The sequence below is a fragment of the Misgurnus anguillicaudatus genome, chromosome 6, assembly GCF_027580225.2.
Source record: "Misgurnus anguillicaudatus chromosome 6, ASM2758022v2, whole genome shotgun sequence".
NCBI lineage: Eukaryota > Metazoa > Chordata > Actinopteri > Cypriniformes > Cobitidae > Misgurnus > Misgurnus anguillicaudatus.
Genome location: NC_073342.2, coordinates 11,897,656 through 12,041,834, shown reverse-complemented (window position 1 = coordinate 12,041,834; position 144,179 = coordinate 11,897,656). Strand labels below are relative to the sequence as shown.

The 144,179-nt window shown below is 37.5% G+C and overlaps 7 protein-coding genes across 19 annotated transcripts in view; 5 read left to right on the top strand and 2 right to left on the bottom strand.

Moving 5' to 3' along the window:
- Window positions 1-3,634: 3,634 nt before the first annotated feature.
- muc2.1 (mucin 2.1) lies at window positions 3,635-29,258 on the bottom strand. 2 transcript variants are annotated; one of them, XM_073868521.1, is made up of 46 exons: window positions 29,117-29,258; window positions 25,764-26,025; window positions 25,564-25,678; window positions 24,905-24,995; window positions 24,685-24,806; window positions 24,261-24,480; window positions 22,774-22,899; window positions 22,545-22,659; window positions 22,213-22,351; window positions 21,504-21,617; window positions 21,296-21,362; window positions 21,036-21,173; window positions 20,742-20,906; window positions 20,520-20,614; window positions 20,114-20,240; window positions 19,499-19,754; window positions 19,215-19,267; window positions 18,902-19,000; window positions 18,650-18,803; window positions 18,035-18,173; window positions 17,818-17,922; window positions 17,536-17,715; window positions 17,087-17,326; window positions 16,230-16,386; window positions 15,916-16,044; window positions 15,575-15,722; window positions 15,421-15,464; window positions 11,065-15,330; window positions 10,816-10,973; window positions 10,466-10,640; window positions 10,057-10,304; window positions 9,772-9,955; window positions 9,080-9,290; window positions 8,810-8,985; window positions 8,600-8,669; window positions 7,430-7,530; window positions 7,258-7,289; window positions 6,359-6,536; window positions 6,157-6,261; window positions 5,981-6,021; window positions 5,678-5,800; window positions 5,464-5,565; window positions 5,085-5,213; window positions 4,952-4,991; window positions 4,676-4,799; window positions 3,635-4,061 (listed from the first exon to the last, which is right to left on the bottom strand). In XM_073868521.1, the coding sequence occupies exons 1-46, from the start codon at window positions 29,190-29,192 to the stop codon at window positions 3,845-3,847; spliced, it is 10,356 nt and encodes a 3,451-aa protein (XP_073724622.1). In that variant the 5' UTR covers window positions 29,193-29,258; the 3' UTR covers window positions 3,635-3,844. The 2 variants fall into 2 exon arrangements, with proteins under 2 accessions (XP_073724622.1, XP_073724623.1); XM_073868522.1 differs by having other exon boundaries at window positions 24,261-24,477.
- Window positions 29,259-42,249: 12,991 nt separating this feature from the next.
- On the top strand, window positions 42,250-51,131 carry saal1 (serum amyloid A-like 1). Its single transcript, XM_055192936.2, has 13 exons — window positions 42,250-42,410; window positions 42,935-43,131; window positions 43,221-43,322; window positions 43,448-43,531; window positions 43,639-43,718; window positions 46,729-46,788; window positions 46,875-46,990; window positions 47,099-47,258; window positions 47,384-47,466; window positions 47,949-48,113; window positions 48,200-48,384; window positions 50,714-50,806; window positions 50,887-51,131. The coding sequence occupies exons 1-13, from the start codon at window positions 42,407-42,409 to the stop codon at window positions 50,980-50,982; spliced, it is 1,425 nt and encodes a 474-aa protein (XP_055048911.2). The 5' UTR covers window positions 42,250-42,406; the 3' UTR covers window positions 50,983-51,131.
- A 10,135-nt stretch (window positions 51,132-61,266) lies between these two features.
- tph1a (tryptophan hydroxylase 1 (tryptophan 5-monooxygenase) a) lies at window positions 61,267-69,174 on the top strand. 2 transcript variants are annotated; one of them, XM_055192935.2, is made up of 11 exons: window positions 61,267-62,747; window positions 64,554-64,691; window positions 64,779-64,962; window positions 65,038-65,138; window positions 65,232-65,299; window positions 66,743-66,939; window positions 67,040-67,175; window positions 67,748-67,874; window positions 67,993-68,088; window positions 68,199-68,332; window positions 68,506-69,174. In XM_055192935.2, the coding sequence occupies exons 1-11, from the start codon at window positions 62,652-62,654 to the stop codon at window positions 68,678-68,680; spliced, it is 1,452 nt and encodes a 483-aa protein (XP_055048910.1). In that variant the 5' UTR covers window positions 61,267-62,651; the 3' UTR covers window positions 68,681-69,174. The 2 variants fall into 2 exon arrangements, with proteins under 2 accessions (XP_055048910.1, XP_055048909.2); XM_055192934.2 differs by lacking the exon at window positions 61,267-62,747 and adding an exon at window positions 62,813-63,408.
- A 975-nt stretch (window positions 69,175-70,149) lies between these two features.
- On the top strand, window positions 70,150-100,248 carry sergef (secretion regulating guanine nucleotide exchange factor). Of its 9 annotated transcripts, none has more exons than XM_073868516.1 (12): window positions 70,230-70,388; window positions 70,583-70,718; window positions 70,935-71,095; window positions 71,336-71,425; window positions 71,506-71,566; window positions 71,723-71,836; window positions 71,984-72,046; window positions 72,225-72,296; window positions 72,398-72,549; window positions 86,187-86,223; window positions 91,175-91,363; window positions 100,053-100,248. In XM_073868516.1, exons 1-11 carry the CDS (start codon window positions 70,347-70,349, stop codon window positions 91,357-91,359), a joined length of 1,113 nt encoding a protein of 370 aa, XP_073724617.1. In that variant the 5' UTR covers window positions 70,230-70,346; the 3' UTR covers window positions 91,360-91,363; window positions 100,053-100,248. The 9 variants fall into 9 exon arrangements, 7 of the variants coding, with proteins under 7 accessions (XP_073724619.1, XP_073724618.1, XP_073724621.1 ...); XM_073868514.1 differs by having other exon boundaries at window positions 72,138-72,296; XM_073868515.1 differs by having other exon boundaries at window positions 72,138-72,296; window positions 91,175-91,380.
- kcnc1b (potassium voltage-gated channel, Shaw-related subfamily, member 1b) lies at window positions 94,774-119,102 on the bottom strand. Of its 2 annotated transcripts, none has more exons than XM_055192932.2 (4): window positions 117,542-119,102; window positions 104,417-105,350; window positions 100,490-100,672; window positions 94,774-96,267 (listed from the first exon to the last, which is right to left on the bottom strand). In XM_055192932.2, the coding sequence occupies exons 1-4, from the start codon at window positions 118,106-118,108 to the stop codon at window positions 96,158-96,160; spliced, it is 1,794 nt and encodes a 597-aa protein (XP_055048907.2). In that variant the 5' UTR covers window positions 118,109-119,102; the 3' UTR covers window positions 94,774-96,157. The 2 variants fall into 2 exon arrangements, with proteins under 2 accessions (XP_055048907.2, XP_055048906.2); XM_055192931.2 differs by having other exon boundaries at window positions 94,774-97,902; window positions 117,542-119,096.
- Window positions 119,103-120,131: 1,029 nt separating this feature from the next.
- On the top strand, window positions 120,132-136,254 carry dhtkd1 (dehydrogenase E1 and transketolase domain containing 1). The gene is made up of 17 exons (XM_073868512.1): window positions 120,132-120,621; window positions 120,837-120,989; window positions 125,577-125,793; window positions 125,943-126,132; window positions 127,887-128,156; window positions 128,397-128,568; window positions 131,294-131,492; window positions 131,638-131,950; window positions 132,239-132,323; window positions 132,518-132,657; window positions 132,851-133,001; window positions 134,257-134,363; window positions 134,446-134,610; window positions 134,697-134,779; window positions 134,964-135,133; window positions 135,261-135,346; window positions 135,439-136,254. Exons 1-17 carry the CDS (start codon window positions 120,447-120,449, stop codon window positions 135,538-135,540), a joined length of 2,778 nt encoding a protein of 925 aa, XP_073724613.1. The 5' UTR covers window positions 120,132-120,446; the 3' UTR covers window positions 135,541-136,254.
- A 1,412-nt stretch (window positions 136,255-137,666) lies between these two features.
- The window catches only part of camk1db (calcium/calmodulin-dependent protein kinase 1Db), a 20,943-nt gene continuing 14,430 nt past the window's right edge, over window positions 137,667-144,179 (top strand). Inside the window, exon 1 of one of the 2 annotated variants that reach the window (XM_055192945.2) lies at window positions 137,667-137,926. In XM_055192945.2, the coding sequence (XP_055048920.1) occupies window positions 137,832-137,926 (95 nt within the window). In that variant the 5' untranslated portion in view covers window positions 137,667-137,831. The remainder of the gene's footprint in view (window positions 137,927-144,179) is intronic. The other variant, XM_055192946.2, reaches the window with a different exon arrangement.

Genomic DNA, 144,179 nt, shown 5'->3' with positions numbered 1-144,179 from the left:
GACTGGGTAGAGATGGAAGTAATGACAAACGGACTGCTTGTACCAATTCCGTGATGGGATCGTAGACCGGGTTCCCTTCGTTTTTCGTGGTGCTTTGCATCTTCGGTCTGGTCTTCTGTCATGAAGGGAACCAGGAAGGAGACTGAAGGTAAGTATAAATGTTATTTTATTGAAATACACACACAAATATAGAGACTAGACAGGGGAGTATTGATATTAGGCAGTTTGTATGAGAACTTAGTTGAGTGAATAAACAAGTCTCTATAGCAGAAGAGGATGATGATCTGAGCAGACAGAGCTGGGATGAAAAGTACAGGGAAATCCAGGTAAGTGAAGCGAGTGAGTCTAGCGTTCTTTTGATGAGACCAGACGGGGACTGAGAGTGAGGGTGAGTTATTTAAAGGGATATGGTGATTGGACACAGGTGGCGGTGATTAGTATTCGGGGGAATGTGAACGAGTGGGAGGAGTGAATAATGAAGTGGATGGTTCTGGTGATGGGATCCTGACAGTTTCACTGACAGGGCTTAAATGTATCTCAGATAAACAATATTGGTGTGCATCTTGAGACAAAACAGTGGCACTGGTATATTGTTATATTTTACAGTGGCACTGGTATAAAGTTATATTTTTTTGGCCATTTTGCCTTTATTAACAGTAAATGAGGAGAGGACAGGAAAGTACAGGGAGGAGAGAGGGGTATGGGATCGGCAAATGACCACTAGCCAGGAATCGAAGTTGTGGTGCTGAAAGTGCGAAAGCATCACATGTCGGAGCACTACCCACTACCCCATCAGCTCAGCCGAAAAACTACACTCTTAAAGCTTTCAAATGATATATGCTTTGTCAAGATTAGGTAAGAATTTACATGCAAAACACTGAAGTAAACGTAGGCGGTCCGTTGGTGGGACAGTGACATTTAGCAGGATCTAAGTGTTTTGAGGCATACTCTCTTCATAAATGAATCAATTACTCTCCCTACATAATTTATTTTATAAAACAATTTTGAAATGACATTTGTATTCTAGTCCTTTCCAACAATATATAGTTTGTCATGAAGTAAACATAGGTTTGCCGTATACTGGACGGGCAACAGTTAAAGATTAAAGATCATCCATAATAATTTTACAGATATAAACAGTAAAATAAAGGATATATGTACACAAAAGTAAAATATTTTATTATGAAAATGGCTTCCTCAGGCTGCATGGCACTAAACATATCTTAAACTCTTTTTGAGAAGTCCTGAAGTAATTAGATTCAATTAGATTTCATAGGTTAAAGAGTCTGCAGCTTCCTGCTATTGCTCAAGCGGAAGAGCAGCTTAGACCAAATACTTGACACTTTAGTTTACTATTTTCTTCCTTTTTTAATACTGCGTACACATTTCCTGTATTTTCTATTTATGTTCTAATAAAGAGACTGAGAACTAATTATATATGGTTTCAGTTTCAAGTTTATTGTCATTGCATGAATACAGTGTATTTAAACAACGGAATTCAAAGTGCCACTCTAGATCAATGCTTAAAAAAAGTAAAAATAAGGATAAATAGTTCATAGATATAAATAAATTATGTAACAAACAACAATCACCCCTCATTACTCCTAGACAATACATACTCATACCCACACACATGTATAAAATAGCAACAGATTTCAGCTTACAGAGGGAGGCAGGCCTTGATGTGCTGGGCAACCAGCCTTTCCAAGTATTTCATTACAAGTGATGTGAGTGCAATGGGCCTAAAGTCATTCTGGCTTTTGCAGGCTGATGTTTTTGGGACTGGAATAATAATGGCAGATTTCCAGCATGATGGTACAATGGCTTGGGTCAGGGAGATGTTAAAGATCTCAGTGAGAATCCCCATTAGTTGGTCTGCACAGGCCCTAAGTACTTTCCCTGGTAGTCCATCGGGTCCAGCCGCCGTTCTCTGGTTCACTTCCCTCAGTACTCTCCTCACCTGATGTTTCTGAAGGGATAATGAAGTGTTGATGAAGTCTGGTGGAAGGCGCTGATTGTCCATTTACCTTAAACCGGGCAAAGAAACCGTTTAATTCCTCTGCCATTGTAGCATCAGGGGATTAAATGTGATATTGTGGCCCTTATAGTTGGAAATATGTTGTAATCCCTGCCACACTTGACGTGGGTTGTTGTCCATGATGTATCCCTATATTTTCCTTTAATACGCTACCTTAGCAGCCCTAATACCCTTCTTTAGGTTAGCTCTAGCTGAGCTATACTGTGCCCTGTCTCCTGACCTGAATGCCGTGTTGCCGGCTCTAATAAGGAGGGTCATCCAGGGTTCCTGGTTTGGGAAAACCCTGATTCGTTTAGTGATGGAAACATTCCCTGCCTAGAAGGTGATGTAAGACAGGACCGTCTCTGTGTACTCCACTACATCTAGGCTCTCAAATAGACTCCACTCTGTGGTTGAGAAGCAGTCTTGGAGCTGGGAGAGGGCATCCTCTGACCAGGTGTTGATCTTCCTAATAGTGGGCTTATTTTTCCTGATGTAAGGGGTGTAGGCTGGTTTATGAAGCAGTGAGATTTGGTCTGACAGGCCGATATGTGGTTGGGGCACCGCTCTGTATGCATACTCAATATTGCAACAGACATGGTCAAGTTTACTGCTCTCTCTGGTGGCACACTTAACATATTGAGTGAATTTAGGAAGGACAGCTTTTAAGCATGCATCAAAATATTTATACATTACATTTAGAGGGAAACTTTACCCGTTGGAACATTCATCTTTATTGAAAGTGGGTCATATTTAGTCGAAATGTAACATAAATGAAGAATTTGGTGCCTATTTTGACCGAGAAAAACTGACTTTATGGCATATTTATTTTATTTTTGAGAGTGCTTGGCCAAACTTGTAAGTAATCCCAAAGAAGAAAATGCCGCACCCTGCACACAAACGCATCCACTGCACAATATGTTTACTCCACAGACGTGCCTTGACTCAGCGCCTGTGCTCGTGAGCTGAAACACGCCACGCCATGCAACAAACACGCCTGTACACAAAGTACCTCTCTTCCCTGGGACAATTCATCACACAATCTTCTATATACTGATCTGATGCAAATATGTTGTACATAAGACGAACAGCAAGAGTATAGTCACTACTAGTACATCCAAGCTCGAGGCAGTCCGGGCTACTCTACGCAGCAGAGGCCGAGGTTGCAGCCTCCTCCCCGGCCTTCTCGTCGCAGCTCTTTGCTGTATTGTTGCTCATAAAGGTAGCCACAAACAGCGGATTAGAGCACACGCTTGCGAAATCACCCTCTTCCATATCTTTTACATCATTGAAAGAAGGAAGTGCAACACTGAAATCTGTATTTCTCCTGTCTCAGGGGAAACTGAGGGAATAATGCACGACCATTCAAAATCATGACTGGGTTTCTAACGATAGAAAGCTTAATACAAATGGGTGAAGTGTTTGTGTAAATTAACATAAATGCAGTTTCAAATGTAGCTTTTGCCAATATGTCCATATTTTAACTTTTTTATTTGTCTGTCAAGCCATCCTCACATGATTATGTTTTTTTCAGACCAACACAATATAAGTTATTTTTTTTAAAAGTCCTTCGCTGGAGTATCCCTAAATAATGATTAACAAGAATAAATGACAAACTTTTATTGCTTTAATTGCGTTTAATTTCATATACAAGCAGAAAATACACATTTATCCAAAGATCAATTGAGAAAAACATTTAAAGCTTTTTTTAACTTTAAAATTAAGCTTCTGAAATAGTTAAACATAGCAATGCAATTAAATTAAATTCAGATTACAAGCTTCACACAGTTATTTGACGGCTCATTAACATCTGGAGTCATTAGACGCTCATGTTAGTTGAAAGTCGCGTTTCTTACGGGAGTTTTCAAGCTTGTGCTGGTTAAATCCAGTTTCATGACAGGCTGTTTTGCTACAGGTGCACTCATTGACTTGAATGTACGTGTGATGTATTTTGGCTCCACTTGGACAACCGAGAGACACTGTTCTATTACTTATGTTGGTTGCCTGGCAACAGCTACAGGCGGATAACTTGGGTTCAGTGTACCTGTGTATGTGAAAGAGAGAGAAAAAGAAAGGCAGAAATTAAGGTAATGAAAAATGTGTCAATGCATTACAGCCTTTAGTCTCATCAGTATCAGATTAGTGGTTATAAGTTTGATTTCAATCTTTGATATGACCTTACTCAGTCAAGTAAGAAATAATTGATGACAGGCCGTTGAATTATAAGAAAATAATGCATACCCAAGGTGCTTCGCGCCGTGCCGTTACACCTTGGGTGTGCATAATTTTCGAATAATTTGAGTCAATTCTTCCGCTTATACTACTATGGTTACCAGAAACATTGCTCTGGTGCAAATTTTTAAGACATTTGACAAGTTAGGTGTGCGGTTTACAAAAAAATAATCAACACCCATGGAACATTTTTATCCAATCAGAATAAAGCCTTTGATTTAAGGCTTCATAAGTAAAAATAATCTGCCAGCAGAATAAGAAAAAATTTCTTGAATTAAGTGTTTATGAAAAAAGTTCATTGGCAGATTTCTTTTACTTGTTTTAAGCACTAATTCACTTAAATTTATTTTATTTTAAGTTCAATGCAAATACATTAAAGAACCATATATGTGTACTGTACAAGCATGTGTACAAGCATTAACTCACCTGCTATAACTGCCACAATCTCCCTCACAGAATGTCAGATCAATTTTATTTTCTGATTGGCAACCGTCGTGAACTATATAATCCTGAACAACCTGCACTTGACAGCCCTTAATCTTGTCCACACCTACAAACATGAAATGAAAAAATACAGACACATTAAACAGGTCTTGAGCTAAAATCAACAGAAAGGACATTAGAAGGATTGAAATCTATATAAAAAGTTATAAACTGAGCACAATAGCAGCATTGTTTAATACGTTTTTTCGAAATACTCACAGAAGTAGCAGCAGCCATCAGCCATGAGCTGGACTGTACCCTATAAATCGAATCACATAAACAAAATGTCATATCATATACATTAATTATTCACCATGAGCACATTTAACATTTATGATCATTTAAGACATACATGCTGGCAGTTGGAGATGTTGAAAGCAGGGCACTGGACTCTGTAGTTATCAGTGATGAACTGTCCATTAACTTTAGTACATGTGATTCTGTCACAATCCCGGTCAGTAGTGGGCAAAACTTCTCCCTCCTATAAGGAGAATAAGAACAAAGTACAATTCATTTTTCATATTAAACATTATTGTTGTATTATCGGTGCAGATTTCCTATATGGATACTTTTATCCTATATGGATACTCTTGGCATTTGGAGCAATTGTCCATTTTCCAGGTGCAAAATAATAGAATTTCTATTTTCTTATTGCGGTAACTGTGCATACTGTGCTTTTTAGCCAATGTCATCTTGATTAGAGAAAAAGTGATCTTTGGCTTTGACCTCACCTTCAGTATATGTTGTGTGCCATTGACATTGATGATACAGTGAGTTTGCACGCACTTCCCACAGCAGTCCTTATAGCTTACAGGCTCTTGATATTCATAACCCTAAACAAGACGAGTAAAAAATAAAGTAAATATAAATTTGATCCATAGACAAGCTAATCAGAAACACTACTGAATAAGAACGGCCAATGAGAAGCTGCGACACATGACTCACAAGGTTACAGACTTTGTTGCATGTCACCATTTTGCAGCTGATCTTGAATAATTGTGTTTTAGGATCCACTTCCCGCGTACATGTACATTCTTGACAGTTAACAACGGGGATGGGGCTACCAGGCTGGGATTGTAAGAGGAGAGATATGGGTAGCATTACATTAACGCATTTATACAAAACGACATAAAGTGCATTTACAAGATATACATTTTATCATTATGTATATTTATTTTATGAGACCAGACATTATTATTACAAAGCAAATTATTTCTTTAGTTTAAATGTAACAGTTGGTTTAGTTACCTCATATTCTTTATTGTCAAAGACACAGACTTTTTTGGGTACTGTGGATGCAACAGAACATTAAAGAAAAAACAAAAAGTATAAAATGTTATTCTGGGGAACACATACATCAACAGTTATGAAATACAATACAATGTTTATGAATAAATGCAAGTGTTTAGGACAAACAGCAATACCGCATATTATTTCTGGACAGCATTTTCCCTCAGGCACCTCCAGTTCTGAAGAATATCCAATCTCACACACATTTTTCAAAGATGGGCATGTACTTGTATCACAATCTATGTTATGAAACAGAGAGGAAAGAGACGATGTTAGAACGATGCTACAAAATGTAAAATGCTATCCCTTTTTAAAACGTAAACAAAATTATCGTACTGCAAACTTGTTTGGTGCAGCATGGGTCCGAGGGATCGGTGACATTGACCAACACTAAGCCAGGTAGTGTGCAGCTCTCAGGAACAGAATCAAGACACTGTTTGGGCTTACAGTTGATAGATTTGGTGGCCCTTTCACAGACACAAACCTCGCAGTTGTACTCGAAGACCTCCCCAAACTGCCATAAAAAACCAAGAGGGCATAGCTGAAAGTCTTGTCTGGTCATTTTCACTTAATTATTCTTTACATTTACTATTGGCAGTATAGATGGGCTATATCCCAAAATCTAGTGAGCTTGCAGGGGCAGGAATTTGTCTTCTAAGACAACAACTTTGTTACTCTGTGATCTAAATTCATTAAAGCTGCAGTCTGTAACTTTTGCCACTATGTCGCCATCTCTGTTTGTAACATACACTTGCAGGTTACTTTATGTACTCACACTGTAAAAAGTGAACGTTGGATCAACGTAAAAAAAAGTACTTTGATTGGTAACACCTAAAATGATTTATTTTTCATTAACTTAAATTCTCCATTTTAATTTAATTTTTTAGGTTTTACCAACTGAAGCAATTTTTTTAAGTAGATCCATCTTTTTACAGTAAACATTTACGTTTGTTGACAGACAACTGACATTTTCTGTGAATTTGGGTAAGGAGAGAGTTTTGAACACTGATTCTACATGTACTCACACAGTTACTGATTTTTGTTTATTTATAACCAATGTAGAGTTACAGATTGAAGCTTTAATGATTTGAAATGATTTACCAGCATGTTAATGCTCCTTGTATGATTTACAAAGGTACCTAAAGTAATAGTTTGGCAAAAAAAATGAGTTGTGGACTTTGTTTTCTACTGTTATAAATATTAACATCAATTGAATGGCAGAAAAACGAACGCACCTCACGTGGGGTCTCTGATGCATCCAGGCATCCTATAACAAAAAAGCAACATGAGACAAAACATCATCCAGAAACATTTAAGATGAGCATGTTGCTCTGTCTGATTCAAACAGATTCAGGTTATTTAAGCTCACACACTAATACAAACACATTTGATTCATTGACTTCTCACCGCATTTTTCCACACAGACGTCTGACACTTTGTTGAAGAGCATCATCCCATCTGGGCAAAAGCATCCCTCAGTGGGGATTTCAAGACTCCTCTCTTCAGGTCTGCAATTTTTTAAGTTTGTTACAAACAATACATGAACACCACAGTGAGGTTAACATCATCCTATATACAGTATTTTTCGGAACTGAGCTGCTTTACAAGCTGTTCAATAAAGCTGCCCCCATATGCAGGTTCATAGGAAGAGCTTAATGCAAAAGCCGCTAAACGCCACTTTCGTTAGAAATGACATAATGACCGAATGCTCTCAGCAGGTGTACGTTCATTAAAAACGTTCACTTTAAATTCACTTAATCCCAGCCTCAGGCCATTCAAAAAATTGGTTTCTTGGCAAAATCCTTTAAACTTTTCAAAAAATGTTCAAGTCCTCTAACTGCACAGAAGATAAATTGGATGAACAGCGGCACACGTATGTCAAGGTGCAAGAGATTGCAAAGTGCAGCCAACCTCAATTTCGAAACGCAAAGAGAAGCTACGGTAGCTGCCACAGGAAAAACATGTTGTCATCTGAGGCAACCTAGCGACGAAACGTGTTCTGCAGAGCAGTTTGTCCATTTAGGAATACTGTAGAAATATGAAGGCAACTTGTTGCAATTGAACTGTGGCGCAATTCGGACTTGGGTGCGCACTCATCCGGGATGCAAAGTAACCTGCGCATGCATTTTAGCCTATGAAGTCAATCATTTTTTTCCACAATGCACCATGACAACTGATGAGTTCTGCATTTCAAAACACATATGCACAGCTATCGCGCTCTCTGCTGTGCATGATAACACCAACATATTAAAAAACAAAAAAATATGCTCAGTCGCGTTGTGATTTACATCCTCTTGTACGTACACGTCGGTGATTACGTGAGATTACACAAGTAAACCAAGGTTCGCTAGAATCAAATGAGTGTGAAACCAGACCAACACTGCGGGGGCACCAGTAACATTAGCACTCAGGCAGCAACTGAACCAAGTGTAAAAACGACCTTAGAGGGTTTTGCATCTGAGCTCTTCATATATTGCCATATTACCAAGCATAGCATAACATACTGTACAATGCAATGCATCTTTTTCACTATTGTTTAAATGACTTGAAAATAACATTGCAGATTAAAGGTCATACTGGTCTTCACAGGTTTGGGGTTCAGCTGGGCCACATGGCTTGAAGATTTTATTTGTTGGGCATTCAATGTCTATAGAAGAAAAGATAAATACAACACTTGATGTATAGCGAACACATACAGTAGAGCTGCTTGAAAATCTCAGACCAGATCTCGGATTCTTGTAATTTAAAACCTAAAAATAGAGTACAGTCATTGTGTTTATTACTCACTGCAGAGGCTTGTGTAGTTTCTCCAGTTGATGCAGAGGCCAAATTGAGAACAAGTCCTTGCATAGGTCTGCAGACTCGTACACACCACGGCAGGGTTGCTCATATGACAGCTGTCATAATGACAGCCTAAAAAGAAGTTATCTGGAGACACATAGTGATGGCACTGTTCGAACAACCTGGTAAAAATAAAGAACAGATTATAGAAGCAGCACAAAAAATATTTATTACATAAAGTTTGTTGAACTTCACTGTAAAAACACATCAGCTCACTTGCTGTGAAGGAGGTTACATTCCGGAAGAGCCTGGCAATTGCTGGGTGTGGGTTTGGGGCTCGTTCCCACTGTAGGTAACACAGTCGGTTTAGTGCATATTTCTCCATTTTTGAGGTTAGCTGGCCAGTAATCTGCCATCACTGCGCAGTCAGACACCAAGATCCCTCCAGGAAGCATACAGTCATCGGCCCTGTTATTGTTGCATGTTCCTTAAGAGGATTATGGGCAAAAAACATGATGTCACTATCCATATTCCATGGTTTTACATAATCAAAACTTTAAACATTTTAACAAGATATGCATGCATATCTCCCTGAAGTCAAGAATTTTATAATTTAAAATGCATCTTTGAGCATCATAATAAATGTACTCAATGGCACAGCTTGGACCATAGATATATTATCTAAATAGATGCTTCATTCTGCAGACTGCTATTTCAGACAAATATCTTCTTTGTATTACTACGTAATTTAGTATTGCTGTAATTTAAGCCTTGATAAAGTCCTCCAGGTTCCAGCCAATTCAATCCTGCCTAATCCTCTGCAGTGACAATGCAATTCCATGTTCATTTCCAATGTGAGGAGTTTACAGCGACATGAGCAATAGATAGCATTGCTGTTGTAACATGAGCATGTTCAATGACTTGACCATGTTAAATCTCAAGAACGTTTATTTTGCTTGCTAACTCACCACAGTGCCCTTGTGTGTTGTTTCCAAAATGCTGGAACGGCAGATTGATGCTAAAGCCGGTGGCTCCGAATGTTACAATGACACCCAGCTGTGGAATCTCCAGGAATAAATCCAAGCTTGAGCTCACCACCCTCACTGCATTACGACTAAAAGGCAGTCTTAGCTTTTCATTGTTGATTGAAGCCTTATTGGTGAAGAGTCAATCAGAAGATTTATATTTACACCCCTCACATAGACAAAAAGCATATCAATACTATTTAGAATCAAAAACCTAAAAAGCCTCACCTCTAGTTCTGCACCTCCAAATAAATTGTGATTCGTAAGTGTAATGATTAGGTTGTTATACGATACAATAATTGATCTTGGACAGGAAACATGCTCAATGGGATCACAATAGACATTATCAATGTAGATCTTCAAATGATAGTGAGGCCGAATTTCTTCCATTAATGTGTAAGTGCAATTTCCTTGATAACTGTAAAACGTTCCATCAAATGTGATGTAATGAGGATCACCCCAGCCTTCACAAAAGCCTTAAATGAGAAGAGCAATGCGAATGAATGTTATTAAATGTAAATTTTCTATTGGAAAAACGAATTTTCTTTCTCTGTTCATGAAATTAAATATGAACATTCCTAAATTGCATTACATATAGAAGTCTTAGACAGAGATTAAAAAAGAACAGGTTACTCACAGTCACAGGCGTAATGTTGGCAGCAGTAGTGCTCATCATATACCAGCACCGGGTTCTTTCCATTAGCACATGTGATGTTTTGTAGTGGGGGACATTCGTATGGGATAATCTCAATGATGTTGTCCTCTATGCACCTTGCCATGGTGCAGTTACATAGGATGAAGGTCTCATTGGTCTGGTTATAATGCAGAAAGTTCTAGTATTAGGTAAGTTACAAAATTGCATAAAAAACTGCTTTCGGTTTTATGTTGTCTCCATGGATTATTAAAAAAAGCACTGAGATTTATCAATAAAATAAAATTTTAAGCTAATTATTTAGTCATGAAATGAAAAATTATGTTTAATTGTACATTTTTGTCCCATTCAGGGCAGTCATAGTATGGAGTGGGAGTTGGTGTTGGTGAAGTTGGACATGGGTTTGTTGTATTCTGAATCACACAGATGTCAGAGCAGACCATGGTCAGACATATCCCAGAGCCAAGGTGCACATTGTCAAGGATTGTCTCTCCTACAACATTAGGAATGGTGTGAAAAATAGTAAAAGAAATACAACTTTTGCTTATTGCAGATATATTTATACATTTTAAAAATTTACTAACCCGGCTCATACTGCGTTCCATTAAATTCACAAAAACAGAGTGTAGTGCTAGGACGGGTAGTTGTAGATAGGGTTGTCTTTATAGTTGTTGTTAATGGCTTTGTAGATGCAGTCGGTGTAGTGCTTCCAGGACGTGTAGATGAAACAGTAGGTGTCCCTGTTGTTGTTGTTGTTGTAGTAATTATTGTTGGTGTAGGTGAAGTTGTAGAAACAGTGGGAGGTTTGGGTGTTTGTGGGGAAGTTGTAGATACTGTTGTTGATTGTGTTACTTCAGTTGTTGGAGTACTTCCAGGAGGTGTTTGTGTTGTTGTAGTTCTTTCTGTTGGTGTAGGTGACGTAGAAACAGTGGGTGGTTTTGGTGTTTGTGAGGATGTGGTAGATCCAACCCCTGTTGTTGATTGTGTTAGTTTAGTTGTTGTAGTACTTCCAGTAGGTATTCCTGTTGTCGTTTTTGTTGGTGTAGGTGAAGTTGTAGAAACAGTGGGAGGTCTGGGTGTTTGTGGGGAAGTTGTAGATACTGTTGTTGATTGTGTTACTTCAGTTGTTGGAGTACTTCCAGGAGGTGTTTGTGTTGTTGTAGTTCTTTCTGTTGGTGTAGGTGACGTAGAAACAGTGGGTGGTTTTGGTGTTTGTGAGGATGTGGTAGATTCAAACCCTGTTGTTGATTGTGTTAGTTTAGTTGTTGTAGTACTTCCAGTAGGTATTCCTGTTGTAGTTTTTGTTGGTGTAGGTGGAGTTGTAGAAACAGTGGGAGGTTTGGGTGTTTGTGGGGAAGTTGTAGATACTGTTGTTGATTGTGTTACTTCAGTTGTTGGAGTACTTCCAGGAGGTGTTTGTGTTGTTGTAGTCCTTTCTGTTGGTGTAGGTGACGTAGAAACAGTGGGTGGTTTTGGTGTTTGTGAGGATGTGGTAGATTCAAACCCTGTTGTTGATTGTGTTAGTTTAGTTGTTGTAGTACTTCCAGTAGGTATTCCTGTTGTAGTTTTTGTTGGTGTAGGTGGAGTTGTAGAAACAGTGAGAGGTCTGGGTGTTTGTGGGGAAGTTGTAGATAGTGTTGTTGATTCTGTTACTTCAGCTGTTGGAGTACTTCCAGGAGGTGTTTGTGTTGTTGTAGTCCTTTCTGTTGGTGTAGGTGATGTAGAAACAGTGGGTGGTTTTGGTGTTTGTGAGGATGTGGTAGATTCAAACCCTGTTGTTGATTGTGTTAGTTTAGTTGTTGTAGTACTTCCAGTAGGTATTCCTGTTGTAGTTTTTGTTGGTGTAGGTGGAGTTGTAGAAACAGTGGGAGGTTTGGGTGTTTGTGGGGAAGTTGTAGATACTGTTGTTGATTGTGTTACTTCAGTTGTTGGAGTACTTCCAGGAGGTGTTTGTGTTGTTGTAGTCCTTTCTGTTGGTGTAGGTGACGTAGAAACAGTGGGTGGTTTTGGTGTTTGTGAGGATGTGGTAGATTCAAACCCTGTTGTTGATTGTGTTAGTTTAGTTGTTGTAGTACTTCCAGTAGGTATTCCTGTTGTAGTTTTTGTTGGTGTAGGTGGAGTTGTAGAAACAGTGGGAGGTTTGGGTGTTTGTGGGGAAGTTGTAGATAGTGTTGTTGATTCTGTTACTTCAGCTGTTGGAGTACTTCCAGGAGGTGTTTGTGTTGTTGTAGTCCTTTCTGTTGGTGTAGGTGATGTAGAAACAGTGGGTGGTTTTGGTGTTTGTGAGGATGTGGTAGATCCAACCCCTGTTGTTGATTGTGTTAGTTTAGTTGTTGTAGTACTTCCAGTAGGTATTCCTGTTGTAGTTTTTGTTGGTGTAGGTGAAGTTGTAAAAACAGTAGGAGGTTTGGGTGTTTGTGGGGAAGTTGTAGATACTGTTGTTGATTGTGTTACTTCAGTTGTTGGAGTACTTCCAGGAGGTGTTTGTGTTGTTGTAGTCCTTTCTGTTGGTGTAGGTGACGTAGAAACAGTGGGTGGTTTTGGTGTTTGTGAGGATGTGGTAGATTCAAACCCTGTTGTTGATTGTGTTAGTTTAGTTGTTGTAGTACTTCCAGTAGGTATTCCTGTTGTAGTTTTCGTTGGTGTAGGTGAAGTTGTAGAAACAGTGGGAGGTTTGGGTGTTTGTGGGGAAGTTGTAGATACTACCACTGTTGTTGATTGTGTTACTTCAGTTGTTGGAGTACTTCCAGGAGGTGTTTGTGTTGTTGTAGTCCTTTCTGTTGGCGTAGGTTTTGTGGTAGTTGATCCTGTGATTTGTCCTCCGGTTGAGGGGGGCAGTGTTGTTTTAATAGGACCAGTAGTTATTGGTAGCCCAGAAGTTGAGCTGCTCTTAGTAGATACTGATAATGTAATTACTTTTTCAGTTGTTGGAGTACTTCCAGGAGGTGTTCCTGTTGTTGTTGTAATTTTTGTTGGTGTAGGTGAAGATGTGGAAACAGTGGGAGGTGTGGGCGTTTGTGAGAAAGTTGTAGATCCTACCATGGTTGTTGATTGTGTCATTTTTGTTGTTGGAGTACTGCTAGGAGGTGTTTTTGTTGTTGTTGTTGGAATTTCTGTTGGTGTAGGTGAAGATGTGGAAACAGTGGGAGGTTTGGGCGGTTGTGAGGATGTGGTGGATGGTATGGATGTTGAGCTCAAGGGTGTTTGTGTTGTGCTAAATGTAGAGGTTGGTGTTGTTGCGGGTGATGGTGTGGAACAAGGAAAACAGCAGAGAACCCGTATTTCATAGTCAAAACATTTATAGGGACGGGCGTTCTGGTTTTTTTTCTCACACTGCAGACCATATGAAACATTGCACTGGACTACTTGTTTTGATGAATTAACATATTCTTCAAAGCTCATGTCAGGTTTATTCACAGCTCTACATTCAATATCTTCTGGATGTTCACAGATCTTTTTTCCACTTTCTTTAATATTTTTATATGTCTCTAAGTCATTATCTCCTCCTGTTGCAGGATTATATACATTAAACCACTCAGACCACTCACATATATCCACACATGGTGACATTGTTTCTGGAGTTCCCGATGAGGTTGTTGTAATTTTTGTTGGTGTAGGGGAAGATGTGGAAACAGTGGGTGGTTTGGGCGTTTGTGATGAAGTTGTAGATCCTTCCATGGTTGTTGATTGTGTCATTTTTGTTGTTGGAGTACTGCTAGGCGGTGTTGTTGTTGTTGTTGTTGTTGTAATTTCTGTTGGTGTAGGTGAAGATGTGGAAACAGTGGGAGGTTTGGGCGTTTGTGAGGAAGTTGTAGATCCTTCCATGGTTGTTGATTGTGTCATTTTTGTTGTTGGAGTACTGCTAGGAGGTGTTGTTGTTGTTGTTGTTGTTGTAATTTCTGTTGGTGTAGGTGAAGATGTGGAAACAGTGGGAGGTTTGGGCGTTTGTGAGGAAGTTGTAGATCCTTCCATGGTTGTTGATTGTGTCATTTTTGTTGTTGGAGTACTGCTAGGCGGTGTTGTTGTTGTTGTTGTTGTAATTTCTGTTGGTGTAGGTGAAGATGTGGAAACAGTGGGAGGTTTGGGCGTTTGTGAGGAAGTTGTAGATCCTTCCATGGTTGTTGATTGTGTCATTTTTGTTGTTGGAGTACTGCTAGGCGGTGTTGTTGTTGTTGTTGTAATTTCTGTTGGTGTAGGTGAAGATGTAGAAACAGTTGGAGGTGTGGGAGTTTGTGAGGAAGTTGTAGATCCTTCCATGGTTGTTGATTGTGTCATTTTTGTTGTTGGAGTACTGCTAGGCGGTGTTGTTGTTGTTGTAATTTCTGTTGGTGTAGGTGAAGATGTGGAAACAGTGGGAGGTGTGGGAGTTTGTGAGGAAGTTGTAGATCCTTCCATGGTTGTTGATTGTGTCATTTTTGTTGTTGGAGTACTGCTAGGAGGTGTTGTTGTTGTTGTTGTTGTAATTTCTGTTGGTGTAGGTGAAGATGTGGAAACAGTGGGAGGTTTGGGCGTTTGTGAGGAAGTTGTAGATCCTTCCATGGTTGTTGATTGTGTCATTTTTGTTGTTGGAGTACTGCTAGGAGGTGTTGTTGTTGTTGTAATTTCTGTTGGTGTAGGTGAAGATGTGGAAACAGTGGGTGGTTGTGAGGGAGTGGTTGATTCTGTTGTTGAAACTGTAATTGTAGTGGTTGGAGTACTTTCGGGGGGTGGTGGTGAAGGTTTACAGGGTTCCTGTGTTTCAATCACAGTAGTATTTATACAAATGGCATAGTAGCACATTCCCATGCCATCTGTTACATTGTAAATTATTTCATTGTCACCATATTCTGTTCCATTGTAGTAACAGCATCCTGTTTGACACAGACACAACTATATTTAGCTAATTATGAACATTAAATGCTTAGTGGAAAGATAATTCTAACCAATGCGTTTTTGCTTACCAGGTTTTTGAAAACATTGTATTTTTCCATTTTCATCACATATGCTGTAAAAAGAATGTTTTTGAAATATATAAATATAAGTTTTTGAATGTTTTGATTTGTAACATCAGTGACTTTAAAGGGGTGGGTGAACCACTCATAGGTTTTTTATTACCATATCTGACATGGCTCTTCTGTTGGGATCTCCTCTCCGGGATTAAACTCAGTACCATTAATATAGCAAGTACCATTACATGCCTCAACACAAATTTGATTTTTCTCATCAAAAATAGGCTTGTCCTCTGGACATTTTGGATAACATCCTGCACAATGGATATACAGTATATATTATTATAAAAGGTTGCATACAGTATATGTGAGATATTTAAAGCTTCCTGAAACCTAACGGTCATGAAAATTCTGACCACTAAACATACAGCGTAGTACACATCCTGTTTTTACCGTACACAAAATGAAAAAATGCTAGCTAGTCTACTACATGATTCAGTAACTCACCCTCCAGGTTGGGTAAAGTGTTATTGCAGATACCCTCAGGATTGAGACAGGTTTTGTAGCATGGCGTATGACACGGACTGTAATGCCATGTGCAGTCACCTGGATTATTGTAGTAGTCACAGTACACAGCTGACAAAAGAAAATGACAAAAATGTGAGCATGTGCCCTCATAAAAACTAAATTAAATGCAATTAAAAGAGCAAAATGTTGAAAGTGCCACATGGATGACTAGAAACATAATGACAACACCACAGATTTGGAATTCAGGTTTACATTCAGAGTGAATCTGAGTTTTGTGCTTGACAGATGCTTACGGCAGATCTCAGGTGTTCTCCAGACCACACAAACATCTGCTTCATTGCAGGCTTGAGCGTAAGCGGCTACGGCTGTGCAGAAGCACTCACAGTCTCCACCCGTGTCACACGCACATGAGTCCTTCACACAGTTTTCATAATATGGGTTTGGATCCACCTGTGTCAACAGACATTTACACTAGCTTTTACAATGTTACAGATTTTTGTATGCCATATATAAGAATAGTCACCCTAATAGTCTTTATTTACTTACCCTGTAGTATGACACAGATATTTTATACAGTCAATCGGAACTAAAGCCCATAAGATTAAAAATCTGCAACTGACGCTTTATTTTGTAGAAAATGAAATATTTAGAATTTTGTGTTGTCTGTACTGCCAAAAGAAAGTTACGGTGCTTTTCCATTGGATAGTATGGGCTGGTACAGCTCACTTTTGGTGGGGGGTTTCCACTCTGTTCATATTACCAGATACCACCTTGGCTAAAATGTGATGTGTAACACTGCCGATCACTGATTGGTCAGAGAGAATTGTTGTACAAGCTCCTAAACTGCCTTTTAGCAGTGAAAAACATCTGCCTGGCGTCAATCAAGAACACCATTCTGTCACGGCGTTAGAGGCGGCGCAATGGTAACGATAATCCTATAATCACACCAACCTTGAAGCGGGACTAAACTTCGATGGGAAACCAAACCGAGTCAAAGAAAAGTGAGCAGAGCCGTGTTTTACCAAGCCACATCAAACTATACAATTGAAAAGCCCCATTAGTCATACTAGCTTGGTGAGATGTCAAATTCTTTTAAATTTACTTTATTTTGTGTCTTCATTTACATTTTAAAGTCTTTTTAGAACAGTACCTTACTATGGCAGTCCTTGAAAGTATCTTCCTTTATAATGCTACATTGTATTTTGGCCCAGGTGTGTCGATTGGGAGTCGCCATGCACGGGTCAATGTCCATTTCTGAATCAGGGCAGTTGCTTGCTGCTTTCCAGCTGTCCACAAACTCTAATACATTTGTAGTTTGCAGGTTTCCTTGAGTGGTGAAGTCATCTTTTCCATCTCCATTGAAATTTCCACAGAGGCCACAAACTTGTCCCTGTGAAAGCGCATATTAAAGTACCAAAATGTTCAGAATTTTAATCACACCATTACTGTAACTGTAAATGAAACATATAAATTAGACTAAAGTTGTTTTGTTAAGTTTTTAGGACATTGGTACTGCCGTAAAGGTATGTGTGTCAGAGTACGTTTACAATCAGAAGGCTAATAAAGATTATTTGTCTAATTAAGTAATTTAAAACTTACTGAATGCTGGGGTTGCAGAATGATGCGGACGGTGGTTATCCGGTCCCACAAAACTGTCAGACCGTTCTCAGCATCAATGACGATATACATGCCAACCTTCCTTTCATTGTACTTGATCAGTGGACCAACTCCAGTGTCAGTGGCTGTTACTTTGTCGTCAGAAAGATCCAGTCTAGTCCTCTGTGTGTGAGAAAGTTAGAAAGAGCAGAACGTTTTTGATTAAATAATATGAATGCACATTATTTTTTGTTAAATCTAATGTTTGAATATTTCGAGACTTACCCCCAAAAAGATATCAACAGCTTTTGAACACGTGGTTCCTGTTGTTCCACACGGTATATTCTCAGTCACCACGCTAAATTGACCGGTCTTATTGCCGCACTTGTCCTTTTAGACAAAAGACAAACCAAAACACACAGGCACTATGTGACTTACTTTCTTCTTAATGAAATGATTCATTTTTATTTATTTAAAGATATCATGCTAGGTTGGTTCATACCTGCACAGCTATATAACTGCAGTCTCCTCTAAAGCCGAATCTTTGTTCATCAAAAGTTTGATAATGTCCACTTCCATAAATAGTGCAGATGCCCGGACAGCTATGTTCTGTACATTTCCATGTTCCATGTTGACAAGTGCTGTAAAATTGTATATATACAATTATATATACAGACTTTGTACAATACCTCAGGAATAATTGATGACGGGATTATTGAAGTATTCGAAAATAATGCACAAGGTGGTAATGCCGCAAGTGTGCATTATTTTCATCTAATTTAAAGAACGGGAGTCAATTATTCGGCTTATACCACTGTTACCACAAACATTGCTCTGGTGGTTATTTTAAGACATTTGACAGGTTAGGTGTGTGTTTTACAGAAAAATAATCAACACTCGTGGGACATTTTTCAAACAATCAGAATCAAGTTTTCAACAGCCCCATGGTATAATCTAAAGTAGCGTGTAATGTAATAGCATTGAAACGGGTGTATTTCCTTTGTTTATGTGTTACATAGTAATGTACAGTATATATAATATATAATTTACAAATTACATGTAGATCAATCTAGGTATGCAGTAATGTACAAGATGTTATTAGTCATTGATTGCATACCACTTATTGCAGTCCATTGTTATCTGAGCCCCTGGTGCATAAAACTGTCCATTGTGTGAACACGGGCAGTTATGTGGTGTAACGCAGTTTCCTCTTCCATCATCCAGGAGACCTGTAGGACACTGGCATCCAGATTCACACTCCAGCGAGAAACTATACAGAGGAAAAACATTGATAATATATGCAAACAAATGTTGTAACTCCACAAGGACCATCGACAGACTAGGAGAGAAATGAAGAAGAGACTCACACAATCCACATTCTGTTGCAAACAAGTCTGTGCACACTCCAATCCATTTTCATTCTGGCCTGCTGTACTGCAGTTGAAGTAAACCTTTGGAGATGAGCAATCTGCAAGATATTAAGATTTATTTTTTAACATATAACTCACTGGAAAACCTGGTTTATCTTTAACTGTATTTGAAAACATTTGAGCAATTTTGCATCTATGGTTGATTCCTGTTGGCATCATAATCTTAGATGTTCTTCGAATCTTTGGTTGTTAATGCCAACATTGTTTATGGTAGACCATATTTAATTATATAGCAAAATAAATGTGTCTTACCCAGAAAACGAGGTTTCCAAGAGCGACAGTGCAATTTTCCATTCATGCAAACACTGATAAGAAAAACAACATCAGATTTAGGTTTTGTAGAGTGAGTACATTAGCTAAGCCTGCTGAAGTAACTTTTTTATGTTATTTACATAAAATGTTCCTACATTAATGTAAAGAGCATTCTGTGAAAAGATATCCTTTATATATTTAATATGACCGAGTAAGGACATTTGATGCTCTTAATCACATATTTAGATAATGAAACTTTATTTCACATATTATTTTCCACATACCAGTGTTCATCCTTGATGCTGACAGACCTGCCAGGTTGGACTTTTAAGCCATTGTTGTAACATGGACATTTTTCCATAGGTACACAGACTCCCTTCTCATCTTGGTAGAGTCCTTTCGGACAGGCACATCCGTCTACAGGCACAAAGTCATCGCTGCAGTCCTGGCGCTCTGAGCTGAGAGATTGACAGGTGCTCTGACAGCTCTGCAGCTGATAGGAGTAGTTTTGCGATGCAGGGCAATTCTCTGTGTATTTCTCTGTGGAGTTTGACAGGGATGTGTTAGCAGATAATATTTAGGACTTGCTATAAAGTGCCTACACTGTCAGAAAAAATAGCCAATTAGCCATTAGCCAATTAGCTTTTACCATTAAAAACACTACACTGTAGTGTGTTTTGGCCATATTCCATTAGAACCAATCAAATTCCAAATAAAACCATTAGAATTTTCTGTATATGGTTTTATAGTTTTTTTCAGCAGGGATATTTGTACCCCAGCTATCACAGGGGATGTACCTTTTCAAAAAGTACAACTTCGCACCTAAAGAGCAGAGGTACATAATGCTATCTCAAAGTTATGCTACCTTATAGTACAAAGGGTACTATTTGGCATCTTACCGCACACTAAGTGTCTCCAGCCTTGGAGAAATATCCCTTTAGCTGCACAGGCCCGGGCGTACGAGGAGAACACGGCACACAAACACTCTTCACTCTTCTCACAACTACAGCTGGAGTATTTGCACCTCTAGATGTTCAGGATTAGAACAAAATTGCATTCAATAAAAGTTGTTTTTTATCGAAATTGTTGGAATGAACAAAAAAGATACAACCTAAACCTCAATGTTGCTTACAGTCGCTTATACCATGGGGCTGTTGAATGCTTTATTCTAATTGGTTGAGAAATATTACACAGGTATGCATTATTTTTCAATAACCGCACACCTGACCTGTCCAATGGCAATGTTTTAGCAATGTCTGTTAAAGGTTAATCCTATGCTACGTGTAATTTTGTTTTAGTTCATACTTTGTAGTAGCTGTCTGGATTGACGGAGGCGTGACATTTGGCAAACAGGCTCTCTTTGTCCTTCATCTTAGAACACCAGTGCTCAGCAAAGTGCTCTGAAGATAAAAACAATTATGGTGGAAACAAAAGCCTTAGATAACAACTAAACAAACACGGACTGATAAAATATTCAAATGTTGACCTGTTTTTGTGCAAAGTCACACTGTCTTTACTAGTTCTCACCGCTATTGGTGCTATAGGAACAGGGGTCGTCCATTCTCTCTTTACGGTCAGGGCAGTTGGATTGGACCTTCCAGGCGTTTGCGAACGAAGTGGCTGTACCCTCCACCATGCCCTGAGGAGTCTTCAGGTCGTCAGAAAGCACTTTGTTAAAATTTCCACAAAGCCCTTCATAAACACAGATAAAGCAAAGTTACGAAAGAAAAAGAGGTTGCACTCTTTGACCAATTCTTGACTTATGTACTAAATTTTGTTATATATTTGTATTTATCTTGTTTTTAAGGGAAGATTTCTCACCACAAGTCTTCCCCTGAAAGCTTTGATCAACAGTGATGTACACCTGCATGAGGGGAACCAGCTGAACCTGCACCTGCAGACCAAACGCGGTCTGAAACATGATGTGAAAAGACGACGGCCTGAACACGGTAAAGTCAGCTGTGAGGAAAAAAATGAAAAAATGCTACATGTTCTCTCTCAAGACTTTAAATCAACACTTTGTTGCATTGAACAATCATGCAGTTGTTTATTGATTTGATCTGTGAGGTTCTCTCTCTCACCTGTGGTGTATGGAAGTAAAACTTCAGCATTGTGTTGTACTGTCCCATCAGCTTTAATAATCAGAGGCTGTGTACAAAAGATACAGAATTACTGTGTCAAGGTTTTATATTGTGTTGTGTATTTTATACAAACGTATGTACTCATTTTTCTAAAGCTGAATATATATAATATTTGCTAAATATCATTGTTTTTGGGAGGTGTACACACGTTTTTCTTGTCATTGTCAATCAGCACCACTATAGATTTCAAGCAGGTGTCAGTTTCAAGATTTATACAAGGAACAATCTTCCCCAATATGATGAACTTTGACCCCTCACAGTCCTACAGAAAAACAGATGGAGGCAGAAAGTGTCTGTTACTAGTAAGAACATCACTTATTTATTTAAAACTGAAAATTTTGGCCCACAATATGTAATAAATACAAACCAAACAATATTCATATCTAGTGCTGGGCAAAAATTAATCGCGATTAACCGCATACAAAATAAAAGTGATTTTTTTTGCATAATATATGTAATTATTTATGTATGTATTTAAGAAACATTTACATGTGTATATATTTATTTATATTATTATTAAATATTCTATATGATATAATAATTAATATATATATATATATATATATATATATATATATATATATATATATATATATATATATATGTATATATATATATATATATATATATATAAATATATATATATATATATATATATATATATATATATATATATATATATATATATATATGTAAAAATTCTGAAATTAATATATGTTTGTGTATGTGGTTAATTATACATAATAATTATACATAGTACACACATATATTATGCAAAAAATCACTTTTATTTTGTATGCGATTATTCACGATTAATCTTGATAAAATCAAATACATTAGTAATAAAATAAGCTTACTTTAGAAAGCAAATAGTTGCAGTCTCCATGAAAAGTGAATTCTTTTCCGTCATAGGTGGTGAAGTGAGATCCTTCCTCTACTGCGCACAGGCCAGGACTGGGCAGACTCTTACAAATCCAGTTTCCTCCATCACACACACTGATTTACACAATGCATTACAAGCAGACACATTAATAAAATAAGGTGTACACTTACAAAACGAAAAGTAGAAAATTAGACAATTTGGGGACACAAATACAAAAATTCTGATTCCGATTTAATTTGGCCTGTGGTATGAATAATCATTAATGAATGCGTTGGCATCTGTTGCAAAATCCATTAAAAGTATTACCATTCTTCCCCCTCTTGTTGAAGGACCTCTCCTGCATTGTAGACGTGATCATGTTTACACTGGCATTGTTTCAGTGGGATACAGCCCGTGTTTGAGATATCATCAAATACAGTGCCTATGACAGACAATATTCATTAGACTGCATTACTTTTTATTGCTTTTTATTTCAAAGATCAACCACCTACATTAAAAACTAGATGTGACATTAGGATTAAAAAGTGTTATGAACCTGGAGGGCAGAAGCAGCCGTCGACTTTGTGTTCCTCACACAGTGTGTTTGTGTCTCGGTGTGAACATGTGTCCATGCAGGGAGAGCCACTTTCAGAATAAACCATATTGTAGGGACATTTCACAGCTACAGAGAAATAAAGAAATTAAAGTCTTTAGACTGGGAATAGAATTGAGTTTTAGTGGAATAAACAAGAATATTTGGTTTGGTAAAATGTAAAACTTGCTCTTTGTATCCTGTATCTTACCTCTCTTTTGCGTTATTATCACATTAGTGCCCCATTTTTAATGCTCCAAAAAGCACATCCATCCATAAAAAACAAATTCTTGCAGTTTTTAAATGTCTTCCAAAGTGAAGCAATGGGTTTTGAAACATTGGATCAAGGCTCACATGAACACACGTATGGCCATAGTTTCTAAAGTTTTTAAATATAAATGTTTCATTACAAAAACCCGTTGCTTTAATGGATTATTTTTTGATGGATAGATGGATGCATTTTCTGGTGCTTAATAAAGGGTCACTATCCAATGCCATTACATTGCATTTATGCAGCAATGAAATAAAAAATCTAACACATTTATTTAATTATTTTTCAAATTTTAAAATCTTTCGCCTCATTAAAGGAACATGCCGACTTTTTGGGACTTTAGCTTATTCACTGTATCCCCCAGAGTTAGGTAAATCCATACGTAACTTTTTCATCTCCGTGCATTCCGTAACTCTGCCTGACACGCCCACCGCTAGCCTAGCTAAGCACAAAGACTGGAAGTAAATGGCTCCAGCTAGCATACTGCTCCCAATAAGTGACAAAATAACACCAAGATTTTCCTATTTATATGTTGTGATTTGTAAAGTCAACGGTGGGTGCGTCAGGCAGAGTTACGGGATGCACGGAGATGAAAAGGGTATGTGTGGACTTATCTAACTCTGGGGGATACGGTGAATAAGCTAATGTCTTAAAAAGTTGGCGTGTTCCTTTAACACACTACAGTAATCTCATAAGCATCTCATGTAGTTGTATTGCTGTCTACAAATATTCATTGTCAGAAAAAAAGTATAAAACTGTATCTTGTCTGTCACTGGGGTGGTACCCTCAAAGGTTAATTTTTATACATTAATGGGTATATAACACTATTATATCTACACCTAGGACCTATTGTGTACCCTAAGAAACAATTTTGTACCAGTTAATTTTAGTGGTACAAAAAAGTTAAACGTTTTAAAGGTACACAGTAGATCCTTGAGGTACAGTAATGTACCCAAAACATTGTATTATGTTTACTATACCTATAGATGTACAAAATAGAACCTTAGGGTACAACCCCAGCGACAAAAAAGGTACAGTTTTTAACTTTTTTTTTGACATTGTACAGTTGAAATATTAAATTGAAGTATAATATAGAAAATAATATTTAAGATATTTTTTTCATTCTTATAGGAAGAGACAAAATATGATTTCAACCAGAGCTGTAAATGTGATTTCTTACAGCAGAAGTTGGATTTTCTCCAGTTGGGTGGGGTTCCTCCGGCGTGCGAGCACTGACGTGAGTATTCAGATAGTGTTGAGCAAAGTGAGGTGGTGTTTGTTTCACCAGGCTGACGGTTACACACGTCATTCGCACAAGCCTTGATGTATGGCAAAGGGCTCAGAACCCAGCTACAAGATGACCAGTCTTTATTTTCCAAAATGTCTCCACAAATCTCCTGCTGGAATGAAACAGACATGATACATTTTAAAATACACTTTCAGTAACTATTAGCATTTATTTTTATGCATTTGTCAGATGCTTTTATCTAAAGTGACTTACAGTGCATTTAATCTATACATTTTATCAGTATGTGTGTTTATTGGAAATCAAACGCATTGCGCTGCTAACAGTGCTATACCAATTGACAATTTTTTGGACTTACGTGTTCTTCACATCGGCCCACCGCATTTTGCTCTTCTACCTCTTCAAAGGGGTCTTCACAATAATGGCTTGGATCGTGAACCCTGTGCATATTCCCGAACTCGACATAGCCAAGCTTTCGTCCTGTAATACATATAGCAAGACACAAATGAGTACTCTGTAATTATTTTGGAAATTCCTAAAATGAAATAAATGAATGACAACGGATCAGAGCGAATCACCTGAATGGATGAATTCATCATTAAGTGCAATGCCATTAAAATCACCACATAGTCCACAAGTGTGACCAGAATATTTGGAGTCCAGCTCCACCTGAAACAACATAACAACACAGATTTTTATTGGATCAGGGAGATGAGAAAATGTATAAAATTTGATTTGATTTCATATTTGGGTTTGTATCGAGGAAGAGGTCAAACAACAAGCCATGCAAAATTACTTTAGTGATACCATGGCACAGTGATAATATGATAATGTCATGCACTATTAAAAAAAATGCTGGGTCATTTTCAACAAACAAAAAGACAAACCAAGCCATTGTGTTAAATTAACCCAGAAAATATTTATATCTGACCCAAAACAACCCAGCATAGTATAAAAGTGTGGTACTGGGAACGTTTATTGGGCAATCCTATAATTTTCACAGGCTAAACATGGTTGCGAATGCTCAATGGTTGTAATAAAAAATTAAACATCCGGTGACAGAATTGCCTTATATAGTAAGATTCATCTGCCTAGTTAATGTGTGTTGCACAATATGCAACATAATTGCCAATTTGCAATGACACTGCTATTTTCAGACATAACGGTTTCCTCTGACGTAAGCTGAAGTGATACAACAACATTTGGGCGAGAACCTCCTGTGTAAAAGTAACTTTACCAAGACTGAATCGTCTCTGTTCCACATGACACTGATGCCAATTTTGGAATAGAGTTTGGTGTAAATCGCATTCTTCTCCACGAGGATTCCTGAGACATGGATGGGTAGTGTTACACTGAATGTGGAGAAAAACAAATAAATTATAAGAGACAATAAAATGCTTTTGCTGTATACAAATAACCATCACTTTAAGTCTTACATTCTGTTCATTGACCGTCACCAGGTCCTCGGTCATTACCACGGCAATGTCATTGATAGTAACTGACAGTCTGCTGATCTTTGAATCTTTGGGTTCTTGCGTTCTCTTCACGTAAACCGAGAACTGGCGAATGAGGCTATGACAGTCGGACACCAGGTTATATTCACAAGTGCCTTTAAACTGATAAGTCTCTCCGTCAAATGTCGTGAAGTGGAAGTTACCCCACATGCTACAGATGGTGTTCACATGGTTACTGGCATAGACTGGAGAAAAACAAAACTTAAATATTAGTACGCTCAAAAACATAGTTTGTTCAATCAACTTAATTCAATTAAAGGGAAACTCCAGCCAAATATACTTTATATAACGGTAGAAATCAGGGATCAGGAAACAACATATATTTCAAAGTGTATAAACTATAATAACTCACTGTAAAACATTTGCTGTAGTTATGCAGCAGTTTGCCAGTAACTTACTGTAGATTTATATTTATCTAATTTATTAGCAACAGTTTGTTCAAAGAAAAATGAACATTTAATATTAACAAGTCTTTGTCTTTCCACAATAAAATTATAGAAAAACAGCCTCATGCAAAGCATTCTGGGAACCAGAAATCCTCATCAATCTTTTTTCTGATTTTTCCCCAAATTTTTATAATTTTACTCAGAAAGGCAAATACTTGTTAATATTTAATGTTTATTTATCTTTGAGCAAACTATTGCCAGTAAATAACATAAATTTGAATATATAGTAAATTACTGGCAAGCTGCTGTCAGTAATACTGTAATTTCTACAGAAATTTTTAACAGTGTAGCTTCCGGGAACGACACCATCTTTTAATGTTATTATTAATAATAATATAATATATGAAGAGTTTCGTTGCAAAACGAGATAACCGCCGTTTTTTTAATTGTTCAGAAATCTGTTTTTTTTTTGGTTGTGCATTCCAATTAATTTCAATGCAACTGCAGTTGGTTTGTTTTGATTTAAACCTTCATAACTTAAAAAATACAGCTAAGTAGCACCATAAAACTAAATAATAACATGATAACATAATAATAAACATGTTTTGACAAAAATGTTAAAAAATGGATTTATCTCGTTTTGCAACGAAACTCTTCATATATAATAATATAGCCATGTTATTATTGTTTATTAAGTTTGAAATATGACTATTACAAAATCAAATTGATTACCCGCAGAAGACCTTTATTAACCCTTTGGAGCCGTGTGGATTACTTCTGTGAAAGATAAATTTACTATTTTGGGGTTTAAAGAAATTGTTCCCTGATCCCTGTTTTCTATCATTATATGCTTGGAAAAGCAAGGACATTTACTAAAATAAATTCATTCAAATTACTCGTCAAATAGGCTACAGATGCATGCAAAGCATGCTGGGAAATACAGACCTTTTGCCCATTTAGTAATATCAACAACAATGCAGTATCAACAGAAAATTATTAAGTTAACTTTTACAAATTCAAGTGTGTGGAACATAATAAAAGTATGCAGGGACTATTTTTCTTTAAATCGTGTTGCATTTGTTTGTTTCAGTTAAGTAAAGTGGTCAAGGTTTTTTGTTATTATTTTTTGTTATTTTCAACCCAGCCAATGCGTTAAATTAAATCAGATAATGTTTATATTTCACTCAACAATGGGTCAAAACAACCCAGTATAGGTTAAATTACAACCCAATAGGTTAAGTTTGTCCTCGTGCAAAATAATTTGAATTTTTTAGAGAGTACTGTATTTTTTTAAATATAAGATTACATCATCGTATCAGAATTGGGCAAAATTCAGAATTGGACTTCCAATTAATTATAAGTTGAAATTTAAACTGAACTGGGGTGCGTTTCCCAAAAGCGTCGTTGCTAACTAGGTTAGCAACTTTGTTGGGTGCAATGCAATTTCCCATTGCCAACCAACTAAGTTGCTAACAAGTTAGCAACAATGCTTTTGGGAAACGCACCCCTGACCGCTCCCCACATGCTGTAATTTTATTTGAAACAATTGACTAAACTGCAGTTTAAGAAAATACAACACAGTAACTACACAAATTGGAATTGTTTGTGCTTAATATAAAAAAACAATAAATATGTAACATGAAGTAATATAACCATGATAGTACATTAGATGAACATCTTTAAAATATCATTTTAAATCCATCAGTTAAAATAAAATTATTTTAATAACATTAAGTATCTATAAAAAAACTAATGGAGAAACAAAATCCTTGCTAAATATTTATTGACACAGCGTTTAGGTTCATTGACCTTCATTATACTGTAAAAAATTTGCTGTTGTTATGCAGCTGTTTGGCAGTACCTTACTGTAGATTTACATTTATGTTATTTACTGACAAGAGTTTGTTCAAAGTTAAAAAAATATTAAACATAAACAAGTCTTTGTCTTTAAAAAAATAAAACTATAAAATAACAGCCTCATGCAAAGCATTCTGGGAACCAGAAATCCTTTTACAACCTGTTTCTGTTTTTTTTCCAATATCTCAGGATCTCAGAATGCTTTGCATAAGTGTGTTTTTTTATTCTGTAAAGACAAAGACTTGTTGATGTTTAGTGTTCATTTAACTTGAACGGACTGTTACCAGTAAATAACATTTACATTTACGGTGAGTTGCTGGCAAACAGCTGCCAATAATACTGTAATTTTTACAGAAAATTTTAAAAGTGCAGGCATCAGACCTCAGGCATCTATGCTCGATGAAGATCAAATGACCGAAACGTTGCATATTTAGGATTTCATTATTTATTTTTTTAGTAACATTTAAAGGAAGTCATCAATAAAGCTGATATGTCAGATAAAGGGTACAATCGTCATCTGCTTTAAGATAGTTCCTGTTTAATCTTCTTGCAGATGCTGATAATACCGATTGAAGCCTGACACTAAAAATAAAATTCAACATAATGTCTTATCACTAAATTAATATCTAATAACATAATACATTAACCAAGATAAATGCATTTCTTTTTTATTTGCTTTTAATTTATGTTGCTGAAGCTTAACCGGTTGTAATTCATTAGGAATGAGTTGAATTCCTATACAGCGATCTCACACACACTAAAAAAATTATCAATCTTGTAAGTCACTTTGGGTAAAAGCATCTGTGCCTATGTAATAAATATAAATAAATTTCATGTTTTTTTGAGCAGAAAAGCTTTAGTTTTAGTTTGTTAGTGGTGGAACGGTACACCAGTTTCAAATCAATTTATTTCACTTCAATTCAGTACTGTCTTAAGATTTTTGTTAACCCTAAAATATTCTAAGGTGAATTCATACTGAAAAAGCATTTTTAATATAGAGGTCCTCTTGAAACAGAAGGTTATTGGATCTTACCCCTCTTTGCGTTAACCAGGGTGCCACAGGTGAGAGCCAGCAGCAGTATACAGAGTGCAGATGTTCTCCACTCCATAGCTGAAGGTAAAAGGGGTCTGCAGGAGCTCCAGTGTTGTCTGATTTTCTGTTTAGATCTCCTTTTATACTCTTTCTCATTCTTATCTCATACCCCTTTAGGGAGGGTCGGATAGTCTTCCTTCTGTATAATGTGAAAAAAATCAACCTGGTATTACAGAAGTCCAGTGTGTGCATTAGTGTAGGATGTGGTTATGGCCTCTTTAAACAATGAGACAGATTTATTAACATTTATTACATGAAAAAACAACATTAATGGGAGGGTTTTAATAGTTTCTGTGTACTTGTAGGATTAGCAAAAATAATATTTTAATGCTGTAATATACATTATTAATAAACAATTTACCAGCAGATTTGTGAAATGATGCACTGTTTTAAAAGACCTTCTGCTGAAAATCATTGGTTAAAAATTAGTTTACTGGTTCATACATGAAAGTACAAACTTTTCATTAAAAATGTTTATGATCACAAACGTGAAGAGTTTCCTTAAGTATTTGAAGTTTCACATTAGTCAGCATTGATACTCTATAGGAATTTAGATTTTGGGTAAATGTTATTTAGTGCTGTAATGACGTTTTGATCGCGTGTGAAGTTTGAACGTCCGGCTTGTGATTTAGATAATCTGACGCTAAGCATCATCGCAGGCACACAGGTGTGTCTTAGGCTTCTGTATGCCACCTGTCTCAAGAATTAAAACAAACTGATCATTAACCATCTGCCAACACTTATATCCTGAAGATTTTTTTGCAACATGTGTTGCAATCAGAAAAGGTTATTTAAGGGTGTTTGGGCACTTTGGTTTCTGTGGAAAACTAAAATTAATTAAATAAACGATGCTTTTGTTTTATCAAATCTGATTTTGTATAGTAAATGCACACAATAAAATAATTTTTGTACTTCTCTCCCGAATGTAAGGCATAATTCTCTAAAAAGTTAATTGTGTAAGATAAATGATGAAAGATGTCTGGTAAAGTAACACCCACATGTTCCAAGTTCAAAAGTTCCTAAAATGTTATTAATTTCAAAACAGACAATTTTTATTTAACACAACTTTTTATAAGACAACAATTGGTCAGGTTTCCCATTGTGATTGTAAGTTTACAAACAATTTTTAACCTCAATGTTTTAAAGCATATGTATTAAATACAAAAAAACTCAATATGTACTGCAGTCAACAAAGCCATGTTGATACATGGGTGATTCTCACGAAAACTTTAAAAAGGTCAAGCATGAAAATGTAAAAATTGCTTAAATTTACTTTTTTTCCCACCAGACATTGAAAAACAGTCTGGAGTAAATGGGAACATTAATTTAAAAACTTTTACTTATCATTTAACACTTTTTGTAACATAATTTAAAAAATAAGTCCTAAAAAATCTCATTACCGCAACAGTCAGAAAACATCAACACTGACATATTTTCAAAATGACATGACAAACCTGAAAGAACATAATTTGGAGATTCTGCACATGCATTTAAAATCAAAGTATTATGTTTCTATTAATTTAATTAACATTTAATAAGCATCTGTTGCGGTAATGATAATCAAAATGTCGTGTAAGCATTCTGACAAGACAATATTTCAAATTAACTGTAAAAAAAATGATCTTACCTGGTAGCCATCTTGAAGTAACTGGTCCATGTGCTTGGTCACTCAAAATCAAACTTTATTAAAATTCTGTATGTGTGCTTAAACTGTTCTCAAAAGTTGCGGAGGATGAGAACATCAGGCATGGACACATCATTTTCCAAATTTTTCTTCATTATTATTATACATGAATATTCAGTAAATATTTTTTCTGTCATCTAAAGTAGTCTAGCAAAACATCCATTTATTTTTTTCATAATATTTTTGTGTTAATTTGATTAAATTACAACATAACGCATCTTCAAACACAGCCGGACACATTGCGGTAATGAGAATTTCAGCAGAAAATTAGATAAAATTTACAATTATAAATTCTTATGTTGAAATCACACATTGTGCAAGGTAGAACACAGTATTGTGTTAATTCTGATGCTTTTTAATGTTACTATATTACACATTTTAAAGCTAAAATCATTAGTGCCGTGGTGTTTCAATGGTTTTGTGTGTGTAAACATTATTGCTTTTATTACTTTCATTATTTTATGTTTTTATATTTAAATAAATATTGTATATAGGCCTTATCTCTTGTTTGTTGTTTCATTATGTGCACGTGATTACCTACAGTATTCATTTTATTATGAATATATAGTATTCTTTATATAATATAGCATTCTTTAAATGCATTAATTATGTTACATTTATGTAACTTGTGCCTGGTTTACTGACAGGGCTTAAATAATCCAGGAGTAAGCCTTTGTCCCATTTTTTCTGTGTTTTTGAAGCATCGATTGTGTTTACAGTGCATAACATGTATTCATGTTTCACATATAAAAAAACACACGGTATTTTTCACACTATTTACTTATCTCTATAGCGCTGTTCTCACTGTCCTAAAAAAGGGCTGATGTCTTCCTTGTTCTATGAAGTCCCTCCTTCAGAAATACGTATCGGGTTCTGATTGTGTAGTTTGTTTAGTGTGTTGTGATTCGACAGCAGCTTAGCTTGCCGTTAGCTTAGCTGGCGACGTATTTCTGTGGGCGGAGTTTAGTCAAAAAACTGTTCTGCTGACGTCATTAAAGCAGGAAGTAGAGGGCTGTAGTCCAAACCAGCTGTTCGCTGTAGGCTTTGCTGTGGCACTGGTATATTTTACGTTTTTTCAGTTACCCTTAACTGTCAAACACCCCTCCCCCTTTGAGTAGGAGGTTGAAAAGTTGATAAGCCATAAGTCTCAAGTAGTTGTGATCCAAATTTTCCAAAGTTAAAATCACAAAACATGTGGTTTGTTTGATACTTTTAGTGTTTTGCCAACAACGGCCACTAGGTGTCAATAGTTTGCTGCATACTCTTGTCACAAATGAATTAATTACTGTCAATGCATTATTATTACTGCTAAAACGTTTTGAAATATAAAAACTACATTCTTAGAGCTTTCCAATGATACATAGTTTGTCAACACTTTTGTAGGATATAGTGTTAAGAATATAAAAAATTAATATGCATTCCTGGGGGGGGGGGTCATGTAACAAAAAAACTGTCACTACATTATTTCTATCATTAGATGACCTTAAATATGGAAACTACATTCTGAGAGCTTTCCAGTGATATATAGTTTGTCATGATTTTTTAGGTTTAGAGTAGGGGTTTAGTGTTATGCTGCGTTCACACCAGCCGCGAGTGATTTCAATGTTAAGTCAATGTAAAGACGCGTTGACGCGCGTCTGGAGGTCTCACGGCGTGAATGAGGCATTTAGCGTGCCGTGGTAGACATGACATGAAATGAGTGTCTGCCGCGGTATGCGTGAATGGTGCTTTTTGTATGTTTATCGACCCGCGGCTTTCCCCCCATTTTTTTAACTATTGTCCCCCTATAGTAAGGTGACCAAACACAAATTGGTAACTCTCTCGATGAATGCACGATCAACATCAGCCATCTTGCAAACAGACAACCGCATAGCACTTGCCCCTTCCACAAGAAGCGGATATCCCCTCTGACGTGCGTCAAATGATTGCTTTTTCCGCTCGTCTACTTCGCTCTAGATGCGCAAATGCATTCAAAATGTTCAAGCGGCAAACTAGACCCGGTAGACAAGATATTGATGCCTTAAACGTGGCTGGTGTGAACACGTGCTTATAAATATGTAAAAACAAATTGGGCCTACATGTGGGCCTGTGCCCTTATTGAAACTGACCATCACTACGTCATTTTTTTTTCTCAAAATGGTGATGATATATGACAACTGCACTCTTAGAGCTCTCCAATGATTTATAGTTTGTCAAAATTGTTTAGATTTGAACAGGGTATTAGTGCTATACATATGTAAAAACAAATTGGGTCCACCTGTGGCCCCATGACATTTTTAAAACTGATTCTTACCATGTAATAATTTCCCCAAAATGGTGATAAAATATGAAAACTATACTCTCAGAGCTTTCCAATAATATTTAGTTTGTTAAGATTTTTTAGGTTTAGATAGGGTATTCGTGTTACAAATAATAACAACATGGGCCCACCTGTGGACCTGTGGCATTTTAGAAAATGGCTCTCAATATGTAATTTATTTCCCAAAATCCTGATGATAAATGGAATCTACACCCTTAGAGATTTTAAACGATATATAGTTTGTCAGGATTTAATAAGAATTCACATGCAAAACACTGAAGTAAACGTAGGGGTTCCGCTGGCCGGACAGTGACATTTATCAGGTTTTAATTATTATCATTCCACATAAAACAACGTTAGAACGGTCCTCTTTCGCCACACTTGTAAACACTGGGGCGGTAGTTTTGGATAGGTCATGCTTGAGCTTTCGACATCATGACGCATTATGTGAGGTCATGCTGGTGCATCACACGGATAGTGCAAGACGAGAAGTTGTGGTTTAAAATAAAGTCCAATGAAGTCTATTAAATTGCGAAAAATTCTGGAATGTTTTTTTTTTACTTAATTTCTTCTCGAATAAGCAAAGAAAGACATAAACTTTTTAGAAAACGTGGGGGTTAGTAAATTATTGGGATTTTTTTAAGAAAGTGGAGTATTCCTTTAAGTGGGGTTGCATGCAAAATGCCTTTAGACTAGGCTTAAGCCTTGTGTGTGAAACCAGGCCTTATCTTAAATGACAAAATTCAACTGAGGATATGCTCTTAAATGGGTCAATGACAAAGCTGTTTGTCGTATGTTTAAAACAATCTTTCAAAAAGGAATGTTATGCAAAATTTTGAATCAATAATGTTTAAAATGTTTTGCTTATTGAACAACATTTCAGTACATTTTAATGATTTGATAACAGTTTACAATAAAGTTCATTAGTTTACATTAGTTAACTACATTAGTTAACATAAACTAATAATGAACTGCACTTACACAGAAAAAAATTATTAATTGAATTTAATCCATTTTTTTAAGGTAAGTGGTTGCAATTAATTTATTTAAGCTACATTTAAACAAAAAAGATTAGTAAAGTAAAATAAAATATAAAACTTATGTTTAAATGTAGCTTAAATAAATTGATTGCAACCGCTTCAAAAAATTGATTAAATTCAATTAATCGTTTTTTTCAGTGTATACAGCATTTATTTATCTTTGTTAATGTACAATTACTAATACTTTATTAAAATCTTGTTAACGTTAGTTAATGCACTGTGAACTAATATGAACAAACGATTAAAAGCTTTATTTCTATTAACTAATGTTAACTAATGAACCTTATTGTAAAGTGTTACCAATGATATTTTTTTCACAATATTTTTAATATCCCATTCAAAAACAGTCAGGTGGTACAACCAATCATTGTGCTATAGGCAGAGGATCCAAATTCAGTCTAGTTTTAATGTAAGATCCAAAACTCAGGGAAAAATCAGGAACACGGGAAACAATCAGCATAACAATTAAGATCAAATTAAACGATTAAGAAGGCTACATATACACCATGAATCTACAACCCTGTTTTTGGATGACACCTGTCCTGCAGATTTCAGCTCCAACCCTAATTAAACACACTTGAACCTGCCAATCAAGTTGTTGAGACAGATGTGTTGGAGTAGGGTTGGAACTAAAATATTCACGACATGTGCCCTCCAGAAACATGGTTGGAAACCCATGATATACACAAACAAAAACAATGAATAACCATGACAACAGACAACAGGGTGTGACCATGTCTATAGTAACAAACGATAGAAACAACCGGAATACATGAAGGAACTCAGAAAAGCACAGAACCATGTCGACAAACATGATTTCAAAATAAGAGTTCACAAGGACCACAAGACAGGGATCTTTTGCGTATTGCATTGTATATTTGCCAGATAAGTCTTTGTGCGCTCCTTGTGTCATGCTGACTGTTTGGTTATTTGACAGTAGCATTTAAAATTATAATTCTGAAATTTGTTTGCGTAAACTTCACCAAAACTCTCGGATAAAGGTACATGAAGGTACAAAAGTTGTCAATGGGGCTGTATCTTTTCAATTCACTTCTGGTACATACTGTTACCTCAAAGGTACATATCTGTAACTGAATGGTACATATAAGAAAACCTTTTAAAGGTACCGTCCCAGTGACTATAATGTACGACTTTTGTACACTGAAAAAAATGATTCATTCAATTTACTCAATTTTTTAAGATAAGTAGTTGCAATCAATTTATTTAAGCTACATTTAAACAAAAAAAATTAGAAAGGCAAAACAAAAACAAATTTTTTTTTGTTTAAATGTAGCTTAAATAAATTGATTGCAACCACTTAGCATAAAAAAATTGAGTAAATTGAATGAATCATTTTTTTCAGTGTACTTTTTTGTTGGAGTGCATAAAACTAACAATTGAGAATACATTTAAGAACAATAATTAATAAAAGCATTATAAAAAATATAGACAACCTTACAGCTTGCATTTATTAAAACTAAAATTATTAGCTAAATTATTAGCTTATTAAAATGATTTAGCTTAATGTTTCATTCATAGCAGTTGCACTTGCAGTTGCACATACTTTCTGGTTACCCCATATGACCTTTGCAATGACTTTACATTTAACAGACTTCTGCTTGGATGCTGGTATAAGCATTTGTTATATCAAATGCATAAAAATACTTTTTAAATACAATTAAAATGTGTTTGATAAAATAGCATTTTTTCTAGTTTTACATTGGTTGTACCACCTGACACAGAAAGTGTACCAGCCTACCCATTACATTAAAGTTTTTTTCAGTATTTGAGAAAAAATTTAAGTTTTCTGTCAGCCATAAAGGCCGTGTGTGGTTCACTGGATGATACGATATAATGTTTATGGTTTATACTTGTTAACTTCTTAATAACTTCAACTACCTTGACATTTGAGAACATCCAAATTGTTGGACAAAAGTTTTTTAATTATCCTAACATCTCAACGACTACTGATGTTTGTGAAATTTGTTTAATAAAGCCAAATGATCTTAATTTGAATTCTTTATAATTCTATACTGTAAAAAAGTAAAGTCAACTTAAAATAATACTTCAATCGGCAACAATTAAGTTTATTCAGCTTAAGAAGAACCATAAAGAAGTACAAATTTGGATTTCTTATTTAGCTTTAAATGGTTTAAAGAACTTATAGTGAGTGGTTAGTTCAAGATAGACTGAAACGTTTGCTACAGTCGTCACATTTTTGTTAGTAAACTTCTGTATTTCATTACATGTGTTAACAATTTTTAGTAAAAATGTCCATTATGCATGTGACTTTGTTTTCGTACCAATGCAATTCTCAGTCACACATGAATCTTTATATCTAAAACGATTAGTGTATTTATTATTATTGTAGTCTGTTTCCTTCAGAATATTCGGGAAAGAATCTTCTTCCTGTTTCCCGACGTATGTTAAACTCATAGACAGCCCAGTGTTTATTATCTGTCACAGTGAAAGACAAGCAGAAGGTTGAATCATTGGACATTAAGTCAATTCAGGCACTCCTTTGTAAACACAAATATCTTAATATACTGATACTAGTACAGCCATCCAAGAATCTTCAAGCTCTTCTATAGCTCAAGAGCCACTCCAAAGACAAACATTGCGTATAGACGTCCTCACATTTATATTGGCACTGCAGACTCAAATGTTGACAATCTAGAAGAAACAGCTGTTTCTCAGAAATGCCTTAGCTTGAAACAGGGCTGTTGGTAAAGGGAGGAAACAGCAGATAAAGTCTGGAGTGTGCCAGGTTTTTATTGACATTGATATGCAGGATAAGTCAAAACTGGAATACACAGACATATTAATTGTAAGTTACAAATAACAAAAAATATGGACAACCTAACACCTCAAATCGGCAGTAAACAACTAATTAACCTTAATACAGTTACCCGTTTTAAAGGAATAGTTTATCCCTAAATGAAAATTATGTCATTTACTGTCACGTTGTTCTAAACGTGTATGTGGTCCTTTTTTCTGTGGTAAACACAAACGAAGATATTTTGATAAATAATGGTAACCACAAAGATCAAAGCACCCAATGACTTTCACAGTAGCAATGGAAGTCATTGGGCGCCATTAACTGTGCGTATACCATCATTTATCAAAATAAATGTAAATAAGATAAAAAGTTGCAATAATATCATAAAAATGTACATTAATAACTGTAAAAAAATGTAAATAAGATAAAAAGTTGCAATAATATAATGAAATGTACATTAATAACTGTAAAAAGTGTCTGTAGGATTATATAATATCAGAGTATACATCTCTTAATACATGACATCAGTCTCTCAGTTAGCAAGCCAAAGGCAACAGTGGCAAAGTACCAAAACCTAATTTACCGTGAGACACAAGCATTTCAGCCATTCACACGATTGCACGCACACAGAGTAGAAGTTGGAAGAGCAAGATCCGATAAATGTGGGTAACCCCTTTATTTATTAAGCATTTCGATTTTAAAATTCATAGACAAAATCACTCGCCTTTGATCAATGAGAGCTGATGTTGGGTAATTTAGCCAAATTTGTCAAAACCTCAACAACTGCTTTGCAACCAGAAGCTTTAGCAGACCTGAAACTAAGGAAAGTAATAGAGGCTTCCTGAAATTAATGAAAGGTTGTATTTGCCTTGCCAACAACACAACATAAGACACCATTCATAAGCTGAAATGTGCTCTCTGTCTCTCTCTCTTACTCTCTCTCTCTCTCTCTCTCACACACACACACACACACACACACACACACACACACACACACACACACACACACACACACACACACACACACACACATACACAGATTTCTTTTTAATTTTGATTAAAAAAAATTATATATAAAACAATTTGTTTTATTTGGATTATTTTGTCTTTTATCAGCCATTATAATTCTATTTGTGCAGGTCAAAAGGTACAATTGAAGTGCTACAGTAAAACTTAAGCGAATCGGTTGGGGCCAAACTTTTACAGTTTTTCTGAATTGCTAAAACACATTTTTTGAAACGATTGCTCATTCTCCCGAACCCTTAACACAAATCCAAATTGTCCAACTAAATTCACAGTACAGCAAATTAAAACAATCCCTTCAAAACCATTTCGCCTGTACTCAAAATCAAACTAAGCTTTCAAATCATACCCAGAAAAGTCTATAATATAAAACACTAAAGACCATCCATTAGACACTACCTTAAAAAATGGAAAACACAACGTCCAGGACAACTGCTTAGAGACAAATACATATTTATTGCAAATGACAACCAGAGGGCACAAATACATCAAAATCTATTTTGTTACAAACTACAAATACTGGATCATGAAATGTAACAAAATAAAATACAAAATACTGATGTGAAAAATGTATTTAAATAAAATACAAGTAATTAGTACTTTGAAAATACAAAAATACTCCCACAAAAATCCTAAGTCTTTTTTATTACATAAAATGACAAATATGAGAAATGTGTACATTCAAAAGGGCGAAAAGTTGCAAAATAAAATAAAAAAGCATGGGCATTTCACTAAACTCTACAGGGCCTGAAATAGCTTGCTTACGCAAATAGCATGTATATCTAAGATCAAATCAATGGTGTGGTAGGCTGCCACAAAACGTGGCATCGTAGCCATATTATCACTGTTACTCTATTAAAACATGGCAAAATCATTTACTATGGTAATGAGCATAATAAGTATTTAAGTATTTGAAATACTCTAAATACACTCCCTCAAAATATTTTGTTACAATTTTTTCCACACCTGTAAAATACAAATGACAAAATACACTATAATAATTAAATATGTATTTAAAAAAATATTTAATTGAAATACTGCTCATGTCTGATAACAACACAATTGAAAAATACTGTTAAAAATCTGTATTACTGTAATCACAAGTTTATTTCAGTGAATATAGTGAATACTTTACTATAAGTAATAGTAAGTTTTCAATATTACTGTAAGCAGCACTTGTATTTTGTAAAAAGTCATCAAACCAACTGCAAATTTTGCAAATTGCATCGTCTCTGGTGTCCTGTTCTTCCTCATACTCTTCATCTGCCTCTCAGACTGTTTCCAATCCACACATTTCCATTAGACAAAAGTGTGTACAATTTTGAGTTGTTGTGTTTGCTCGATGACAACTGTGTTAAAGTTGTGTTCGACTTTTGGCTGCCTGTGTTTAGCATTTATAACACAAGTGCATTGCATTATAAAATGTGTGTTTTAGTGAGAAGTTTGTGTTTAGAGTTTTGTTAAAAGAGTGCATGATGTGACAAATTGGTGTAGGCTATGAATTTGGTTCACAGATTGGGGTTTAGTGTTTTGTTCAGAAAACTGTAATATAACTTGAGATGGTGTAAAGGAAACCAGACTCACTCAACCGGTAGTGTCACTTTTTCTATATGGCAGAATAACATCAGGTATGAGGTGAATACTGTTTGTTGAAGCGCACACACACACTTCAGAGGTCATACACAGGAAGCAGTCAAGCAGACAAACAAATTAGTACATTGAAGCTCGCCCTTTGCTCTTTGATGTGTGACAATCTTGTTAATCTTTTGGCCTGTCTACGTGTGCCTTATTAATCTTGACATGCAAAAGTAGTAAACTCGAACTTTGAGTGTGTACATATTATAATGTAATGTTAGTTATCGCCATTTAAATGTATGGTGACACGTGTGGGGGCATTGCTAAACTGATGCACTGTAAGATGTTTAAATGTCAGTCAAATGCATAAAATGTATATAGTTTGGGACCCTTGTATTTAAATTATTTGTATTTTATTTCATTGAAATGAACTAGACTTGCCAACACAATCAGTTAATAATTGATACGAGTCTCTTGTATATTAAGGTAGTAAGCTTTTTAATAAAACATACTCTTGTGTATGGCGTGCGGAGGCTGCATACGTCATCAAGTCGTATTTAGCACTTAATCTGTGTACAGCGCTTCTTGAATGTGTTGGCGTCTAGCCCCATTCATTCCTATGGCTCCAAACAAAAGTTTTATTTTGTGCCACTATACTTAGTCGTGTACTCATGTAAGAGTCTTTAAATTGGGAAAACATGGAAGTGTTTGGTGGCTTATAAATTAATCCCTGTTTGGAGCCATAGGAATGAATGGGGCTAGGCTAAATGCTAACACATTCACGAGGCGCTGTTCGAAGATTAAAAGTGCACGCATGGATAAAAGATAGGTATGTATTAATTTGTCTAAGTTGAGGTAAGAACATAGTAAAAAAATTTGTATAAAGCACAAAAGCACGGTATGATGCGCGAGCGAGCAATATCCATCTCCTAAGGGTTTCATTTGCCATTGTACAAAACTGGACACGCGCTCTTATCTGCACTGATCTCCATGAATCCCTGTCCCAAATGGGACAATCCGTACTTGTGGACCTCCTTAGAGTCCACACTTTGATAACATCATGTAGTGCAGACCTTAGGGACCCTTGACACGAGTCTAAGAGGGTGCACCAGAGTCGTATTTTGGGACAGACTCGAGCCCCATGCCGGAAATAGTAAGAGAAGTTGCCAGTCAGGAAACTTCTCCCTTCCGTCGACTGATTGGTCTAATTGCTCTTTCGCAAGGTTGGTAAAGTGCACAAAACCTTCTGCAGATGGTGCAAAGGGGGCGCTGATGAGCACACTTCGGAGCGTAAAAATGACAGATGGGACACCTTATGGACTCGTAGACTAAGCGAGCACATGCAATTAAAGGCCACGAGACCGAAAGTCCTCATGAAGTATGTCATTTTCTACATCTACATCTTTCCTCTTGCGCAAAGTGTAAGTGTGTGCACTAGACTGGATCCCATGCTTTCGCAAACCCATCAGCGCTGGAGCTCTCCATGGTAAAAAAAAAACCTTGAACTTGTTGCAGGGAGTGCTCATGGGAGTTGCAGTTTCGTAGCGTTGCACCGCGCACTGTTCATTATTTCACATGGCATTAAAGAAAACTACAATTAAAAATTATATTCAACCCGCCAAAGTTCTTCATTATAGAAGGATGTTTTGTTTGGGTTTTATCAGGTTGAAAAGAACTTAAAGGACAAATATTTCTTAATAAATCTATTTATTTTACTAGCAAAATTTTGTATACATAAGTGCAAATCTTTGTCTGTAAAGCCCCTATTTCCTATATTTTGTAAAAAATTTGAAGTGTTATTTGGATTCAATATCTACATCCAGCAATGTTTTGTCTGTGTGTTAATTTTAGTTATTTTTTGTCTTGTGAATAAAAGTGATTTTTTTGCATAATATATGTGTGTGTACTGTGTGTAATTATTATGTATATTTAACCACACACACATTCATATACATTTTAGATTTTTTAAATTTATATATCAATTTTTTATTTAAATATAATATATGTAAATGTTTCTGAAATACATACATGAATGTGTGGGTGTATTTATATATATACTTAATCATTATGCAAAAAAAATCACTTTTATTTTGTATGCAATTAATCACGATTAATCTTTGCCCAGCACTAATACCTGTTCATATTTCCATTAAAAAATATCAATAAACGTACAAAAGTCTGAAAATAAAGAGCATTACATTCACAAGCGATAAGCATAGTACAACAATTTACGATTAACTAATAATAATAGTCAACTTTATCATTCTGAAATAAGACACTCGACACTGCTGTAAATCAACAAAAACACGTATAATCTGCTTAAATTGGGAATTTGGATTTATATATTAAAATCCAGTAAAGAAATCTGAAAAATAATTAAAATCGTTTTTATCGGTAACCACAAATGACTGTGATTGGTCCACACTGACTATTGATGAGAAAGGTAACAAGTATCACATGGCGTCGTTTTCTACGTACTACTAAATCTGTAATTTGGACAATTAATTAAGTAGTGACTATTTTTAAAAAATGTAAATAACTATTCAAAATGGAAAAATTTTAACAGGATTATATTATTATTATTATTATGGCCCATCAGATCCGACTTCACAGGCGAGAAGCACCGCCCATTTTGTCCATTGGCCAGAATGATTGGTCAGATGGACGCTCGTCGTCATTCTTTCCCATCATGCTTTGTACCGCAGAGCCGGAAGTGTTTCAGTTTTGTGCGCTTATTCAAAACAACTAAACAAACCATGAACGTGCATCTGGGTGTTTGTCATGTTTGATATTTCAATGCGGTTTTGTGTTGCTAAGCCTATCAGGGATAATGGGTAAGTCCGGAAATGTTAATTTGTTAAGCTACTTTTCTGCGTACCTCAGTGGATGTTTGTTTTATTTAAATCAATATTTGCCGCGTTGTTTAACCAGCCTAATGATATACATTAATAGGTGTGGAAAAACCTGTTTTGTATTTTTAAACATTCGCCAGTGCTATTGGATAGACTGCAGTGTTTATGAATACGTTCATGTGTTTGCCGCGTGCTAAACTCGTGGCATGCGTGATTTACAGCAGTGGTTTTCAAACTGGGGGCAAATGCATGCATTTACTCAATGAGTTTTGTATGCACGTGTGTTGCTTACAGCAAAATGCATATATTAACTCAATGAAATGGAGCTTTTGTATACACAGGCGTCATTTACAGCAGAATACATGCATTTACTCTATGATACAGTCTTTGTGTGCAATTTTATACACCCATGCATTAATGTTTGTCAATCAACAATTGTTTATGGTGCATTTGATCATTCATAACAGATGTGTGCATGTATTTTGACTATTAATTATATTTATTAGAGCGGCATGAATGCCCCACCGAGGAGGTGGATGGAGATGGTAGCGAATCCTCAACCATAGGTTCACCTGAGATGGACCGTAACCCTTCACCTCCTCCAGAGGAAGATGAACCCAAGGCCAATGAGGAGGCAGACGCCATTGGTGAGACGGTGTACAGCAAACATTGGCTCTTCAGCACCCTGACCCGGCTTATTCAGGTATACCATAAGTCAACATGGTAGTTTTACAAAAATAGGTTAAATATTCTTGTAAGGCTTTTATCTGATATGTTCTTTTGTTGATTCAGATGGTGTCAGATGAAGAACAGGAACAAAGTGACGCTTCAGTGGTTTTAACAGAAGAGCTGGAAGAAGACTTGTGTAAAGTGTGGGACATGGCTATGGATAAGGTACATCGAAACGCACATTTAACGATCCATGTGCGTCATCTAGATGACATCATCATAAGTGTGGACACACTTTTTAATCAGTGTTTAATCAAATGTTTTGTTGCTTCTTCACATTATGTCTCCAGGACGTGTCGGTTTTTCTACAAGAGTTCAAGGCTCCAGACATTTTATTGGGTGTAATTGCAAAGTCACATAATCCACGTCTCACTGTAAGTCATTTTACTATGGTTACTGAACAGCTGTTGAATAAATAGATATCAGATTTCTCTTTGCTTTTGCGTGTGGCATATTTGATTACTCCGAATTTCTGTTACAGGAAATCTGTGTTGGAATTCTGGGTAATATGGCTTGTTTCCATGATACATGTCTACTGCTCAGTCAGAACGCCGACCTTGGGTATGACACACACAGACACGCACACATACACAGTTTTCTTCCCCTCAGATATACTGTACTTCATTTCAAACTGTTCCCTTTCTCAGTTTATTTATTGATGGACTACCTTCGTAATATGGAGGACAAAACGTGACTTACATCTAAAAAAATACATAAATAAATGTAGAAATATATGAATGAATTAATGCATAAATAAATACAATAAGAGTAAATAAATAAATACAGAAATATGTGAATAAATGCAGAAATAAATATGAATTAGTCTATGCATATACAGTATATTTAATATGTATATATGTATTACATGTAATATATGTATATTTATATTACATATAAATAAGTAAATGCAGATATACAGTACAGGCCAAAAGTTTGGACAAACTCACGCGTTCTTTATTTATATATTTTTCCACATAACAGAATAATAATAAACTCGTCCAAACTATGGCATAACACAAATGCAACTGTGGGAATTGTGTTGGTGACCGAAAGCATCCAAAATAAATCAAAATTCTGTTATATTTTATCATCTGAAGTGCAGTCACCCTTTGCCTAGAAATGGCAAAACCATACTCGTGTCATTTTATCAAGAAGCTTCTTGAAGTTTTACTTTAGACTGAATTTTAAAGAATATTGAAGGACTCCACATTTAATCTGGGCTCTTATTGACAGATTTTTCTTTAATATTCAGTGCAAGTCATCTATTTAAAGAATAATATTAAAAAAAAAAAAATTAGTTTTCTAATAACAGAAATTAATCTGTTTGGCACAGGTATAGTTTTTTCTACAAACGTAATTTCATGCATTTAACCATACACTTCAGATTTAAAGATTTTTAAAATCATAGTTAACATTTTAGTCAAGTGTGTCCAAACTTTTGGCCTGTACTGTATATAAGTAAATAAATATAATGTTTTGTATCAACTTTTATTTTTGTACCAGTTGTGTTATACTTACATTTATTTCTAAATGTATTTAAATTAAAGCGTCTGTTAGCACATTTATATACTAATTTGTCACTCAATACTCATGCAACTGAAATTAACTGCAAATCTATAGGTAGTTTATAGATAAGATTTTAGTCATTATGGCACCTAAAATATATAATCTTTATTATACATACATTTGTTTGTTTATCTTGGCAGCGAACACAGCAATATCGAAAGCACTAAATGGTCACATTTATTAGTTTAATTAAGGGCTTACCAGAGACAAAATAATGATTGTACAATCTGAAGTTCGATGTCGGCTGTCAGTCAGTCCCTCCAGTTGTTTGTGATCGCGTAAGAGCGCAAAATCAACAAAATGTCGAATTTTTGGCATCCTGCATTATTTGTCATATTCTGAATTAAATTTTCCAGAAATTAAAAATGTCTCACAAAAAATTATTAAAATATAATATAAATAGAGTAGACAACTTGGTGAATATTTTTAGCTTAAATTTACTAACGCGAATGAACAATCCCTCTCCTTACCGTGACAGCCCAGCATCCCACAGTTAACAGTAAATCACATCTTCTGAGTACGCATAAACAATTATCTCTACTGTATTTCTAAGTTTAATGGTAAGTTATAATGCATTATTTTCATGGCGCACATGCTGTCTCATTTGCAAGGATCTGGTGAAGCAATATCATAATGTATTACAATGAATTGTTTTGTAGTCCTTAAAATAAGTTGCTGGGACACAAAAGAAAGTCTGCTGTCCATAACATCTCAGCAGAAACAAATGTACGCATGCAGAACCGTGATCTTTCAGGCTTTGATGGACACATATGCTCATAATTAAGTCAAAATGTCCATTGGCGTATATAAATGTATATAAAAGGTTATGTGTAAAGTGAAAAGTTTAGGGAAAATGTGGTTTTGGACATATGAATCCATTACTGTATGCTTTTAAGATGATAGCTATTTATAATCTGCTACTTATTTTTTTATTTATTGTTCCCTTTTTTTTTCTGTTCTTATTTTCTCACTTAATGTTTACTTGATTATTGAATTACTTGAGAACTTTTTATTATTAATTTAATATAAGGCAAGCATTTATGTTATCCTTAGTGATCACTTTTTCGCCGATCTAACTCCTTTGGATTAAAATAAAATTGTAATTCGGGGTTCTTCTGATTACACTTGTTACAGCCAACAGCACAGCATATCCCGGGCATATTGTAATCTTGTTGTGAACCTCATGGCAGTGTTTTATTGATCTTCATAGACTAAAGTAGGGTGTGCAGTTGTGACTGGACAAAAAAAAATGCCAGCGACGAAACACTGTGACACATGGTCCGGATGAATAGTAGCCTGTCGCAATATCTGGACAAAAGAACTCACAGTATTATCACAAAATCTATTGGATAGTTTTATAAAAAATATATAATATCGACCAAATGTATCTTTTGTGTTGTATACTTTGGCCAAAAATAAAAGGGAGAAAAAACAATTAATTACACTCAGAAGTGTAGGTTGGGCAGAAAGAGAGTTTGTAACCATTGTGGTTCTTAAAATGGATAGTTCACTAAAAAATAAATTCTGCCATTTAGATCTGGGCAGTGGCACCATTGACTTCCATAGTAGGAAAATAATACTATGAAAGTGAATGGTGCCCCTGATCTATTTGGTTACGAATATTTACCTTTGTGTTCAGCAGAACAATGAAATTCATACAGGTTTGAAACCGCTTGAGGGATGAGTAAATTATGACAAAATATTTGTTTTACAGTGAACTATACCTTTAAGGCAAAATTATAAATGCATGCTGAATTATTTATTAATATAAATATGTATTAATATTATCATATATGTAGAATTAACACACTCTCCATAACACCTCACACCTCTAGTATATGGGTTTTTAACCTAAAATGTAATGTAAGGAGTAAACAATGAATTTCCATCATTATTATTTCTTTTTAGTTGTATTTAATACCAATAATGTTTAATAGTTTTAAGTAATTCAGCTTTTCTTTTACATGATTATTCATTTGTTTATCATATTCTCTTTATATTTCAGGGCTGTATTACTGCTGCTGCTCGGTGACAATGATCCTCCTACATTACTGGAAACCTGCAGGTCAGGCAAAAACTCTTTTTGCGAAACTCAATGTACGTCTTATTTTCTCAGAAAGCCCTAGTGTGACTTGCAACACTTTTTTTAAGGCTCCTGCTAACTTGTGTATCTCAGCCCGATGTCGCCCCTCTGTGGCTGGACAGAATACAGCAGCAACCAGCAGTGTGTAACAGTCTCGGTTTCATAATGAGCAGTTCAACAAACGGTCAGTGGTGTTTGTGACCCTTTGCTGCTACTTTTATTGGACTTCACTTCTTCATTGTCTACCACCTATTAGAGCTATCTGTATGTAATTCTCTGTCGTTTTGTCTAGTGGATTTGTTGGTTAAGGTCGGGGAACTGGTGGATAAGCTCTTTGATGAGGATGAGGAGCTGATGAAGAGTTGGGTGTCTGCGCCCAGCGTGAGTGACCCGAATGAGGACGGACAGCAGGACATCGCCTCTTCTCTGCTTGAGGCGGCGACACAGCTTAGGTCAGTTATTATAGTAAGGTCATGTGACCTGTCTGTCTGTTCAGGGTGTTTAGTAGGCCATTCATGTGAGTGTTCACACTGAGTGTGTGTGTGTGTGTGTGTGTGTGTGTGTGTGTGTGTGTTAGGTCAGAGAGTCCAGAGGGACTTGAAGTGTATCTTCATTCACTCCAGCTTCTAACAACAGTAGAAGAGGGCATGCAGGCCCTGGGTGAGATGTATATCCTCTTTCAGACCATTTCTGTACCCCAAAAACCTTTTATGTATTTGCATGTAACATGTACAGTTTAGATATCATAGCTTCTTATCAATCGTTATCCTTGTGTATTCTTTTAATGTAATTATATTATGCTTTTAATGTGTCCCTCCCAAACGTATTTAAGAAATGTTATGTTGCAGCAAACCTAAATGTTTTATATAACATTTTCTTTGCTAAATTTATGATTTTTTTATTAGTTCCACATAGATAGCCTTGTTGCTAATTAACCTAACCTAATAATAATATTAATAATAGTAAATTACATCTATTCTACATCTGTAGTTTTCTTTTGCTAAATATACTGTTTGTACATTCTTCATAAAAAAGTCTTAATATTATCATTTGCATGCATTCATCAGCATAATTTATGCACTTTTATGTTAATATGTTAGTATTTCTCAATGCTAATATGTGTGTAATATTTGTCTATGCAGTTGGAGGGTGTGGTAACGCCATCTGGGAGTTTTTGTGTAAGGTCGTGTGTGAGGACTTATGTCAGCCAGATGACCCACCGCTCATTTTACAGGAGCAAAAAGCTATCCTGGCCCCAGCCCTCGCACTGTTGTCTGCGTTACACTCCGGCCTTCGCACAAATATTAGTACGAAACACATTTATACACCATATTTCGTGTCTGGCTTTGAGCCATTGTACCAATATATTTATTTTAGGCTGGTGTTTATACAGGTGCAGAATTGGTAGGAAGTGTTCTTCGCGTTCTGCGGTTCTATGCTGAGTACCGTCAGAGTCGGCCGGATGGTAATTCGGAACCGGAAAGAAAGGACGATAAAGAGGAAACGGATGTACAGCTCAAAGCTTTAGTCGAAAGCGCAGCTGACTTTCTCTCTATTGTACTTATGGAAATACCCGAGGTGAGATCAGGATCTTAAGATTTAGAAAATTTTAATAATAAAGGAATAAGGCATTGCAAAACGTCTGACTTTGTACATTTTGCTGTGACTTGCTATATTTATATAACGACCAGCTGACTGGGGAATGAAATATTGATTTGTGTTGAAATATTATGTAACAAGGTGACTGCAGAGTTATACAAAGAACATGACACTAACATAGCTATGTAGGAATATCAGTTTCTGGGGACAGTCATTTAACATAATTATACAAATTGTAATTGACAAATCAGAATTATGTTCTGTATTATTGTAATAAAGATATTGTAAAAAGAAAGAGATAGAATAAATAGAATAATGGATGGATGGATGGATGAGAGCGAGAGGGAAGAGAGAGAGAGTGCAAGATAGGGAGAAATGTATAGATGGATATATATAGATAGACAGAGAGAGAGAGAGGTGAATGAATGGAGATAGATAGAGATATCGATGGATGAAAGGTAGTTACACTCTTAAAAAAAATAATCCGTAAAAAAACGGATAATGTCCTGGCAGAAAATTACCGGTACTGTCTCCGTTATGTTAACAGACATTTCCGTGTATTAAAAAAATGAAAATTCTGTAGATTTACACAACATTATCCGTAGCCTTTAGGGACACTTCAATCTGCCTATGAAACGCAACAATGGTGACAATCAACAACAAAGCTTCATGCCGCAATGCATGCTGGTTACCAGGATTGTAGAAAACTCTTTCTTACCATTTACTGTCACCATTGTTGAGATTTGTATCCAAAGTGTCCAAAGTAAGAAGATTTGTCTACTAATCTACTAGAGAGAATTAGCGGTGGATGGGCAGATAGATGGGTGATAGAGAGATGGATAGATAAAGATGAATGAATGTATGAAGAGATGGATGGATGGAGAGAGATAGAGATGCATGGATGAAGCAAGATGGATATGCATGGAGAAGGATGAATAGAAATAAAGCGGGATCGATAGATGGATGGAGAGATTGATAGAGAGAGATGGGTGTAGAAAGATGGATGGATTGATAGAGAGATGGAAGGAGAGATTGATAGGGGTGGATGGATGAAGAGAGAGAGCGATGGAGATGGCTGGATAAAGAAATAGATAGAGATGGATGGATAGAAACAAATAGATATATAGATAAATGTATGAATGAATAGATGGATGCATGGATGGATAGATAGAGATGGATGGATGGATGGGGAGAAAGGGATGGATGGATGGAGAGAGAGAGAGAGTGGGATGGATGGAGTGAGAGAGTGGGATGGATGGAGTGAGAGAGAGAGAGGGATGGATGGAGTGAGAGAGAGAGAGGGATGGATGGAGAGAGGTAGATAGAGGGATGGATGGGGGGATGAAGATGGATTGATGGATGGATAGAGATAGATGGATGGATAGCTATGTAGACATGTGTGTATATATAGATATAGATAGATAGATGGATGAATGGATAGATGGTTGGATGGATGTATAGAGAGATGGATGGATGGAAAGAGAGGTAGAGGGATGGATGGAAAGAGAGATAAAGAAATTATTGATAGATAGATGGGGAGAGCGAGAGAGTGATGGATGGAGAGAGAGAGAGAGAGAGAGAGAGAGGGATGGATGGATGGATGGATGGATTGATAGATGTATAGACAGATGGATATATAGATAGAGATGGATGGGTGGATCTATGGATAGAGAGAGATGGATGGGTGGATCTATGGATAGAGAGAGATGGATGGGTGGATCTATGGATAGAGAGAGATGGATGGGTGGATCGATGGATAGAGAGAGATGGATGGGTGGATCTATGGATGGATGGATGGATAGAGAGAGATGGATGGGTGGATCGATGGATAGAGAGAGATGGATGGGTGGATCTATGGATAGAGAGAGATGGATGGGTGGATCTATGGATAGAGAGAGAGAGATGGATGGATGGATGGATAGAGCGAGCGATGGATGGATGGGGAGAGCGAGAGAGGGATGGAGTGAGTGAGAGAAAGAGAAAGATAGATGCATAGACAGATGGATATATAGATAGAGATGGATGGATGGATGGATAGATGTATAGACAAATAGATATATAGATAAAGAGAGATGGATGGATAGACAGATGGATATATATATAGCTAGAGATGGATTGATGAATGTATGGTTCAAGAAGAGGGATGGATGGACAGACGGACGGATAGATAGATAGCGATGGATGAATGGATGGATGGATGGAGTGAGAGAGCGCACATTCATGTTTTATTCTTATGATGCAATATGAATTCATATAAAGAAACATTAAAGATTATGAATGAAAACATTATTATTGCTTTACTCCTCAGGATCTCTTATCTTCATTAGTCAAGGAAGGACATTTGACAGAGAAAAACTGTATTTCTGCCGTCAGCGCTCTTCTACCGCAGTACACTTCAGTGGTATGTCCTACTAAATCTCTTGTCTTTTGGTGGTGATATCTTGTGTGATTTTAAGTCTTCTCGTTGTTTCTTTTCTAAAGGTACAGCACATGGTCTCTCTCTTGTCAGAGGTGGAACCCAAACTGGCAGACAAGATAAAGAAAGACTTTTCCATTTCATCCGATACATCAAGATGAACCAGGCCAAACATAGCCGGCTTTTACAATAGATTTAGCTTTTATTGTAAATGGTCTACCTTTCGGTTATTTCTTCATGAAGTTGTTGTATTAAGTCCATGTTTATAAACTTTCTATTATAATTCTATTTAGTAAACATTTTTAGTAAATGCTTTGTATGTGGTTGCCATTTTCTAACATTAGTTGTTGGTTCTAATGAGAATTTTTTTATTTTAACCTACACCATGTTTATGCTTCACACACATACATTTTCTCATTAACATAATCTTACTCAAAGCTTTCAGAGCTGTTTTTAAAATAACTCTCATAATGATCATAAACACGCTCTCATGTTTCTTTTTGCACGTTTGCTTGTCTACACTTCAGAGTTTACTGACGTCGTCACATCAGGTGGCCCTCAAACGCGCGCCACGTCCAGCCTGTGATTGCCCCCCCCCCCCTCATTTGCTTTCCAAATGTCTTGTTCCTACAGGATGGCTAGAAACGGAGAACCTCACGCGTCCTGTTGTGCGTGACGCCAGCAGGAATATAACAGCTCTTTAATTAAGAGTTGGGATTGATATGTAGAGCATGTTGCATTCTTATGGAAATGCAGAGTGTAGGAGGACCTGTGAGAGACACGGGTAGCAGCTCTCCTAGGCAGGGAGGGGGAATGGAAAGATGGCAAATAATTTTAGCCTTGTTTGTGTGATTTGAAACCACAGGCATAATGTTTTAATTGATTTTGAGGACGTCTAGGACTGTAAAATAAAAAAAAGCTTAAATGGTACACTCACTGTAAAAAAAATTGCTGGCTTAAAATTTTTGTTGAATCGGCTTGGATTTGCAAGTCATTTCAACGTACTATTATTTATCTTGACTAGAGATGAGGTGTTATAACTACAGGTGAGTTGTTATAGCTCATAAATTTAAGTTGATTTTTCTCAACTATATTTTATAAGTTATGACAACTCATCTCTGTTGATATGACTTATTACACGGCTCTCTGGAATGGTTGGTCAGTTGAGACATTTGCAGGTTCGTTCTTTTCAAATAATAACCGCTCCAAAGTAATAACGCATAGCCGGTACTACATGTACGATTAAAATCGCTCCGCGCCAATAAAGACCAATAAAGATTACTGTTTGGCGCCATCTTGTGACAAACACTGGACAACCAGTGGATAGAAGAACGAACAACGACAAGACACAGAGAGCTTACTGAGACTGAACTTGACAAAATAGAGCATGACAGCTACGAAGCCAACACACACAAAAATACAGAATGGGCATTAAAACTTCTCAAAGACTGGCTAAAAGAGACAAAAATGGAGACAGACAAGTATGAAGCAGAGGATCTTAATAAGGTATTACGATCATTTTATGCATTTGTGCAAAGTTTCGCGGAAGGATAAAAATGTTAATTTAAAACAAATATGCCAATAAAATGTTTCAAATTCATATTCATGTCCGTTTTTTTTCTTATGTGACAAGTAGCCGTGTAATAAGCGGGATAATGTAGAGGCATCCGGTAGTTATCGGGAAAATAAGCCCCTTCAGTGTGATACAAGACCCTCTGCTTCGCGTCGGGTCCTGATCACACTGTCGGGGCTTATATCCCGATAACTACCGGATGCCTCTACATTATCCCTTACTTGTAAATCTGAGTTGATATAAAATAAAAAATGAAGGCAGCAAAGTATTTTTACATTGTACACTTTCTTTGATTTCAAATCAATATTTAATGTTCCTGAGGTAAATAGTCGTGTAATGGGTGGGGTGATGTACAGGCAGCCGGTTGTTATTAAAGCAATAAGCCCCAAGAAGTGGGTTACCACTGCATTTTATAACAGCTAAGGGGGTTTTACAACAACACCCCTTAGCTGTTATAAAATGCACTGTAACCCGGGGGTTATTGCTTTTATAAAACTTTTATAAGTTGTAATTATATTAGTACAAATATTACTCTTCCGCCAAACAAAGTAGTTCCTCAGAATCAAGCGTGGCTGCAACAGAGCGCAGTTCCCAACCAACACAGACGCAGCAAAGACACAATGAAAATATGATTAAAGACTGTGGTGTTTATTTTCATAAATCAACATTCATCTAATTTATACATTAACATTTATATCGTGCAACTGTTGAAATTGACCAAATATGCTTGGAAGCATGCTGAACTCTTTCCCCTTCAGCGTTTTTTAAAAAAAGTTGCCAGTGCCACTCAGTTTTAGTTTAATGCCTTACAGAAAAATGATCTTCTTTAAATAAATATTAAATTAAAGAACAGACACTCAAACAAAAAACGCTTTTAAACAAACAAAAAAAGCTTTACGAGGAAGCAAACGGAAACTAAACGCTTACTCAATGAGTTGACCAAGTTGGAAGAAGAACTGTAAACATGACAGTCAGCTGGCCATTATCTCACTGATGTCTGACCTGATTATACCCAACACATTACAGCTGCTTTCAGCTTTAGTGGCATCTTTTCGATCGATGGAAATTCTTGCCGAACAGACGACTGGATCAGGTAAGAATAAAACAATACACCTCATTAAAAATGAATGAGGCTCTGCAGAGATCTTTGGAGTAGCTGCCAATCACGTGACACACGTAACCACATGTCTGTATTGTGCTCTCTGGCACGTAGGTGCTTCTTTTCACTCGTATCCTCAGCTGCCTGTATGGTCAAAGCTCATTAAGGTCTGTGTAGCTGCCTCTCATCAGATGCTGCTGTTTATCTCTTCTGTCAACAGTTGCACAATTAATCTTTCCTCCTTCACGTACAGCACTGTTCCTCCTGTTTTCCCAAAATAACCTGAAGATGGTCTGTTCTGACCTTTTAGTTTAACCTCATTCTTATCTAAAACGTAACTTACAGTGCATTACATGGTGGTATACATTTAACAGTATGTGTGTTCCCTGGGTTCGAACCCATGACCTTTTGCGCTGCTAATGCAATCCACACCACTGAGTAATATAAAGGTGCATAATATATTTGATATAACTATGCATTGTATGCTTTCTGAATTTGTACACTAACTTTTTTTAGTTCCTTTATTGTGTTCCAGAGAAAAAACAGAATGCAAGTTTTGGACAACGTTGGTGAGTAAAGACTTCTTTTTTATTTAAGGTAAATCATTTCTCTCTTTCTGTTTGCATATAAGCTTGTTTATATTGTACCTGATTGGCAAGATAAGAAATGTAAAGGCGGCGGAGTCTCTTTAGGAAGTATTCAGCTCGTTTTGATGTCTATCTAGTAATGACAGCACACCTGTATGAACGGAAACGGGCTTCAATGAACTCGCAACCCTCCAGCTTTTCAAACGTCAGAGCTGAGTGATTTCTTAGCCAGAAACTGCCAGCTATTTAAATAGCAGTGTTAGTGAATTTGCGGCGCTCGTATACCCCCAGGTTGTTTGCAGTTTTGTGTAGTCAGGGCTTATATGGTTGTGTATACGCCTTTTGCCCGTGTTAACTGATAGCATATGTGTTATGTTTGTTCTGTACTGTCACAGGTGGAGCTCCTAAAACAACAATGTTGTGCGTACATGAAATGAATAAGACCACATATGACTCAATGTTCATACAGTGAAAAGCAATAACTAAAGGTGTTTGAACCTGCGTATGCATGTACAGTATTTGTGTGTCAGTGTGAGTAACACTGCAGTGTCAGTCAAACATTTAATCAAACCTTTTCAGTATAATGCATTTATGTAAGGATATCTAACAAGAAAAGTAAAACAAAGTTTTTATAAGTAATATCATAACAGTTCAGTTTTCGACAAAGTGTACCTTAAAAGTTTTGTATCTTAATGCAAACAAACATATTATGTATTACGTATTATGTCACAAACGTCCAAGGCTTGTGTTGATATTGTTAGCACCAGAGACCTGCAAAACTCATTTATAATGCAAAGTAGGGCATATAACAGATGCTATGCTTGAAGTTATTGAAAAGTTTAACCGAACAGTCTGGCAAGGTTTACAGCAAGTTTTATGTTAGGGATGCACCGATATATTAGCCCTTAATCGGTATTGACAGATAAAAGCAATTTCCCACTATCAGACATTGGCTGATGATCAAGGCAGATTATATTAAGGCAACCCTTTCAACTTTTCAAACGTCAGAGCTGAGTGATTTCTCATTTTACAGGAAGGTTTATGTTAGAGATGCACCGATATATCCGCCAATAATCGGTATCGGCAGATCAAAGCAATTTTTCCATTATCGGACATCAGCTGATGACTATGGCCGATTATATTAAGGCAATTAAAATGAACTTGAGTCGAACAGTTCAATCACACATTTTACAGGAAGGTTAATGTTAGGGATGCACCGATATATCGTCCTATAATCGCCCTCTGCAGATAAAACCTTTTTTTTCATTATCAGACATCTGCAGCTGATCAGGGCAGATTGTATTAATGCAACCCTTTCAACTTTTCAAACGTCAGAGCTGAGTGATTTCTCATTTTACAGGAAGGTTTATGTTAGAGATGCACCAATACATCCGCCAATAATCGGTATCGGCAGATAAAAGCAATTTTTCATTATCGGACATCGGGCTATAATCAGGGCAGATTATATTAAGGCAATTAAAATGTGCTTGAAGTTATTGAAAAGTTGAGCCAAACAGTTGGATAGCACATTTTACAGGAAGGTTAATTTTAGGGATGCACCGATATATTGTCCTATAATCGGCATCGGCAGATAAACCCTTTTTTTTCAATATCTGACATTGGCCGATGATCAGGGCAGATTATATAGGTATATAAGTTGAGCTGAACAGTTGAATCACACATTTTAGTGGAAGGTTAAAGGGATAGTTCGGCCAAAAACTATATTAAACCGATTATTTACTCACCCCCAAGCTGTCCAAGTTGCATATGTCCATCGTTTTTCAGACAAACACATTTTCGGATATTTTAGAAAATATTTTAGATCTTTCTGTTGATTAAATGTAATGTTACGGGGTCCAGCAATAGTCCACGACCTTCAAGTCCAAAAAAAGTGCGTCCATCCTTCACAAATTAAATCCAAACGGCTCCAGGATGATAAACAAAGGTCTTCTGAGGGTAATCCGTGCGGTGTTGTTGTAGAAATATCCATATTTAAAATTGTATTAATGTAATTAACTAGCTTCCGGTAGCGCCGCCATCTTAGACTCAGGAGAGAGTATTAGCGTAGTGTACGCACTTTTCTTAGTGACGTATGACAAATTCGGAGGGCGGGGGACAGAGCAGCAGCAGAGAAACCTCTGTATGCTGCGTAAGCGCTCACCCTGAATGCGGATGACTCTAAGGTGGTGGCGCTACCGGAAGGTAGTTGATTACGTTGGTGCAGTTTTGGATATGGATGTTTCTACAGGGACGCCGCGCGGATTGCCCACGGAGGACCTTTGTTTGTCGTCCGGGAGCCGTTTGGGTTTGGTTTGTGAAGGATGGACGCACTTTTTTTGGACTTGAAGGTCGTGGACTGTTGCTGGACCCCGTAACATTACATTTAATCAACAGAAAGATCTAAAATATTTTCTAAAATATCCGAACTATCCCTTTAATGTTAAAGGGTTAAGGTTAGAGGTTAAAGGGATGCACCAATATATTGTCCTATAATCGGCATCGGCAGATAAAATCTTTTTTTTCATTATCTGACAGTGGCAGATGATCAGGGCAGATTATATTAAGGCAGTGTTCTTCAGTGCGCGGCTCGCGAGCCGCATGCGGCTCGGCAAGCTTTAATTTGTGGCTCGCATGGCAGTAAATAATACAGTGATATGATCATGCAGGCATGCGTTTTTTCTGTTTTCTCTGCTCTGGACGCTAACTTTGTTAGAAAACCATACCTATTAGATCAAGATGCACGTCAAGAACCGTGTTCAATCGCATGCAGCGCTTGCACAGAGCGATCGTCATAGGACATCAAAGTACCGTGAGATCAGACTGCTTGTTATGCTTTCGAATTGCTCTAGCGGCACAGATGTCACTCGCCAACCTTTCTGTGCAGCGCCGCATGAAATTATGAGAAAGGTGGCCCCCTGGTGGTTGGGGGGGTACTGCATAAGCATATTATAAGAATGCTTAGCATTAAAATCCTTTTTTTGTCATTAAAGGGATACTTCACCGATTTAGCATTCAGCTTTGTATCTGTAGAAACCCGGCAGTATTACTGAATGACCATGTTTCCCTCCATCATTTCCCCCTGAGAGGAGAGATATCTGCATTTTGGTTCTGCAAAAAAGTCCTCCGATGATGCAAAAATCGTCATATTACATCATCGGAGGACTTTTTTGCAGAACCAAAATGCAGAAATCTCTCCTCTCAGGGGGAAATGAGGGAGGGAAACATGGTCATTCAGTAATACTGCCGGGTTTCTACAGATACAAAGCTGAATGCTAAATCGGTGAAGTATCCCTTTAAGGGAAATCATATTGTCTCAGACTGGTAAATGATAAAGAATGATTTGCCCTTGTATTTATTGCATTGCAACAGATTGACGGATTGATAGGCAGACATGCTGTTTATGACTGCATGTAACTTTTGATACTTTGCGGTAAAGGCGGCTTTCCTGTTGACCCAGACCTATCAGTGTGGCTCTCATGAAAAAAATAGTGAAGACCACTGTATTAAGGCAACCATTTCAACTTTTCAAATGTCAGAGCTGAGTGATTTCTCATTTTATAGGAAGGTTAATGTTAGGGATGCACCAATATATCGGCCTATAATCAGTATCGACAGATAAAAGCAAATTTTTCCATTATCAGACATCGGCAGATGATCAGGGCAGATTTTATTGAGGCAATTAAAATGTGTTTAAAGTTATTGAAAAGTTTAGTCGAAAACTTGGATTGCACATTTTACAGCAAGATTAATATTGGCAATGCATCAATATATCGGCCTATAATCGGTATGGGCAGATAAAAGCCATTTTTCGTTATCTGACATTGGCCGATGATCAGGGCAGATTATATTAAGGCAATTAAAAGTTATCAAAAAGTTGAGCCAAACAGTTCAATCACACATTTTACAGGAAGGTTAATGTTAGGGATGCACCGATATATCGTCCTGTAATCAGATAAAGCCTTTTTTTTCATTATCTGACATTGGCAGATGATCAGGGCAGATTTTATTGAGGCAATTAATATGTATTTAAACTTATCAAAAATTTTAGCCGAATAGTTGGATCGCACCTTTTACAGGAAGATTTATGTTAGGGATTCACTGATATATCGGCCTATAATCGGTATTGGCAGATAAAAGCAATTTTCCCATTATCAGACATCGGCTGATGATCAAGACAGATTATAAGGCAATAAAAATGTGCTTTAACTTATCAAAAAGTTTAGCCGAACAGTTGGATTGGGCATTTTACAGGAATATTCGTGTTGGGGATGCACAATATATCCTAAAAATTGGTATTGGTAGATTTGTTTAAAAACAGAATTATATCAAGGCAATTAAAACTGGGTGGAAAAAGGCAATACTGTAAGATTAATTTGAATTGGGTGACAATGACAACTAGGATTCACAACATATAATTTAAAACAAGGAGTAAAAAGCAAAACTATCGGTATCTGTTGGTCAGTGTTGTAGTCGAGTCTGAGTCAAGACCAGAGATCAAGTGTTGAGTCCGTGTCAAGACCGAGTCCAGATGAAGCTAGTCTTGACTCGGACTTGACACTTGATTTCTGTTCTTAACTCGGATTAAAGTTGGACTCGACTACTGCTGTCGGTATCGGCAAATATAGTTACATTAAACCCTTCATGCGTTATAAAATCAGTAGCAACCAGATTTTATAGCAGCTGCGTATTATGAAGATGTACACCTTAAAGGAAATGTGATAAAAAATTACATCAGTATGATGAATGTAAAACACTGTGTTTGTTTGGTGTAACCCTAAGTGGTTTATTAGATGTCCTTATTTGCACTGTGAGATTGGTATCATTACTGAGATTAGGTTATGTGTGTAAATCCTGATTGAAATGAGCAGAACTGGGCCGGGTTATCAGCGAGGGGTCTGTAGGTAGAACAAACACTGTACTTTATATTCTCATTGCCACCTGCTAAAAGCACACACACTTGGTCTCTAGTTACTCTCTTACACACTGTTCTTGTTCAGATAAGCGGATTGTGATGATCCATCTGACAAATATTTTCCACAAACCCGTTCTTGAATGCATAGTTTAAAGCAACTGTACATTTTTCATAGCTCATGTGCTATGCAGTCTTTAAAGTGCTAATATTGGTGAAATGTTGTCCTGCCTGTTTTTTCTTCTAAAATAAAGAAATTACTGTTAAAAAAAAATCATGAGTATCTAACGAAAAATCACCCCAATAAGAGTATTGGAAGTCAATTGTGCTAGTAGTTTTTATTTTTTTAATCTTCAGATTTTGGGGTGAAATGCGTTTCCTTGCGCTTCATCAACAAGAAATATTGCCTGTTGGGTTTAGACCTCTCTTAGATGTGATCTGTAATGCGCGGGTTTATAATGAGATGAGTGTGTACCGTTCCCCATTCGCGATGAGAGCCTCTTCAGAACGCAATGCACAAAAAGAACCAGAGCCTGCATAATGTAAGCCAAGCCTGCCTTTAATTAACATTGAGAGAGAGAGAGAGAGAGAGAGAGAGAGAGACTGACTCATCATAATGCTTAAATATTGATTCCTACATAAATTTGCTACATCTAAGCAACCTAGATTCACAGATTTGGGTATCTTGAGCATCTTCAAACTCCCAACCATACATACATCACTGTTAGCAATTTTAATCAAGTCAATTAACCCCACTTGACTAGCTGTCCATCATCATGGTTTCCATGTGTTTAGTCATGCAATGACTAATGAAAAGCATTTGTGAATATGAACCTTTGGAGAGCTCAGGAAGCACATTTAAAGGAAATGTATTTAAGTGCATGTGTACAATGTAATGTTCAGGTTTCGCGAATCAAATTGTCAAAACAAACATGAAAATATTGATCAAAGCCATATTAGACTGTCACATTGTAACTGTCATCTGTACTACATTGTACTGTACTGGATGTCTTTTCCAGATCCCTGGAGCACACGGCTTTGATCTCACAGGCCTCCCCAGCCTGTCCTATCTAGGCCTGTCCTGATGTTGATGGATGTTTGTTTACCTTCAACCAGGTGTATTTTCTGAGCGTTTTTTTTTTTTGTTTACATGCTGCCCACACACCTCAAACATTAATAAACAGAAGTCATTGCAGCTTTTGGATGTATGATATTAAAAATTTTATATATATTTTCAAAACGTTCACCTTTGCACCCAAGGAGTGCATATTAGTACCTCAAAGGTACATATTGTGGCGACAGTGGCTCAGTGGTTCATGTAGGTTGTCTACAAACCGGAAGGTTGGTGGTTCAATCCCCGGCTCCACCGGACCAAGTGTCGAGGTGTCCTTGAGCAAGTCACCCTACCCCAGCTGCTCCCGACGAGCTGGATGGCACCTTGCATGACTGACACCGCCGTCGGTGTATGAATGTGTGCGTGAATAGGTGAATGTGAGGCAATCTTGTAAAGCGCTTTGGATGGCCATAGGTCTGTTAAAAGCGCTATATAAAATACAGTCCATTTACCATATTGGTACCAAGTGTATACACCTAAATGGTACTGCCACAGTGATAGCTAGGGACCATTTTTTTCTGACAGTGTGGTATTCACCCTTCCTCATTAATGTTACCCATCACAGGAAGTGTCCGTCACCACTGCTTTCACAAGCATGTGTAGATTCTGGGACTCTGTAACGGGTACCACTCCATAGCTAGGTGGTATTTACTGAGTGATAGCAACATGTGACTCAAAGCCCAAGACGAGGGATGGAAAGTTCACAACTCTTACAATTCCACACATAGGCAAACTAGTAAGTAAAGCATTACTAGCTGAATTGTTGTATAAAAACTGACTAACCCTACGCAGGGCCCAAATGGTGCAAGAACGTCCTCTTGGGTAATTACATCCTAATTTAAACATGACCCATGGGTACGTCACAAATCTTACATGGCACTTAAGGGAGGCAAAAACATCCTGCGGGTTAACCTGCTCAAAGCCGAAGGTTGAGCACGTTGACTGTGGATAAGAAATCACTTGGAAAAAGTGCCAAATTGAATCCTCTTAAAACACAGCTAACAACACTCCAGATTAATCAAGCACCATATAATATGTGTACAGTATGTTTGTGTGTGTGTGTGTGTGTGTGTGTGTGTGTGTGTATATATATATATATATATATATATATATATATATATATATTTATTTTTTTACATGGCTCTTCTTAACATCACTGCTCAATAGTAAAATACTTACTAAAAATTATTAGCTCGATTTACTTTAATATATAGTGCATAATTTTTGCGTCACTCTTTTTAAGAAAGTTTCACATGGAATTTTAAGCAATTCTTTAACAAAATATTAAGGTTAAACTACTTAAAATTCCATATAAAACTTACTTAAAATATTGCAATTGCTTAAGATTTCATGTAAAACAAGTGGGTGCAAAAATGATGCACTGTATATACATTTTTTTAGTAAATCCAGCATATTATACACAAAATACTGTTGTCACAATACAGCCCATGAAGAATGATGATTTACATTAAATTTGGCCAAATCTTTACTCTTAAAGTACTCTTATAATAACTATGATGTGTATAGTAAAATAGCATGTTAATTTGGTTGCATTATGTTTTATTTGAAGCATATTTTGCTTCTTAATGGAAAATTTTATTATGAAAAATTGTATACGTCTGTTTGATTCAACAATATTAAGTATTTGCAGAAATATTTGCATTAAAAATAATCATTAAACAATGTTTGGCCATGACTCAGTATTACAATTCACTGCTCAATGCAGAGTCCCACTTGAGCATTGACGTATGTGAGGCCAGTCTGTATAATGAATGTAACCACTGGGTTTTCAGGCACAATATTGACAGTGTTATGGTGTCAAGTTGCTTTTAATCTTAATGATTGCTGTGGTTATGTTAATAATAAAATATTAGATAGAGATTTTATTCAATGATTTTTTTATTATTTTAGTTGTGATATGGTAAACAAATAGCTCAGATATTTTGGCAAGATCGTGTTAGTCGCTTTAAACCAAATGTAATTTAACCAATAAAATGTTTGTACACTCTTTCCAAATAGAGAAAGTTTTATATCCATACATAGAAAATACATTTTTGAAAGCTTATTGCACCTTTGGGCACAAAAGGTTCTTTGGGTAACCAGAAGTGGTTATTCTGTGACAAACCCATCATGTTTATTTTAAAAGAGTGCATTTATATGTTTGCATCCTGTAATATTTCTCTTTTCATCACACAGATTTCAGGGAAGAATTTCTGGACTTCTGTGGGCGTTGGGAGTTTGAACTCCTAACGTTACGCTTTCAATCTCTCTTTACGCACTGATCTTATTGTCAGAGAAAATATGAAAAGGTATATGGCTCTCATATGAATATCCCCATGACGTGCGCGAGGCTGCTCATTTTCCATTTGCTGTCAGGAGAAAGATTAACAGCCGTCAGTCAACCCCTGCCTCCCCCTCGCGCCTCATAAATAGCAAAGCGCGCTGTGTGGGTTTTATTAAAACGATTGTGGCGCATTCGGTTAACCTAATAAAGATAACAGACTTACAACTCGGTTTACAGACTACTTAAATAGTACGAAACATCAGCATGTACTCAACCAAAAGCGAGGGACCGCGCAGAGGAAGATCCTTTGACTCCATGAACATTGGTCTGACACTGGAAGAGAAACAACTTAATAATGAAGTAAGCAAGTTTGTTCATCTTTTCTGCTATAACTTTAATATGCAAATCTTTTTTTAAATAAACAATTGTATGCAGAAAACAAGCATACACACTACAACTTTAATTAATAAACTAAATGCACATTTTTAATCAGTCTTTTTTGCTGAACACAAGAGGTGGATGCATGCACACGCACTGATGAATAAACTTTAGATAATGCAAACGTTTTAATGCAAAACTGCTGCAGTCTGAGCCTTATGGTGACAACAGGTGTCTCTTGCGAAATGATGAGTGTAGTGGAAATCGGATGTGACAGGTGGTTTGGCACGAGCGCGCAAATGCTTCAGTCTCCTAAACGTGTTATTTATCCGCGCTTGACACCGTTACCAATCCAATCCTGCGTCTTGACAAAAGCCAAAGGTGCATTAAATCAAGTATACTTAACAGAGATGTGCGTAAAAGAGCGATTAATTGAAGCCTAATCCAGTGTTAGATTAAAAGAACAGGGGACTAGTAATAGGCTTCCTCGCTGTCCAAATGGGATTGTTTAAAGACGTCAGACACTGGAATGAACCGCAGTACTCTGTATCATAACGCATTCAATACAATCATGTGGTCGGGAATCCTGCTGGCGGGAAGACGGGGACGATTTCTCTCCCAGATGATTGATAAAAGAAACATGGTCAGTATGGAAAGCTTTTGATGAATCATCTTTAAAAATGAAACATTTATTATTTGTTTACTTGTTATACTTCTAATGTACTTCAATTTTCTAATTTATTTCTACTATTTCTTGACCCCAATCCAAAGTCTGCAACCTTGAGATGTTCCAGTCTCTGTTGGCGCTTATGTTAAGCAGCTAGGTCATAATGACTGGCGCTGTCCGTGGTACTGAATTGACGCAGACACGTTAACATTAAAGGAACAGTTCACCCAAAATGACAATTCTGTCATTTATTTACGCACCAAGTTGTTCCAAAACGATATAAATTTCTTTATTCTGCAGAACACAAAGGAAAATATTTTTAGCAATGTTTTAACCAAACTTCTGTAGTATTTATTCCTACAAAACGGCTTGATCACAAACATTTCTTAAAATATATTCACAATAAAAAATTTATACAAGTTTAGAACAACATGAGGGTTAGAAAATGCTGAATAAATGTACATTTTCGGGTGAATTATTCTTTTAATTAATTGGTTAACCTGTTTGCAGCTGTTTTTGTTAGCCTTACATCGGTTTCTGGTTTTATTTGTATTCAGGTTTTTTCTCTTATCTTTTTAATAGCTAATCAGTTTTTAGTTTAAACTTATTTAACCTTCTTCACCAGGCTAGGCTGTGATAATTTTTATTATTTTTATAATTTCAAAAGTTTAAAATAATTTAAATTAAATTAAGTTTAAATGGTTCGTACTGTTGATTTGATTATTCTTAAAATAATAAATAAAAGGCATGGATGAACATTTACTCAAAGTTTTTAAGTTTAAATATAGGTGGGGATATATTCAAAACACAAAGCTAATCGCATATAAAGAATTGCTCACAATCATCTAAACAAATGCAATGAAAGTTGCACGAGTGACCTTGCATAAAGTGATTAAGTGTTGTTTACGACACTCTTTTAATCCACTTGATCTGCTTGTCACACACTGAGTACATGCATTAGGTTTGGGGTTTAAAATCGGGTGGATATTTCATTATATATCATAAAGTTATATAAGTAATAATTTGTTTTGTGCACAGTCATTATTTTACATTTGTGTTTCAATCTGTGCATCCTTGGCGACCAACATCACATTGACCAATGCTGTTTGCATGTTTTACAGATGAACAAATCTGCTTTTCCAAAGATCGAGGAAAATAAAGACAACAAAAGCGAATCTACAGAGAGAGGCAGAGCAGCTGTTGTGTTCTCTCTGAAAAATGAAGTCGGTGGACTTGTAAAGGCACTTAAACTTTTTCAGGTGAGAAGCAAAATTAGTTTGGAGTTTAATCACTTGATATGTTTTAGCCTATAGACTATATAATAACAGTAATGCACAAACCAACAGGAAAAGCACGTCAACCTTGTCCACATCGAGTCTAGAAAGTCGAAAAGGCGCAACTCGGAGTTTGACATCTTTGTGGACTGCGACAGCAACCGCGAGCAGCTGCACGAAATCATTCAGCTGCTGAGGAAACACGTGAACGTGCTTGAGATGGACGCGCCCGACAACCGTCTACCAGAGGAAAGCGGTACGTGAATTAATTACAATAACGGATTTTGCTAGGCACGTTAATAAAGTATTTAATAGAGTAAACTTTTTGCAGATATGGAGAACGTGCCGTGGTTTCCGAAGAAGATTTCGGACCTGGATAAATGTGCGAACCGCGTGCTGATGTACGGATCAGACCTCGACGCTGATCATCCCGTAAGCGCGCAACTTTTTTCTTGATATACGTCATGGCTGGTCATCGATATAACGTCATCACTTACCGCTCACTATCCTGTTGTGTCTCCACAGGGCTTTAAGGATAACGTCTATCGCAAACGGAGAAAGTATTTTGCAGACTTGGCCATGAGCTACAAACAGTGAGTGTTTATAGGCTATTAGGTCTATAGTAAACTTGATGTGATAACATAATAATAACTTTTTATTTGTAATGAATTAAATCACTGGAAGAATCAGCTAGACCAGTTTAAAGGGATAGTTCACCCAAAAATAAAAAATCTGTCATCATTAACTCACTCTTGTGTTGTTACAAACCTGTATAAATTTCTTTGTTCTGATTAACACGAAGGAAGATATGAAGAGTTTGGTTCCAAAACGCGATAAACGCCATTTTTGAGAAAAATGAGTTACTGCCAAAATCAGTATTATATCAGGTCAGTAGTTTAAAGTAAATTCTTAATTTTATGCAAAATCCAATATCCGCCGTGTTATTTTTTCCCAAAATGCGATAAACGCCACTCCTCCTTTTTTACAGAACGCAATAAATCCGCTCCAGAAATTACAGCGCACCATTCACGCAATGTAAACAAACAATGGCGGCACGCTGAGTACACGGAGTCCTAGTTTTCCTCATCTACTTTGTACTTCGTGATCAACAAACAAAACAAAATAATACTTTAATTGCATTGATAAACCTGTGCTGGTTTTCTGTAACGGGAAAGAAACGTAAGCCATCAACATCTAATAATTTCCCTGAGATGCACTCGGGAGACGGGTGCTTGTTCTCCCGACAGCATCAAGCTTCTCATGCTAAAACATTGACCCCAGAGGATCTTATGAAAAACTTTCCATAATTTTACTCAAAGTCAACGAAAAGCAGGACCAAAACATTTTACAGCTGAACCCTGTGAAAACCGTTAAGCGACGACGGCAAGTATAACCGCAGCAATGACAGTGTTCTTAATATGACAAAGTAAGTGTTTTGATTAATGAAAGATGAATGCACATTTATATAGGCTATTGATTCAATAGATTTACAGCATTTTTAATAAAAACTTGTCATGGATTTATTGCATTTTGTGGAAAAAATAATCTGTTTTTATAATAAATCTTTGAAAATCAAGTTATGGATTTGAATTTTTTATGATTTTATAACCTAAAGATGCTATGTGAAAGTTTGTAACAGAAAATAGTTGTTTTCATCTTGTCGCTTTCTTGGTATAGAAAACACATTTTTACCAAAATTTGTCAAAATGGATTTATTGCGTTTTGGAACCAAACTCTTCATATTTTAAGGAATGTTTGTAACCAACCCGTATGGAAGTGAATGGGGGTCATTATTGGTTTGGTTACATGCATTCCTCAAAATATTTTCCTAAGTGTGTTTATCAGAACAAACAAGCAACTATACATTTTTTCATCAATATGTGTGTTTCCTTGGTTCAAACCCATTACTTTTGCAATGCTAACGCAATGCTCTATCAATTGAGCTACGGGAAGCTGTTTATTCCAGTATGAAAATGATTGAATTAATATAAAAGACATTGCAATTGCGTGTTAAAGTTGTGCCTACTTTCTCACAGCGGAGAACCAATTCCCCGCATTGAATTCACAGAAGAGGAGGTGAAAACATGGGGAGTCGTGTTCAGGGAGTTAAATAAACTCTACCCCTCTCACGCCTGCCGCGAATATCTGAAGAACCTGCCCATGCTCACCAAACACTGCGACTTTCGCGAGGACAACATCCCACAGCTGGAGGATGTCTCACGTTTTCTTAAAGGTGAGGCAGAAGGTGTTGCCAAATCCTCACAATTTTGTGCCCGTGTACGATTAATGTATTCATTAATGTATGTATTTGTGCCTGTTTTGCACTATTTCAGAGCGCACTGGCTTTACCATAAGGCCTGTGGCTGGATATCTCTCACCACGGGATTTTCTGGCAGGTTTGGCCTTCCGTGTGTTTCACTGCACTCAATATGTCAGACACAGCTCTGATCCTCTCTACACACCCGAACCGTGAGTACACTAACAATCTGATACCAATTTCAAACCCATAGACTGTAAAAAATATGGACGTAGTGTCAGTGAAGTTACCTATAGGCAGTGTTCGAATTATGTCAAAGATTATGTTGGGTCCCTTAGCTAAGCTCCATTTTGGAGCCAGTTTATAACGGCCAGTCGATGAATTGCAGTTTAAGTCATTTCCGTTTTGGCTTCACGATATACATGAATGCTAAGGGTATGCATTTAAGTTTTAAAACTTAACTTGTTATGCATTTAAGTCATTAATATTGAAGTTTGTGAATAACCTGGAAATTAAAGCTCTCTCTTTAGAAGTATACACATTAAAACCACATTAAAATGCGTTCAAAATACATTTATCATTTATCAATTATAAATCAAGGCTGACGCATCATACTGTATAAACAATGCACTTGATAATGTTTCATCAAACATTTATTTCATTCATTTTTTATTTTAATTTTAAAAGGATGACCTCATCGACCTTGCCTTGTTATGCAATATGATGTATACAGATGTAAGAATTTTCATGGTCATATGAACACACCTTTGTCTGTCTGTTTCAGAGACACATGTCATGAGCTGTTTGGACACGTTCCTCTTTTGGCAGAGCCCAGCTTCGCCCAGTTCAGTCAAGAGATCGGTCTCGCATCACTTGGGGCATCTGATGACTCTATTCAGAAACTGGCCACTGTTAGTAAAAACAGTCTTCCTTATTTTGTTATTTTATGTTTTAAAATAATTTATACATATGGCTATTCTTGTGTATTGTATTTTTAATATTTATTATTTCTGCCATATTGTTTTTCAGTGTTATTTCTTCACCGTGGAGTTTGGCCTTTGTAAACAAGATGGAAAGTTAAGGGCGTATGGAGCCGGTCTGCTGTCGTCCATTAGTGAGCTCAAGGTAAGAACCTTTGAATCGAAGTCTTTGTTTAAACACAAAAGCTTTATGTTAACTTTATGTACACGTTTCAACTGGAAAAGAGGGATGATCTTGTTTTGTGTTGTGTTTAGCATGCTTTATCAGGAAACGCCAGAATCTTGCCCTTTGACCCCAATGCGACATGCAAACAGGAGTGCATCATTACCACCTTTCAGGACGTGTACTTTGTTTCGGACACCTTTGAGGAAGCAAAGGCCAAAATGAGGTATGTGGGCAATTGAAAACAACCCCCTGTTACTGTTAATTTATTAATAATCAATAATTGATGAATAATATAATAGGGTAGTTGAATAATTTAGGTTAAAATGCATATGAATGTATATATGTTGTAAGTTCTGTAATGCTTATTATTCTTTTTTTTATAAAATATTATTGTAGGGAGTTTGCAAAGACCATTAAGCGGCCGTTCTCGGTTCGTTACAATCCATACACACAGAGCGTGGACGTCCTGAAGGACACAGCCAGCATCAATAACGTTGTGGAGGAGTTGAGACATGAGTTAGACATCATTGGAGATGCACTGAACAGGCTCAACAAACAGTTAGGCGTCTGAAGACTACAACTACATATAAACTTATAAACTACATTACCCATCAGACCTTTTCTCTCGTGTATGTTATCCTTCACAAACTACAAGCTTACTTGTTTTATCACAGCACATCACCTTAAGTAACATGACTTTTTTCAGTCTGATTTAACTAATTAAAATTTCCCTGTTATAGCTTTTGTAGGCCTATCTAGGTTATATCTATAGTTTGGCATCTATGTGTTTAAATATGTGTTTCAACAGCTGAACTGCTTGAACGTTGAGATCTTGTATATTTTGCAAGGCAATGACACTGAAGTTAATGTTAATCTGTTGTGTATAACTGTCTGCTCCGGCTAATGTATTGGTGATTTTGGTTTCCCATTTAACTTATTTATTTCCATAAGACATGTTTATAAGGTTCATTGTTTATTCAAATATATTGTATTAAGAACATGTTTAGAATATTTTGCTTTTTGTCTCATATGTGCACAGTATTATAAAATCAGTTTTGTACCATTGTGAGCCTATTAATGCTATACCACTCGGTGTATATCTTTTGTGTTATTTTGCCCGTTTACTTATTTTATATGGATGCTTCAATTATTTGTAAATGGATGTTACTCTTATAACATATAGTAGAAAGTAGAGGTTAATCAGGATTTATTATTTTTTTCAAATAAGAATTTAGTAAATAAATTATTTTAAGAATAGGTCTACCTATAAGGACACAGTTTAATTTTTCTAATGAAGCCTACTGATGCTTTGAGATGTAGATGAATATAATCCTATGTGTACATGCTTGTCATAAATAAATAAAATCAATTTATTATTTTTATACTGCACATTAACCTCGTGTACACTTCTTTTTTATTATTCTGTGTGTGTGGTGCCCCTGGCGCAAGGTCAACACATTTCCCATGAAAATTACGTATATAATAAAATTATTCTAATAAATGGACGATGTTTTTTGTAAGCACGTGGAACAGTTTCACATTATTAATGCGCGGGACCTTTAAATTCGAATGAATTTTGCTTGATCCACTGGAATAAAATTGCTCTGAGCGTGATCTCTGAACGTTTTCGTTGTTGTGTGGACTCCGCTATTGTCTAATATTTAAAATTATTTTTTTAAAGTTACACTTAGTACTTACAGTTTGTTAAACGGGTTCTGGCTAGATGGGATACAGCTACTGTACTGGCCAAACTCTCGCGAGATGTCGTGGTTAGGGTTAGGTTTGGGGTAGGATTAGGATGAAAACAAGCTGGGACGAATATAGATAATCCCGCGAAATGATGAGTTTAGGGTTAGGATGAAAACAGCACTTATCCGGCGAAAATTCACAAGATTTTGGCCGTAGCTATATCCCTTCTAGCATAGGAAACGGGCTGTCTTCCTCCAGGGGTTGGCGGCTCAGAAAGCCAAATCCTTTACTGAGCCGCTTTAAAATCCCTAAAGGTTTTGTCTGAAACATAAAACTGCTGTGACAATACATAAATACGTTTTCTGACGAAAAGTTAAATCCGGAGATTTGTTATTTCATCACAGTTTTCCTGTCCAATCAGAGGAAACTTTCTGCTACTAAGCACCGCCCACTCTAGGTCGTGTTTCCTTTCTGTCAGGTTTTATTTCGGTTTAGAAACGATAGCTTTTACGTGTAATCGTGTCATCAAACTGCGCCTTTGCTATCTGATGGAAGAAACTCAGCTGTCAAAATGCGTATTGTACACGTGGGTAAGTTTTGTTTACTTTTTACTATACGAAACCCACATTAATGCGTTATAATAAATGCCCACTGGGATGCACAGCTTATATTTACCTTTGACATAATGTACACAGACAGAGTGTACACATAACACATTACAACTAAAATAATAAAATAAAACAACCATTATTTAGTTAACAAGTAAAGGCTTATCCTTTGATAGGGAGCCAACAGTTACGGGCAGCTCGGGCAGGGACACGCGAAGGATGAAGCCGAGCCGCGGCGCGCAGACGAAGGGCTGCAGACAGGGCAGATCCGGTGTATAACCGGAGGAGGTGGACATACTGCAGTCATTACAGGTTAGATGACTTTTATAGGCATTTAAACAGTCATGAACTTTAACCGACCACTATAAATAACACATCATGACCATTAGTGAAATAATCCTTGCACTGTCTGTTGGAATTTATTTGTATTTGCGCCCTCTAGTGGACAAGTAGAAGTCCAACAACAATAACAACATTTCTATTCTATTTATCTGTCCCCCATCTGTCTGTCTCCCTCTTTCTTCCTAGAGTCAGGTGAGCTGCTGATGTGTGGACAGAATCACAAAGGTCAGTTAGGGCTCAGGCACACTTCAGAGGTCATGACCTTTCAACCCTGCTCTTTGCCTGGGTGCAGGAGAGTTCAGGCGGTGTCCTGTGGCTGGGACTTCTCTCTTATTTTAACAAATGAGTGGTTGGGTCATCAAATAATACGGCAAAAAATGTTGTTTATTAAAAAAATACATAGTCGACTAAATGTTGCATGGTTAAGGAAACGTTGGATTCGAATCATTTTAATAAAATGCAAAAAGGTTTAGTTTTCTGTTAATGGTTTTTAAGTGGTTAATAAGGACTCGGATTAGTTAACTTGTTTCCGTCTGTGGAAATTTCCTCTAATTTGATTAAATTCTAATCTCTCTCTGATAGATGAGGGTCAGGTCTTGGCATGCGGCTCCAATGCATTTGGACAGCTGGGCATCTCACCGCATGTAACACACACAGCAGAACCTTTACATGTGAAGGTCAGCACACTAATAAGACTGTAAGTCTTTATATTTATTAAAAGTTTTGATAAAAACCATTCATACGATCTGTTGTGCAGGCCCTGAGCGAGTCAGTAACCAGTGTGGCCGCAGGTCTTAGACATGCATTGGCCAGAACAGGTATAATGCCTTCACACAATTATCTGCTTACTTGCTCTAAATATTCAAAATTTTAAAATGAATGTATAATAAAAGTCGTGTAAAATAAATGTTAATCTAATTTCCTTCTGCCCACAATTTGTGTGTATTTGTGTGTGTGCATGTGTCTGTCTAAAGCATCAGGTTGTGTGTATCAATGGGGAACTGGCCTGTCTAGTCTTGCCAAAAGAACATTAAGTCCCCAGCCTGTTCCTGCGCACCTAACCTCTAAGGAGCCTTGTCCTGTCCCGGGTACGACAAAACGCACAAGTTTCTTAATGTAATCGTTACACAGTGGCATTAAATTGTGAATAGCAAACACGTATGTGTATTTGATCAATTTAATTAAGTAGTTTTATGTAGCATTTGTGCTGACACCCACTGAACCCCATTTTGCAGGACTGGATCACGTGACCCCGCAAAAGGTAGCTGCAGGCTCTGCCCACTGCATCTGTTTGACAGGTGAGAACGATTTTGTTGGACAAATTAAAGATTTAATTTGATTCTTTTATGTTTTATTAAGGTCATAACAATTCAAGAAATTACAATTCAGTCACAGGTGATCTATTTCTATGGGGCAGCAATAAACATGGTCAGCTAATCGGCGACAGTCCCTTCCTGCCCCTTCCTGTGGTTCTAGATCGATCTCTCCTGCAAAGAGAGAGAGCGACCGACATTCACAGTGGCTGGACACACGTCATCGCACAAACAGGTGCTCACGTACACAAAATCTTTATTCATCGTTTCCTAATGCTAAAGGGTCTTTAGTGAATCTGATGCAGTTAACAATATATCACTGTCATCTATTTACAGAGAGTGGGCGGGTCTTTACATGGGGCAGAGCCAATTATGGGCAACTGGGACAGACGGTGGTTACCAATCAGGGAGGAGAATCACAATCTGACCTAAGCTCTCATCCCACGAACGGCCCTTTGGAAGTTAAAGGTTTATTTGGAGCAACACAGGTACGATATCTGCCAAATACTGTGGTTGACAAAAAAATCTTTGTTAAATTGCAGTAATGCGTAACATTCAGTGGCTTATCGCTTTTATATAAAACGATAACAGCAGCAGTTTCATAAATGACAATAATGTCTATTAAATGGTGGCATTTATTAAAAATAATGATAGCGTTCATCATAATAATAGTCAAAATTTAAAGTTTATTAGCCTGACTATAGGTTTATAGTTGAATCAGAGTTTAGGCAATTTTGTCTTTTATAAACATTCATGTCATGTGAAGTTGCAGAACGCAGTGTCTACAGTGTTCCAATAGGGGGCGAAAGCGCTCTTTTCATGCCCACATTCTTCCTCACGTCCTGCCCAGAGACAGTTTGCATTTAAATTGAAGGTCATCACTTACTTTATGAATGCAGCACCTGTGTGTATGCATATTGGTCTGAATGACTTATCGACACGGTCCTACGCAGTCTTGGTTTTTATGCGTTGGATGCATCACTGGACCTTGAAATGAAAGAAGCTTGAATGTAATGTGTGCACGTACAGCAGTGAGATCGCACAACCGAATGAGAGATTTGTCATTGGCATCTTTTTGCACCTTTATTTATTTTTTAAAGCATAGTGTGTGTCATAGTCAAAAATAATGATGGTTTTCGTAAAGGCATAAGAAAGGATCAACCCACGCCACAGTAGAGACTAACTTGCTGCGTTGTACTGAAATGAAATGACAGTGGTTTAATTTCGGGAATGTCAGCCTATAATTACTTATAGTTGTGTATGCATGTTAAGTTATAAAAGCAGACATTATTTTAACTAAAAGAAGTGCTGTAGCGTTCAAGAGGGAAACGCTCCAATTGTGGTCACACAGAGTTCTGTGTGTCAGATCTCCTTGGCTGACTTTGTGCTCATGTTTTTTCTTCATCTGGTCGGTGCACCTCATGTCATATTTAATCCTCAAAAGCTGCTGATGCTACAATGTTCCGCCACCGGCGACCCGTCTACGTGCCGCTTGTTGATGCGAGACAAAACGAGGGCAGTAATAGGGGACGCGTGAGTAAATGTGTGGACAAGTTCTGGGACATTTTCAACTGAAATATAAATACAGTTTTGAAGCTCATTTCTAGTTGACAGAAGGACTTAAAGGAATAGTCATGAAGGTTAGGGAAGCTTTTGAAAAAGTGTTTTAAAGAAACATTTCACCCACAAATGTATATTGTCTCAACTGTTCTTTTCCACACAATGAAAGTGGGAGGTTATCACAAACACACTGATATAATTTGTACTATATTCAATGTCTTTTGTATTCTTTTGATAGAGTACACACTACTAGTCAAAAGTTTACACTGTCAGAAAATAATGGTCCCTAGCTGCCACTGGGGCTGTACTCTTTAAAGAGGTCCTAATGTGTACCATGTAAGTACATGTGTGTATACATATGGTACCAATATGTACCTTCGAAGTACAAAAATCCACTCTCTGGTACCAGTATGTACCTCCTGAGGTAATAATATGTACTCTGGGGTACTTATATGCACTCTCTGGTACCTGTACGTACCTCCTGAGGTAATAATATGCACTCTGAGGTACTAATATGCACTGTCTGGTACCAGTATGTACCTCCAAGGTACTAATATGCACTGTCTGGCACCAGTACGTAACTCAGAGGTACTAATACACACTCTATGGTACCTGTACGTTCCTCTGCAGTATTAATACGCACTCTCTGGTACCAGTATGTACCTCTGAGGTACTAATACGCACTCTATGAACCCAGTTCGTACCTCCGAGGTACTAATACGCACTCTCTGGTACCAGTACATACCTCCAAGGTACAGTACTAATACACATTCTTTTGTACCTGTATGTACCTCTGCGGTACTAATACGCACTCTCTGGTACCAGTACTTACCTCCAAGGTACTAATACACACTCTCTGGTACCAGTATGTACCTCCGAGGTACTAATACTCACTCACTGGTACCTGTACGTACCTCCTGAGGTATTAATATGCACTCTGAGGTAATAATATGCACTCTCTGGTACCAGTATGTACCTCCGAGGTACTAATACACACTATCTGGTACCAGTACTTGCCTCCGAGGTACTAATACGAACTCTCTGGTAGCAGTACATACCTCCAAGGTACAGTACTAATTCACACTCTTTGGTACCTGTACGTACCTTTGCGGTACTAATACGCACTCTCTGGTACCTGTACATACCTCCTGAGGTACTGATATGCACCTTCAAGGTAATAATATGCACTTTTTAGTACCAGTACGTACCTCCTAGGTAATAATATGCGCACTCTGGTACCAGTACTTATTTCCGAGGTACTAATACGCACTCTCTGGTACCAGTACATACCTCCAAAGTACAGTACTAATACACACTCTTTGGTACCTGTACGTACCTTTGCGGTACTAATACGCACTCTCTAGACCAGTACTTACCTTCAAGGTACCAATACGCACTCTATGGTACCAGTACATACCTCCAAGGGACGCACTTTATGGTACCATTACGTACCTAATATGCACTCTCTGGTACCAGTATGGACCTCCGAGGTACTAATACACGCTATCTGGTACCAGTACTTGCCTCCGAGGTACTAATACGCACTCTCTGGTACCAGTACTTACCTCAGAGGTACTAATACGCACTCTCTGGTACGAGTACTTATCTCTGAGGTACTAATATGGTCCTTTAGGTGCAAAGGTGAACTCCAGTGGCAGTGGCTGCTAGTGACGAGACTTTGTACACTGTCATAAAATAGTTGTTTTTTATATGTAAAACATCTAAAATATGTATGCTGTGTATATTTATATGTCTTTAATGTAGTCACGCTTTGTTGAGAATTTGTTGAGAGTTTTTTTATCAAGCAGCTTCTTAAGGTCTCATGCTGAGATGCCTTTTGCACGATATTAAATGAGTTCCCATCTGTTCCAGCCTTTTGTTGGCTGCTTTTTGATTTTAAGTTGTCTATTTCCAAAACTTTTTAATAAAGATAGAAGTGTTTTTAATGCAATAATTTTTTTTAATGGAAGACATTAACATCATTAAATTATATTATTACATTTTTTATACGGTTTTTCATATATGTTTCATTTTATTTTATGGAGAAAAAAAAAAATATATATATATATATAAGTAATTGATCATACATTTGTGGACTATTTCTTTAAGTGCATTCTGTATGAGTGGTAGTGAAGATGTCTCTTTGTGTATAACAGAGATCTGTTTATTTATTCAAAGGCTGCAATAACCATAAATTTTACCTAGTCCATTTAAGAACCATTGATTATAATTTGTATTGTGCCGTTAAAACACAGTTCCCACCCTCAAAAACCACGCTGGCCAATCAAAGAGCAGTTGACTTCTAGTGGCTCCAGTCCGATAGATTTCCTATCAGTAGATAATGTGGTGAAACGTGATACTGTGTGCTAAAAACGACCGTGTCCCTGGATGAAGAACTGCCTATAGTAATGGGCTGTATAATCCTATAAAACAAGTTCATTCACACATTGTTAAAGGTGCAGCCGACAGCCACTTTCACACTTACAACCAGAGTACAGGAGCCTTGCTGTCTGTGTTTAAACTCCCACTGTGCAGTGCTGTACCTGCAGCTTCATTACACTGTCTGAACGGTGGAAGATAGGAATAACTGTATCGCTTCTGTGCGGGCGTAATATTTTCGAACAGGATCTTAACTCTTTCCCTGCCAGTGTTTTTTTTTAAGTTGCCAGCGCCAGCGATTTTCACAAAAGTTGAATGCCTTCCTGAAAAATTTCTTAAAAATCATACAATATATCAATGAAACAACAGACCCTCTTCTTTCAAACCACAAAAAAAATATAAATTTGTTTTTTTATCACCTCTCAAATGGTTTCTATAAAAATACCAAATTTTGAGCAAAAAGCTGAGATAATTGCAGGACTTTTGTTAGATCAGATTCATAGCGATGATTTAAACATTGTACTGTTTATTGTAAACAATGTATGCTTCAGTGTTTTATAAGTTGGGTAAGAGCGCCACCTAGTGGATAATAGTGGAAATATGGATTGCCGTAAAAAACATGTCATTGTCAGGGAAGCATTTTCTCTAAAAGAGCCAGTAAGATGCCAATTTTAAGTGTCCTATCACTGTTTATAAGTCCCGGACAACGGGTTTAAATGCATGCATGGTCAAAAAACACTGTAATTTTCTCAAAATATAAATTTAAAATTACCCTTTCCCAGAGATCCCCAAATGATTCGTGTGAGGCCGTGCAACGACTCAGTCTGCCTAAACCCCTCCTTTCAGTAGCCTACTCTGCTCTGATTGGTCAACTGACAGAGTCTCCACACAGACCACAGATCAGTGGCACAGACCAACAATAGTGCAACATGTATTGACCTAGTACTAACATGATTTTCTGAGAAGACATTATCGACATCATTCATCAGTAATCCAAGCAATAAAAACGACGATCGAAACTAACATTTTACACTCATTTAAGTATTTATGTAAGCTAACCGGGTCATAGCAAAATCATAAGTGAGCATGCATTAGCCGCTTGCTAATGTGACTCTCTGACAGTATATTAAGAGTTAAAACAACATCATTCATCATTAATCCAAGCAATAAAAACGACGACAGACATTAACATTTTTACACTAATTTAAGCAAGTATGTAGCTATAATCATACTTACAGGTTGTGGTTAGGAAACGCGTGTTGTTCCAAATAAAGTGGGTACTGAACCATCTTTCATTGTCAAACGTCTAGTAAATCCCTCAGTGAAAAATACTTTTAACCACTGGTTCTTCACAGCCAAACGTCTAGTAAATCTCTCTGTGAAAACGTACTTTTAACCACTGATTCTTCATAGCCAAACGTTTAGTAAACCCCTCCTTGAAAAAGTACTTTTAACCACTGTTCTTCACAGCCAAACGTCTAGTACAGGGAAGCCCAACCCTGCTCCTGGAGGGCTACCGTCCTGCAGACTTCAGTTCTAACCCAGCTCCAAAACACCTGTCTGTAATTATCAAGCAACCCTGAACACCTTGATTAGCTGCATCAGCTGTGTTTGATTGGGGTTGGAGCTAAAATCTGCAGGACGGTAGCCCTCCAGGAACAGGGTTGGGCACCCCTGGTCTAGTAAATCCCTCTGTGAAAAGTACTTTTGACCACTGATTCTTCATAGCCAAACGTTTAGTAAATCCCTCCTTGAAAAAGTAATTTTAACCACAGATTCTTCATAGCCAAACGTTTAGTAAATCCCTCCTTGAAAAAGTAACTTTAACCACAGATTCTTCATTGCCAAATGTTTAGTAAATCCCTCCTTGAAAAAGTAACTTTAACCACAGATTCTTCATTGCCAAATGTCTAGTAAATCCCTCCTTGAAAAGTACTTTTAACCACTGGTTCTTCACAGCCAAACGTCTAGTAAATCCCTCTGTGAAAAAGTAATTTTAACCACTGATTCTTCATAGCCAAACGTTTAGTAAATCCCTCCTTGAAAAAGTAATTTTAACCACTGATTCTTCATAGCCAAACGTTTAGTAAATCCCTCCTTGAAAAGTACTTTTAACCACTGGTTCTTCACAGCCAAACGTCTAGTAAATCCCTCCTTGAAAAGTACTTTTAACCACTGGTTCTTCACAGCCAAACGTCTAGTAAATCCCTCTGTGAAAAGTACTTTTAACCACTGATTCTTCATAGCCAAACGTTTAGTAAATCCCTCCTTGGAAAAGAACTTTTAACCACTGGTTCTTCACAGCCAAACGTCTAGTAAATCCATCCTTGAAAAGGTAGTTTTAGCCACTGATTCTTCACAGCCAAACGTTTAGTAGATCCCTCCTTGAAAAAGTAATTTTAACCACTGGTTCTTCACAGCCAAACATTTTGTAAATACCTCCATGAAAAAGTAATTTTAACCACAGATTCTTCATATATCTTCATCTTTGGTAGTGAAAACAACACAAACTGAAAATACAGCATAATATGATGTTTACACACTAACTAGCTGTGGGCAGGTCATAGTTTTCGTTTCTCCCGCGGGCAAGGCTGTAGGCGGAGATAATTATGCAAAGTGTTGGTATTACGTAGATAAAGTCAGGCAGGAGATTCAATCCATATGACGACTCGTTTCAGCAATTCAGAGTCGATTCCCTACTTTAGAAGCCAATAACTTTATTAATTGTGCACTTTTTGGTTCAACTACTTTGCACATTGTTTACATTGATGGACAGCTACATGACACACTGCAATACAGGTCATTTTCGATTTTGGATCTGTGTGGCTGTTTAATTGAAGAGAAAACTCGTCAGTGGTGGGGAAAGAGCCACTGGGGCGGCAGTGGCTCAGTGGTTCATGTAGGTTGTCTACAAACCGGAAGGTTGGTGGTTCAATCCCCGGCTCCACCGGACCAAGTGTCGAGGTGTCCTTGAGCAAGACACCTAACCCCAGCTGCTCCCGACGAACTGGATGGCGCCTTGCATGGCTGACACCGCCGTCGGTGTATGAATGTGTGAGTGGATGGGTGAATGTGAGGCAATATGTAAAGCGCTTTGGATGGCCATAGGTCTGTTAAAAGTGCTATATAAATGCAGTCCATTTACCATTTATTTAAAAGACAGCAGACCGAATTTAAGGGAATGCTCCCTTTTGTGCCTCACAGAGGTACAAAAATCATACAGGTTTGTAACTCCTTTCGAAACACATAGTGAAGCTACGGTAGCCGCAACAGGACAAACATGTTTTCGCCTGAAACAACGTTGGAATGAAACACACTCTATAGAGCAGTTTGTCCATTTAGGGCTACTGTAGAAATATGACGGCGACTTCCATGTAAGGAGACCTGTGGTGTGTGTAGATAAAAATGTCTCATTTTACGATAATAAAAACATTACAGTTCATTATGTATTGTCTTTATACACCATTGATAATATACTTATGTATATTACAAAGCATTTTCTTGTATAAGTTACACAATGCACCTTTTAAAGTAATGTATGTAGTTTCAGGTAATGTCCTTGCATAGTCTATTGCACCATCTAGATTTTTCCAGCTGTAACAGACCCTGTACTAAAAGAAAGAGGTGGGATGATTGACCCCGCAGATCTGCTCTGAGCTATAATGGGACCATTGTAATAATGAACTGGTTTATTAGCCCTGCTCTTCTTAGGGGGCGGTGTAAATGACGCTAATGTGAAGATACACTGTACATCACTGTCATTGGTTTGCTTGTGGTGATGACAGACATTGTTGCTGATGCTAATTTGTGCTGAGTGTACTTTCGGAAAAGTGATGCATCATCCTTAACGTTTAACTTTCTTACCTTAGCAAAGGTCAGTTTTCCTCTATTAAAACATGCATCTGAATATAATTGTTCTATCCAGCTGTATCAGGTGACTGCTCTTCTAGGGGTGGGCGATTTACCGGTATAAAAGTGATTACTGGTATTGTTGCTCCATGATATGGATTTTGCAATACTGCAATACTGTTGATGCCATTATATTCATGAATTTATTTTTGGATTTGTATTGTTTGTTCAATTTGGTACTCTTAGCAACTTCTAACACTAATAGGGTTGTAAAATGAAGTAAAACTCAGTCACAGCTGCATTTAGTTTTGTTTGCCACACCGCATAAAATGCCACCCTTGGCAAGGGCCTCGCGATACGATACATATCACAATACATGGGTCATGATACAATGTATCACAGTACGATACAATACGCTGCATGCTGCTATACATTGCAATATTTTTTCTTTTTTCAAATCAAAAATTTAAAAGAAATAGAGCTGATTTAAAAAAAAACTTTTTTAAAGCCAAAGTGCTTCCACACGTCAACTTTGAAAGCTGCAGGTGTTTTAAAATTTTCTGCTTTTTTCTCACTCTCGCTAATGTCTGAGACATTGGCCGAATGGCCATATATGACAGACAACTGGACAACGACAACTAAAGCAGTGGCGGAGGGGGTCGTTTGAAGCACACGGAGGGATTTGACGGGTTTTAAAAAATATCCATAGTATAGATTGAAATATCGAGATACACTATGGAGGGCAAAATGTATCACGATAGTTAACTTTATCGGTATTTTTGCACAGCCCTACTTTTTAGTAATCTTTCAGAGTGTGAATATGATGTTAAAGTGGACTTCCAGAAGCACAATGTTAACTTTGTTTGAAGTTGTTGTGAAAGTAAACTCAAAGGAATCTTTGTAAAGGCATCATCACTTATATTCTGTATGTGTTGAATTATAAAAAAAAAACAGAGTGTTTTTTCCATTTCATGAAAATGTAGCAGTTTTAAAGACACACGATTTAATCCACCCATCCACACAGTGGCCCCTTTTGAGGAAAAAAAAATATGTCTATGTCCAATCCCTCACTTATACATGGTTACAAATACAGTAATTTAATTTAAGGTTTACTACAATGTCATTCCAAAATGTTTTTTCTGATATAGCAATATAATGTAATACAGATATACCGACTGGAGAGTGGAAATTACCTTGATATGAATTTTAGCTCATATCGCACACCCCTGTTATCTACCCGTTGGTAGTTACTATTTAGTTGCTGAAAGTTGAAGTTTGTGTGACAGTTCACCCAAAAATTAAAATTTTGTCATCATTTATTCACCCTCAAGTGGTTTCAAACTTGTCTTAAAGGGCATGTTGCAGGTTACATTTTTTAACGAATTTGTGCAATTTGTTTGTTGATAATAAACATTTAGGGCCCTATTTTAACGATCTAAGCGCATTGTCTAAAGCGTACAGCATAACGTCTAAATGGGCGTGTCCGAATCCACTTTTGCTAATTTAACGACGGGAAAAATGGTTTGTGCGCCGAGCATGGTCGAAAAGGGTTGGTCCTATTGTAATGGGAGTATTTGGGGCGTAACGTGCAATAAACCAATGAGAGACTCAGCTCTCATCCCCTTTAAAAGCAAGTTGCGCTGGCGCTATGTCTAATACCTATTTAGATGACGAACTTTGTAAACTGAAAAACTAAGCGGAGGAAGAAGATCCCCAGTTTAAGATAAATGTTAAATAATTGTGTTGTTTTTCAATTGTATTGAAATTGTTATTTTTTTATTAAAACCTTTAAAACCCGTTTTCTTTTAGTCATGGAAGTAAAAAAGCAGGCTTGTAATTGCTTTAAATGTATGGCTATCCAATATCATCAAAAAATAATTTACAAGTATGTAAGATAAGGTTTGTACTCTAAAAATACTTTATTTGTAACAAACAGGAGATAAAGAATTTACAAACCGCTCTCCTCACGTTTCAGTACTTTGGACAGCGTTTTTTTTTAGCAAAGAGGTTTTTTTAAGCATTACTTAAAAATGTTTCTCATCTCAGCATATCCACAGGTACAGAGTCATCATATACAATAAATCCGTGAGGTAGCATTTAAAAAAAACATTTAAAAACAGATGCATTTGTTTAAAGCAAAGCATTTATTTACTTACAAGGCTGCAGGTGAAGCAGCTCTTTGCGCCTTCTAACGTCTCATAATTAGTCCTCATTTATGTCCAAGAGACTCAATAATAATCTTTTACATTCAATCCTTTAATCTTTCATATTTAAAAGCATTTTTGTGCTGCTGCGCATTCATGTAGTACTTTGTGATAAGCAAACCCGCGTTGTCCTCCCATTTATAGGCGCATATTACTAATGCGCTCTTTAAATAACATAAAACACATTGCGCCATTGACTTTAGACTTTAGACCAGGTTTTTGTTGGTCAATGGCGTAGTCTATTTTAGTTGCCTCAAAAAAGCAACGCGCCAACAATGCGCCTGAACACACCTCGTTTTCAGACCAGAACGCCCATGGGCGCAAAAGCATTTGCTATTTAAACAACGTGGCGCTAAACATGAAAATTAGGGTGGAAACTAGCGAAAGACACTTGCGTCGTGCATTGCGCTGCATTGCGCCGGGTGTAAGATATAGCCCTTAAACTGTTATCCATTGCATTTCATGTTGTTGGGTATCACAAAACGGAATATAATACGAAAAAGTACAGCGGTTTCAATGATTCTCCTTTCCCCCACAACGCACTGTATTACGTCACGTTGGGGAGAGAATTTACCAAAACCGCCTTGAGAGCATTGAGAATGACTAGAGAGACGAATAAAGTGCAGTTCTAATAGCGCAGATTATAAATAGATACATAGACAGATAGACAGACGGACAGACAGACGGGCAGACAGCCAAATAGCATAACGTTAGCATAACTTCGTGTAGAAAGTAAACAAACAATTAACATACTCGTACCTGCTGTCTTGAGGGGGACCATGATTCTGCCTGAAATGGATGTATGCTATCTTCAGCACAAACGGATTCAGGCAATCCTGGAAGCTGAGTGAGGCACGTCACATCTGTTCGCGGGGTCGACCAGTGATCAAAACGCACTCACTTCATTACAGCGAGTGGCAATCGGGAGAGTAGGGACTTTCCCGGTGGGCCGATCTGATAATAGTTATACATTTCGAGTTATATTAGCAACACTGTCTGGCGGCGTGATGTGCGGCCGGTTCCCGCAGCCCGCTGGTCAAACTGTGCAGCCTCTCTGCTCAACAAAGTATATAAAAGTACTTAACCCGTTCGACAGGTCCAACCATGTTCAGGATTTATAAAAATACCGTGATCAATGAGCGGTTCCTCCTTAAATGGCTTAGCCTGTCGTCCTTTGATGTAAAAAGCCGCCGAAAACCTGTTTAAATACAGTATGTATGTATGTATGTGGTCCCGCTGACTGCTGCTTCTGCTTATAAAATGATTGTGTGATTTGATATGATCGCATAAACAATATATCAAAGCATCCTTTTATTTCACAAAACAATATATTTTAGATTTTATTTGATAGACTAGTAAGTGTGGATTAAGGATGTTTAAAAATCTCTAGCCTGCATGGTGGTCAGGACATGAAAGCATTAAATCAGCAGATTTGCTAAGTTTTATTTATCTCCACATATATCATAAATAATAATTATCATGGTAACTTTGCAGTATACCACATTATATATTTCCTACTATGTATATATGATTTCCATATTATATACGTAAGTAGTAAACAGCAATAAATGTCTCATCTATCTCTATGGCTCTGGCTGAGGCTTTCTCCACTTCTCCCCAAAGTGACGTCATCGCCGATTTACGTAAAAAAAGTTAATACCAAAAACGTAAAGAAAATCGTTTTTAAGACCATCTTTGAGACATTTTAAAAATGATATACATATCTTGAGTGATTTATGTACCCATTAATCTACAGTGGTGGTTAACCTGCAACACGCCCTTTAATTTGTGTTCAGCAGGACACGAAATTTATACATTTAAATAAAAAATTGTAGCCAAACAGATTTGGGGCAGGAAAAATAATGCTATGGAAGTCAATGGTGCCCCAGATCTGCTGGGTAACAAACATTTTTCAAAATATCTTAATTTGTTTTCAGCAGAACAAAGAAATGGAACAAGATTGGAACAACTTAAAGGGATAGTTCATCCCAAAATGAACATTTCAGAGACCCCATTGACTTCCAAAGTAGCAATGGCGGCCGGTGACTTTTTTTCAAGGGTGCTCGATGCAAAGTTCATCACAACATGTAAGTAGCCCATCGTGTGTGTGGTTTGTCATTTCAAAATATGTGTGCAGCGCATTGAGTGAACCTATGTGCATCACGTGTCTTGTCATAATTAGGGTTTATGATCAAAGAGATGCTCGCGTTTGCCAGATACTTGCATAATCTAATGCGTAATCAGAGTTTATTGTTAAGGGAGTGTCTTGCGTGTATTTTGTGAACGTGAGCGTCTCTTTTATCATAAAAGTTTTTTAAGCGTGTGCATGACGCAACAAACACATATTTTGAATTTGCGCCCGTCGGAAGAGCAGTCACCAGCCGCCACTGCAAAGTAGGATGAAAGAATACTAAGAAAGTGTCTGATCGGCTTGGTTTCCTTAAAAATCTTCATTTGTGTTCATAAGAACAAAGAAATGAATATATGTTTGTAAGTAACAACATGAGAATGAGTAAATTATCCATATTTGGGTAAACTATCCCTTTAAGCTTAAAATTACATTTACATGACTATAGGTTGCAATTCCTTTGGACATCATAGTCGGTATGAGGACACATAGAACAACGCACTTGGTGCTAAAGAATTTAGATATAGGATTGTACACATTGCTTTGTTTTTATTGTTTTAAATTTGTAAAATAATTCATACTTTTGGACAAAACTGAAATGAATACGTTGTAATGTCTCATTTCCACTGGCTGGCACATTACAGTTCACTGGCATGCAACGGAGTGAACTAACTGGCTACGTTAGACTGGGGTGCACTGTCAAAAATTAAAGTACAAAGCTGTCACTGGGGCAGTACCCTTTAAAAAGGTCCTAATATGTACCATTTAGATACAAATATTTACCTTTGAACTGCCAATATGTACCTTTGAAGTACTAATGTGCACTCTTTGGGTACAAAGGTGTACCTTTTTGAAAGGTACCTTTTGTACCTTTATTTCTGAGAGTTTGTAGCCTGCATCATGCTTCCTTACCAGGGCAGTTTGGCCACCTTTCTGCCTGTCCAAAAGTTGTTTTGACAATGCGTTATGTTTTGTGGGTTGAGCTAGGGACAGATGAGAGGGCTGGGTTGAGGTTTTGTTGGTGATGGAAAAAGAAACCGACTGCATCAGGACAAATCATCTTTTTCTATTCTGACAGGAGGTCCCTGCATTGTTTTTGGGTTTGGTTGTTTGTATCCGCAAAGGACGTTCCTTTTTACTAACATAGCATTGGACACAAGAAAATAAAAATATATTCACAAAAGTTTACACATTCAATTTGTTACATTAAATTACTTTTGACAATTTATCAAAACCATTCCTATTTTACCATAATACCCATAATATTACTGGTGTGTGTTATTTACTACATAGCCCCTTCAAAATGGATTTTCATTGAAATAAGTATGAAAAATAAAAAATAAATCCCCACAGTTTAATTGCTGCTAATGCAAAACCAGTAAGGTAGCTTCAGCATAAGGTTTAACTCTTAAGATATTTGACTCTTCAAGAGTTGACTTAAGGTTTTATTAGTGTCCACCAGCTCTGCTGACATTTCGTATGATGCATTAAGGATAATATACTCTAATATAGGTGTGTTGTGTGGACAGCATCCTGTAAGTTCCGGTCGAGAGCATTAGCGCTGTTTTTATTTTCTAGCAGGCCATTTCCTCAGCGTAATCACCAAACATTAATAAACCAACCAGAAACGCCCGGTCCCCCACTCGCATCCTCACGGGTCGTTATGGTAACAGTCATACGACTCCAGCATCAGGCCAGGAAGCCGGTCGTATGTTTGTGCTATTTTTGACCACAGAAAGCATCTCTCTGTGTGCGTGTAAATCACCTCTCTTCATCCCTCCACTGCCCCCCTCCCTCAAAGCCAGAGCATGTATGAATGATCTCTGCAGGGAATGTTCGATTGAGGAACACCGGCTTCTGTTACATGAAAGGAGAGAGTGTGTATGTGCGCAAGAGTGTTGATGAATCACTGGTGATTGTGTCTGAACCGTGATTGAACTGGGATCAGCTCATGTAATAGGTGTTTGATTGATGTTTTCTCATGGATTTGTCTCTGTGCTTGCAGATTGCGTGTGGATCTGAACACAACCTGGCTGTTGTGGGTGAGTTATAAGAATGTGTTTGAAATAATATGATTGAATGTTCAGCGGGCCCAAAACGTATACTTGATGGATGCCTCAAAACATTTGAATGCCATGAATGCAATTAATACTGACTCCTTAAAACTGCAGATTGGGAGAGAAGTCAAGGCTAAAGTCATGAAGCGTTATCTAACCTTAAAGTGTAAATGTACCAGACGTTAAAAAGAAAGTTTCTATGCTTTACTGAGGTTAATACATCATCATATACTGTTGCCATGGCAATGACCCATACAGGATCTTTATGTGTAAAGTAGCTTATTATGGGATGTGACTGCTTTGACATTGAGCCTGGGAGAGAAGAAGATTTAAAGCAAGCCAGTATTATTTGTAATAGCACTAATCCTGACTGTCAGAATTAATGCTGAGGCTACAGCTCTGTCTTCTGTACCTTTGAGAGTTCAATGTCTGGTTTTCGGTAATAGGAAATTTTCAACATGGCATCCTCAGTGCTGGTAAAGATGAGTATCTGTCACTGGATTAATAAAGCGGGCAGCTCTATGCTCAGATCTTTAGCACTATCATGCGAGGGATGAGGCAATTAGTCATGCAATCCTATGCTTTTATGTTAGGAATTTAATCCATCGCTAGAAATAAATCTCAAGTTATTCATGCAATGACAGGCCATGTATTAGGAGTGTTTTTGAATATTATGTTCCTCTGGATCTGTGTATGTGTTGTGCAGCTCAGTTGCGTTAGAAGCGTAAAGGTCATAGGTTTAATCTCAAAGGACACACATTTATTGATTAAAAAAAAATAGAATGCACTTTGGATAAAAATGTCTGGCAGTTTATTCCATTTGATTACATTGTTACCACCTTATCTTCTTGTCGGGAAAAGGAAATGAACATGTTTCATAATCTTGAGGTGAGAATCCAGCCAAGGTGGTTTTCATTGCTCGGGGAACTTGAGATGTTTATCTTCTCTTCCTCATGTCTGTTGAACACTTGAGATAAGTGAATCGCTGGTACAAATCATAACGTCTTGCGACACAGTGCTGAAAGTACTTAATTTTTTAAGGTTTTGTGGTATGTTGTCAGTCAGTTACTACAGATAATCATTTTAACTGCTCAATCAATAGTCTATAAAACTCAAAATTGCATACCGTATCGGACTAGCAATAGAAATCTAAGGGGCAATGTATAGTTCCAATGTGCTTTAAAGGCAAAGAAATGTAACTTTTTAAAAATACAATCTTTTACAAATAACTCATCTGTCAGCTTCATTATTTAAAAAAAATTAATGTGCCCTTATAATAGTTCATCAAAATCAATCTCTTTTTACTTATGGTCGTAAGGAATGGCGGGAGGACGGGGCCCACACTGCAAAAAATGACTTTCTTATTTAGTATTTTTGTCTTGTTTATAGTACAAATATTTAAAAATCAAGAAGCATTTTCTTGATGAGCAAAATAAACTAAGAAAATACAACAAAAAATATCACATTTAAAGGAAAACACCACTTTTTTTCAATATTTTACTATACCTCAACTTAGACGAATTAATACATACCTATCTTTTTTAATGATGATGTTACTGTGCCAGAGGTCGAAGTGCTGCAAACTACACTGCAAAAATTATTTTCAAGAAAAAAAAATCTTAGTATTTTTGTCTTGTTTTCAGTAAAAATATTTAAAAGTCTTAAATACCGATGCTTTTTCTTGATGAGCAAAACGACTCAAGAAAATAAGTCTAGTTTTTAGACCAAAAATATCAAATTTAAGTGTTTGCATATAACAAGCAAAAAAAAAAAAAATCTGCCAATTGGGTACGCATAAAAATCTTGAACATTTGTCCTAAACACTAAATTCACGAAAAAATAGCTTACCCCATTGGCAGATTTTTTTACTTGTTTTATTTTGGTCTAAAAACTAGACTTGTTTTCTTGGGTCATTTTGCTCATGAAGAAAAAACAACTTAATTTAAGAATTTTTGGATGTTTTTGCTGAAAACAGGAATACTACGATTTTTTTTTTATATTTTTTTGCAAGTGCTCTTCCGCCATTGAATATAGTTCTCATTTTTTATCTGCTTAAAAAAATCACCACATTTTATTTTGTGCCACCATACTTACTCGTGGAATTACTCATGTAACTCTTTAAATAGGGAAAACATAGAAGTGTTTGGTGGCTTCTAAATTCATCCCTGTTTGGATCCTAAGGAATGAATGGGGCTAGGCTAAATGCTAACACATTCACGACGCTGTACAAAGATTAAGTGCACACATTAAAAAAAGATAGGTATATGTATTACTTTGTCTAAGTCGAGGTAAGAACATAGTGAAATATTGAAAAACTGTGGTGTTTTCCTTTTAAGTGAATTTGCGCATAAAACAAGCAAGAAAATCTGCCAGATTTTTCTTAAATTAAGTGTTTAAGGAAAAATTTCAAGATTATTTTTCTTATCCCCTTTGCAGTTTTTTTTTTTTTTTTGCTTGCTTGTTTTATGCACAAATTCACTTAAATTTTATATTTTTTGTCATATTTTCTAAGGTAATTTTGCTTGTCAAGAATATGCATCTTAATATAAGAATTTTTAGATATTTGTACTTAAAGGGGACATTTTACAATACTTTTTTAAGATGTAAAATAAATCTTTGGTGTCCCCAGAGTACGTATGTAAAGTTTTAGCTCAAAAGATAATGTGCTGTTTTTGGGTGTGTCCTTTAATGCAAATGAGCTGATATCTGCACTAAATGGCAGTGCCGTAGCTGGATAGTAGTGCAGATTAAAGGGCGGTATAATCCCCTTCTGACATCACAGGGGGAGCCAAATTTCAATTACCTATTTTTTCACATGCTTGCAGAGAATGGTTTAACAAAATTTAGTTACTGGGTTGATCTTTTTCATATTTTCTAGATTGATAGAAGCACTCGGAACCCAATTATAGCACTTAATCATGAAAAAAAACAGATTTTCCTTTAAAAGAAAGAGTCATTTTTTGCAGTGCGGGAAAAGAATGCAGTGATTAGCAAATAGCAACATGACCCAACTTCCAATGATCCAATCAATTCTTGATGGACAAATTCAAGTCCCCCACTACCTTTTTTCTAATTTCAGAAGCCGCTTCACTCAGATATACGTCATGGTATAATATATATATATATATTAAGGCTGTCAAAAGATTAATCACGATTAATCGCATCCAAAATAAAAGTTTGTGTTTACATAACATATGTGTGTGTGCTGTGTGTAAATATTATGTATATATAAAAACACACACATTCATGTATATTTTAAGAAATATTTGCATTTAAATACTGTATTTACATTTGTATAAATTATATTATATATAAATACAAATATTTTATATATAAATATAACCAATTTTTCTTAAATATCTACATGATTGGGAGCGTTTTTATATATAAATAATAATTATACACAGCAGTACCCACACATATGTTATGTAAACACAAACTTTTATTTTGGATGTGATTAATCGCGACTAATCTTTTGACAGCCCTAATATATATATATTTTATATTGTGGTATTATTAACAAATGACTTATCTGTGAGCTTCATTATTTTTTAAAAATTAGTGTGTGCTCATAATCTTAATCAAAAATGCAAATCTCCTCCCCTCCTCAAAACGATATCTCTTCACTTTCAGTCACAAGTATGGCAGGTGGGCGGGGTCCGGGAGAAGATCGCAGCGATTAGCAATTAGCAACACGACCCAACTACAAACGATCCAATCAGATCTCGATGGACAATTTCAAATCCAGCCCTGCCTTATTTAATATCAAAAGCCGTTTCATTCGTATATACGTCACCACAGGGAAAATAAGGCAATCGCTACTTCCGTTTCATGGCGACTCTAAACAATTAAATATTTGTTATTTTGCGCTGTAACGTTAAAACCATTCTTTAAGCGGTGGGATTACAATTATAGAGAAATCAACATTTTTATGTCTTGTGGTAACTCATATAATGTTTAAGTTGCTATACTTTTAAACCAGTGTTTATTTTAACATTTATTTGAGCACAGTCGCAAGTGGACGTCATGCGTTGAATTGAGAGGTTTTCTTTAAATGACATTTTAGCCCTTACTGCATAAATACTGAAGTTATGACAATATCATTGAAGGAAAGGTTATGTCTTTTATTTCATTATTTTTGTCTATATTGGTATGATCTTCAATACGTCCCTATGCTCTATAAGTGTGTTGCTATGGTAACAGTTATCTCACTGACTGATTGCTGTACAGCTCTTGTTTTGTAAACATCAAGCTGTCCATTCAGATTCACAGATTTTGAGTACAATACGTGTATTCATTTCTACACCGACAATGCTGCTGCCATGCTCATGGGGTCATGGAGGCACACCTGATTATATTACTAACTTCGACAATTTGCAAATGTGGGAACACCGAGAACAATGAAGACATCAGGACACATCGGTTAGAGCGAAACAGGGTGTTGGAACGAAAAGGGGTGCGTAGGAGAAAAAGAGGCGGTGGGGCGACAAATGTGAGTTACCCTTGAGAAAGCGTGCTCGTTCCTGGTTGCCATAGCAGCGGGAGATGTTATGTAACCATGTCGTTGTGGCACGTGTTTTCATGGTTATGCAGACTTGACCACACCTACCAGATGGATGGGTTGGAGATGTTGAAGTCCAAGTAGACGTCTCTGATGGAGTGTGAGCGATTCATTTGACACTTTATTTCAAAACAACTTACAGTGCATATTAATGGTATACAGCCTGAAAATCATACCTATGACCTTGACATTGCTGGTACGATGCTTTATAAAGGGTTAGCTAAATAAAAAAATAAATGTATTAGATACTTATATATTTTTTTCTGTTTACGTTTGTAAAAAATAATTATCTTCTATATTTATATTATCATTGTCTTCTATTGTAAATCCAGTTATGACGTTGTGGGATTATTTGAATGTCGTCTCTCCCATTAGGAGGTCGAATTGTCTCCTGGGGCTGGAATGAACATGGAATGTGTGGAGATGGTTCCCTCTGTGACATCACGCAACCACAACCAATCCCCAGTCTCGTAGACTCTACGCCTCTTCTGATTGGCTGCGGAGCAGGACATTCGATGGCACTTTGCAGTATAAAGAGCAACAAAGATTCAGCATGCTGAACAGGTTTCAGTTTTCAACAGGCAAAAACTCTTCGCTTGCATTTTGACTTTAGAAACGTTCATTTAAAGATGTATTTTAGATCAGTCTCAGAGATGACATCAGAAAGAACCATAACAGCACCCAAAAATTTACAGAGGGGTGTATTTAGACAGAACACTTCATCATTTGTGTTCTTTCTGCAAATATTCATAATCATAAGAAGCAGAATTTAGTTATATTACAGTAAATAATTACTATTATCTGTGAAACTCCTTGTTGAAAAGTCAATGAGGTATTCGCTAGTGCACATGATGCATTCACTATTCAGAGAGCTTGAAGTTCAGTGAGGAGAGGCAAATTCAATCAGACTCTATGGATGGGTTTTAAATATTGTCAGAGGTCTGGTGCTCAGGTTACTAGCTGTATTGTACTGAGACGGCCATTCGTACTGCCTTCGGTTCGATATACTGTCATAAATGATGCTGGATCATTTCCTGTGACCTTCCTATGATAGGAAATACACTTAAATAACCTTCAGATTTACTGATATGATATGACCTAATGAAAGTACCTCATCTCACAGAATGCCCTGTTATGATACTATCAGAATGGTACTCGCTAGTGCACATGATGCATTCACTATTTGGAGAGATTGTCTCAGAGTTCAGCCTTATATAGACTTGAAGAATTGCATTATTGACAGTGTAATGTGTATATTGGTGGATGCAGGACAATATTACACACATTAAAGTCCAAGAGTCTGAAAGCATTGGTGAATATCCTTCTGCTTTTTATGTTTAATACAAATGTAGCAGCATAAATACTATATTTATAAAATGATGTATTTGAGATAAATAATTGGGTATTGATAGACACAATTTTAAAGCTTTATTTAGATTTTAAATCCCAGATTTTCAGTGTGGTCTCAGACTCGGGACCCCTACTGTATATGATTATATTTTTAAGTCATTTAAAGGTTGTTACAGACCTGTATACATTTCTTTGTTCTGCTAAACACAAAGGAAGATATTTGTAATAAAGCAGGAAACAGAAGCACCATTGACTTCCATAGTAAAAAAATGCTACTAAGGAAGTCAAGCTTAAAAAAGCAAACATTGCTCAGCAGAACAAATAAATGTATACAGGTCTGTCTGTAACATCTTGAGAGTGAGTAAATTGACAAAATTTTAATTTTTATCTCTTTAAAGGAAAACACCACAGTTTTTCAACATTTTACTAGGTTCTTACCTCAACTTTAACAAATTAGTACATAACTACCTTTGTTTAATGCGTGCACTTAATCTTTGTGCAGCGCGTCGTGGATGTGTTGGCGTTTGGCCTGGCCCCGTTCATTCCAAACAGGGATGAATTTAGAAGCCACCAAACACTTCCATGTTTTCCCTATTTAAAGACATGAGTAGTTACACAGGTAAGTATGGTGGCACAAAATAAAACGTGGCGCAGTAATATTGATGGAAGTTTGAGCGAGAGGGGGAGTATGGAGTGATGATGTTACTGCGCCGAGGTCGAATTGCTGCAAACGAATTGCTCTTCTGACATACAATATAGTTTTTTTTACATTTATATATCTTATATATATTATATATTTTTATACGATTTGTGCCACCATACTTACTTGTGTAGCTACTCATGTAACGGTCTTTGAATGGGGAGAACATGGAGGTGTTTGGTGGCTTCTGGGTTCATCCCTGTTTGGATCCTGGGGAGTGAATGGGGCTGGGCTGGGTGCTGGCATATTCACTTCGCGCTGCGCAAAGATTAAAGGGATAGTTCGGGCAAAAATTATATTAAACCCATGATTTACTCACCCCCGGGCTGTCCGAGTTGCATGTGTCCATCGTTTTTCAGACAAACACATTTTCAGACGCACAATCCGCGCGGTGTTGTTGTAGAGATGTCCATATTTGGAACTTTGTTGACGTGGATAGCTGCCTTCCGGTAGCGCCGCCATCTTGGACTCCTCTGTATTCAGGAGAGAGTATTAGCGTAGTGTACGCACTTTTCTTAGTGACGTATGACAAATTCGGAGGGCGGGGGCACAGAGCAGCAGCAGAGAAACCTCCGTAGGCTGCGTAAGCGCTCATCCTGAGTGCGGACGCGACTGGGATGGCGGCGCTACTGTAGGGTGGTTGTTTGCGTTGATAGAGTTTTAAATATGGATATTTCTGCGGCAACACCGCGCGGATTGCCCTCAGAGGACCTTTGCTTGTCATCCTGGAGCCGTTTGGATTTGTTTTGTGGGGGATGGACGCACTTTTTTTGGACTTGGGGGTCGTGGACCCCGTAACATCACATTTAATCAACTGAAAGATCTAAAACATTTTCTAAAATATCCGAAAATGTGTTTGTCTGGAAAACGATGGACATATGCAACTCGGACAGCTTGGGGGTAATATCATTTTTGGCCCAACTATCCCTTTAAAGGATTAGTCCATTTTCTTTAAAAAAAATCCAGATATTTTACTCGCCACCATGTCATCCAAAATGTTGATGTCTTTCTTTGTTCAGTTGAGAGGAAGTTGTGTTTTTTGGGAGAGGCATTCCAGGATTTTTCTCATTTTAGTGGACTTTAGTGGACCCCAACACGTGGCCGATTTGGTGCAGTTTAAAGTTGCAGTTTTAACAGAGTTTCAGGGGACTCTGAATGATCCCGGGCGGGGCGTGGGAGTCTTGTCTGGTGGGGCGATTGTCATTGACAAGAAAAAAAACACTTTTTAACCACAACTTCTCGTCTGTCTCCGGTCCTGTGGCGCGCCGGCGTGACCTCACGTAGTTGCGTAATGACGTAGAAAGGTCACGTGTTACATATATGAAATCGCATACGTCATCCGTGACCTCTTGATGTGATGGCGTATTGCGTGGGGTCGCGCTGGCGCTTCGGGTGACCGGAGATGTACGAGAAGTTGTGGTTTAAAAGTGCATTTTTTTTATTTTTCTTGTCAAAAATGACAATCGCTTCACTGGATAAAACCCTTGTGCCCTTTTTGGGATCATTTGGAGTTCTTTGAAACTGCAATTTTGAACTGCATTGAGACTGTTGAGTGTTGGGGTCCATTGGAGTCCATTGGGATTAGAAAAATCCTGGGATGTTTTCCTCGGGGAACATAAATTTCTTCTGGACTGAACAAAGAAGGACATCAACATTTTGGATGACATGCTGATGAGTAAATTATCTGGATTTTTTTTTAAGAAAATGGACTAATCCTTTAAGTGCACACATTGAAAAAAGATGGGTATGTATTCAATAGTCTTAGTTGAGGTAAGAACACAGTAAAATATTGAAAACACAGTAAAATATTGAAAAACTGTGGTGTTTCCTTTAAATTTATATTTTATTACATTTTTATTGCTGTATTTAGCACCAGAAGTGCCATAAAACAGATTGAAAAAACACAAATGGCACAAAATGTGTTTTAGTGTTTTTTATTATTATATTATTATTTCTATTTCATTGTTTTTTCTCTCATCAGAAAAAGACACAAAATTGTCTTAACAATATGTCAACTCAAACCATCAATGAAAATACCACCTGGTTTTAAATAACTATCCATACTACGCACCGCAATGTGCTGAAACACAAGGAATATCTCACAACAGAGCACAAGAACAAGATTTCGTCTGGAAATCAGATGTTTCATGTATCCAAAGACTGTATGTATATATATATATATATCCATTACTATTTATTTACTGACGTAAATGTTTGTGCTCTGATGTGGTTGGGTCTTTAATAAGTCCAGCATATTGTAAAGAACTGACCCAGCTGACCTTCCCATGATGCAATTGGCAGTGCGCTAGTTTGGTCCCAAAGAACTGGGTTTACTTCACATTTTCACAACAATGAAAAATCAATATCGAAACAAACCTAAGACACAACATCAGTCGTTTATCCCATCATAAACCCTGTATGTTCATGTTCTGTGTAAATGAACATTTAAGAGTTGTGTTGTTGTTGTATTGTGCAGGATTGTCTCTTGTTTTTAACTAAAACCATGTTCGCATCTGGCTCGAAATTGGAAACTTCTAAAGCATATTAAACATTTCGTTTCAATATACACAATGATGGTCTTGGCATTTTTATGTAAAGTAGTGAGCTTGGTCCCAGTGATGCGCTAACTAGTCTTGATTTTCGACTTCAGATCTAACACCGTGTCCTAACCAGAAAAAAACTTGAATTCATCTGTCTACATAAAAAGCGAAAATACATAGTTTTGAAAACGTCGATTTCTTGTTATTTGGTGTGCTTGGTTAGGACGCGGTGTCATTTGAAAGTTTACTGCCTAACGTGAGCTACAAAACATTTCAAGCTATCGTTTGTTCTAGATAAAGAAATGTAAAAGTGAACGGGTGCAAACAGTGCAAAAGGCATTTTCTACACGTTAACTACAGTAGTACAAAATATGGCAAAACAATTTTCTTCGCTAACGTTTTTTTCGCTAAATGAACATGACCACAAAGTACGTGGGTGGATTTTTACCCAGGAGCAACATTTTTACAACATTTAAACAACCCGAAAGCAAACACTTCAACTGGAAAAAAGCAAGAGTCACCGGCACACACAAGCACTATGTACAACACTGACAATCACGAAACGGAAAAAAAACAACAGGCACTTCGCACAGCACGACGGCACAAGAAACCACGAAACCAAACAGAGCTACATATGGCTGAACTACAGCATCTCTGGGTTACTGTGCTACATCTACGCTGAATTATTTCCCCGTCACAACTCAAAAAGAGACGCTAATCTACGACAAACTCACTTTTTCGCACGCACACACGCGCACACACACGCTATCAGGTGGGGGATGTGGCTTTATGGTTGACACACATAGTGGTTGGTACACCATGGTTCATTACACACACTGACTCGGTTGGCTGTCTGCTTCGGGTGGCGCGCTGGGTCTCTAAAAACACATGAAAAAGAGAAAACAACAACAACAAAACAACAAGGAAAACCATATTAATACACCAAACGAACAGCACGGAAACATTGGGGTGGTGGGATTTGGGATGGAGAACGATAACGGGATTATCGGCCCTCGAACCGTGCAAGCGACCTCATGGTAAACGCAGGGTTTACCATGCTCTCTACCATGCTTAAGATGCATTCATTCCTTACTAGTTATCATTCATGTGGCTCTCAGTTCATGCTGTGATTGGCTGAAGAGACTTTCATGCTTGGTTAATGACGTGTGGCACGAGAAACAGGGCACGGTCACTGCCACAGTGTCGCTTCGGCTCTTCTGTTTCAATTCCCCGCCCTACGAGAGGTGACTCTCTCTCTCTCTCTTTGACCTTTCTGACCTTTAAGCGATTTTAACTGGATTGAATTGTTTGTTTCAATGCATACCATAAAGAAAATAGTTTGGGGAGCTTGTGCTAAACAGCGGTGAAAGGTCAAAGAGACGTCACAGTAAAGGCGTACTTCAAAGCAACAGGGAGTTATGTATGAATGTTTTTTTTCAAATAATAACAGAGTCTATATATACAGATTGAATACAAAATTTATTCATGCATGGTTCATATTTACAGTTTGTCATTCGCACGTTTCGTTTTCTTTACTTTTGCATAAAAGTGCATGCATTTACCTCTCCCCAAGTCGTCCCAAAAGTACAATATTTAAATGCACATGATACATCTATATTTTGTACATTCTGTTGGTGTGTGATTTGCTACAATGTCAAAGCAACGTTTGAAAATAAGACGTACACGTGTATCCAAGTACTGTATGCGCAGATTGTAGTAACAAAAGCTGATGTTATAATGAAATAAGTTTAAATTTGCACGCTCCGCTTGAGAAAAGTGCATAGTGCAATGCTAATTGCATCTTGATTCAACAATTTGGATGGCCGATTCGACCGCTGCTACCGGCGATGTGAGAATTTGGGGAAAGGCAAAAAAAAATAACGTTGCTACATATGTTGCGTATCTTCGTAAATGATCTGCATCAGATATATTCAAAAAAGCTCTTAATGAAAAAAATAACAATTTCTTAAAGACTTACATTTTTCTCAGATCGCTCCCATGCAAGGCATGCAAATGCAAGTGAAGCTTCTTCAGTCGGTGACGTGTGCATTACTAGAATGGTGATTTGGAAGTGTTACTTCAAACTAAATCATATCTGTCTTAATGCTACATATGAAATAGCCATTTTTTCATTTTTTTTAATGGTGTCCATTAGCACCCAATGAAAACCAGAGCTTAGAAACACCCAGGGAGGAAAGGAGGAGGAGGTATGAAGAAGAGAGAAAGGGAAAGTATGAAAGTGCAGTAGGGGAAAGGTGGTGATGAAGGTGATGAAGAAGAAAGAAAGAAAGATAGAGTTTAATGAAAGACTGATGGTACACGGTGTGAGTGGGCGTCTCAGTGCAGCGCTGCAGAGCGAGGGCTTCTGATTGGTTAGTTTTGTTGTCCATGCTACAGGATGGATGGAATGGGAGAGTGGACCTGCTGCATGAGACAGGGCGGGCTGCAGGGCAATGCCGACACTGAGGCCACGCCTCCAGACATGCTGCTATGGCTCCATGGCTTTTCATAACCTTCATTTGAAGAGAAAAAGGGCTTTCAGTAAAACCTCAGAGCAGCATTCAACTGCCAAGGCTCGTGTAGAAATGTTTGCATAGTTAGGCTTTGGTTAGTGGGTTCCCTTGTCGTGTATTTGTTATGTTCATGGTTAGCCAGTTGACAGTGCATCAACTGCATCATCCTCCATGCGTTTTATGCTTTAGACTGTCTACTGCATGCATGGGGTGGTTCAGAAAATCAAAGAACTTAGCCAGAAACTGTCGCCCAACAAACAACCATGTGGTTGGTATAGAGTTCAATATAGAAAATGTAAGAAAGTATATGCAACCCTGTCTGTGAAATCCAGATTAGGAGCATCAACGTTTGACATGACCTTACTCAGTCAATATCAAGATATCAAGGTTATACAGTGGGGAAAATAAGTGTTTGAGACCTTAGCGTTTTTGTCAGTGGGGGGATTTCTGGGTGGGCTATTAACACACAATTTCTACCAGATGTAGCCATCTAGCCAAATATTGAATTCATACAAAGAAATCAGAACATTCAAGTATACAAGTTGAGTCACAATAAAGTAAAATGACACAGGGAATAAGTATTGAACACATGAAGAGAACAAGGTGCAAAATGGGATAGAATGCCAGGAGATCACCTGAAATCTGTCAGTATTGAGAGAGAAACCCTGCCCCTATCAGTACTAATTGATATTGGCTGCTTTAGTCCTAATTGATGGCCTATAAAGGCTTCACATTACCCAGGAGGCAAACAGGGAAGACTTCATGATGAGTAAAAGCAAAGAACTCTTAAGATCTTTGTAATCTTATTGTTGAAAAGCATTTTGATGGGAATGGTTATAAGCGCATTTCCAGAATGCTGAATGTTCCTGTGAGCACTGTGGGGGCCATTATCCGGAAATGGAAAGAGCATCACTTCACCATAAACCGGCCACGATCAGGTGCTCCACGTAAGCTCCATGTCCGAGGAGTCCAAAGAATAATTAGTAGAGTTCTCTAAGAGCCAAGAACCACTCGGGCAGAACTTCAGGAAGACCTTGCATCAGCAGGTACTGTTTTTTCAAAGAAAACTATAAGCAATGCACTGAACCGCCATGGCATCCATGCACTCTCACCACGCAAGACTCCATTGCTGAACAAAAAGCATGTTGAGGCTCGGTTAAAGTTTGCGAAAGAGCATTTGGAGAAGCCTGTAGATTATTGGGTGACTATAGTATGGTCAGATGAAAGCAAAATTAAACTTTTTGGCAGTCATTCTACACATCATGTTTGGAGAAGAAATGGCACTGCCCACCACCCCAAGAACACCATACTAACAGTTAAGTTTGGGGGTGGAAGCATCATGGTTTGGGGCTGCTTTTCAGCAAGGGGTACTTGCAGACTTCACATTATTGAAGGCAGGATGAATGGAGAACAGGGTGGACATTTTAGCAAGACAAACACAAGGCCAAGGAGACAATGAAGTGGTTTCAAAGAAAGAAAATCAAGTTGTTGGAGAAAATCTATGGAGAGAACTGAAGATCAAAGTTCATAAAAGAGGCCCAAGGAACCTTGAAGATCATGTTTGTGGAAGAATGGGCCAGAATCACTCCTGAGCGATGCAGACGACTGGTCTCTCCATACAAGAGGCGTCTAGAAGCTGTAATCACCAACAAATGTATTTCTACAAAGTATTAAATAAAGTGTGTTCAATACTTGTACCCTGTGTCTTTTAACATTATTTGTTGTGACTCAACTTGTATACTTGGATGTTCTCGTTTCTTTGTGTGAACTCGGTGTTTGGCTTGATGGCTGCATCTGGTGGATGTTTTGTGTCGTTGGCCCACTTGGAGGTCCCCTTGCTGGTGAAGATGCTGATGTGTCAAGTGCTTATTTTACCCGCTGTATTTACACAAAATGTTCTTTACATTTACGTAGGATGATTTTATGTATTAAACAGTAAATCACAAAAAATGACTTTTTAGCTGGGTTTTCACAGGCAGGGTCACGTAAATATGGTTGCAATATATTTGAGTTTGAATCAGGTACTTCCTTTTATGTTATTAACTTTCAAGGGTTACTAGAAAGATCATGAAGATCAATCAGATACGCAGCACAGATTTCATAAACTATAAAGCACCGGTTGGGCTAATGGCATCTATTTTGCGTTTCAGGTTACAGTCGAGAGCTTCTGACTGGCTGAGTTCTTTTCATGTGACTACATGCCCCGTATCCCATGCTGCATCTCTTGTGGAGATTCCCCATCATCATTATCACCCACCATTGTGACTCTGCATGCACATCAAGCACATTGCTATTTATATTTCATTTGTCATTTTTCATTAAATAAAAAATATCATTGATACTTTATCACTTAAACTGTGCTTAAATTAGCTTGTAAACAAATTGCATTTGTATGACTATCTTGGTAGTACCGAATGGTCTGTGACAACACTGAGCTAAAAGATCAAAAGCCTCACTTGAATGTTTCTCCCAAAACGTTTCAAGCAGCAGACCTGAGAATCTATCAGACTGCAAGAAAAACGCCGATAGTCGAATGACAGTCGGTCAGCATCTGCTTTTAGACAGCTGTGATTGGCTGCTTACATACCCTTCCTGACTCTTCCCCCCGTGTGATTGGCCCGTTCTTTTCCGGAGGTGAGCAGGAAGCAGGGTTTCTCGCGGTCGACAGGGCTGAACACTTCTTCGGGCGACGCCGCCTGGTCGATGTGAGGGCAGTCCTCATTGGCCAGGGCAGCTTTGGACGGCTCACCGTTCACTTTAAAATCTCCAGCTGCAGGTAAAGAGAGATGATGACTCATATCAGATTGATGACACACGATAAGACAATATGAAAGCCAAACCTATACAAGAATTCATAAAGGGTTTGGAAATTACGCTGTTGTGTAAGGCCACGGCATAAAATTATTTTAATGATACCATAACTGAATGAATTTTTGTGAATTTGTTAACCATAGATAATTAGTGCATTAGCTTACTTGAACTAACAATAAGCAACCATTTTCAGCATTTACTGATCTTTGGTAATGTTAATTAATGCAAATAAAATTTTTCATGTTATTAGTTACAACTTTTGATTTTAAATTTGTATTTGTAAATACTGAATAAACTAAGATTAAAGAGACACTCCACCTTTTTTGAAAATAGGCTAATTTTCCAGATTCCCTAGAGTTAAACATTTGATTTTTACCGTTTTGGAATCCATTCAGTCAATATCCGGGTCTGGCGCTAGCACTTTTAGCATAGCTTAGCACAATCCATTGAATCTAATTAGACCATTAGTGCTATTGAAAGTTACCAAGGGGACTATTTTTCAGGCGCTGCGTCATATCATTGCGCCTGCTGCAGCCATGTTACGGCAGCAAAGTCCTTGATTATTACGCCAGAATGAGAGTATAGTCCTAGCCGGCCTAGAATTTTCTGTCAGTCTTAGTACACAATATAACTACAGAAGAGTCAAGTTTTAAATAGGAAAAATATCAAAACCTTTTGGTTAATTTTTAGCGCGATGCTAATGGTCTAATCAGATTCAATGGATTGTGCTAAGCTATGCTAAAAGTGCTAGCGCCAGACCTGGAGATCAGCTGAATGAATTCCAAAACTGTAAAAATCAAATGTTTAACTCTAGGGGAGCTGGAAAATGAGCATATTTGTCATTTGCATATTTGAGCAGAAGTGGAGTGTCCCTTTAAGAAAAGCTGTTGAATTATTGTACATTGTTGGTTCATGAGCTAATGCATTAACTAATGTTAACAAATACAACAAGTGTTAGCCCTTTTCTTCACCTGTCCTCATTTTGGTGGATAGATTTAGCACAGAGGTTTGTAAACGGTTTGGCAACAGCACCCTGTTTCACATTAGTTATCGATTAGCATCCCAACTCGGAACCCAAAAAATCTCTTTAAAATTAACCCACCGGTTGAGATCCACCGATTAACATTTACAATGGCCGGGAAACTACTACAGCACCTCAAAGAAAATTAGTTTCATGTTTCTGCATTAGGGCACTTAACACAACATTGAAAGCACTGATGGAAGGTTTGATAAAGAAGGTAATATACGTTTTGTGGTTAAGGAAAGAGACGGTTGAAGTTGAAATCAAGTGGGAATACTGGAGATTGGATTTCAGAAAGCACTGGCCCCGCCTCATTGAAACACTCAGAGGTCAGCAGATGTGTGTCAAAGTGTGCAGCAAATATTAAGCACCTTGAAACTTTAGGTCTTGGCAAATTTTTCCAATGCCCTTGCAACTATCCATGGCCATCAATATCAACAGCTCAGTGTATGTGCGTGTAGTCATCATTAATTGGTTGGCTGGATAATCTGTAATTAAGGTGCCTGTAAAATCTACTTGTAATTGTACGTTCTGTGACAGGAAAACCACAGAGAGTGTCTAATCTACTAAAACACTCTTGTTTAGTCTCTTGTTTAGTTTTACTACTCAAAGTTTTATGCCGCGTTCCAACCAACTCGAATTCCGGATACTCCCCTCGTCAAACTCGTAAGTAATAAAGGGCTCGTTATAGTTCTCCGTAGGTCTGGGCTACGTGTTTTAATGTGCATTAATGCGTTAATGTCTGAAATGGCAAACAAAGTCGGATATTCGACAAGGGCAGATCGATCAACTCCGACCTCAACGAGATGCGTCATTTGACACCATGGATAAGATGGCGGCTAGCTCTTCGCGGCTAAAATAAGTATTGAGAACATCACCATTTTTTGTAAATATATTTCTGGATGTGCTATTGACATGAAATGTTCACCACTTAACGGCCCATGCAATACACACATGCAGGGAAATCAAGCCCTAGATGTCCATAAATTAAGTTATAATTATAATAATTCATTACTGCAGCACTCAAGCGCTTTACATGTGAAAGAGGGATTCTTCTCAATCACCATCAATGTGCAGCATCCACCTGGATGATGCGACAGCAGCCATATTGTGCCAGAACACTCACCACACACCAGCTTGTTAGTGGAGAGGAGACAGAGTGATTTAGCCGATTAGTATATGAGGAGAACATTAGGAGGCCAATGGGCAAGTTTGGCCTGGATGCCAGGGCACACTCCTACTCTTTTTCGAAAGACATCCTGGGATTTTTAATGACCACAGAGAGTCAGGACCTCAGTTAAACGTCTCATCCAAAGGACGATGCTTTTTGACACTTACACCTCTACCACCAGCAACCTAGTTTTCCCAGGAGGTCACTGACCAGGCTTATCCCTACTTGGCTTCAGTGGGCAACCAGTCTTGGGATACAGGGTGATATGGCTGCTGAAAAAGTGATGGGTAATCATGTAAAATGACACAGATGAAAGTATTAGACCCCTGAAGAAAAGTAGGCCCCTTGTCGGTGCAAATAATAGCAACTGGTTCAGTCCCAACTGATAGCCTATAAAGTAGTGTCTCGTTACCAAGGTGTCACCCAAGAAACATCTAACCCAGTGGTCCCCAACCCTGTTCCTGGGGATCTACTTTCCTGCAGAGTTCACCTAAACCTGCTAAAAAACTCTCCAAATTTTTTATGGTTTATGGTGGAAGAATGAAAAGGTCAAAATCACACCTGAGCAAGGCATGCAACCAGTTTCTCCATAAAGGGGCGTCTTGAGGCTTACATTACCAACTAGGGTTTTTGTACAAAGTATTAAATACTTTAGTAATGCTGGGTACACACCAAAAGATAATCTGTCTTATTTTTAGGGCCGATTTCCCCCCCGTCCATCAATCCTAGCTATGTCCTGATTAACTTGATGGTTCTACAGATTATCTCATCAGATTTTCCCTTGGTGTGAGGTGTGTTAAGAGTGTCCGAACCTGATCGGAAGAACTTCGGAGCCGCCCCGATCGTGAACATGTTTAATATTTATGATCAGAAATCCTGATGTGTGGGGGAACCCCAAGGACAAACACGCGCATGCTCTTGAGATTGTCACGTGAAACTAAACAATATCCAATCAGAAAGCGAGACGAAGAAAGACGGAAGCAGTCATGGTGCAGCACAAGTGAAGTTAATGCAAAGTGAACTTGTACAGACCATGTTCCCGCTGTCTCTATGACTTCACCCAAACCCTTTTCTTTTTTTTCTTGAATTTTCTGTGAAAATTATTCTAAACACTATCATTGAAATTTCTTCCTGCATATCGTCCGCCATGCTTATTCTGAAGTCTCGCGAGATTTCCTGTGTTCACAGTCAAGACTCTGGTTGAAAATCTGTGGTTTGATTTCTTTGTGTGGTTTGCATGTGTTGTTAACATCTGGTGAAAATTTCATGTCAACAGCACTTTTAGAAATATGTTAACCGAGAAAAATGGGGACGTGTTCAATACTTATTTTAACAACTTTAAACTATTTCTACGATACATAATATGTATGAACATGAACGTTTAAATATCCAGTTACACACAAAATTGTCTCGATGTCTAAAGGTGACATTGTGGTAAAATGTACATTTGCAGTAATTTAGTAGGATAGATTTTCACATTGAAAAAACAGATTATACTAATTATTTCTTACCTTGGTATCGCATCTCAGAAACCTCTTCCTGTGCCAGAGGACATGTGTCGCTGTGAGTACTGGGTCGCGGTGAGTTATTGACTGATTTGCAGTAGTTGGGAGACCCCAGTTGAGGTGCTCGTGGTATATGCTTATTTTTCTTCTTTGGTAGTTTTTGTTTGGCCATCGCTAAGGAGTAATACATGCCGAAGTTGTTTACGATAACCGGTACGGGCATGGCGATAGTCAGCACACCTGCCAGGGCACAGAGTGCGCCCACCAGCATGCCGGAGGTCGTCTGGGGGTACATATCACCGTAGCCCAGTGTTGTCATAGTTACCACTGCCCACCAGAATCCGATAGGGATGTTCTTGAAGTGTGTGCCGTTACTAATTTGAGGATCGTTCGGGTTCCTTCCGATGCGTTCGGCGTAATAGATCATAGTGGCAAAGATCAAGACTCCAAGCGCAAGGAAAATGATAAGAAGTATGAATTCGTTCGTGCTGGCACGGAGCGTGTGGCCCAGTACCCTCAATCCCACGAAGTGCCGCGTCAGCTTGAAGATACGGAGAATTCGCACGAAACGCACCACGCGGAGGAAACCCAACACGTCTTTCGCTGCTTTCGAGGACATGCCGCTCAGGCCCACCTCCAGGTAAAACGGAAGAATTGCCACAAAGTCGATGATGTTGAGGGTGTTCCTCACAAACTTCAGTTTGTTCGGACAGGTCGTCACACGAATCAGAAACTCAAACGTGAACCACACCACGCAGACGCCCTCGACGTAGGTTAGCTGCACCATCGTCTCCGTCTCACTGATGATGTGCTCCACGGTTTGGTTGCCCTTAGTGATGTACTCGGTACGGTTGATGACGGGGTTGAAGGCTTCGTGGGTCTCCAAACAGAATGTGGTGATGGAAAGCAAGATGAAGAACAGTGATGCGAAAGCTATCCACTGTGGGGAGAGAGAGAGAAACATCAATTATGCCAAAATGTCATTTTTTGTCAAGAGTTTGTGCTGATAAAAATAGCTTGAATGCCATTTGGATAAAAGTGTACATATAATTGTATTTTCACATGAAAATTTTGGTCTGTTCCTCAGGCAAACTCTGGCAGGATTTTGGGAGATTTGAAATACACCTTTTAATGGTGGTGCTTTTTCACTGATGTGGTCTCTCACAATACTGTAAATTGGGATTGAAAATATTTAAACTCTTCTTTGAATGCAAAACATTTTTTGTTAATCAGTTTTGCATTGACATTTATGCATTTGGCAGATGCTTTTATCCAATGCGCCTTATGGTGCGAACCTAAGCCTTTTGTGTTGCTAATGCAACGCTCTTCCTGTTGAGCTATCTCGAGAATCCTTTCATTTTTATTTTTTGCTTGCATTTTATTCAAGCTATACATTTGTTTTACTAGAACATGTGATTCAAACCCATGACCTTTACGATGCTAACCAACTGAGCTATAGGAACATATTCAAAATGCTATAACGTGCAGCAAATGCTTTCACCGTTTCTTAGTAGAAGAGCATTTGCTCAGAATGCATTTATGACATTATTAAAAGACTAAATGTACACGAGTCTATTTCAGCAGATTTTAAAGGAAACGCACACGGATAATGTTGCATCTTCAGTTTGTCAATGTTCTACTGAGAAGTGTTTACTGCTCGAACTCAAGGTCATTGCTCGCTGTTCAAGGACAGCATAGGATGACAGAAAGGCGCCAATGCAGCTAGGATAAATTTAACCATGGTTCCCCTCACCAGAGACTCCTGGTCGGCCCCTGGCAAGGTTACCTCGAACGGATTCGGTGAGCTGATCCCATCACTGGTTTGAAAGGAGTGGGGGTGGTGTTCACTGTTTACACTGTGGTTTACTCTAAAAGGGAAAAGCAAACATGGACAGATGGAAGTGGATTTCAGGAGGGGACCCCCACAGGATGACGGAATACTGCCTAATGTGGGAATTACATAATTGCGCCTGTGCTTTCCCGAGCGAGGAATATTCAGGCAATTATGAGAGGCTACAGCCATTATGTTTCCATTTGTGCATATTGATTAGATGCATGGCAAGAAATCATTTTCCCCCTTATTTTCAAAAAACATTTAAAGGTTGCAGTTTCATAGCTTAGGAGATTGGGTGGAGTTCTTAGTTTTGTTTTTATACAAGTATCAGTTTTGTTTTTATTTCAGTATCAGCTTAGTCTTGGATTCTTCTCCTAAAATTATTTAAACTGTTGAGCGTCGCCGTCCCAAATACGGGACACCTAAGTTTGCATTAATATTGTTGATGTAAATTTTAATCTATCGCTATAAACTATATATCGTTGGAAAGGTCTAAGACTCCAGAATAGACATTTCAACAGTGTTTTATAAAATAAATTATGTCTGGAGAGTAATTGATTCATTTATGATGAGAGTGTGCCTCAAAACATTTATTTTCTGCTAAATGTCACTGTCCCACCGGCAGGACGCCTACATTTACTTCAATGTTTGCATATGAATTCTTATCTAATCATGACAAACTGCACATTGTTTAAAAGATCCAAGAGTGTAGATTTAACTCAATAGGGTGGGGTGACGCTTAAAAGGTTAAACAAACATGCCCCTACCCCAATAGAATCTGGACCTTCTTTTGATAGACCCGCCCCACACATACGCAACCCAGGCAATAGTAGACATGCCCCTTACTGCTGATTGGCTACAAGTGTGCTTTGGTACTCAGCCCAACTCCCTTTTACAGAGCGTTTTCCATTTCAAAAACTTTCCATTTGCTAATCTCATTTATGTCTATAGGACATAATTGAGATGTTAAAGAAGTCTCTGTCTTTTCTAATGGGATGGTATTTTTAGAGAAATGTAACAATATTAATATACATTGTAACAAGTAGAAGTTGGACCAATTACAATTTAAGTAGTTTTTAAAAGTTTTTTCTAGTGCTGTGCAAAGATTAATCGCGATTAATCGCATACAAAATAAGTTATTTTTTGCATATATATATATATATGATATATAAATAAATAAAAATTAAATTTTATATATATATATATATATATATATATATATATATATATATATATATACACATGTAAATGTTTTTGTGTGTATTTATATATAGATAATAATTACAGAGAGCACACAATCATAAATACACATGTAAATGTTTTTGTGTGTATTTATATATAGATAATAATTACAGAGAGCACACAATCATAAATTATGCACCAAAAAAAAAACGTTTATTTTGTGTGCGATTAATCGCGATTGATCTTTGCCCAGCGCTAGTTTTTTCACCTTAAAGTAAGAAAATGTAAGTTTATAAACTTATTTTTTTAGGTGTTAGCAATTTTTTTTATCACTTTTTACAGTGTGAAGGTTAGTTTAAAACAAGAAAAAACTAAAACTACATTTTCCCCCATTTAAGTTTATTTTTCTTATCCAACTAGCATCAACTATATTTACCACATTAATTTTGACTTTGTTTTTAAGGAAATATATCTAAGCTGAGGACTTAATTTGCTCTTTATATGTGTTGGAATTTCACATTCCATTTTTTTGGTAAAGAATATATAAGCAGGTATTTACATCCCAAGTATATAAACTCCTGATTGAAATCCGTTACAAATAAAGTTTACATTGATTCTGTAAGTGCATGCTTTTAGTCTTCTAGCGAGTATCAAATGACAAACGTTTTTGCCCATAAATCATCTATTTGCGAGGCTTCAAACCATTAATACGCCTGCTTATCTCCTCTGCTCGTGATTTTATTCAAGCACTTAAATGTCTCTCACAAAGGCATTGTACTGTAAATCTGGGTCAGCCAGTGCTCAGTTTCACAGACATTATTCCCTCGATGTGATTCATTTGTTTTCTTTGTAGGGAAGAGGAAGGTTTTGTCTGTGAATGTCTAGGAGTGCATACACATAGACACGTTTAATTGAAGGCAATTCACCTTATAGCATTAAGGTCACCAGTGTAGATAGGCTGTCTGAATTTGATGTTGCGGTAAGGGTTGAACTGCCTCCATGGTCACCATTTATAAGAAACCAGTGAGGTGAGATGGAACAGAGACTGTTGAATAATTTTAAAGTGAGCTATAGAAATAGAGGATAGACGTAAAGGTTCTTCATTAGATAACTCACAATAACCAATGCCATTGATGAGAGGCATCTTTATGTGGCACATTCACTCTTAAAGTCCCCATGAAATAAAAACTGACAAATCTTATTTTTATGTAATATTGAATTGTTTATTATAAGCAATTTATCCGTGTACATTTTTTTATTCACTTTTTCCCCGCCATTGATTAATTAAGAGAAAACATTTGCATACGATTATGTGCATACGATTATATTTAAAAGTTTATAAGCAGAGAATAAATATAAATGTATGAAACGATTTTTCTCCCCGTTTTGTTTGTTTGTTTTATGTTTGTTTGAAAGCAGAGGGTCTGTTTTTTCATTTTTATATTTGTATGTTTATATATTTTAGAAGAAAATTTTCCTGGAAGGCATTTTGTGAAACTTTTGTGAAAAATCGCAAAAAATTATTGCGGGCAACTTTTCGAAAAATTGCTGGCGGGGAATGAGTTAATGCACTCATAAACTTCAATCAAAATCTAAAAAATATACTTCCGTCCTCTTGTGGCGATCATTCTCTGATGACATCATTTAGACGGCTTGTGCAAGGGCATCCGTTAACTCCGCCCCCTCCAACTGTCAGTATGCTGCCAGTTGTAAATGAAACGCCACTTTTCTTCATCCAATCAAAGCATAGTGGGTAACACAAGCCACGCCCACTATTTTCCTCACACGATATTCTGTTTCACTCAAAAATACACCACAACACAGTGTAAAGTCGATTGCGACTTTCGGTTAACGGGGACTTTAATAGTAAAGGTGCTTAATGGTTTTGGGCTAATGTTAGTTCTATAAAGAACCTTTAGGGGGCGTGCACATCAAAGCTTTTACGCCCGCGGTCGGCGCATGTTTTCAATTATTTCTGATGGAAGCGCTAATTTTTTTAAAAAAGCCAGCAGCTAGCATTTTTTTCGCGCTGAAAGCTCCGCTCGTTCTCACATGGCCATCCAATCACACTTTTGGGGGGGACGGGACATTACCACAGCAACCAACTGGCTCACAGCTTAAGTATCAGAGCTACCAAAGCGCTCGGCTGAAAAACAGCTGGCATTCGGCGTCCTAAAGGCGTTTTCAGTCACGTTTAAAAATTTTGGTGTGTCCAGCCCCTTAGGGGGCGTGCACACCAAAGCTTTTACGCCTGCGCCCGGCAGATGTTTTCAATTGTTTCCAATGGAAGCACTGCATTTTTTTAAAAAGCCAGCAGCTAGCTTTTTTTTCCGCGCTGAAAGCCGGCGCTCTGCGTTTTTCTGCGCTCAGCACTAAACGCCGAGAGTTGAAAAATTTTACCATTTTGGTGAAAAGCTCAGCTCGCCAATGAATGGATGGCAGTGTGAGAACTGACAATCACAGTGGAGGAGGGACGGGACAAATATCACAACAACCAACCGGCGCATCGTACAACGACTGATAAACAAAGCAGAAGTGCACAGCAACCAAAGAGCTCAGCTGAAGAAAGCTAACAGTCGGCGTCCGCCAGGTGTTTTCAACCGTGTAAAAAAGCTTTGGTGTGCACACCTACTTAAGCTGTAACATAAATGGTTCACTGACTGTAGTGGTCACTTGTCTGCTTTCATTATTTGAAAAAAAAAACATCCAACATCCTTAACTTCTTTTGTGTCCACAGAAAAAACAAACAGACAGCTTGACAGTAAAAATGCAGTTAATAATTGATCAAGGTAAGATGAATTACATCATCACTACAGTTTATTCCTCTTTATTCCCTTATCTTTTTTTATCAAACCCCAGTTGTCTTTTTCATTTCATGTAATTCATGAGAAAGAGTTAATCCATGCAAAATAACCAATATATGTAAAAGAGGGAAAAAAAGCTCTCTCATACAGTAATTGTCAAATCACTTTGGCTTTCCTCAAGCACTTTCTTGTGACCTTCGGATCCTGTGTTTGATCTGTAAGGACGTTTTATCTCCACTCTCCATTGATCAAGATCTTTGCAAGAACAGCTTGATCATCCTGGTCTCAGGGGACACAATAGGATCCCTTTCTCCTCTTCTGCCCTCCCATTACACAATGATGACCTCAGGAGAGTGACAGCGCTCGCCCCGCTACAGGTTTATAATGAACATCTCATTCCACATCCCATTGACTTTCTGTCTTCAGTGGAACACAAAGCAGAAATTCTTAAGACGGCTGCGTTCGCTTGTCTCCGTTTACAATAAACATCACTATAAAATACATCCAGTATACATATAGTTAGATTTTTTACAGTTACGAATTTGGCAGACACTTTTATGCATTACAGGTTATACAATTTTTTATTAAAATCTGAGTTCGAACCCATGACCTTTTGCGGTGTTAATGCAGTGTGCTACCACTGAGCTTTACAGGAGAAATATGGCATTTGTGAACCAGATTAACCGTTTCAAAAAATTATTTTAATAGACTTAGACTGAAACGTCTTTGTTTTAGCTACTGCGAATATTTTTTTTATTTTCAGTACATATTGAAGAAATTATTATCCTGTTATTCATTTTGAAAGGTTGACAGTCCATTTTTACAAAATATGGTTTTAACCTTAAAAAGGACACACGTACACCAATTTGTCCTCAAGGAAAAAAATGTAACAAGGATTAGCTGCTTCTGAACCATTGTTTTCCACGTATCACTTTAATGGTTAGTATTGGAGCTGGTTTAGGTATTATTTTCAAAAATGTTGTCCTTGGGTCAACACAATATGTTGCCCTGAGGACATCTCTCACTTGACATCAGGTCGAGCTACTTATTGTACTTCCTGTTGGGTCTAATCAGCAACTTCCTGGCGCTCTATGACTCATTGAACATAATGCATATTCACACCCGCGGGGACGGGGGGGCGCTTGATGTCCGGCCCGGAGCGTTGTCATTTTCAGATGTTAGTCTGAGCATACAATCCCATTTTCATTATTAAGCCCTTGCTAAGAAAAATGTGTGAGAAAAAGAGCCGGGGATGTTGAAACTCACTTAAAGCGCTGCTAACTGTATTATTCGGTGGGCGGCCCGGGGGCGCTGATTCATTCGTGTCTATAAACCGATGGATTTGGCTGATGGTGCCGATACAGCTGAAATATGAGATGTTCTCATTAAACACACACACACACACACAAACGCCAGTTAGGCTGCTTAATGAATGACATGCGTTTGGATAATTACTTTGAAAACCAGTCTGGACAAGTTCACATCCGTGCAGGCAAATTCAGTTTAAGGCATTGAGCTATTTTTCTTCACGTCCTGTTTGCTTGTATTTATGGCGCAGTACTCGTGTTGTCGGTTAAAACATAACAACTTATGTTCCTGTATAGCTCAGTGATTGAACCCATGAATCACACATACTGATGTATAAAATGTATTAAGCTTGTAAGTTGTAATGCACTGTAGAATCTGCCAAATGCATAAACGTAAATATAAATTAAACTCCAGGTTCTAAATGGGTATTTAGATTTGATCCATAAGCACCAAAGGGGGCACGAGTAATCATCAGAGAGTCATTTAGCCTATTTTAAGATTTATTATGGTTTTTGAATTGAGAATCTCATTATAATAATCCTCATTACCGTAATGCAACTAAACGTTTTATTGTTAAGTGTGTTTATTTTCAGTGTTGAATCAAAATAGCCACAATGTCGAAATGCGTCACACTGTAGAAAAATTTTGTTTTTTTTAACCCATGGTTGGGTAAAATATGAACCAACCCAACCAATGGGTTTATATTAACCTGGTAATTTTTGCGTTTGACCTTACCATGTCTTAAAACAACCCATCATTTGGCTGAAACAGACCAGCACAGGTTTATTTATATCCCACTGGTTGAGTTGGTCCATGTTTCACCCAACATTCGGTTAAAGGTGCAGTGTGTAAATTTTAGCGGCATCTAGTGGCAAGGTTGCGAAGGCTGCTCACGCCTCGCTTTTGAAACACATAGAGAAGCTACGGTAGCCGCCACCAGAAAAACATGTCATCGTCGGAGACAACTTAGTAAAAATGTTTGTCCATTACGGGCTTCTGTAGAAACATGGCGGCACAAAATGGCGACTTCTACGTAAGGGGACCCTCGGTGTATTTAGATAAAAACGGTTCATTCTTAGGTAATAAAAACATAACGGTTCATTATAAAAAAGGTCTTTATACACCCCTGAACATATCGTTTTGTATATTATTTTGCATTTCTTTCAAGAAATCCTTCTAAATATTACACACTGCACCTTTAAAACAACCCAACCTTTTTTTTAGAGTGCACTTTAAATAATATACAATATTTTGTTTTGCATTTAATAATAATTTGATTTTTATATACAAGCTTTTATTTTCTTTTATTTTTTATAGCAAAAATCTAAACAAAAGTAATAAAAAATACAGTAGGGTAATAAAATGATTTTTTTCTTAAATATTTATGTATGTTGTATTTGCACAACAAATGCTAGGTTATATTCAAACACAGCATTGAGTCAAAAAGGAAGAACCCAACCCACTGGGTTGTAATTTAACTAATGATGGGTTGTTTTAACCTATAGGGTCAAAAATAAACATTTTCTCTGTTAATTTAACCCTTTGGATGGATTTGTCCCTTTGTAACCCAATGCTGGGTTGAAAATAGCCCAGTATTTTTTAAAGTGTGTATTTTTTGCCTTTGGTGTCATTGTTGCAGGACAAGAGGACATGTTGTCAGCTGAATAGTAGAATGTTTTTAACGCAAATACAACATAACAAACATCAGGAAACACTAAAATGATCGTATTTCTGGTTATATTTCAGACAACATGCAGATAAGACAGATTGTGGCTTTCATTTGATCCTGGAAGTAATGTAGTGTCATCATTATAAGAGCGGTCCAGTTACATTTGCATCAATTAGTCCACAGTTAGAGCTCAAACCGAATGACATTTCAAGTATTTTTAGCACAGTTTAGTATTTTTAGCTCAAAAATTAAAAGAAGAAATATGGGGGATTTGATTTTATCCTTTGGAAATTCATTATTGTTGCTTAAATGAGCTAATTGACAAACTGATGGGATGTCTGTTTGTTTCCCTGAGGAGCCCAAACCTTTAACCAATCTATACAGTTCATGTCACTTCCAGGTTTCCATGCTGTTGGTTTGTATACTTTCTTTCTTTCTTTCTTTTAATCGCTATGCCAGCTTCTAAGGCTATATTTATGGCGAGAATAAATCTATAATATAGATTATATAACGTAAGAAAGATTAGAAAAGATGAAAATTCATTTAATTTAAAAGTCGTTGAACTATGTTTGGATTAACTTGATTAAAAACTTTTTTTGAAGGTATCAAGAAAAAATAAAGTTTCTCACAGGGATGGAGGCAATACAATCTCTGGTAGAATATGTTTAATGGACAAAAAATTCTGACAGGATTTTCTCCTGAAAGCAAAAATTGATGTGTGATTTTTTTTTTTTTGAATGTCCTATTCTGCATCTTGTATAGACCGTTTCATTGGACGCATGTGCGGTGACACGATACGCGTCTGGTCCGACATTTACTTCCGGTTTCAGTTTTTTAATGGTTTGACTTGATCTCTTGAACAAATACCTCGTCGAAAATAACGAATGTTTTTTGTTTTCTAGGTAACCTATGTGTTATTTTTTTGCTTGTTATATAAATAAACTACATTTAAAAGACTTTGTTGTATTTATTATTAGCAGAGTTTACCAGAAGTTATGTGTAGACCACGGATGCCGCTTGTTTATGTTGTTACTGCTGAAACCGTCTATAGATGACTTTATCCCAACGATTCTCAAAACATAAATTATGCTTTTTCCCAACATCAGGATTTATTTCATGCTTTCAACTTATTATTTAGACATTGGTCCCATTCTGATTCTGATTCTCATTTATTTCTGACATATTCATTTATTGTTTATTTATTGTATATAATTTATGCATTTATTGTTTGTCGTGAAAGGAAGAGGACACTTGACTAATTCTGTGGATAGTGCTTCTTTGGCTGCATTGTCCGCTTTCTCATTGCCAGCATTTCATGAGTGTCCAAGTACCCAGCAAAAGATGATGTTAAAATCCTTTGCTTTAAGCATTGATAATTTAACAAATATCTTTACTATTGCTGGATGATCAATTTTCATACTCGTAAATCCATTTAGTCATTATTAAGAAGTCATTTTTGTGAAGAGGTCTCAATAAATTTTAATGCGCAAAACAATAAACAATAAATTGAACTTTGATCTGGAATACGTACCAGTATTCCCATTCGTTGCAAAAGCTGCCGCTTCCAGATTTGGATCCATCTGTGTATACTGAGGGAAAATAGCTCTTATTTCTTAAAAAATGTTGTTGAAAATCAATTGGATGTTTTTTAGGATTTTTGATTTTTTTATCTAAAAAGAGTATGGGTTTTTTGATATCCCATGAAAGAATTCTGCAAAAGTGGGTTTGTTCTAAGATGTTTAAATCTACTTTCGGATTTTCCAGATGAGGCTTTATACGCAGACCAAATGGATGAATATAATTCGTTTTTCTTTCATGCATTATTGAATACTGAGCTAAAAAAAATCCTTTATTTGTTTTTAATTTGATTGCATATTGTAAGGCCAACTTTAATCGTCTGTTTCCAAGGAAGGTTCTTTGGCTTCTACATCATCTAAACTTTGCATTGATAATGTACTATAAGCTCCCAAAGCTAGTTGTATGCCTTGATGATTTATTGTGTCCAATGATTGTATATATGATATCCTGGCAGATCCATAAACAATACTTCCATAGTCTAACGATCGGAGTTCCTTATAGCGGCTCATGACTGCTCATCCGAGGGGCGCTAATTCAAAATAAGTGTTCAGAGTGTCCTGTGTGTTGCTTGCGTTTTCCAAATATGAGTTTGTTGCGTCATGTGAACCATGTGCATCACGTGTTTTGTCACAATAAGTGCCTGCTGCACACACGTCAAAACCGTTTATGAGAAAGAGACGCTTACGTTCACAAAATACACACAAGATACTCCCTTAACAGTAAACTCTGATTACGCATGAGAGTATGCGAGTATCTGGCAAACGCGAGCATCTCTTTTAGCATAAACCCTTTAGACGCATCTGCAGCAGGCACTTATTTTGACAAGACACGTGATGCACACATGATCTCTCGAGGCGCAGAACACATATTTTGAAATAAGAAACCACACACAACGGGCTACATACATGCCCTCGAAAAAGAAGACACTGGTCGCCACTAAGTTCAAAAGTGATGTCATCTGCTCCCCATTTGTTTTTGGGATAAAACTTTTAAAATATTAATGTCTTTAAGACTATTCTTTTTAAGCATGTGGAATAAAAGACAGCTCATGTTGGTTTGTATAGAGATCGGGAGATATCAAATGTGATTACTGCAACTAATTGAGTTGTCAAGTTCTAATGTAATTAAAAGATTCTTCCTAATGGAAAGGAGCTAAAAATAACTTCATACAATTGAATTGACTCAGGAAAACACAGATCTTCCAACTGAGAAAACCCACTGAAGTAACATACAGGGGACGATGTTTCACCTGAATGACATGAATGGTTGAAAGCACCACCTCTGTACCCTCGAGAGACAAGACTTTAACTTGCCCACTCTTGAGAGTCTGAGAGGTTCTGAATTTAGAAAACGTGGTAAAAATAATCCAACGCCCTTGACAGAAATACATATTTGATGCACAAACCCCACTGTCCCATCATGCATCGGTGAACACACAGACTGCAACAGAAACAAGTTTCATGAAATCTTGGGCACGGTCTTAGGGACTTCATCCGCCCATTAATGCGTATTTGCTGTCTGGCACCCTAGCGTGGTTCTTGTTTCTCTGTGTTGTTGCCAGGAGCCGTGGCACGTTTCATCACTACAGCAGACAGGGTCGGACAGCCAGGCTCCTGGCAGTGCAAGATTAATAATACATTTCCTTAAAATGCCAGACTTTTACTTGTTTATAATATGACCAGACCAGCACCATCAATATACTACTAAATCTCAAGATAAACTGAATATGATGATGATTTATTCACTCTCGTGTATAAATGTTCTTCTGTGGAGGTTAAAGGTGCTTTATAGAGACTATACTGTCATGGTTCTTCAGTGAAATCTTGTAGCACCTATTTTTTTTTAAAGCATATTTTTTTCTTATCCTCCATAGTCCTGCCTTCAGCCTGCTTGCTTTGATCTTGGAGACCGACCATGTCCAATTCATAAAGTGCCAAAGTAGTGGGCTACAGGGTCAGCAGTGCTGACCTGTTTTAACCTGACTGCCAAACATTGATAATACGCTGGGATGGTGCTCAGCTCCGATTAAGAGCTTACATGGTTTCTGCGGAGAGCGATGATGGGACTTTGGTGAGTGGAGTGTGTAGGTCAAAGAGCTGATGTTTGAATGGGCTAATGAAATGATATACTTCACAATCTCAAGGCACAAGTGCCCTTAAACAATTTGTGTCTTTAACGCTTCAAAGTTTTCGTGCGGCTTGCAGTTGTGTGAGCGTGTGTGTAGTGTATCTGTGTTTGGGTTTATGAGGTTCCCACATGTGAGCTGAACAATGAAACTGACAAAGTATGATTTGGATGTGTGCATTTTGGGGTTTCTAAACCCTAGAAAGCCAAGCATTAGAAAGCCATTGATCATGTGAAATAACAAATCCATGGTGCTATTATGATTAACTTAAAAATATCAAGGAAGTTAATTCATTTTAGTTAAATATTGGCAATCAAAGTGCATGAAAGTGTTTATACCTATATACTGCCTCCCTTATCTTACAAAAGTGTAAGCTGATCTGAATATTATTTCAAGGTCACTTACACTTGGGAATTTAAGGGGCATCTTAAAATTTTACACCAAGTTGTGGTGTAAGGGTGTCAAATTGACAATCATACGTTACACCATTCTCACTGTTTGCACTTAATAAAATGCAGGGTTGTTTTAACCCTTGTTGGGTCATAGATGCACATAATTTTAACCACCGGTCCATATTTTATCCAAATATGTGTTAAAACAACCCAACATTACAATGCCCATTCACACTCACCCGTGCGTATTTTGACGAATACGGATCTTCAAAAAGCGCCCAGGTCTTCTTTTGCCATCGGCTCCAGCGTCTGGATCTGTTGTCGGGCGAGTCCCCTTGCGCCAGTCTCCGGGTCATCTCCACACCCTCGTCCCCCTCCGCCGCTTCAGCCACTCCATCGAGCTCCAGGTCTTCGTGGCTGAGGTCGAGGGCACCCCCGGTGAAGCTGTCCAAAGCCTCTTCGGCTTCCCGATGTTGCCGGTAGGTCATCCAGCAACACGGCTCCACGTCCGTCTCATCGATTCCCCAAAACGCCAATTCCTCCTCGTACAAGGGTCCGCACACGTCCGCCGGGCAGTGCAGTTTGCCCGTGCGGTAATAGTTGAGGATGTGGGCGAAGACACCCGGGTGACGGTCGAAGAAAAACTCCCCGATGTTCGCGTCATAGTCAAAGTTGCTCGGAGCGTCAGGCTCCGCCAGCCAGGAGAGACGGGTGCCGGGCAGGGTGCGCAAGGTGCTTCGGTAGGTCTGGTGTTTGATTCCTCCGACGTTGATCACGATGCGATCTTTGTCGTCGCCTTGGCCCATCGCGTCCCTCTCTAGTCATATCTCCAACCTGGCATCATCATCATCATCGTGCCGTTGGAGCACGTGCAATTAAAATATCTGCGATGACAACAATATAATGCAAAATGCAAATTTATGCTTTTATTATAAAAAATAAAACGAACTGCTGGTGCCAGATGTGCCCTTGCGTATGTCTCCAAGCGTTTCTATATGGCACACTTTTACACCATCCGATCGACAATGGATATCCAAATCTGTTATCCACACGTGGAATCAAAACGATCCTTGAAATAATCCGGTGTCGGGTGTTAGGGGGTCACCGAGGTTTTTATGGTGTCATTGGGCGCAAGGTGAGACTGGCGGTGGTGCTGAACGGACAGCGACAGTTATCCATTGAGCATTCATAACTCCAGTGTCCCTATTGTGTTACAGCATCCTCTGTTTTCCTCGAGAAGACACACAGCAGCACATCATCCGTTCATGCTTTAAGCAATTCTGTTGGCCTTCAATGAAAACAGCTTCTTACTGTTATGCATTCAGAAGCGATCGATCGATGGCGCCTTTAAAAGCCTGAAACCAGCGATGCTTTAGAAGTCCCATTAAAGCAGATCGGTTGTGATGACAACAGCTCGGCTCTTTCTGTCTTGGATGAAGCGGGCGTCTCAGCAACAAGGGAGGGTCGTCCATTCACTGAATTTCACGTAGAAAATGTGTTTCCACGCAACATTGGAAAGCGCGTACGGTGCGCGCCAGCGGCATGCGTTTTATTTGTCTTATATGAACCGCTTTGGGTCTGTATTCGGATCTGGCATTTGGAACGGGGTGCAAAACTAAAATCAAAGCACGTGCGCCCGGGAGCGGTGTATGTCCGCGTGGAGGTTGGGTATGGGAGGTGGGCGATTTGTTACATTTCGGAGACGTTTGCGCGCTGCTTCTATCCCTGGCGACCTTTAAAAGGGCGATGATATGTCGGGATGAAATATCACACAAGTCATTGCAAAATATCACTGTGCTTTCTGGCCAATTCTCAATTCATGAATTAATAAGAGAAGCTTTTATTCCCCCATTAGGAGTGACTTAGTGACCACACACACCACCAGCCTTCGGTGCTATGGTAGAAATGCCATTTAAATATTTTTAGTTGTTGGTGAAGATCTAAATTGATCAATGCATACGTGTGGTTTGGAGAAGGTAATTATGAAAATCTTTAAATGTGCGCGTAATGACATTTATGAGCTGCAATGCTGTATGTCTACCAATAGGTGGAACTAAAGGTATATCAAATTTGTGGGTCTGTTGGAACAGAAAAAAGAACCCTAACCCTAACAAATAAAATAATTGAAGACAATCTTGCATATTGTACTCGTGAAGAAGGCGAGGTAAGCTCGTGCAGACGAGCACGCGCATATTTGACGTGCACACTAAAGGAATAATGGGTTTAATTATGCTTTCACTTCATTTCCTAAAAAAACATAACCAAAAAATAATAATTAGAGAACGTTCTGTATAAGTTATTTTTAGGTTATTTTATGGTTCCAGAAAATAACCAAAAAATAACGTTCTGTATAAATTATTTTTAGGTTATTTAAAAATAACCACCCTTTTTTTAACCTAAAACCAAAATATATAGATTTGATTAGTTTGTTTATCGTTTAAATATGTTTTACGTTTTTATTAAATCAATATTTGCAAAATATAAACTTAATTTCTACTAACTATAAAGTTCCGTAACGGTCAACTTGGGTTCTGGCCAGAGGGGATACAGCTACTGACGGAAATCTCGCGAGAAGTTGTGTTTAGGGTCAGGTTTCTGGGTAGGTTCGGTATGAAGACAGCGGTTCTTGCTAGATATAATACATCTAGCTCTAAATCCTGTAAAATGTTGGGTTTATGGTTAGATTTGGGGTAGAATTAAAATGAAAACAGCGCGATTTCACGAGATTTTGGCCGTAGCTGTATCCCTTCTACCCACAACTTTGCTAGCGCGCAGCACCTCAGCCAATCAAACTGATCAGTGACATCTGTTGAGTGCGTCAGATTGTTGTTGAACAGTCAGTTGCGGTTTACATTTTCCAGTTCCTTGGGTTACATATTAATCTGTTTGTTAGGAAAACTACATCTGGTCTCCTTTACTCCTTTCCTTCCCTAAAGGGGCTTTGGTGCCACCTATCCACAACCTTCGCAACAAAAGCTCTAGCTGCAGCTAATCAGCGTCGAGCAACCCAACGCCTCCAGCCATTCAGCGTTGAGGAGGCGATCACCTCCCACCTTCTGTTCCTGTCACGCATTACCGGCGACGTAGGATGCGCGAATTCATGGAGGAATAATTTTGCGTTGCCTAGTATATTTATTTCCCACCATGTCAGCGGGCATGAGGCTCGTGAACTTGCACAGACTTTGCCACCGATATTTTAGAGCTACACGGCCGGTTGTAGCGAGTTTGTATCACACGCAGCGTGGAGTTTATGGGTACCGACCGAAAGAAAATCAGGATAAAGACGCTGATCTTCAGCAACTCTCCGCGCTCAACCAAGGTCGGTGCGTTTCACGTGCTTTCAAACAAGCTAACAGTACACGTTTACTTGTGATTGTCTCTTTTATTCAATATTTTGCATTTGAGATCATACAATATGTTCTTTACATGCAAAACGCAATGTGACATTAAAGATAAAAGAGGTTTGCATGTACAGTTTGCATTGTGCAATCACCTTTGGAGTCCACGTGAATATAAATGCGTTTGTGTAAACAGATCACGGCCTGGCGCGATTGGTGGAGGCCTACAGAGCACATGGACACAAAGTGGCTAAAATTAACCCGTTACTTCCTAAAGCTCCTGTCCTGGAGAGCGTGCCAGAGATCAGTATTCTACATGGAAGTATCAAAGGACTACTCAACACTACTGGTTAGTTACATTAATGCAGAAAGTGGCTAAACTTCAGCTGGCGTCTGACTGTGTGTGTAGATGTCAGTCGAAGTGTCAAAAACAAATGCATTTAAAGTACATATGTAAATAAGTTACGACACTGAATTAATAAAAGTCAAATCATATCGCTTCCAAATAAATACGTGACTGTACGTTCACACCAGCCTCGAATAAATCGCGTTATTCGCTTGTAGTTGTATGCGTGAACATTTTGCGTTAACTCGCGTCATTCGCGCGTGAAATTCAGACGCGAATAACCTCAATTTGCTGGCTTAAGCTAGCTTGTAGTTTCTGTGTGTATATGTTAAAATGTGTTTTCTATACCAAGAAAGTAACAAGATGAAAACAACTATTTTCTGTTACAAACGTTCGCATAACATCTTTAGGTTATAACAAATTCAAATCCATAATTTGATTTTCAAAGATTTATTATAAAAACGGATTATTTTTTCCAAATGCTGTAAATCTATTGAATCAATATATAAATGTGCATTCATCTTTGCCATGTTATATTCATTTGGATGACTTGTGGTATACACTGATTAAAAAAATAAACATTAATGGCATTAATCAAAACACTTACTTTGTCATATTAAGAACACTGTCATTGCTGCTGTCATCCTTGGGATGTCATCGCTGAACTTTTTTGACAGTGATCAGCTGTAAAGGGGCGCTGCTCTTGTAGCGACCGGTAGCACTGTGCCTCGTGTGTTTGTTGTGTGAAAATCTTTGTTTCTTTTATGTCCTTTTTTGCCCGGAGCATTGCTTTTCTTTTAACTATTAGTTAGTATTCACTAGACGGAATGGATTGGTTTTTGGGTGTTGACGTTCTGGACATTTTTCTGGGTTGTTTGGAGTGTTCAGGAATTCCCACGCTATCCAACGCTACAATATAGCCGGGAATTGTTGCTCCAATTGCGTGGAAATTATCCAAGGACTGTGGCGAACTCGGACTTGTCCGGATACACAAGGTACGAAAATTTGGATTTTAATATAAAGGCGAGGAAGAGGGGGAAGCGCGGTGGAATTCGACTGAAGTTAAAAAAGTTGGGGTTCAAGCGTATCCCATTGCCAAGTATAATTCTCGCGAATGTGCAGTCCTTACGAAGGAAAATAAATGAGCTGCAAAGTGTGCACCGCTGATATAGAACTACTGACTGTGTCTATTAGGCCTTTTTATTTGCCAAGAGAATTTCAGCAACTTTTTATTTCATTGGTATATATTCACCCGAAGTCTGATGTTCAGAAGGCAACGGACATCATTAGTCAGGTAGTACATCGGTATCAGTTGCATTCCCCAGATGCTCCTCATTTTATTATGGGTGATTTTAACAAATGTTCTCTGGAAGGCGTTTTAAATTTTCAGCAATATATTGATTGTCCTACACGCCATCAAAAAATACTGGATCTATGTTATGGTTCAATACCAGATGCATATAGATCCTTTTCAAGACCCCCAATTGGGGGTGCAGATCACAATGCAGTCCTTCTGCAACCATGTTATAAACCAGTGTTGCAGAGAGTTACACCTGTTACCAGGTCATTTCAAAGATGGACTGATGATAACATCTTACAATTACAAGACTGCTTTGATTGCACTGAATGGGACATTTTTAAAAATTCTTGTGTAGATAACGATGAGTTAGCTGATGTTGTGAGTTCATACATTCACTTTTGTGAAGAGTCTGTGATACCTAGGAAAAATGTGAAAATTTATTCAAATAATAAGCCATGGGTGACAAAATCATTGAAACATGTTTTAAATAAGAAGAAACGGGTTTTTTATCAAGGTACAGATTTGGAAAAGTGTCAGATTAACAAGGAAGTTAAAAGGGAAATTAGAAGGGCAAAAAGGAAATATAAGGCATCAGTGGAGGAGAAGTTTATTAAGGGTAATATTCAGTCAGCATGGAGAGGAATAAAGACAATGGCTGGTACAAGTAACAAGGAACCAGTTGGTATTACTCGAATTGAATCTTTGACAGAAAATGGAGGGATAGCAAATGAATTTAATGATTTTTTTAGGCGATTTGATACAAATGATTTTAGTGAAACATGTAAGGACTTTTATTCTAGTTTGAAAACAGAGGAATGTTTGCAGATTGATAAGGCCTCTGTTTATAGAGTTTTGCAAACCACCCCACAAAATAAAAGCCCGGGGCCTGATAAAGTGAGTGGGAGAGTTCTGAGGAGTTGTGCGTATCAGTTATGTGATATTAGTCATTTTATTTTTCAGGCCTCATTGAAATTACAGAAAGTACCCTCAGTTTGGAAAAAATCCACTATTGTACCCATTCCTAAAATGACAAATCCCAAACAAATGAACGACTTCAGACCAATTTCTTTAACATCACTACTAATGAAGTGTTTTGAGAGAATTATCAAAACTTGGATTGTAGAGTATACAAATCAGCTGATTGATCCGTTACAATTTGCTTATAGGAGAAATAGAAGCGTGGAGGATGCCACTCTGACACTTTTAAATCTTATATATAAACATGTGGATACCGGCAAGAGACATGCTCGTTTATTATTTGTAGATTTCGCATCAGCGTTCAACACTATTCAACCAATTCTTTTAGCTGAACGTTTGCTGTCTGAATTTGATGTTCCTAAGAGTTTGGTGGCTTGGATTTTAGATTTTCTGACCAGAAGACCTCAAATAGTACGGGTAAATGGAGAACATTCCCAGGAACTTTATTCTTCAGTGGGCTGCCCTCAAGGCTGTATTCTTTCACCCTTATTATTTATTTTATATACAGATAGGTGTAGAAGTCAATTTGTAGACAGACATAATATCAAATATGCTGACGATACAGTGGTGCTAAGTCTGCTAAAACAGGGTGACACAGAGCATGGGCCCATTTTGAACTATTTCTTGGAATGGTGTGAGAGTTCACAATTACAAATTAATGTATCCAAAACTAAAGATATGATGATAGATTTTAATACTTCAGTTGAAAATCCATCTAAAATAGTGGTTGCGGGTAAAGAGGTGGAGAAGGTTAGTTCATACAAGTATTTGGGTACAGTAATTGATGATAAGCTTAGTTGGGTGGAAAATACAAATCTCGTTGTATCAAAAGCACAAAAACGGCTATATTTATTGAGGAAGCTTAAATCCTTTGATGTGGATAAATCTATATTGACTTTGTTTTATAGATCTTTTATTGAAACAGTTTTAACTTTTGGTATGATTTGTTGGTTTTATGGATTAAATTTTAAAAGTAGATCCAAGCTGCAGAGCATTGTAAATCTAGGATCAAAGATTACAGGCTCTACACAACTGGGTTTGACTACTTTATGTGAGAGAAATGTTCTCAGGAAGTCCTTGACTATTTTGGGTGATTCATCCCATGTTTTGTTTTTAGAATTTGAAATGCTCCCTTCAGGTAGGCGATATAGAGTGCCCAAGTGGAGGACTGTTCAATCCTCTAGGTCTTTTGTTTCAAATGCAGTTTTGAGTTTAAATACTTACTTGAAACATAAAGATAAAGGTGAAGCCGTGATGTTTTAAATTAGCATAGACAAATTAGGTATTGTACTGTAAATGCTCTGGGATTGTTTTATGTTTGTTTTATGGTTGGTTATTGTGTTGTTTCCTTTCATAAATTGTATGTTTGTGAGGTCTGTTGCTGCATAAATTGCCCTGTAAAGGGACAAATAAAGATTTACTACTACTACTACTAAAATGTTTTGCTCGATTTCGTTGACTTTGCGTAAATAATGGAAAGTTTTTCATAAGATCCCCTGGGGTCAATGTGTTAGCATGACAGAAGCTTGATGCTGTCGTGTGAGAACAAGCAACAGCTGGCATTTTTGCGTATATCGGATTTTGCGTAAAATGAAGAAATTACTTTTTAATACCCTCTTAAATTGAGTAAAGAGCGTTTTTTACAACTTGCCTATAAAAGTATGAAGGTATGTCAAACAGCCCCGGGTGTCCACATACAAAGACAGTCTTTTTCCATTGTTGTTTCGTATCTGCCTCAGCTGGCTACGTTGTAGTCACGTCACTATAAGAGCAAGCTCCTGATTGGTTAACGTGGTGCGAATATCTGCCAAAGTTCAGAGTTTTTCTGAATTTCACGTGATTTGAGCTGTAGGTTGTCAGACGCATTTTTGCATTGATTTAACATGTAAATCACTTACGTGTCTGGTGTGAACACACCATAAGTCTATCATTTTTCTGTAACCACTGACACTATGACGGGTCACGTGACCTGCCAGTGGCAGCCCCTGCCAACCAGCCGAAGATTAAACCCCTACTGGAATGCATTTGGTAGGTGCTTTCATGCAACTTGCAGTGCATTTAAAAAATTATTATGTGTGATCACTAGAATTTGAACCCATGACATGTGATAATGATCCTCTTACAGTCATGTTTTTTGCACACACTTTCATCCAAAGTGACCTTAAAGTGCATTGAAGCTCTAAATGTTGTTGTTCAGATGAACTACAGTGTAGTTATAAACATGCTGTCCATTGATTTTTACTTTGTTTTCTTGTAACACAAGGAAGAATGTTATTTTTCTTCCACACAATGAACTCTTGTCATCGTTCCAGGATTGCGGCATTTTGGGAAATCTGAGGCGACCGCTGAAGAGGTCGTGTCCTACCTGGAGAGAACATACTGTGGGGGAATCTCAGTGGAAACCAGTCAGCTTCAGACCTTACAGGAAAGGGAGTGGGTTGCTGACCGCTTTGAAGAGCTCAAGAAAGAAACTTTCTCTCCAGAGGAGAGGAGACAGCTGGCCAAACTGATGCTTGAATCGCAGGAATTGCACATTCTTGAGAAATGTTATTTTGGAGTAAGAAAAATGTCTTTGTTTCCATGTTTTGGAATTTTGAGTTTGCACATCCCATTCCAAACACAAAAACTTGTTAAAAAATTGATGCAGACATTTTTGACACTTTGTTTCTGAAGGAATTCGACCACTTTTTAGCAACTAAGTTTGCCACTGTGAAACGTTATGGAGGCGAAGGAGCAGAGAGCACGATGGGATTTTTCTACGAGCTGTTTCGCTCTGCGGTGTACAGTGGAGTGACAGATGTTATCATGGGCATGCCTCACCGCGGACGCCTCAACCTGCTCACTGGACTACTGCAATTCCCTCCAGAGGTTTGTAAAGTGACATTGTAAAATTGTATCACATACATTTGTCGGATAAGTATTTTACTCCGTTATCCACATGTGACTCTGCCTGTGAAATCCAAGCTAATGTCTGATAATCTAATTGCAAGATTTGATGCATCAAAGTATGATTTCACTCCAGTCTTTGACATTGCATACTTGGTCAAATTTAAAGGATTAGTCCATTAGTCCAAAAAAAAAATCCAGATAATTTACTCACCACCATGTCATCCAAAATGTTGATGTCTTTCTTTGTTCAAATGTGCGTTTCATTTATTTAACACGTGACCTTTCCACGGCATTACGCAATTACGTGAGGTGGCGCTGGCACGTCACAGGACCGGAGACAGACGAGAAGTTGCGGTTCAAAAGTGCAGATTTTTTATTTTTCTTGTCAAAAATGACAATCGTTTCGCTAGATAAGACCCTTATGCCTCGTTTGGGATCGTTTAGAGTCCTTTGAAAGTGCAATTTTAAACTGCATTAAATCTTTTACGTGTTGGGGTCTATTAAAGTCCATTAAAACAAGAAAAATCCTGGAATGTTTTCCTCAAAAAAACATAATTTATTCTCGACTGAACAAAGATCAACATAATTTCTTAAACATTTTGGATGACATGGTGGTGAGTAAATTATCTTTTTTTTTTTTAAGAAAATGGACTAATCCTTTAAAGATATTATGGTTATATTATTACGGAATGTATTTTTTAATTATATAGAATAAGTTTATGTAGAAACAGTAAATCACAAAAATTTACTGTAGATTGGTTTTTACAGACTGGGTCTTAAATGTTGCAGAATCTTCACTAGTTACTTAAAGGCGGAGTCCACGATGTTTGAAAAACGCTTTGGAAAAGGAGACGGGCCGACTACCAAAACACACTTATAGCCAATCAGCAGTAAGGAGTGTGTCTACTAACTGTCATCGTTGCCTGGGTTGCGTATGTGTGGGGCGGGTCTATCAACAGAAGGTCCAGATTCTATTGGGGCAGGGGCATGTTTGTTTAGGTGATTTCAAATATCAACATTGGCTTTCAAACATTGTGGACTCCGCCTTTAACCTAGTTATAGTTTATGATTTAAATATGACTATATATCCTTTTGTTGTTTGGTTATTCATTATAAATGGATGTTTAACATCTTAAAATGGCTTTAGCCTTGGACTTGTTTCCTTGCATCTCTTCCTGTCAATCATTTATTTGCTTTTGTGGTTTAATTTCTCACCCTCCATTCATTTATAACATGTCATTGGCTTCAGTTCTTCACTCTGCATGAACAGACTTGCCCAACACGAAATGCCGGTTTATTCTATTACAGCAGGTCTTGTGAGTTGTGTCTTTGAGCGCTCTCACTTTATCCAAAGCAAACTTGCCTAAGTGCGTGGGTGCAGATCAAAAGACGAGACGTCAGTAACGTGAATGTCTTAGCGGCACACGCGATAGACCGACTAAGCAATATGATAAGCGTGTGAGAGGGCTGTGTGTCATTGCGAATATAAAACACAGATTTAACTTTACTATGTGTTAAGAGAGCACTTACTGTTTTCTTCAAAACAATCACATCCTAATGACAAAAGCATGCTCGGGCTCGGATCAATAAAAGTACAGTGTGAGTGCATGCTTCTGGGAAAGTATGGAGGGGGGGGGGTGATCTCGGTTTGGTCCGGTTGGGTATATGTGAGTGCATCCTTCAACAAATTGTCTCCAGTAAAACCAAATGCTTTTCCTTTCTTTCTCTCTCAGCTGATGTTTCGTAAGATGAGAGGTCTCAGCGAGTTTCCAGAGAATTCTCCCTCTATCGGAGACGTGCTCTCTCATTTGACCTCTACGGTGGAGCTGGATTTCGGAGCGGGACACCCTCTCCATGTCACTATGTTACCCAACCCCTCCCACTTGGAGGCGATCAACCCCGTCACACAGGGAAAGACTCGTGCCCGACAGCAAGTCAAACAGGATGGGGACTACTCCAGTGATCCTCACTCACAGCCAGGGGACAAAGTCATATGCCTGCAGGTCATGAGTTTTAGGATGTCTTCATTGGTACTTGCATTGGTCAAGGAAAAAGTGCATCTCATTAAGAGACCACTTTTTATTATCTAATCAAGTCCTGATTGGATAAAAAGTAGTCCTTGTCCTTGTTGTTGATTATGTTTCACTTGATCACATTGCAAAAAGTGGGTTGCAGTCAAAAGTTTATTTGGCAGTATGAAGTAAGTTGCCCTGAACTAACTGTAATAAATCTGGCATTTACAGGTTCACGGTGATGCTTCATTTTCAGGCCAAGGCATTGTAACTGAGACCTTTACCCTGTCAAACCTCCCCCATTATAGAGTTGGTGGAAGCATCCACCTCATAGTGAACAATCAGGTGGGCTACACCACTCCCTCTGAGAGGGGGCGATCATCTCTCTACTGCAGTGATGTTGGTATGTTATTAAGTTTTCTGCATACAAATGTCTGAACATTATTTAAAACAGTATTTTTTACTAATTACTTTTTCAATATAAGAACTTGTAAATACTTTCTCGTCGAAAGATAAGATAGGGCTTAAACATGGGTTTATTTATTCTGTTTGGCTCAGGATACCAACGCTAGTTTTGTTTCTATGACCCTTCAAATAGCGCATAATTATAAATATGCCCAATGGAAACGCATACATTTCCCAAAAAATCTCCCATATATTGCATAAAATGTTTAAAACATGGTTTAGTCGCATAACATTGTTTAATGGAAATGCAGTAATTTTGCAATAGTTTATTATCAACCTTCAGAAAATATTACAAAGTTTTGTGCAAATTTGTATTGGAAACCAATGGCACGAGTAATGGTGCTTTTCCATTGCATAGTACCCCATGGTTTGGTTTGGTTTGGTTTGGGTCAGGTCCAAGCGTGCCGCACAAGCCCTGAAAAGTGAAGCCAAAAGGTCTCGATCGCCCCCCAGTGACTGGTCCCAGTATAGGTCATAAGCCCCGCCTCCCCCATGTTATTCAATGGGACTTGAGACCAACTAAACAATTTAATTACACTTCAAATATCTTTTTTCCGAAGCTGGTTTCTGTCATTTACGCTGATGTAAATTCAAGTGTTTGTTTTTAAAATAAGTTTGTTTTTAGTTAGTTATTTAATGCTATGAAAACGGTGGTGTCACGTCATGATTGACAGCTGTGATATGCGCATTCTACAAGGGCAGGGCCTTGATTTCGCGGCTTTAATTCCTGCTCACTACTGTGAAGGACTGGTCCCGAAATCGCTACTGCGCAGACTCAAGACCCAAGATGTCAGCGCTGTATCGGGACACTGGCGGCCAGTGTTGTGCCTGATTGAGTTCATTGAACAAAAGTATATATTTTGGGCGAACATGAACTGAACGTGCTTTATTACTGCCTTATGAACGTTACTGTGAACTCGTTCATTCAGAGGCTTGTGAACGGCATGCTCTCTCAGTTTAACGTCGTTCAATAGGGTGCCAGATTTCTATAGAGTCTTCCAGGCAAAAACCCGGCCAAAACACACTGTAAACAGGCCTTAAAGGAATAGTCTACTCATTTTCAATATTAAAATATGTTATTACCTTAACTAAGAATTGTTGATAAATCCCTCTATCATCTGTGTGCGTGCACGTAAGCGCTGGAGCGCGCTGCGACGCTTCGATAGCATTTAGCTTAGCCCCATTCATTCAATGGTACCATTCAGAGATAAAGTTAGAAGTGACCAAACACATCAACGTTTTTCCTATTTAAGACGAGTAGTTATACGAGCAAGTTTGGTGGTACAAAATAAAACGTAGCACTTTTCTAAGCGGATTTAAAAGAGGAACTATATTTTATGGCGTAATAGCACTTTTGGGAGTACTTCGACTCGCCTGAAAAGTCCGCTCCCCTTCTCACTCTCATAATGGGAGAGGGAGGGTGTAACTCCGCCGAGTTGAAGTACTTCCAAAAGTGCTATTACGCCATAAAATATAGTTCCTCTTTTAAATACGCTTAGAAAAGCGCTACGTTTTACTTGTGCCACCAAACTTGCTCGTATAACTACTCGTCTTAAATAGGAAAAACGTTGATGTGTTTGGTCACTTCTAACTTTATCTCTAAATGGTACCATTGAATGAATGGGGCTAAGCTAAATTCTATCGAAGCGTCGCAGCGCGCTCCAGCGCTTACGTGCACGCACACAGATGATAGAGGGATTTATCAACAATTCTTAGTTAAGGTAATAACATATTTTAATATTGAAAATGAGTAGACTATTCCTTTAATGTGTAGTGAAAAAAACACCCAATCTGGCAACACGGCCACCAGTCAGTGTTTCACGTTGCATGCGTCATCAAAACATCACTGACTCTGCTGAAATCCCTGCCGAGCCACTCACATAGTTTAACATTAAATAATGTCATATTTGTCCTAAATCATTAACGATTAACATAGCATTCTAACACATATTCTGGATCTTGAAATAGACTCTAAGTTCACGCTATTTAATGTGCACGTGCGGTGTGTGCAATACCTGCGAGTTGTCCTACACGCGATGCCTCGCAGTGATTCTCGCCCAGTATGTGCGACCCCCTTGAACCACCTGGCTAGCCTTTCAAGGTATGTGCAAGCAAATACAAAAATTAAAAGACAGTCAATGCTAATGTAAACCCTGGTTGAATAAGGATTTAAAGTTGAATATGAAATCTGACGCATTTAGCTTTAGTGTTAAAACTGATAAAATAATGGCTGTCCATCAATTTAGTAACACTTCGGAGTGGGAGGGATTATAGGCGTGTCGTTATATTTGCACTGCCTACTGCTGTGACATCATACAAGTGAGCATGTCTTTGTACTACATCCCATACATTTATTTATTTCTCAGTCTGCCACAAAATTAAAATTGACCACAACAAATAGATGTTTGCACATCGCGTTTATCACAACCTCTGTCTTACATTTCTGCACAAAAAAGTCGACGCGCTCCGCTGAGCCTTATTTAAGTGTCATTTAAGCATATATGTGGACGTAAACCTTGGGGTACTATGCAATTGAAAAGCATCATAAGCGGTGGGGTCTATTTGTTTTACGGCTAGTTAAAAGTGTTTTGGGAAACCTGTTTGAAAATGGTAAATGTTTTTCAAAATTAAATTTGAGATTTTTAAAATGTGGTGTTTCTTAGGTAAAATGGTGGGATGTGCAATAATCCATGTAAACGGGGACGACGCCGAGGATGTGCTCAGAGCGACTCGGCTGGCTGTTGAGTACCAGCGACGCTTCAGGAAAGACGTTATTGTGGATCTTCTCTGTTACCGTCAGTGGGGTCACAACGAGCTGGACGAGCCATTTTTTACCAACCCTGCCATGTATAAAATCATCCGGTGGGTTTAACCCTTAAATATACAGTTATTGGTAGTAGTAAAAACTGATTTTGTAGCTTATGTTTTAAATAATAGGCATTTCTTCAGACTAGTATTTTACTCAAACTGGTTTGGTTTTGTCGATTCTGTTTCCTTCCTTCGCCAGGTCCAGAAACAGTGTCCCAGATTCATATGCAGACCTGCTGATCTCTGAGGGTCTGATGACGGAAGAAGAGCGTGGTAAGATCAAGACCTCCCATTTCACCATGCTCAACGACCGGCTGAACAACATGACCCTCTACACCCCTCCACCAACAAACCTGCAGGGTCGTTGGGGCGACCTGGTGGAGCCGCAGAACAGAGTCACATCCTGGGACACCGGCGTAGCGCTTCCCCTGCTACAGTTTGTAGGCGCCAAATCGGTAGACATACCTGATGAGATTCAGCTGCACAGTCACCTAAGGAAGACACATGTGCAGGTAAAGAGAAACTCGCTAGATCTTTGAACACAGTTTTTTTACTTTTATAGGTTTTATGGCGATTTTTAAGTACTGTACTGTGTAAGTCTTAAAGGGACAGTTCACCCAAAAATGAGAACTCTTGTCATTTACTGGCCATTTATGTTGTTGCCGTATAATTTTCTTTCATTGGTGGACACGGGGAATTTTCTTTCCCTATTTTTTTTCTTTTTTAATGCAATGAAAGCTGCTTGTTCAGTACTGATGGAGTTTATTTTAAAATGCTTGTTATTTTGGGGGGTTTCACAGGCACGGCTCCAGAAACTGGAAGAGGGTACGAAACTGGACTGGTCCACAGCTGAAGCTTTGGCGTTTGGCTCATTGCTGTGTCAGGGTATGAATATTAAAACCACCCACAAACAGGCTCTGGATTACGCCTCAAAACCGCTCTAAATGGGCAATGTACAATCAGGCGATATGAAGAACTGATCTGAGTACAGATTATTTTACTGGCTTGCATGGCAGCAAAGCTATATGAGAGACGTATATTATATATCATGATTGGTTGTATTGATGGCTTCACTGCAGGATTCAACATCCGTATCAGCGGTCAGGACGTGGGCCGGGGAACTTTCAGTCAGCGTCACGCTATGGTTGTATGTCAGGAGACCAATGACATGTATATACCCCTCAATCACATCAACTCTCAACAGAAAGGTCACTTGGAGGTAAACTAAACCTCTCGCAGATATAATGGACACATAGCCAACTGTATTGTTTGTTGTGTGTTTTATGCATTGTGCACATTGATTGGACACGTTACCTGGATATTGTAACTAAATACATCAATTGTTCTTTATTCCTGGTTGCCTGTGCGGTGTTTTGGCACAAAACTTAGCGTTGTGTGTGTGTTTGTTTCAGGTATGTAACAGTGCTCTGTCTGAGGAAGCTGTATTAGGGTTTGAATATGGGATGAGCATCGCTCTGCCTAAACTGCTGCCAATTTGGGAAGCTCAGTTTGGAGATTTTTTCAACGGCGCACAGATCATTTTTGATACTTTTCTGTCTGGAGGTAAAAACATGTGGTGCCAAAATATATTGCAAATATACAAATTCATCTTACATAATTCTTATCAATCACCCTTAAAGGATTAGTCCATTTTCTTAAAGAAAAAATCCAGATGGTTTACTAGCCACCATGCTGTCCAGAGTGTTGATGTCTTTCTTTGTTCGGTCGAGAAGAAGTTGTGTTTTTTGAGGAAAACATTCCAGGATTTTTCTAATTTTCATGGACTTTAATGGACCCCAACACATAACAGTTTTAATTCAGTTTAAAATTGCAGTTTCAAAGAACTCTAAATGATCCCAAACGAGGCATAAGGGTCTTGTCTAGCGAAGCGATTGTCATTTTTGACAAGAAAAATAAGAAAATGCACTTTTAAACTACAACTTTTCGTCTACCTCAGCGCGACCTCACGTATTACGTCATCACGACGAAAGGTAACGGATGACGTATGCGAAACTACGCCCCAGTGTTTACAAGTGTGGAGAAAGAGGACCGTTCCGATGTTGTCGTATGTTGAATGATACTAATTAATGTCTTTGTGTCTGTTATTGTTTTAAAATGGTCCGCAAATGTGCGTTTCATATGTAACACGTGACCTTTCCACGGCATTACGCAATTACGTGAGGTTGCGCTGGAGCGTCACAGGACCGGATGTGGACGAGAAGTTGTAGTTTGGAAGTGGATATTTTTTATTTGTCCTGTCAAAAATGACAATCGTTTTGCTAGATAAGACCGTTATGCCTCGTTTGGGATCATTTAGAGTAATTTGAAACTCCGTTGAAACTGCTATTTTAAATTGTTACGCGTTGGGGTCCATTGGGGTCCTTTAGAATTGGAAAAATCCTGGAATGTTTTCCTCAAGAAACGTGATTTCTTCTCGGCTGAACGTGGAAAGGCATCAACATTTTGGATGTCGTGGTGGTGGGTGAATTATCTGGATTTTTTTTAAGAAAATTGACTAATCCTTTAAAGCCTAGGAGGTGTCTTATGCCTAAACTTTAACATTTCAAAATAATTATAATTGCAAATTCAAATAATCAAAGTACACTTGACCTATATATCAACATTTGCTTAAAGCCCCCAAAAGAAGATATTTCTTTTAGTACTTGATGCTGATTGGCTCGTTTCATTTTGCATTGCTAGGGATAACTATATGTAATATAAAATGCAATCATTTATCACAATCATCAGCCAGCCAGTATATTTGATAAATGTGTATCTTAAAAGCTTTAGTATTAATGTACGTTTTTAATTTTCAAAGGTGAGGCTAAATGGCTTCTGCAGAGCGGACTGGTGATCTTATTACCACACGGGTATGACGGGGCCGGACCCGAGCACTCGTCCTGCCGAATCGAGCGTTTCTTACAGGTCCACACACGACCATCAGTCTAGATCTGCATCTTCGGTACTGATAATATTCATAACTCTGCTCGTTTTTTGTGATCTGTAGCTCTGTGATAGTAAAGAGGAAGGTGTGGACGGTGACACGGTGAACATGGCGGTTGTGAACCCGACCCTACCGGCTCAATACTTCCATCTCTTGCGAAGACAAATGATTAGAAACTTCCGGAAACCGCTGATTGTGGCCTCTCCTAAAACTTTGTTGCGGTTCTCTGTGAGTTTTTATTTCTTTATTTGTTCGAGTTACATGTCTGGATTGTTGTTTGTCTGTTATGGAGTTTTGCATCTGTTTAACACTAGGGGGCAGTGTCAAGCTTAGCTGATATGGGACCGGGAACTTCATTCAAGCCTGTCATTGGTGATTCCTCTGTTGACCCAACAAGGTACTTGTTTTTTTTTTGACACATTGTTTGACACAAGCACCAAAGTGTGAAGCCTCTTAAATATTTAACAATTACTTTTGCTTTAGTTTTTATTATTCTGTGTTGTATTATCAAAAGGTACAACCGCATACTTATAATAATCCAATGCTGAAAACTATTCACAAAAGATCTTTTGTTTTTGTAGTGTTCAGAGGGTTCTGGTGTGTTCAGGTAAACATTACTACGGTCTGCTGAAACACAGAGAAACGTTACCAGAAGCAGTGAAAAACACGGCTATTGTCAGGGTGGAGGAACTGTGTCCCTTTCCCACAGAAGCTCTACAACAGGAACTCAACAAATACAAAAACGCCAAAGGTGTGATTGCACATAGATTTTTCTTTAACACTTCAACAATGTTTAACACATCGTTTACTTGCATTTTCTTTGGTGTTGAATATTGATACATATGCAAGGTGTGTATTTGATGTTATTACTGTTGCAGAGTTTATCTGGAGTCAAGAGGAACCACAGAACATGGGTTGTTGGTCATTTGTCGCACCAAGATTCGAAAAACAGCTGGCTTGCAAGGTCAGGCATCCTGTCGTTTTACATTTCTCATACATGAAATGTTTAATAAATGCATTTCTCATACACTACATTTTTTAACATTCATCCCTCAGTTGAAGTTAGTGAGCCGACCTGCACTGCCAGCCCCCGCCGTGGGCATCGGGACTCTCCACCACCAGCAACATGAAGCCATCCTGAACTCTTCCTTCTCCTGATAGGACAGATCCTACAACCATAAACCAAAACAATCTTTTGCTACGAAGGCTATCAATACACTAAAAGATTACCTAAACACTAATTGTTTAGTCAACAAAGACATTTTGCAGGTACCCACTGGAGAACAATGTTTACCAAACATTTCTTACCAATATCCAAATTGGTGTATACCCAATACTCTTTTATGATGGATGATTTGGATTAGTCTGTAGCAGCAATACAGAAGCAAAAATGTAAAGCATAGACTGTATACTAGTGTACAGTGTGTATGAATTTTTAAAGCACTTTTAAGTCAATTAGATACATGCAGGAGCACTGTAGATAGACTCTGGTTTTAAACCATTAAGTGTTACAGAAGTTATAGTTTGACAAAGACACAAAGTTTGGCACGTGATCAAAACTTTAATGCATTAAATGTTGTTTGAATGCAAGTCATTGATGGCTGCAGGATTTATTGACTCTTATCAGATGAATGTCGGTACATCAGTAATGTTTACAACACAAAATATTAAGCACAAAGTGACTCATAACATACAGGATGGTATTACAAACAGTAATAGTTGTATATCAGTAAGTAGTGTAGTGTATAGATGACATACCCATCTAAAGGCCTTTATTTTCTGTGAAATTCAGTAGTGATACTGGGTGGATAAAGCTGAATTTGTATTTCACTCATTCATTCTGAAGGAAAAAATAAAATTCAATGATTTAAAGCTTTGGGTTTTTGTATCAAATGTCTACATGTTTAGCTGTATTTATCATATCCATTATACAAACAATTTCTTTTAAAATGTTTCTTTCAAAGATTTAACATGGAAAAGTGCTTTTAGTGTAATCTTTTTACTGTTTATTCATATATAGACTGTTTCTTCAGATGCACGCTCGTTGTCACGGTTACGTCTAGGCGGAACTTAACTTCTGGTCTCTGGTTTGACTAACGTTAGGCTAAACTGACATCTAGAACAAATACCTTGTCGAAAATAACAAATGTTTTGGTTTCTTAAAGACGAGTGGAGACGACTATGTTAAGGGAGCCGATATGCAATTAACATCGTATAGACTGTTTCATTGGACTCGCGTGCGGTAACGCGATACGCGTCTGGTCCGAACTTCACTTCCGGTTTCAGTTTTTTTTTTATGGTCTGATGGTTGCTAAAATGAACTCTTGAACAAATCCCTCGTCGAAAATAACAAATGTTTTGGTTTCCTGGGTAATCTACGTGTTGTTTATTTTGCTTGTTATAACTACGTTTAAAGTACTTTGTTGTTATTGATTCTTAGCGGAGTTTACCGGAAGTTATGTGTTGACCACGAAAGCCCCTTGTTTATGTTGTTACGCATAGACGCGTCTATACGTTAATTTTACACAGTAAGTTAGTTTTTGATACATTAGTTATTATTTGAACTAATCTAACTTGTTGTTTATTTTGCTATCAGAAAAACTACTCTAAAAGGACTCTGTTGTGTTTATGTTGCAGTAATAAACGGCTTTCGTGGAGCAAACGTAACTTCCGGTGAATTTCGGCAAAGAATATTGTTAACTTCAAATCATAGATACAGCGTATCAAAAACTACAATGAGCTAACGTTACTGTGTAAAATGTGTACTAATAATGTATACAATGTTAACTACAGTTCGTCTACGCTGTACAAATGTTAGTCTGCATGATTCTCTTCTGAATTCTGCTTAAATTATTCATACATGTCGTGTTCACCTGGCTGCACATGTCTTGTTTGATCAGTTCGGCTAGTGAATCGTGTAGTTCATTTGGTGGAGCTCATTGTGCTAGGTACGTAAAGGTCATGGGTTCGATACCAGTAACACACCCACACAAATGTATAATAACTAGTAATAGGCTACGCAAGTCTTTGGGTAAAAGCTTCTGCAAAATGCACAGAGGTATGCAAGAATATTGTATGCACTAATCCGGATCCGGCCCAGAGTCGTATGCTGTCTGGGAAGACTTTAAAGGTTCTGACGCAGTCTGTCAAGCTCTCATTCGCGCGACTTACCGTTTATTTACAGCGGCACAGTTATCAACGATGCGTTTGCGCAACATCAGCGACGCGGTGAGTCAGTGAGGCGGATCCGCAGCGAGTCGACTCAAACGGATCAGTCGCGCGCGCGCACACCGGTCGGGCTGAATCGGAATGCGGGCATCAGTTATAGCCGGTCAGACGGTACAAGGTCCCAGTCGCGTGTATTCAATTACTCGATTTAATTTTCTATAACGGGAAAGGTGGAGAAGATTGACGCGTTAAGAAGGTTATTCGCTCTCCCTGGAAACACCATGGCCAGAGGAAGCGACGAGTCTGTGAACGGATCGTGGAAAAAGCAGGTGGATGATATCAGGAAGATATTCGAGTTTAAAGAGATCCTCGGCACGTAAGTATTCATGCTTTCACGTGCTCTCTCTCATCTTTAGTCCTGTATGTATCGCGTCCTCCAATGTCCTTCCAGTTTGTTCTGAAAGTTTAACCTGTAACGCTGTGGTGATGCTGGGCAGACTGGTGGTGAAATACTTTTACATCTCATCAGACCCGTTTACTGCTCCGTCAATGGTAAAATTACATATAGGCTCTTATAAACTACACACCCTTATGAAAGTTGTCCATACTGTAGTATCCTTTAATATTTACTATAGTAAGTTGTAGTATACTATAACTTTAGTTTAATATAGCGATGACTACACTTTTAGTATATGTATTCTGTAGTATTAACTGGTGAATTGATAAATAGTGTAGTGTACTTTAATATATACTATAGTAGCCTACGTTGTAGTATATTGAAGTGATGACTACACTTTGTTAGTGTATACTATAATATTATGTAGTAATTTATTTGGTTAATTTTTAAACTGTTGGACGTATTGTAATATACTTTAGTATATCCTATAGTGACTGTAGTATGCTGTAGTATACTATAGTGAGGATGACTACACTTTATGTATACTGTAGTATTGGTTAATTGATAAACTGTAATAATTCTGTAGTATGCTTTAATCAGGGTTCCCACGGGTCTTTGAAATCCTTAAAAGTTTGTGAATCTGGGGGGAACAATTCAAGGCCCTGGGAAGTTTTTGAAAATATACATACATAGATACAGGTCATTGAAAGTGCTTGAATCTATTTCATGCAAGATGTTTTCTGGGGAAAAAAATCCATATTATTCGCTGTGTAGTGTAGGATAATATCATAAAAATTCTAGACTTTTTAAGCACACGTGCTAAACTGTTCACTTTAAATGCTTATATCTTCTGTATGTGAATGTTGATTCATACCAAAAGGCTTTTTTGCATAGTTGTGTTTGACACATGAAAACGTCTCAGGTTACGTAACTGTTGTTCCCTAAGAAAGGAACGAGACGCTGTGTCTTCCTTGCCATACTTCCTGCGTCCCTGTAACGCCGTCTTTGGCAATATATCAGATAGCGATATACTTCCTGGCTCCCGCGTCACCCTGTCTTTGTCATTAAGCCTCACCATTGGTTGAATTTGATAAACACATTCAGACGCACTTACCCCTGGAGGCGTTCCCAAAGTGTCACCGCAGTGACGCAGCGTGAGTTCCCTCGAAATTGAACTGTAACAATGTATCTTTAAAAGTAACACAATGTAACCTTGCTCTCACTTGAAATGTGTCCCCATGTTTAGTCCTTGAATTTGAGGGTATTGGACCTGGAAAGACCTTGAAAGGTCCTTAAATTTGAAGTTAACTAAGCTGAACCCTGTTTAATATTAACTATAGGAACCTGCACTAAATTGTGGTAGGCTATGTACTGTGAGATATTATAGGAACCTTAATGTATAGTATACATTATGTATTCTGTAATATTAGCAGTAGTTAATTGATAAACTGTAGTAAATATAGTAGTATATTAAATAATATGGCATAGTATCTAGGAATTTTATCCATGTGCATTTATAAAGTGTGCTAACCATGTTTTGGGTTGACTAATTAATATAGGGGGATTCCCAGACAGGATTTAAGCCTTATCCCAGCCTAAAATGTGTTTTTTAACTAATAAAACAATTTGCACATATATTAATATATATTAGTGCCATTGTTTTGTCTCAAGATGCACACCAGTAACTTTTTTGTAAGGTGTGGATGTAAAAAACTACTTAAATGTCCTAAAATAACTAAGGCCTAGCCCTGGTTTAATCTAATCCCAGTCCGGGAAACTACCTATATGTCTATTACCATATATTTACTACAAATACCATGGTTCAACTATTGTTAACGTATTAGAACATTAGTAATATTTTGATTCATGTTTTATTTTTAGTTAGTGTAGTTCATTTAAGGGCATAGGTACGTTGAAATAGATGTAAGGGGGATGCTGTTGTCTGTATCATTAAAACATATTCAACTTTTGTGGCTTGGAAAGTTTATATGTCATATTTAATGAATGTTTTACCATTCCACAAGAGCCAACATGGGCACATGTTGTTACTAACAACTGTTTCTGTGCTTTTGTGTAGTGCCAGCATTGGACATGGGTTACTGAGTTTCATTGGAAATGGTCTGAAATGAGCGGAAAAGGTTTATGCACAATACTGTCGATTTGCAGATCCAATATGCAGGTTTTCTTTACATTCCTGAAGTTTTAAAAGCTTTTGGATTTTATTTAACCATTTGCCCAGGTTTAGATTGTGGAAGATTGTGAATAACTTTGTGTCATCAGCCTTACATGTGAACTTCTCAACAGTTATTACAAAAGCTGCTGCATCTACAATGAAGAAGAGCTAAACATCTCATGTGTATAAAGTGTATAACACATTTGTGTATAAATCCAGTGAGGTTTGTCAGGTTCGATATTGGGGTCTTTAAAATCTTTAAGATGAGGTCTTGCATAAAATACATCTCTATACAGATAACAATTGTGTTGCATAACATTTTCACAATAGCATGCCAAAACCAAAATAGATTTGCTTGTTGCTTAAGTGGTAACGGAGCAATCATGGCTGGTCAGAGCATTATTTTTTTTTGTAAGTCATCTATATGTAACATTAGTTATCTTGGGTATTCTTGTGTGTCTCATCGCTAAGCTTTTTAGTTGTCTTGTATGAGTATGTTATAAAATCTCAGCAGGAATAACATCCATGTAAAGTATGCACATGTGTGATGATAGTTGTAATCTGACTGTATGTTGTTGAGGTTCAGCACTTCATCCCTAATGCTTCTGAAGACCCGACTGTGGATTATATGATTGCAGATTGAAGCTGTCAATTGAGAGAAAAACACTCAGAAGTCTCCCTCTCTCTCTTTTCTTTCTCATTTAGATGGAAACAGACAAAAACATAAAAACAGACTTTGTGCCCAATGCGTTAAAGTAATGGGATACTAAATTGTAATCTATTAATGGAAAGTGCCTAGGAACACGGATTATCTATCCAGGATTTCCCATCCTAAAGATAACATAACTGATCCTCTAATGCGCCTTACGCAAGATTTTCAACCCTCCAGACACACTAAACTAAATTCTGTTTAAAATAGGACCGTAACATACTAAAAAAGTAGAAAGTTTTATGAATTGAAATGCTACTCCTTGTATGAGCTGTGTTCAAAGCTATACATACAATGACTCAACAAAAATCTACACACAAATACACTCCCTATACCCACACACACATACTTTTACAGTCCCAGTGTTGATTCTGTACCACTAAGGATTCCTAGAGAAAAATTACAATCAGTGGGATATTAATCCAGGAACATTTTTAGATTAATCCCATTTTAATCCTCTGAACTGTATTATAGAGATGCCAGTTTATCTAAAGGTTACAATGTGCTGATATGTCAATAGAATAGAATCGCAAAAGTGAATTAAATCGAATATAATCAAATTGAATAGAATAGAAACATATAGAACCGAATCGAATAGAATGGAATTGAAAAAAGGAATCAAATAGAATAGAATGGAAATGTATAGAATCAAATTGAACAGAATAGAAACATATAGAACTGAATTGAAATAGAATGGAATTGTAAAAAAGGAATAGAATAGACATAGAATATAATTGAAAAAGGAATTGAATCGAATAGAATAGGGCTTATTCGCAAACACCGGAAGTAGCTAATGGCGGCGATATTGTTGACATGACATCTCTCCTGCCCCTAGCCGCACGTAGATTTGAGTTGAGGGGAGCAGTAGCCTTATGGCTTCATCTCGTCGGTATCAAGAGAAGATGAGCTTGATTGGTGTGGAACCATATCAAATAGACCCAATAGTCTTAAGATCCGTCCTTATTGCCAGCCGTAACTTATCCGGATATTTATAACTATATCGTTCATACAGTGTCCGCATACATCATACAAGCACTGAAGGGCCGTTCACATTATAAAGATAACTATATTAGCGTCGTTAAAGATAACTTATTCGCTCACGGCACTCGCGCAAATCACTTGCCTTTAATATTGCTTGTAATAAAAAACTTTTGCAGATGTCTTCAATACGCTGCGTTTCGCGTAACTCTAAACAGTAAATCTAATAGTTTGTGTAATATCTTACCTTTTGGCATAACAGTTAGCTAATGTAATAGATTAAAAAGCATTACGTAGTCAATTTTCACAGCAACTGCAATCTTATGTTATAGACCTCAGCAATGAGCTTCACTGTCATTTTAAGTACTCGTGCACTTGAAGTTCAAATAGATTTTAATGCTATCAGTGGTTTATCCTTCATCAGGTGGGAAAAATCGCTCAGAAAATGATCCCAATGATGTCGTTCATTGTATCTGTATCGTTATGTATATCGTTTTGGTATGAGCTCCACTATTCTCTTCAATATAAAACGATTTTCAAAACTATATTTTTTATAGTTATCGTTATAATGTGAACGGCCCTTAATTCCCTACCTAGTATCAATGCCAGACCTATTATGTTCATATAGATATTAATACTAATTTAATAACTGTCTTAATTTATGGCAGCTTATTTGAAAGAGCAGTTTCAGCCACTGCTTACAGCTAACCACATGTGATCAAATTATGGGGACAGACTTTGCTGTGAGGCATATATCCCTAACGTTACCTGTGGTAAAATGATGGGGACAGACTTTGCTGTTGGGAGTCTCTCCTTCGCTGGTTCAACTTCTCCTTTCTTTCATGTTTTCTGACAGTCGGTATCGCATAAAAACTAATTCCGGGGTTCTTTTTGCTGTTGTTAGAACAGCCGTGTATTACACTATCGCGTGGTTTTAAAAAAATACATCGATAATACCATGGACAATACCCACGCTGCCTCGTTTGTCAATTGACAGACTGACAGTTCTATGTCAACAACATGGCCGCCGCGAACATTGATGACGTAGATCAAATAAATCCTATAGAAACACAAAGAATCGTATAGAACATAGAATAGAATAGAATAGAATAGAATAGTATAGAATAGAATAGAATAGAATAGAATAGAATAGAATAGAATAGAATAGAATAGAATAGAATAGAAACACCAAGAATCGAATAAAACATAGAATAGAATGAAATAGAATAGAATCGTAAAAATAAATTGAATCAAATAGAAATGCATTGAAGAGAAGAGAAAAGAAGCAATTGAATAGAAACATATAGAACCGAATCGAATAGAACGGTAAAAAACTAATTGAATTGAATAAAATTGCAAAAACGAATAGAATAGAATAGAAATGCATCAAAAAGAACCATATCGAATTGAAATGTTTTAAATAGCATATAATCGAATCGTAAAAAGGAATTTTATCGAACTGAATAGAATTAAATCAAATAGAACAGAAACATATAGATCTTAATCGAATAGAATAGAATGTAATAAAAGGAATAGAATAGAATCGTAAGAAAGGAATCAAATAGAATGGAATAGAAATTTATAGAACCGAACCGAATTGTATGAATGAAATTGTAAAAAAAGGAATTGACTTGTAAAAAGGAATTGAATAGAATAGAATAGAAACACACAGAATCTTATAGAAGATAGTAGGGATGGGCGATATGGTCTAAAATCCATTTTGCGATATACATTGCAGCCTCTTGCGATAGCGATATGTATTGCGATATAATGCTTCTAATAGACTCGTTTCAGAACACGTTATAAAGACCCTTATAAAAAGTGTTTATTCTAAGTCCATAATGCCAATTTTGCATGTGAAGCAGCAGTTCACTTATGTGCGATCTACCGGCATTGCCGTTGCGATTGACTGGTCAATCGCAATTGACGTAGTGGACACCCCTGCTCTACAGAGTATATTTTACTGCTGCTTGTTGGACGGCTTAAATCCAAACCAAGTCCAAATAATAGATGTTGCACCGGTCTTTTTCACAAGCTCCTCTATTTCGCTGACGCTTTCAGCCATGTTTATTCAAAATGACGAATATGATTATGCGTTGCAGCCGACTGCAGCTCGTGGCTCTAAATTTCACGGGTAGATAGCGTCATCAACATGCATTATCGCGATAGTGCAATAGAAATAAAATCTCTATCGTATGCCAATTTTGTATCGTTTATATTGCATATTGTTTATATTGCCCATCCCTAGAAGATAGAATAGAATAGAATAGAATAGAATGGAATAGAATGGAATAGAATGGAATAGAATGGAATAGAATGGAATAGAAATGTATAGAACCAAATCGAATTGAAAAACACATTGATCCGAACCA

Coding starts and splice junctions, on each gene's coding strand:
- kcnc1b (XM_055192931.2), bottom strand. CDS start 118,108: ATGGGCCAAGGCGACGACAAAGATCGCATCGTGATCAACGTCGGAGGA. Junction 105,351..117,541: donor ATTCGTCAAAATACGCACGG/GTGAGTGTGAAT, acceptor CTCTCCCCACAG/TGGATAGCTTTCGCATCACT. Junction 100,673..104,416: donor TTCTGAGATGCGATACCAAG/GTAAGAAATAAT, acceptor CTTTACCTGCAG/CTGGAGATTTTAAAGTGAAC.
- saal1 (XM_055192936.2), top strand. Junction 47,259..47,383: donor GAGGCGGCGACACAGCTTAG/GTCAGTTATTAT, acceptor TGTGTGTGTTAG/GTCAGAGAGTCCAGAGGGAC. Junction 50,807..50,886: donor TACCGCAGTACACTTCAGTG/GTATGTCCTACT, acceptor TCTTTTCTAAAG/GTACAGCACATGGTCTCTCT.
- sergef (XM_073868514.1), top strand. CDS start 70,347: ATGGAAGAAACTCAGCTGTCAAAATGCGTATTGTACACGTGG. Junction 72,550..86,186: donor GTTTATTTGGAGCAACACAG/GTACGATATCTG, acceptor CTGTGCTTGCAG/ATTGCGTGTGGATCTGAACA. Junction 86,224..91,174: donor ACACAACCTGGCTGTTGTGG/GTGAGTTATAAG, acceptor CTCTCCCATTAG/GAGGTCGAATTGTCTCCTGG.
- dhtkd1 (XM_073868512.1), top strand. CDS start 120,447: ATGTCAGCGGGCATGAGGCTCGTGAACTTGCACAGACTTTGCCACCGA. Junction 128,157..128,396: donor ACAAAGTCATATGCCTGCAG/GTCATGAGTTTT, acceptor TGGCATTTACAG/GTTCACGGTGATGCTTCATT. Junction 133,002..134,256: donor TGATACTTTTCTGTCTGGAG/GTAAAAACATGT, acceptor TAATTTTCAAAG/GTGAGGCTAAATGGCTTCTG.
- muc2.1 (XM_073868521.1), bottom strand. CDS start 29,192: ATGGAGTGGAGAACATCTGCACTCTGTATACTGCTGCTGGCTCTCACC. Junction 16,045..16,229: donor GAGAACACCTGAGATCTGCC/GTAAGCATCTGT, acceptor TTCTTTTGTCAG/CTGTGTACTGTGACTACTAC. Junction 4,992..5,084: donor ACATCTCCAACTGCCAGCAT/GTATGTCTTAAA, acceptor TTCGATTTATAG/GGTACAGTCCAGCTCATGGC.
- tph1a (XM_055192934.2), top strand. CDS start 63,295: ATGAACCGCAGTACTCTGTATCATAACGCATTCAATACAATCATGTGG. Junction 63,409..64,553: donor TGATTGATAAAAGAAACATG/GTCAGTATGGAA, acceptor CATGTTTTACAG/ATGAACAAATCTGCTTTTCC. Junction 65,300..66,742: donor TTGGCCATGAGCTACAAACA/GTGAGTGTTTAT, acceptor ACTTTCTCACAG/CGGAGAACCAATTCCCCGCA.